Source organism: Spermophilus citellus, assembly GCF_964194105.1.
Source record: "Spermophilus citellus genome assembly, chromosome: 4".
Classification (NCBI taxonomy): Eukaryota; Metazoa; Chordata; class Mammalia; order Rodentia; family Sciuridae; genus Spermophilus; species Spermophilus citellus.
Window position 1 is genome coordinate 104082510 of NC_138185.1, and position 144179 is coordinate 104226688.

At 42.7% G+C, this 144179-nt stretch overlaps 3 protein-coding genes across 8 annotated transcripts; 1 reads left to right on the forward strand and 2 right to left on the reverse strand.

Annotated features, from left to right (window-relative positions):
* Positions 1–14792: 14792 nt before the first annotated feature.
* On the forward strand, positions 14793–55000 carry CHRNA5 (cholinergic receptor nicotinic alpha 5 subunit; the record flags this gene model as incomplete). Of its 6 annotated transcripts, none has more annotated exons than XM_081288820.1 (6): positions 14793–14898; positions 41766–41917; positions 47586–47630; positions 49108–49217; positions 50802–51633; positions 54839–55000. In XM_081288820.1, 6 exons carry the CDS (start codon positions 14793–14795, stop codon positions 54998–55000), a joined length of 1407 nt encoding a protein of 468 aa, XP_081144946.1. The 6 variants fall into 6 exon arrangements, with proteins under 6 accessions (XP_081144946.1, XP_081144949.1, XP_081144948.1 ...); XM_081288823.1 differs by having other exon boundaries at positions 50802–50979; XM_081288822.1 differs by having other exon boundaries at positions 50802–51503; positions 54839–54863.
* A 5310-nt stretch (positions 55001–60310) lies between these two features.
* CHRNA3 (cholinergic receptor nicotinic alpha 3 subunit) lies at positions 60311–78140 on the reverse strand (the record flags this gene model as incomplete). The annotated part of the gene is made up of 5 exons (XM_081288826.1): positions 78001–78140; positions 77844–77888; positions 76396–76505; positions 68567–69578; positions 60311–60439 (listed from the first exon to the last, which is right to left on the reverse strand). Exons 1-5 carry the CDS (start codon positions 78019–78021, stop codon positions 60311–60313), a joined length of 1317 nt encoding a protein of 438 aa, XP_081144952.1. The 5' UTR covers positions 78022–78140.
* A 4271-nt stretch (positions 78141–82411) lies between these two features.
* CHRNB4 (cholinergic receptor nicotinic beta 4 subunit) lies at positions 82412–99496 on the reverse strand. Its single transcript, XM_081291853.1, has 6 exons — positions 99369–99496; positions 94278–94426; positions 88848–88892; positions 88636–88745; positions 86815–87805; positions 82412–83115 (listed from the first exon to the last, which is right to left on the reverse strand). Exons 1-6 carry the CDS (start codon positions 99421–99423, stop codon positions 82975–82977), a joined length of 1491 nt encoding a protein of 496 aa, XP_081147979.1. The 5' UTR covers positions 99424–99496; the 3' UTR covers positions 82412–82974.
* Between the last annotated feature and the right edge of the window lie 44683 nt (positions 99497–144179).

Sequence of the window (144179 nt, forward strand, 5' to 3'; positions counted from 1 at the left end):
TTTCTGCGCAGTCTAAAAAGGCATTTCTGAGCTCTTGGATGATCCACTTTTGAACTGTCTAAATTAATTCACTGTAATTTATATAGCTGATTCTCATTGTTCTTGAGAGTTATGTGTTCTATAAAATCACCACAAATGCTGAATTAACAAATACTGAACCATTGTACCTAAGGGAAATATTGGGATAGGTTCTATAGCCACTGGTGACAGCATTTTCATCAGTTGATAATTCATTCCTTTTTAATGTGTTTCTACTTAAGACACCTTATTTGATACATACTGTTGATTCTTTAGCATAATTCCCTGCCAACAGCTATATCTGAACGTATTAATAAGGCATAGCACAGCCTTCATGTTCTTGGGAACACTCAATAATAGCACTATACGTGAGGACCATTTTAAACTGTGAAATCACCAATAAAAGGCACAATAATGCAAAAAATATGGTACAAGAGAGACCGTCGGAACACTTCATAACAGTATGAGCTGAAACTAGAAGTGTTGCCTTATTAGACTTGTCTAGGAATGTATTCTTCAGGCTTCCCAGACTTTTTCACTAATCTGCGCATGTCCACAAATGACTGCAAAATCACTGCAAGTATTTCCAAGAGTAGGCAAATTCACATATATATATATAATCTACAAATAAGGATCGGTTCTACATCTTTAAATGACCCTCAATCTTGTTGCACCTGGAATTAAAGGCAGATGGAAAAGTGAATCAATAAACCCTGTTGACCCCATTCTGGATAGCCAGAATACAGCCATTTACCACTGCGGGGACCAGGGATGATCTGGTCCAAGACACTATTGTCTCTCATTTGAACAATAGCAACAGCCTCCTAACTGGTCTCTCTACTTCCACTTCCTCTCCTATAATCAATTCTCAACAGCCAGAGGAATCCTTTCTAAATGTTAAAAATTGCTACTTCTGGGCTGGGGCTGTAGCTTAGTAGTAGAGTGCTCACCTCGCATGTGTGAGGCTCTGGGTTTGGTCCTCAGCACCAAACATAAAAATAAAATAAAGGCATTACATCTATCTACAACTAAAAAAATATTAAAAAAAAAAAAAAAGATTGTGCTACTTCTCTGCCCAAAGCTCTCCAATGACTTCTTTGCATCTTGTTCAGTAAATGTTAAATTCTTCAACTGGCTTATGAGGCATCCTATCTTCTGGCTCCACTGTCACCTTTCCTATCAAGTGCTCCCTTCCTCACTATTCATCCAAATGAGTCTTCTGGTGGTCCTCGAACCCATCAAGCCCTTTTCATCACATGACCTATGTACTTGCCAGTCCCTCTGCCTTAGGAAAGCCCTTCCCCTGGGTATATGTATTTTCCACACCCTCATCCCCTCTGGTCTCCACTTGAATGTAACCTTATCTGACTATTTCTCTAAAGAAACAATCTACTCCCCCATTCTCTGCCCCTTACCCTGATGAACTCTTCTCCAAGACACTGCAGAAGGACTTTGTTTTCATTCAGCAACTGTGTCCCAGTGGGAACAAAAACAGGAACATATTAGGAAACAAATAAACTGATGAATGATTAAATAGAGCCCCTTGATATGCTGGAGTGAAATCCTAAACACCACTTTTCCATCCAGGTCAGAACTTGTGGGTTTCTATATTCTGACCACACCTTCTGCATTCCTAAAGTTAGAACAATATCTTGAGTGCTACAGTAGATAAGAGCCCAGAGTAGAAATAAGCCACACTAGAAATAAGTCTTCAAAGGCTAAGTTTGTAGCTCAGTGGTATAGTGCTTGCCTAGCACGAGTGAGGCACTGGGTGTGATCCTCAGCAGCACATAAAAATAAATAAATGAAAATAAAGGTATTGTGTCCATCTGCAGCTAAAAACAAAAATAAAATCTTCAATTTCCTAACAATGGACAATTTTCAATGTAGTCCCCCTTTTGTTTAGATAAATTCATACTAGAAAAATAGCAAAAGGTAGCCTGGAGCAAAGGCTACTGAGTAACTTGTGTGATTTTTTCCTATTTTGGGGCTATCAGCTTACCATAGAATCTCACCAGATCCCATTTTCCTCTGCTCTGGGCATGCTTTTGGCCCAGATGGCAGGACCCTTTGTTTTCCAGGGTATTTTCTGACATATCCCAAATGTAGCCTTAGTGGGCTGGGGATATAGCTCAGTTGGTAGAGTGCCTGCCTCACATGCATAAGACCCTGCGTTCAATCCCCAGCACCACCAAAAAACAAAACAAAACAAAACAAACAAACAAACAAAAAAACAATGTATCCTTAGCAATCTTCATCCAAATGGGCCCTCCACCAACAGCAAGTATTTCATTCTCTGATCTGGGTAAAACTCAGTAGGTTTTCACAGAGACGCTACCAGCTTGGAAGCACCTTGATGTGAATAAGTAGGAAACCAAAGAGAGCTAGGTTTTAAATCTTGAGCTAAGTTTTAAAATCATGCTTTTAAAAATAAGCCATGTGGGGGAAAAATCACATTCCTGTGTATAATTTTACTTGTGGTAATTAGAAAATAAGTGAGGCTCTGGAATTTCTAGTCTAGCACTTTGAAAGTTCCTTGAAAGTATTTGTTGCAGCAATGCAAAAATATTCCAGACTCTGGGGGAAACAAAAAACACCAAAATATAACCCAAAAGTAGACTCATTTCTTTGTTGAATACTTGGGTGTGTTCCTGGTCATTTTTGGTGATGAAGATATATGGTCGAGTAAAACATCCTCCGCTCTTAACCTCAAGTCTTGCAGGAATGGCAGTGCTGTAATCAACTGCTTAATACTGCAGAGAAGTGCTAGACTCCAGGAGGCTGTGCACTGAAAGTTAGGGAGGAAAGGCAGAGGAGCTGCATGAACTAAAGCTTAGTGATGGGAAAGGTTCACATATTTATGGAAATCCTGCACAGAGCAAAGCTAAAGCATAGCTCCTTGGGAGAAGATGGGTAATGACAAGAGGTGAAGTTAGAAGGTGTACCCGGAGAATGAGAAAAGCAATTACTCTGACTTTGTTAAAAACAATGATTCTGAAAGTCTAGGCCAGGGGTTAGGTGGAAAGAGAGTCAGGGAAATGAATTAGGAGGCTACTGAAATAGGTGAGGAAGGATGAGGATCTAAGACAAGGGAAGCAGGAGGATAAGCTGCCATGGAGTGAGAGACGAGAGGGAAAGATTAAAAGATGACTCGCAGCTTGACTTCAGACTAGTTATAATCTGATCTAAAAAAGCATTAGGTAAACTTGATGAACTACATTTCCTAATGTCTATTATTGTTATAACCTAAACGTAGGGAAGAACTCTGTAAACGATGTTGCATGTTACACATTGGGGTAAAACCATGTTGAAAGCTTACCCCTCCATTTTCTTCCAGATTTTGTTCATTTGTATTTTTTTCCATAAAATTGTTTTTTAAGTTATTGATAGGCATTTATTTATTTATTAGTGGTGCTGAGAATCGAACCCAGCGCCTCACACATGCCAGGCAAGTGCACTACCACTGAGCCACAGTCCCAGCCCTCATTTGTATTCTTGTATTCACTGTTCATCTCCTTCACCCAATTTTCTATCACAGTATTTATTCAGCTTTTTCAAAATTAATTTATGAGTTCTTTTAAGGATAGCTCTTTGTCATCTATGTTACAAATGTTTTCCCATATTAGCATTTTTATTTTTATTTTGATGCTGATATAATGAAGTTTTTTTTTTTCCCCCCAGTACTGAGGACTGAACCTAAGGCCTGTGCATGCTAGGCAAGTATTCTACCATTAAACTGCATCTCTAGACCTTTGTATTTTATTTTGAGACAGGACCTCACTGAGTTTTCAGGCTGAACTTGAACTTGTGATCCTCCTGCCTCAGACTCCCAAGTAGATGGAATTAGAAGAGTATACACTGTGCCCAACTGTTCATTTTTTTAAAGGCAATGTTTAAATTAATCACACAGCTTTAATTCTGTTCTTCAGAATACTTGGAAATTATTTATTCTTGAATGAATTCAAAATTACATGAAATAAGACATTTACCTTTCTTGTTTTCTTTCTGTTTCCCCCCATGCAGTGCTGGAAATCAAGCCTTGCACACATAAGGCAAACACACTACCACTGAGCTACATCCCCATCCCCAATTTTTATTATTTTGATAACAGTTTCACTGAGATATAATTCACATACCACATAATTCATCCATATAAAGTGTGCATTTCAATTACTTTTGGTATATTCACCAATTTTCCTCACCACAAAAAGAAATACAGTATCCCTTTTTCTTCACCTCCATGTTCCTGGGCAACTACTAGTCTGTTTTCTATAGATTTGTCTATTCTGAACATTTTATATAAATGAGGTGGTATAATGTTTGAAATGTGACTGGTATAGTTCACTTATTATGATATTTTCAAGGTTCATTCTTCTTGTAGCCTGTATCAGTAATTCATTTGTTTGTTTACCAGAAAAATAATAGCACAGATACGTTTTTTATTGCTGAATAATATTCTCTTATGATTTTGTTTGTCCATTTATCAGTTGATGGAACTTTGGGTTGTTTTCACTTTTGGATATTATCAATAATGCTGCTATAAACTAAGTCATCCATAAGTTTTTGTGTAGATATATGTTTATATGGAATATATATCAAATATGGAATTTTGGAATCATATCTCAGTTTATTTTTAATCTATCTGTACATCTAATATTCATACTAGTGATTATACAGATTTTAAAAAGTCTATGTTCTCCTATTTTTTCATAAGGGTCCAATAAAAATTGGAAATAGGTTGGTTCTTTAAGTAAGTACATATGATTTCCTTAGCTATCATTGAAATAGGTCTCACAGTTGGTGAGGATTTTCACTTCCTTTCATCTTGGCAGGAAGAATTTTTTCCTCTAAGTTCCCTTATACCTAACACTAGGAGAAGCCAAATGTTTGATTCATACCTCAGAGCCTTATATAATAATATTCTCTGAAAATTTCAGAATCATACAGAATGGGAGAATTCACGGTAACTTGCCTTCTAAGCCCTTAACAATCTAATAATTTACTTTTTCTGATTATAAAAGCAAGGCATGATCATTTTGGAAAATAAGAAATTATAAATTTAAAGCCACCCATGATACCATATTTTAGTGCAAAATTATCACAGATTTTATGCCATATACATATATATGTATTTTTAAACAAAAAAGTGGGGTGCAACCATTATGTGAAGCTTCTTAAAAAGATTGTGCTGGTGGGCTGAAGATATAGCTCAGTTGGTAAAGTGCTTGCCTCATATGCATAAGGCCCTGGCTTCAATCCCCAGCATTATACACACACACACACACACACATACACACACACACACACACACACACACACAAAGATTGTGCTGGTATTACTTAAAAATCATTTATTCCTAACTTTTCTTTGGTACAAGTTTAGGATGCACAGAATACTCATGAATATACCACAATTATGCAGTGAAATATGGGTATCTTGCCTAGAGTTAACTTATCTTGCTGGCCCAATTTAGATGCTGAGTAAGTGTACTGATAACCTTCAGCAAATTATAGGCAAGCTATTTAAAAATACTCTTAAGGAATTTAAAATGTATTTTTCCTTCTCATTGCTTTTCTATTTTGCTGCTTTAAAAAGCTCTGTCTAGGGGCTGGGCATGTGGCTCAAGCGGTAGCGCGCTCGCCTGGCATGCGTGCGGCCGGGGTTCTGTCCTCAGCACCACATACAAAGATGCTGTGCCCGCCGAAAATTAAAAAATAAATATTAAAAAATTCTCTCTCTCTCTCTTTAAAAAAAAAAGCTCTGTCTATACTACAGAGCAGAAGTTATCATTTATCACACATAAACAGTATCAATATGTGCCTTATATGTTAAAGTTATTAGTACTCATTCTCACAACCTAGTAAACCAGGTATTTCAACTATAACACTCGTTTTTTAAGGGCCTACTATGTGTCAGTGATTTAGAGGTGATTTTTTTTATTACATAGTTGAGAAAACAAAGCTCAGACAAGATAAGTGACTTGGCACAAGCCACACAGCTCCCAGGACACCATTGTAATGTAAGCCACCACTCTCATCTCTTCACTAGACTTCTATGTATTCTTGCGTCCCTCTCTTCAATTGTTAGAGTGATCTCCTTAATACATAAATCAGAGGACATGAGCACATCTTAACCCTTTCACTGATTTCCCATCAGAGAATTGTACAAAATTTATTCTGAAGCTTAAACTTAAAGATCCCTCCCTTAGCCTCTTCCAAGGCCCTAGGAAGGACATAACAATGTATTTGAAGGTTCATATGCTTTTTTGTAAAAGTTGCAAAAGTAAACCTTTTGTGCCAGGAATGGTGGCACATTCTTGTAGCCTATCTACTTAGGAGGCTGAGGCAGGAAGATCTCTTGATCCCAGGAGTTTGAGCCTGGCCTGAGCAACATAGTGAGGTCATATCTCTTAAAAAAAAAAAAGATAATCTTTTAACTACAATTGATAAGTGCTACTGTCTATTTTCATAAAATATATTTATTCATGATAATTTTCATGCATAGATTACTGTTAACCATTCCAGGGTAGAAATGGCCGTCAGGATGTTTGCTGCCACTCATGTCACCTAGCATTGTAGCCAGGTGTAAGGCAGAAGTTGTGCCACCACAAGAACAATATCTTTTATGGTACCCATCATAAGAAATTTATGGATAATGGAAGAGAACAAGCCTTAAAATTTATGGAGGCATAGAAGCTAGTGTAGGAGAGTATGTGTCAGATACATTAAAGTTGTTAGTACTCATTCTCACAATTTTCTTCAGATGTGTAAAATTATAAACTGAGAACTCAGTTCTCAGCGATGCCAAAATAGTGAGGGTGGGGAAAGAATATACAGTATTTCAGGCCAATAATCAAACTATAATTTCCTAGGTATTGTGATGTCAACTTTAAAAAAAATTGTGATTCATTGAGCTCTACATAAATAGCCAATTTTCTATATGTATTGTTGTATGTTTTTGCTTAAACAGAACTACCCTCAACCTACTCCAAAAATATAATCTTCAGTATAAACCTGAATCAGCCCAGCCTTCCATTATCCGACTTACAGCTTTACCTTGTCCCACTCCTCCTGTCTTGTTGGTAATGGTTTGTACCTGATTCTTTTCTGCCTTCCTCAGACCAAACTCTTTTCTCCCATAGAGTCTTTGTTTAGAAGGGGGGGGGGGTACCAGGGATTGAACTCAGGGGCACTTGACCACTGAGCCACATCCCCAGCCCTTATTTTATATTTTATTTAGAGACAGGGTCTCTCACTGAGTTGCTTAGCACCTCTTTTTTTTTTTTTTTTTTTTTTTTTTAGAGAGAGAGAGTGAGAGAGGAGAGAGAGAGAGAGAGAATTTTTAATATTTATTTTTTTTTTAGTTCTCGGCGGACACAACATCTTTGTTGGTATGTGGTGCTGAGGATCTAACCCAGGCCGCATGCACGCCAGGCGAGCGCGCTACCGCTTGAGCCACATCCCCAGCCCAGCACCTCTCTTTTGCTGAGGCTGGCTTTGAACTTGCGATCCTCCTGCCTCAGCCCCCAAGCCATTGGGATTACAGGTAAGCACCACTGTACCCAGCTTCCCATAGGGTCTTTACCTGGGTCATCCCCTCTATCTGGAATGGTCTTCTCCTGAATTCTGCAGACCAGCCTTTCCTCCATCTCTGCTAACTCAGGTCACCTTGTCAGAAAGGCATTGTCTGACCACCTAATCTAAAATAGAATCACTACCCCAATTCCATTACTTTCTATATATTTCCTTAATAGTTCCTATCAAATTCTGAAATTAGGCTGGTCGCAGTGGCATACACCTATAATCCTAGTGGTGTGGGAGGCTGAAATTGGAGGATGGCAAGTTCTAAAGCCAGTCTCAACAACTTAGAGAGGTGCTAAGCAATGAGAGCCTATCTTTTAAATAAAACACACACAAAAAAGGCTGGGGATGTGGCACAGTGGTTAAGTGAAGTACCCCTGGGTTCAGTCCCTGGTACAAGAAAAAATCTGAAATTATCTTTTAAAAAAATACTTATTAGTTGTCAATGGATCTTTATTTTATTTATTGATATGTGGTGCTGAGAATCAAACCCAGTGTCTCACACATACTAGGCAAGCACTCTACCACTAAGCTACAACCCCAGCCACTGAAAGTATCTTGTTTGTTTGTTGTTGTCTGCCTTCCTCCTCTAGGTAGTAAATTCTATGAAGATGTGGACATTTTTTGTCTTGTTCACTGCATCATCTCTAGAATTTGGCACATAGTTGATCCTTAAATACTTATTGAATAATGAATAGCTTTGAGGTCTCAAATTCAGGTTTGTTGGACACTACAGACCAAAGACTGTACCTTTCCCAATATGCCAAGAACTTTCTCTATTTCCCAAACTATTATTCCACAGAGTATAGAAAGATCACATGTGTATTAGAAACACAAGCGATTTCAACTCTGCTTCACCAATAACTGAGAAGAACAGGTACCACCCACCAATGATCAAAATATCCTTCTCCTAATCCCAGCCCCTAGGGAGGCCTTGAATCATAAATTCAAGGACAGCCTTGGAAATTTAGTGAGACCCTGTCTCAAAATAAAATAAAATACAAAATAAAAGACTGGGGATTAGAGCTTAGTGGCAGAGCATTCCTGGATTCAATTCCCAGTATTAAAAAAAAAAAAAAAAAAAAGAATCCTGCCATGTACAATTCCAGCAGCTCCAGAAACTGAGGCAGAAGGAGCATGAGTTCAAGGTCAACCTCAGCAATTTAGTGAGGCCCTAAGCAACTCAGTGAGACCCCATCTCTAAATAAAATATTTAAAAAAGGGCTGGAGATGTGGTTCACTTGTTAAGTGCCCCTGGGTTCAATCCCTGGTATAAAAAAAAAATCCTTCTCCATACAGGTGAATTAAAGAATTTCTCAGTTTTCAAAATATGGGAAACAACTCACATTGATCAGGCATCTCATAGAAGAATCAAAGAAAGATTATATCTTATGTGAGACAGCTATAGAACTTGGAATTAGCAAATGATTTCCAATTTTAAGAGGTTTGAATCAAGTGGCTTAGAATTAGATTAAAGATAATCACTTCTCTGGAACAGTCAATGCCATACATTACTCTGACCTTCCTAGTGAGTTTTTTTTTTTTTTTTTGTACTGCTAAGAGATTGCTCATCTTGTTTTTAATCCATATAGAAATACTGATGTCAATTAGTCCTCCATGGGAAATGAAGCTAGATGAGAAAGTAAACCCTTGTTAAATAAGTTAGAGAAGTGGATAATTAGAGCAGAGATTCCAAACCATTTCAGAGAGGCAGCTCCATTTTGGTTTTATTTATTCTCATCACTTCCCTAAAAGTGTTATTAATATGGTAGTTTACAAATTACACATGGGAATAAAATTTTGATTGTGTAATACTCTTGAAAATCAGAATTTCATAATAGCCCTTAATTGAAATAGAAACAATCCTTAAACAATTGAATTGGCAATCAAGGAATTAAATTCTAAGATGGTGGTTCTGTAGCACGAAGACCTGCACTATTTGTGGTCTCTACCTGCAGTATAATTTGTACTTTGGACTTCTTTTGGTATATGAAGTGGTGTCTACAAATACCTCTCATATCCAGAATATATCTGAGGGAGATATATATTTGGTAAGAATACTTATATTCTGTCTTTGCACAGAATTGAATATTTATAATTGTATCTTATAGACATTAAAATAAAGGCCTAAACATATTCCTAATAAGTTGTCTTTATTAAGTATATGAATGTTGAGCTTTGCTCATATATGCATGTGCTTCATAAAAACATTGTAGTCAGCAATGGACTGCATATATGATGGTGATCCTATTGCTTAGTCTTAATATATAATATAATATATATTAATATTAATATTAAATATTAATTATATTAATATTATTTTATAGTATTATATATTAATATTAATATAGCTGTCTTAGTTTGTGTAAGTATCAATCCTCTATGATCTTCACACAAGGAGGAAACCATCTAATGGCATACTTCTCATCACATACTTATTAAGTGATGCATGACTGTAATTGCAAATCCACGGAAGGGCTTTATCTACACAAATCTGGATTTGGCAAAAAAGGAAAACAATTTTCACAATGTGATTCCTCACTCCCAGATTTAAAAACTTGTAACATTAGAGGACATGGGGGTTTGTATCACACTTTTCTAAGGTGGAAATAATATCTTTATTTTTAATAATTGCTGATATTTGTCCAAGATATATTATAATTTACTGTACAGTAGCTGAACTGTCATTTCTTTGTTAACTTTTGTTTTTTAAAGATTTCAATTTTTTTCTTTTCTGGTTCTGAGGGTTGAACCCAAGACCTCATGCATGTTAGGCAAGCACTAAAAGCCACATCCCCAGCCCTCACTTTTGTGATCTATTGGTAATCAAGTCTGTGACATTGTGGTATGCAAACTATTATTAAATTTTATTGGGATAGCTGAGTTTTGAATGTGTTAATGTTTTTGTGATATTTGATTTTATGCAGTATTTAGTTATTACAATCTAATAAAATATTGTAACAATTTTCTTTCTTAAAGCTCTCTATGTAAAATATATATCTGAATTTTTATATATTTTTTTGTGGTATTTTTTTTATTGGTTGTTCACAACATTACAAAGCTCTTGACATATCATATTTCATACATTAGATTCAAGTGGGTTATGAACTCCCAATTTTACCCCAAATGCAGATTGCAGAATCACGTCGGTTACACATCCACAATTTTACATAATGCCCTATTAGTGATTGTTGTATTCTGCTACCTTTCCTATCCCCTACTATCCCCCCTCCCCTCCCCTCCCATCTTCTCTCTCTACCCCATCTACTGTAATTCATTTCTCTCCTTGTTTATTTTCCCATTCCCCTCACAACCTCTTATATGTAATTTTGTATAGCAATGAGGGTCTCCCTTCATTTTCATGCAATTTCCCTTTTCTCTCCCTTTCCCTCCCATCTCATGTCTCTGTTTAATCTTTTCTTCCTGCTCTTCCTCCCTACTCTGTTCATAGTTGCTCTCATTATATCAAAGAAGACATTTGGTATTTGTTTTTTTAGGGATTGGCTAGCTTCACTAAGCATAATCTGCTCTAGTGCCATCCATTTCCCTGCAAATTCCATGATTTTGTCATTTTTTAGTGCTGCGTAATATTCCATGGTGTATAAATGCCACATTTTTTTATCCATTCGTCTATTGAAGGGCATCTGATCCTACGGAGGTAAATGAATTTTTATATTTTGATTGTAGCCATTGAAATAGCCCTTGAAAGGGACTTATTCATTTTATATAATTTATTTTGAAGTATTGAATTTTAATATCCTATCAATACTTGATTTTTTTTCCAACCTATAAAAATGTTTTCAATTTTGTCACTAAAGTTGACAGCATCCATTTTTATCTTTAATTAACTTTCAGTTTTGGCTTTCATCTTAAAAGACTCAGCAGAATGTATCACCAATCCATGATGGAAGTGATGAATGGAAGATTTGGAGAAGCTGCCTAGCTCTGAATTTAGCTCAGTTGACCCCATTATAAAAAAGAAAAGCCAGCAGCAACATCTATATACAAGGCGATTCATTAGGCCATACCACTTGCAGATGACAATGTTTATTTTTGATTCCTGCTATTTTTTTTGACCCAATAATTCCCCTTCCATGCACTCTCTTTGAACTCCAAAGCACCAATTGCCCTTTGTTTAGGGCTTTTGTAGGTGGGAAAACACATCAGAGAATAATTGTCGCACAAATAATAATAATAGCTACCATGCATTAAACTCTTGGGCACTGTGCAAACTTTGTGTACAAACTGTATCTCCTGCCAGGCAGGTTATAAGTCACCGTTTTAAAGATGAGGAATAAGAGAGACTAAGTTTAGTTTAGCAAATGGTGAGATCTTTGAAGTCAGGTCACCTGGGTTTGAATCTATACTCACCACTTTCTAGTTCACTAGTCTGAGGTCTTGGGCAAACTAGTTAACATGCAGTTATTCTCCCAACAAACATTTTGAGCAGCTGGCATGTGCTCAATATACTGAGCATACACCCTCGAATAAAACAGGCACAGCTGCTGCCTATCTGGAGCTAGTTATCTATGGGGGGAATCAGACACCTAACACACTAAAAGAATAGAATTACAAATTATGACAAATATGGTGACAGGAAGGAATAGGCAGTGATAGAGGGAATGAGGGTCCACCTTAGATAGATTGGTTTGTCTCTCAAGACATAACAGGTAGCGCTGAAACAGGAGTAGGAATTAGGCAAAGCAGGGAGGAGGAGGATGGGGGAGAATAGCTCAGGCAGAGGGAACAGTGGAGGTGAAAGACCCTTGGGCAGGACTGCAGAACTCAAGGGGCTGGAATAGCTAGAATTTAGTGTGCAAAAGGGAAGGAGCAGTGATATGGGACTGTGGAATTCGCAAAAAGCAGAGTCTGAATGGAAGAGGAGGGAATTGCCAGGAGAATTGAAAAGGAGTTGACCAAAACAAAACAAACTAAAATGAAATAAAAGTTCCTCTCTAGTACTATTGCTTGAGATTAAATGAGCTGAGCTAGTATATTAAAAAGTGCTACACTTATTACATTCCCCATTACTTAGTGGGATTAATGATAATTATTAAATTGGACTTTCTGTGGCAAAGTACTGACTGGCTAGTGTATGATAAAATTGAATAAAATAGACCATAGGCTGTGGAGCTCATTATCTAGTAGAGGACATAAGATATAAAAGACATATACAAAAAGAAGACAAGTGGTATTTGAAATGGGCCTTGAAGGGGTGGGTTTGGATGTTCAAAGAAGGGGAAGAGAGCAGGCTGAGTGAAGATAGGAAAGGGTAGTAAAAATGTCACATTCTAGGGAGAGATCAGTATAAACTATGTTTAAGAGTTCAGACTTGGGCTGGGAATGTAGCTCAGTACTAAACTTGCCTGATATGCATGAGGGTTCCATCTCCAACACCTAAATAAATAAATAAATAAAATCCACAATCTTCAGAGAAAAATATGATGTGTGGGATGCAGGTGCATTATATAAACTGTATGACAGTTCATTTGGTTAAAGCTCAGAAAGTTGGTAGGCAGACGTTCCTTCAGGGGAACTTTGTGGGAGTCAGCTGCAACATGGTCATTTGCATGGTCATTTGATCAACCAGTGTTTCCTAGCAGTGTGAAGATGCCTGTTACCAGAGTCAGATGCAGCCACCACTTCCAGCAACCACAAGTAATTGGCATGTCCCAGCGGGGAAAACACATCCAAGATGCATACATTATATTCTGTGATTATGTGCCACAAATTTAAAGTGCCCAAGAAATTATACACTATGCCTTTTACTTTAAAACAATAACAACAACTAATAGTGCTTTTCACAGGTTATATAGATAGCTTTTTCTCATGGTTATTGATACCACACGCTGGGTAGGTAATGGAATTCCAATTATGCTTGTTGGCTGAGTTAACAACCATTGAATTCTACTTTTGCCACAGAGAGGAGCTGTGACCTTCAGCAGTTATTTACCTTTTCTCTTTCAAATCCCTTAGCTGTAAAAGAAGAATACACTTTGAAATCATCCAAACGCTATTTGAATGAATTGCATAAGTGTATATAAGCCCCATGTATTATTCAGAGAAAAATATAAAATTGCAGTCAAGAGACATTAAATACTGTCTTTCATTCCTGTGCAGAAGTGTAATTAATGACTAACCTGGTTATCATCATATGTATCCTTTTTTCTGGGCGTCCTTTAAGTCCTGCTTCAACAAACTGGCTTGGTTGGATATTGTTTCCATTTCCTGGTTATACTTAGACTTAGGGGGAAAAAAGTCTTAACTGAATCTTGCGGTTGAGAATTCTTTAAAACCAGGTTTCGGTTTTAACAGATTTACAGAATCTGAAGCTTGGAGTGAAATTTCTACTCTTTAGAGGTGTCAGCTCCATAATTTTCTGTGAAAAGTCAGTGGCTCGCTCTGCCACTGAAGTTTAAAGATAATTCACCTGAATCCCTTCAACCAAATGAAGCTTTCTAATCAATTATGAACGGAAGGAATGAGATACAGTATAAGGTCTACAGGGATTTGAGACGCTAATCCAGCAGTCAGCATCAATCGCCATCAGAGTTGCTAAGAATCTGTGGCAGATGAAGTCACCGATATTTACAAGTGTTAATTGATGGCAACACGAAAGGAATTGCCTATGTTTGAAGCAATTGCGTCTTCTTTTCACGGATGGTATAAATGAGTGTCAGAGCTGTTGTGGCAGCTGTCCTTTTGAATTATCTAGTTTATCCACGTCATTTTAAGGACAAACAGGCCCAGAAAAGGAGGGTAACTTGCCCAGGGGTCGCCTTGCTTGTCCAGAGCATAGGTCTCCTGATGGGGTCAGTTGGCGCCCACAAAAGCTACAGGAGGCAGATGGGGGTCCAACAGTCTGAAGTCTGGCCTGGGGACTGGGCCTGGACTATGAGGCCGGACCAGGTGTGGAAAAGGCGGAGCTAGGAGCAAATGGGGTTGGGTTGGAGGCGGGGCCTGGTGGATACTGGGCGGGACCTGGGCGGGGCTAAGCTCCCCAGAGCTCCTCCTGCGTGCCCCGCCCTCTCAAAGCCGCGAAGCTGAGGTGGGCTTCGCGGGTTGGAGCTGAGGAGCCCAGTGGCAGGTCAGCTGTGTCTTCCTCCCTCGTTCCGACCCCTCGCGCTCCAGGAGTCGGTGTTCTCTGCTCAGGGGTCGCTAGTCGCCTGCCGCATTCCCACACTGGGCCGGACGATGGCGGCGCGGGGGTCGGGGCCCCGCGCGCTCCGCCTTCTCCTCCTTGTTCAGCTGGTGGCTGGGCGCTGGGGTCCCGCCTGCGCGGGGCTCGGCGCGCCGGGAGGTGAGTGTGGACGGCGGCGCTTGCTCTCGGACGCCGGGAGCAGGGCGACGGGTGGCCTGGGCAGCCCGGCGCCGGTGCCCGGAGCGGCCAGGCGACCGCGCGCCGCGAAAACCGTGTTACCGGGACCGGGCATCTTTTTCTCCTGGGAATTTGAAGTGAGGTCTCAGATTTAATGTCCAGATCTGTTTAAACGCACAGAAAAGGCCATTTTTGTTGTTCCACGGGTTGTGTTATTGGAGACTGCAGGTCGGCTTAGTATACACTTCATACAACTTTTTAAATAGAAGATACCCTTGTTTTCCCGCAGGGCTTTCCCTTCGTGGTTTGTGGAGGTGTGGAGACCCTGGGTTTAATACTAGGGATTGAGACGGTAGCTTCCATTCTCTGCCCCCTTCTCCTCCACCCTTCCCGCAGCGTCTGAACTTGTTCACTTTTGCCAGGAGATGAAATGTGCTTGTTGTAGAATGTTAGCGGACTTCCCTGCGTTTGCTTCCTAGGCTCCTCATTAGCTCCTTTGGAGCATGACTTTTTTTTTTTTTTTTTTTTTTTTTTTTCACTCTGCTGCTTTTCAAGATATTTTGAACTGGAATCAAAACAATAAAAGAAAACGCTTAGTACTTCTTCAAATTTCAAGTGCTTTAGAGAGTTTTAGATCTAGTCCTCTCAGTAGCTTGAAGAAAAGTGGTATCATTAATGGAGCATCTATGGTGGGACCTAGACATAGAGGAGGTAAGAATCCTTTAAGCGAGACATGAGTGTAGAAATGAGCTATCTGCATTTCATTTTCTACAGTGAGTTTCTTAAATAGAGGAAACAGTATCAGAACCGTTTCTTGCCTTTCCTTCGTTGATTTTTTTAAACTGTTTTAGAATTTAGAAATTAGAAACTTTGAAAACTAGAATCACTTATTACAGGCTGCATTGCTTACTGTAGAATGAAGAGAAATATAGTGGAGGGTGATTTAAACAAAATTCTGTGCAGAGACAGTTACAGTTTAATGAGAAGAAAGGAGTGTGGTTTTGGAGGCAGACAAGCCTGGTTTCAAATTATAGCTCTGGTATATCCTGTCTTGGGACAAACTTCCCGAAGTTGCCTTCCTTCTTTGAAAAATGAGGCCAACGGTGTGGTGTACACCTGTAATCCCAGCCTCTTGGGAGGCTGAGGCAGGAGGAGTTCAAAGCCAGCCCCAGCAACTCCAGGAGGCCCTAAGAAACTTAGTGAGACTCTCTCTTTAAATAAAATATAAAGAGGGCTGAGGATGTGGCTCAGCGGTTAAGCACCCTTGGGTTCAATCCCTGGTACCAATAAACAAATATATAAAGAAATAAAATAAATAAGTACAAAAATGAGGATAATATGGCTTACCTCTGAGTCATATTCAGGATACACACATGCAGACACACAGGCCAGACACAGTGCTTGGCACTGTAGAAAATGGTACACTCCTTCTATTGAAGCTGGAACTTTTAAAGTTTTTTACCTTTTAATACAGAGGATTGAAGTTAAGCATTCAGTGGTGTAAACAGTTATCTCTGTTCATGAATGGTGTTTGGTGTTATAACCAGAGTTGATTACTTCCTTTTTTCTGCCCTCAGTCAATGAATACTTTTTTTTAAATAACCATCTCTTGTGTTACATCTATGTTTTCTTTTCTCTGTCCCACATGAGCTCTGAAAACTGTTATTGTTATGCTGTTTATCTTTATATCCTCAATGCCTAATTTATTACAGGAGACTAGTAAATGTTTGTGGAATGAATGAATAGAACAGTAATATCCCCCTGGATATTACCTTACTTTAGGGTGGGGAGTCATTAAAGATCCCCTCTTCCAGTTCTAAAATTCTAAGGTTCTGAATGCTCTTAGTAACTGAGCATCTTGAAAAAGGTAGTGACATTGAATAGATGGTATTATTGCACATTTGCTCGTAAATGTTAATGTGCTTTTGTGTACAGCTGCCTTTGAATGTGGAGTGGCTGAAAGAACTTCGTGAAGCCATGAGACCTGCTAACTGGCTGTTTTCCTTGGGCATATTACTTGACTTGCTGATTTATTTCACCTTCTTTAAAATGAAAGGATGGTAGTAGGTTTTTTTTATGTCCTTTCAACTGTAATTACTTTTATGTTTAAATTTTATTCTCATATTCATCTTTTATTCTTAATAATAACTCTTTCTTATGGTTTTCTGTGAGCCAGTCCCCAGGCAAAGAGAATGTCTAGTCAGGCACAGCTATACCTGTTTGGCTGATCGAAGGTCATGGAGCTGTGGAAAGTGGCCCAGAAGGCAATTTTGTCTCTATTAAAATATAATTTACTAGTACATTAAGATAACGAAAGTCTTTTAAACTGATCTGGCTGTGATTGGGATAGTGATTTATGGAAATCAGATTGTCATTACTCAGTTATATTTCGTATTCTTTTAAATGGTTGAAACTTTATTTTTAGTGTATGTAGTGGCTGAGTTCTTCATTCAAAGGAAAATAAAATAATTCATAGAAAATGAGAGCTATGAAAGATTTTTTTCTTATGTTGAGGTGCTTTCATTAACATTTTCAGAAGCTAACAAATACTCAGAGTGGCTGTTGGTTCTGCTTTTGTTATCTATTTGTATGGCCTTGGATACACTTCTCACATAGTTTAATTTGAAATTTAAAATTATTTTGGTTTTCACCAGGTGCAGTGGCAAGTGCCTGTAATCTCAGTGACTTGGGAGGCTGAGGCAGGAGGATAGAAAGTTCAAGGCCAGCTTCAGCAATTTAGCAAGGCTCTAAGGCGAGACCTTGTCTCAAAATAAAAATGGCTGGGGATGTAGCTCATTGGTAAAGCACCCCTGGGTTCAGTCTCTAGTACCAATAGATATATTATTTCCTAGCACTTATTAAATATGCTTTGTGAGCTAGACTGTGCCAATTGGAAGGTAGGGTCTTATTTGTGAATTTCCTGATATGCTACAGACGTACCCAAGTTTATTAAAGTAGACTATTAATAGAACTCTTGAGATTTTCAGTCAGTTGTCAAGAGTAGAGGGTTTTTTCCCCCCAACTATAATTACAAGTTAGATCTATCAAGTAATTTTTTATAATTAGAATATGGTTTTAGTACAGCAATTTCAGTTCAGAACCTTTTCTTCTAATAGCATTATTTTTTCTTCCTTAAGAGTCATATAACTTATAATTAGCAGTTGAGAACACTTGTTTGTAAAGCAATGTAAAAATATACTAATGAGTATTTGGTAAATCCCAGTAGACTTTTACCATTAGTATATTTGTGTGTTGTACAACTAAGTTACATCTCTAATTCTGGATAATATTAATTGATTGGCTAACAATAAAGTAACAAAAGCTCAGGCCAAAAAAATGGAACTAAATTCTTTCAGACGATAGTTTAGTAATAAATAAGCATGTTGACAATGAAAGTTGTTAAATACTTGAATAGTTCTTGAATGTTTAGAAATTTGTGTACAACAGTATTAGTATAATTTTATAATGTCAACATTTGGAAAGGATTATTTTCAATGAATTTTTCCTGTCATGACTTAATTTTGGCTTAAATGTTTTGTTCAAAATTTCAGGAAACATGGTATTGTTTCTCTTTATTCAATAACCTCATGTTCTTTAAAGTAGAATTATAGCCTATAGCTTTTTACCAGTAAAAATAGGAGTAAAATATGAATACTATTTGAATTCTTACAAAAAGGACAACTTTAGCTTTTGGATGTTATTTTGTGTTTTTATTGTCAATGATATATATAGGCAAACTCTTTTTTCTTCTATGTCATGGTTTCTCAACCTCTGAAATTTTGGGGAGAGGAGCATCCTGCGCCTTGTGGGATGTTTACATCATCCCTGGTCTTTATCCATGAAATTGGTTTCCAACTGGGGCAGTGACAAGTGCCTGTAATTCCACTGGCACCCATTGAAAAATGTCTCCAGATACTGTCAGATGTGTCCTAGCAGACAAAATTGTTCCCCTTACTCCTCTCTCGAGAACCCTGCTTTAGGTTTTGTTGACCAGAGCTTCTCAATCTTTAATGAGTACAGGATTTCTCTGGGAGGTTGTTAGAATGCAGAGTCAGAGGCAGGGCCTGAGATTCTGCCTTTTTTAACAAGCTCCCAAGTGTTGTGGATATTGCTGTTCAGAGTACCACACCTTAGCTAGCTAGGTTATAGATAGTTCTCCATTTGTATCAACTGGGTGGATTCTCAGATGCATCTGATGAAAGTAATTATGAAAGTAGTGAATTTATAAACAAGACCAATAGAACTAATAAAAATAGGCATAGGGAGTGGGGATATAGCTTAGTTGGTAGAGTGTTTGCCTTGCATGCACAGGCCCTGGGTTCAGATCTCCAGCACCACAAAACAAAACAAAACTGGCATTATCCTGTTATCCTAACAAAGTAGCTGTCTTCTTTTTTCTGTATTTCCTTTCAGTCATTTAAAAACGATAATTGGATAATTCTAAGGAAATTTGCAAGAGTCTTATAAGGTCATACAGCCTGTGCAACTTGATGTTACATTAGGTGTTTTATTTCATAACACTCTAAATGTACTAGCTCATAATGCATGTTTATTGTCTGTTGAGAGATCTGTGGTCCCAAATTAAGATGATGAACTTGGCATTTACTTGATCTGATGATGCTCAAACTTTTTTTTTTTTTAATCTCTTCTTGAGAACTATTGACTGGACCTAAATTTAATACTGCTGAAGGTCATTTTCTTCTTGTAAGTGTTCTGAGAGGGCAAGATGTTAAATTAAGTTTACTAAGGCATATCAGTTACAATGTAACTTTATCCTATAATTCTGTGATAAAAATCAATATATAATATAATGAAAATCCTGAAATAAAAAAAAAAAACCTCTGCATTTCATCTGTAATACTGAAATAACGATTGGTAAGCATACTTATTTGTCACATTGAAAATGCTGGGGTACACATTTATTTCCTCTCATTAACAAATTGGTTGATTTGCTTTATCTTACTGTTGCTTAAAATAGCCCTTCTAGGACTGCTGCAAAGATTTTTTTAAAAAGGAACAAAAGTCATTTCTTTGTTAACTTAAAGATTCAAGGAGACTTGGAGGGGAAGATTAACTACTCCAGGAAGACCTTGATTATAAATTAGGGATGTATAATATATATCACTCTTACAAATCTTTTCAGATACATTATCTTATTTCATTTGTATGGCAGTCTCTGAAGAAGATGGGGATGGCTATTGGCAGTACCTAGCAAAATTTAAAATGTGCATACCCTTGACTCAGCATTTCCACTTCTAAGAGTCAGCACTTGCATAGTATGGAAAAATAGATGTACAAGGATGTTAATTAAAGCATTTTTTCCATTGTAGCATTATTAAAAATAAACCCAAACTGAACACAATAAATGCCCACCAGTGGTGAAACCTTACATAGCAATAAGTAGACCACTTTGTGGTTTATACAGGAAGAGTGGAGATAGATGAATACCTATTGACATAGTATTAAATAAAAAGCAAGACACAGAACTTAAAAAGAGGAAAACATTTGTTCTTCCTGTGTGTGTGTGTGTGTGTGTGTGTGTGTGTGGTGTATACATGCATGTGTTAATAAGTCCACATCCCAAACTTACCAGTGGTTACCCTTGAGACATGGAGAGGGCAAGGAGATGAAGGAGAATTCTGTCTTTATGAGCATCTGGCTTTGATTTTGACAATGATCATATATTACTTTTTACAATGGCAGCATCATTTTTAGAAAACCAATAAAACAGATCAGGTCCTAGTTCTGCCTCTGTTACTCACTAGCTACTAATGTTAGACCAGTAATTTTCAAAAAGGGGCAATTTTGTTTCCCTTTGTCCAACATTTGGCAATGTCTGAAGACATTTTTAGTTGTCACATGGAAGCAGTATGGGTAGAAGCCAGGAATGATGCTAAACATCTCACGGTGTCCAAGACAGCTCCCACAAAAAAGAATTATCCATACCAAAATGTCAGTATTTCCAAGAAATCCTGTATGGAGACCCCAGGACTGAGCCATTTTCAAGCATGCAGGTTGTACACTGTTCAAGTGAGATAGCAAAGTTAGCCCTCAGTCTTTTAGGGATAAACATACTAGGAAATTGGGAGTTAAAAAGTAGACCAGTCTTCAAGTTAAGACAACCAGGAGAGAGAAGGCCAAAAAGTAAGCTCAACCCTCAAGACAGAAGAGATACCAGGAAGCCAGAGCCAAGAGAACAAAGTCATTAGGATCAAACCCACTGAGATAGGGCAGTGGTCTGCCCTGCTCTAAAAGTATCAGGGACTTTCCCAGATAAGGGGACAAATTCCAGATGGTAAGGGGTAAACATGTGCATAAACTAGTTACTAAAATACCCCATAGTAACCTTTGTCTTATTAGCATGGTAAAAATCATACTCTGGGCAGAGATATAGTAAGAAACGTGTTGCCTGAAGACTCACGATGGAGAGCACAACTAAAACTCCACTTCCACACAGGATGACATCAAGAAAACCAGGTCCCTGCCAACCCTGCAGATGCCATAAAAGCTCCCTTTCCCTTTGTTTGATTCAGTTTGGGATTTTCTTTCCACAAAAGATGTTTCCCTTATTTTTGAGCATAAAAATTAACAGCCTGTTCAGATGCTGTACCTCAGATTCTTCTAATAGCATAAAAATCCACAGGCTAAGTACCTGTATGAAAACACAAATGGTGTGACTCTACTTTGTGTTCAACCAGAGACATGAAAAATTGTGCTCTATTTGTGTAATATGAATTGAATTGCATTCTGCTGTCATATATAACTAATTAGAATTTAAAAAAACCCATGGGGTTGATAACACAAGTGTCAAGGGCACCATCTTCATTGTGGGGTGTATTCTGCGTGGCCACAGAATTATGATATGGTGAAGGTAAAAATACATGTGCAAATTTGTACTCCAGGAAGACAGGCATCGTGTCTTTGTTTTCTGCTCTACTCCTTAGCACCTGGCACAGGCTGGCATGGTGAGCAGCCAGTCAACATCTGTTGAAAGAATGAATTGAACTAGGTATTACAAGTTAGGCTCTCAGATGCTAAAAATTGAAGAATTTTTGGAAGAAAGTGACCATTAAGCAGATGTTATCTACTTGCCAATAAAGACTGCTGATATCCACATTTAGTTATAGAATATGTTGGGCTGACTTTTTCCAGTTATTACTTTTTGAAAAAATCCTGATTCTTCATGGATAAATGTCAGTAGAGGACACTATCAAGTAAATATTCCTAGAATTGTTTTTTTTAAATCCTTAGCTATATCATATCTTTAGTGGAGGAAGACCGTTAAAAAACATTTAAAATTACTTGGACACTACCCTGCATAGTAAGATAATGTGATTTATTTCATTTGATTTATCTAACAATGAGGCAGCTAAACAGAGGCTATCCTTTTTATTAATGTTTTATATGGAAATTGAAACGTACAAAATGGTCCAGTCCCATGAATTACAGAGTTATTGCCACACATATTTAACAATTATTTATATTTTGCCAACAGATATCCCTATTTTATATAGATTAGAAAATTATGCATGTGGAGGTTAATGGCTATTAGCAGTACCAGGTATTCAAATTAAGGTTTTCAGTGTTGAAGTTCTGTTTCCTTTCTTCCTTGCCATGGTAAAATTAAGGAATAAGGTTACATTACTTTTTTTTTAATAGATGGACACAATACTTTTATTTATTTTTTTATGTAGTGCTGAGGTTTGAACCCAGTGCCTCACATGTGCTAGGCAATTGCTCTACCATTGAGCTATGGCCCCAGCCCCAACGTTACATTTCATTGAAAATAAATGTGGTTTCCCTAAATGGCTTAAACATTTTTTATGTCATTCTCCCAATCCCTTAATCTTGAGACAGTTAATGATATTTAAAATTAAAATTGGATTTGAAAAACCAAAAACCAAAACATAAACCTTTCAAAGTGTTAACGACATAGGGATTTGTATACTTGTTAGGAATTCAACTTAATTTTTCTTTTGTTAATTATATATTTAACTATTTCAGAATAATTATTTGGCTAAAAATTGCTTTATTCTTTTCCTATTTTTAGTGTATTTCACTACTTGATTCCCTTTGTTTTTCTGAGATATGTGATTTATAAAGAGTAGCAACTTGAAAGCTTTATATTGTATATATTTTGTACAACTATCCTTGTACTGTGTTGAGAGTGCTTTTTTTTTTTTTTTTTGCAACTTTCCTTGCCTAGGATGTCTGGAGACCATCTTTATTGGTGTATTGGGAAGCTTTGAATAGAAATCAGTGTATATTTCAGGTGTATATTGCAGTATTTTGGTGCTTTTGCCTACCTATTGAGGTCTATCCATTACTTTAGCAGTCATTTGTGAAATAATAGTGACTGTCCTAATATGGCATTATGTAAAAATGTGAATGTGTAACCGATGTGATTCTGCAATTTGTATTTGGGGTAAAAATGGGAGTTCATAACCCACTTGAATCAAATGTATGAAAGATGATATGTCATGAGCTTTGTAATGTTTTGAACAACCAATAAAAAAACAACAACAAAAAAAAATAGTGACTGTCCTAGTATTTAGATACACACTTTTAAGTTAGTCCTCACAATAACTTTATAAGGTAGATACTGTTTTTACCTTTTTCACAGAAGAAGAAATTAACCAATAAGCATTAGAAGCTAGATGGAACCCAACCTGTACATCTTTAAATCCTAAGGTGGGTTTTTGTTGTTTTGTAGTATTGGGGTCAAAACCAAGGCCCTGCACATGCTACACAAGTGCTCTACCATTGAGCTGTGCCTCCAAGTCCCCCACCCGCTTTTAAATCTTGTTTTATTTTGAGACAAGTTCTTGCTAAGTTTCCCAGGCTGACTTCAGACTTGCAGTTTTCTTGCCTCAGCCTACTGGATAGTTGGTTTAACAGGTGTGCCTCCATGCCTGGATCTTTTTTTTTTTTTTTTTTTGACATAGGGTCTTGTTTTTGCTCAGCCTGTCCTTGGACTCCTGGGCTCAAGTGATTCTTCTGCCTTGACCACCTACAAGTAGCTACAGATATGCACCAATGTGCCTGGCTTAAGTGCTGAGTTCTTAACCAGTATGTTAGATTGCTTCTTTATATTCAAGTATGAGTAGGACAAGGTCTTTGATTTCAAGCTGAATCTTGTGACTCATAATTCTTCAGAGCAGATTGGTGTAGCTCTTATGATGACAGTTGCTTCATAACCAGTGATAAAATTCTAAACTTTAGAGATAAATTTCAATTGGCATATAGTAGTGAGTCGTTTATTTATTTATTCATTGACTAACTGAGCACACACTATGTGCCGCTATGTTCGCTATGTTAATTGGTAGAGATATAATGATGAATAAAACACAGTAATACCTAGTTCATTAGTTTACACCACAGTGAGGAAGACTTTAATCATATATATCTGAGATTATATAATTACAAGCCAGATAAGGAACATGGGTCTATGTAGAGGAACTTAATAGAGACTTTGTGGGTAGGGAAGAGTACTAGGAATTGATGCCTTGGTTGAGTTCTTCAGAAGAGGAGGGAGAGAGTATGAGTACCTTGTAAGAGGGAATGGAAGCTGAACCTTCAGTGTAGCTGGAGTAGAAGGCCAAGGGAAGACCTGACAGAACTTTGGCCTTACAGATTTTGGTCTCTCTCTTTTTTAAATATTTTTAGTTGTAGTTGGACCCAATACCTTTTATTCCATTCATTTATTTATTTTTTAATGTGGTGCTGAGGATCGAATCCAGGGCCCCGTGCATGCTAGGCAAGCGTTCTACTGCTGAGCCACAATCCCAGCCCCCAGATTTTGGTCTCTTAAATGGTGGAAAGCTGCAGAAGGGTTTCAGGCCAGTGGCTGACAGCAGTGTGTTTTGTTCAATTGCTTGTATATCTGTACAGAGAACTAAGTGATGTTGGGGTGCTGAGAAGATTGTTGGAGACCACTTATAGTAGTATACTTGCTCTAGTCCTGGTGAGAGATGCAGATAGTCTGTGCTAGGCTGATGGCAGTGGGGTGGTAAGAAATATATGGATCTGAGAAATATTTAAGAGGTAAATTCAACAGTATCCTGATGGATTGGAAATAAGGATGAGGGAGAAAATAGTGTAGAGGATAACTTGTAGTTTTTAGATCATGGGAACTAGACATATTATGGAACCACTCTCTGTGATGGGGAACACTGGCAGGGGACCACTTGGGGTCAGATCATGAGTTTGGTTTATTTGTGTGTGCATGGTATTGGTAATTGAATCTAGAGCCTTAATGCATGTTAGGCAAGGGCTCTACCACTGAGCTACACCCTAAGCCCCATGAATTTGGTTTTATATATGTTTGATTTCTGGTGTCTTTAAGGTGTCCTTATTTATTATAGAATAGAAAATTGTGGCATATGGAGGTTAAAAGGCAATTAATGGTGCCCAGTATTCAAATTAAGGTTTTTATCTTTGCAGTTCAATGACCTTTCCTTTTCATTATACTGAATACATTTAAGGAATATGGTTATATATAATTTGGAAAATAGATGAGGTTTCACTAAAGCACTTGAATGTGATTTTTTTTTAAGTAGCAAATGGATATTCACCTCTAGGCTGAAAGAAGTCAGCAGTGGAGAGAAAAAGTCTATAAAAATATTTTTCCTTAAGTTTAATAGTACCCTTGGGAATGACCTTTTAGGAATCTCTGTTATAAATAAACAGATGGATTAGATTTCTAGTATCTCCATTACTGAGTGCAATTTTACATGCCTTCTGAAATTTTTTAAAAAGTAATTAATTGGTATTAAAAAAAAAAAAAACCTGCCAAGGTAAAGTCTGGATGTGCTCATGACGAAAGTTTTTGAAGGACTGCATGGTTGATGTTTCCAAAAGTGTGTGCTGAGAATACAAGTATCCCTGAGAAATACTATCAGGTGGTCTCTACCTGAATAAATTTTTTCACATATATTTTCCCAACTTGAAAGGTAAGGTTAATTAAGATTTTTTTGAAGCCCCATCATGTTCTCAAAATTTCATTCTTGAAGAATGGGCATTGAGGGGCTAGGGCTGTAGCTCAGTGGTGGAGAGCTTGCCTAGGGCACTCGCCTTAGCACCACATAAAAAGAAACAAAATAAAGGCATTCTGACTATCTACAGCTACAGTTTTTTTTTTTAATGGGCATTGATTTGATTGTCTAAGCTAACATGTTAATAGGGAGGAGTTTAGCCAAAGTTTACATAATTTGAGGGCTGTTGTTGACATTGCCTAGCTTTTGCTGGTTTTGTTGTTACTGTCATTGTATTATATCCCATTTTCTAAACAAGGATCAGTGGCTGAAAAATAATGATAAGTTGTAATGTACAGTTCAAAATTTTGCCATGAAAGTAAGGTGCACTTAAAGCATAAGTATGTGTCAGGATACATAAACATGCAAATATGTTTTCAAATATACTGACCAAAAAGGAAAGTGAAACAATGAGTATCTGCAAGTCAAATTTCACTCTGTCAATAATGTTGGGAGTTGCCCCGGCTCCAAAGACTAACTTCCCCATCCCCCAAGAAGAGCCGTCCAATGGTGAGCCCTGCTGCTCACATGATCCTGCCGTCCAATGGTGAGCCCTGCTGGCTCACATGATCCTGCTGTCCAATGGTGAGCCCTGCTGGCTCATAAGATCCTTACCCACCAATCATAAAGCACCCCAGCCAACTGTCAAACCATTCAACCATTAAACTGTCATAACTGTGAAACCGCCCTGGCTCTATAAATATGCAGAGCTGTTCCTCAATAAATGGGCATTTTCTCCGACGGCAAGCCTTGATCGTTCTTTCATTGGTGCCGAAACCCGGGAGCCTCGCTGCTTGAGGGCTCCCTCTCTCAAGGCTTGCTGTCCTTGTCCACTCTTTCGAGCGCTGCTACTCACACAACACTGGCTCTTCAGTAGGTGAGTTCCCCTATTGGGTATCCAACTTCAGACGGACTACGCTGGGGCTTCGACCGTGATCATCCGGCAAACCTCTGACGTCCAATCTGGAGGAGAGAACGCACCCCACCACAACTTTACGGTCATGGTGGACTCTTTGGAACCTGGTTCATGAGTGGGAGGTCCTGAGGGGTGGAAGAACAGGCACTCCTCTCTCTCACACTCTCTCTCTCTCTTAACCACCCTTGTCCCTCTCCTGACCTATGGGGGCCTCTTCTTCCCTCCCTGCAGACTCCCCTTTATTAAATTCTGCACACAAGATTGGCCTTACTATCAAAGACAATCAAAGTCAATGGCCCCCAGGAGGATCCCTAGATCCCGCAATTCCAGATATCTGTTTAACTTCTGCGAGCACTCGAAAAAGTGGAAGGAGTTCCCCTGTGTTGAGGCTTTTTCTCTTCTTTATTCTCACACTGGCCTATCTGGCAGATGAACCCCCTCCCTACCGACCTCCCCTGTCTGCTCCGTCTAGTCCCTCAGGTGCTCCCCCTGACTCGGCCAACACCTTTAGTTCCCCCCAAACTAGGTCCCGCCCCTGGTCCTACAAACCATGGCCCCTTTAAGAGAGGTTGCTGGACCTGAGGGCATTATCCGGGTACATGCCCCATTCTCTGTGAATGACCTCATGCAACTCGAGAAAAAGTTGGGCTCATTGACCACAGAAGGGAGTTTCAATGGGTCCTCCAGGCTTATAGCCTCACTTATGTGTTATTGGCTAATACTCTCCTTCTCGAAGAACGTACCAGAGTCTGGGAACTTGCCAGAGCCCATGAGGATGAAACTCACCGAGTTAATCCCAATCACCCTCCAGGGCCACTTGCTGCCCCAGATCAAACTCCCAACTGGGATTATAATACACAAGCTGGCATAAAGAATAGGGACCGATTCTCCGCATGTATTATTGCTGGGCTCAAAAAAGCGGCACGTAAGGCCGTCAATTTCCAAAAATTATAAGAGACCCCATTGGAATTTCTGGATTGGCTTATGAAAGCCCTTCAGCACTGACCTAGATCCTGAAACCCCAGATGGCCGTCAGGTCCTTATGACATATTTCCTCTTGCAGAGCTACCCTGACATCTGGGCCAAACTAAAAAAGCTCGAACATGGCCCTGCCACCCTCCAGACTGAGAAATTTCAGATGCTTGCCTAGGCCCTGCAGGGTGCTTCCTCGGGTCGCCGCCCATCATCGAAGACCATCTATCCAAGAAAGACTCCCCTATTACTCTGTTCCATAGACAACTTCCCATTCTCTCAGGCGTTCCTAGTTATGCCCCAATGTCCAGTTCCTTTGCTCGGCCGAGATATTCTCTCTAAATTCAATACAACAATCAACATACAGGCTCCTGGCATCAGTCAGGCCCCAGAATCAGCCTGTTCATCTTTTCTGGCCCTTTTGGCAGAAGACTGGCCATTCTGCTCCTCTTGTTAGGCTGACATGAAATACCATACTAACCTGGTTGACCCGATTGTATGGGATACCCACACCCCCTCCACTGTTTCCTGCCCACCAGTTAACATTCATCTCAAAGATCCTAACATATTCCCAAATCAGGCTCCTGTCCACAAAAGCTCTTCTGGGCCTACAACCTATTATTCAGGTCCTTCTTAGCAAGGGGTACCTCCGTCCTGCTCATTCCCCTTACAATACTCCCATACTAGTGGTAAAAAAGCCCAATGGGTCCTACCTACGACTCATCAACACCTCCGTTAGGCCCATACATCCTTTGGTTCCCAACCCATACACTCTGCTGTCTCAGATTCCCCACACTGCCACCCACTTCTCGGTCATAGATTTAAAGAATATCTTTTTGCCTTTAACCTGGACTGTCCTTCCTCAGGGATTTCGAGATAGTTGACACCTCTTTGGACAAATCTTGGCCTCCGACCTCCAATCTTTTCACCCCCAGTGCCCTGAATCCACCCTCTTGCAATATGTCGATTATCGTCCGGCAAATCTCTTTGCCCACCTGCGGGGAGGAAAGCACCCCACCACAGCCTTTAAGGCTACGGTGGCCCTCAGGGACTCCTTCCTTGGGTAGATTCGAAAGTCCTAGTCCTCTCACCTTAAGACTTGGCCGCTAGAGAGATACTTACCCTCCCCTTCCTCTCCCCTCTTTCTGGCCCTGGGAGTATCCGGCCTCTCCAGGAGGGGTCCCGAAAAGCCTTGGCCAAGGTCTCCCACGGCTCTGGCTCCGTCCAGGATGAGAGCTTCAAGTGTCAGGATTCAGTGATGACCAATCTCTGCAGCTCAAACCTGCCACTTAGGCACTCCTGATTTTTTTGCTCTAGCAGGGACACCCCTTTTGCCAATAAACCAGTTTTCTCCTTCTCTGCATCCTCTTCCCTCCTCCTTACGTGGGTAATATGTCTTCTCTGCCAGTCAAATCTCCCCTACAATGCCTCTTGGATCAAATATAGCACCCAGGCCTGGTCCACTTATCTCTTAGACAACCAAAGCAGATGGCCCCTTTTTGGGTCCCTGGATCCCTCCATTCTAAGGGATCTCTTCCAGGCTTTCTTCTTGCTCCGATCCAATCCTGCTCTCTGCACTCCTTGCAAACCTCTACAAATTCTTCTAGCCCGTTCAAAGGGCGCTCAACAGATGACACAGTTCTCCTACTTAATTTCTTGGCCTTAAAGGGATATCAGGCCTCTCCACAAAAGGCCCAAATAGCATGTATCTAGGGTTCTCTATCTCTCAAGGGAAAAAGGCCATTACAGTAGACAGAAAATAGCTTATTGTGTCTATATCTACACCAAAGACCAAAATGACTCTCCTTCTTGGGTTTGGCTGGGTACTTCAGGGCCTGGATTACTTTTGAATTTCTCCCTCCTCACCAGGCCGCTATATAATGTAGCCAAGGGCCCCCAAGATGAACCCCTACCCTCAGCGGTAGGGAAGCCCTTTACAAAAAGACCCTCCTCTGGGCACCCGCACTGCATCTCCCTGACCTCTCCCAACCCTTCACCCTCTATGTACATGAAAAACAGGGACAAAGTCTGGGTGTTCTGGGTCAGGAATATGGCCCCACATTTGCACTAGTGGTCTACCTATCCAAACAGTTTGACCCCACCATCAGGGGCTGGCCCCCATGCCTCAGAGCCCTAGAAGCAGCCCATGACCTCCAGAAAGAAGCACACAAGCTTACCTTTGGCTCCCCGCTAACCATCTCATCTCCTCACCATCTAAAGGATTTCCTCACTTACAAGGGGCTACAGTCACTTCCTCCTTCCAGGGTTCTAAACCCTGCCTCCCTCCTCCCATCTTCTCCCTCACAAGATCCTGTCCACAAATGCCTGGAGGTATTAGAGACGATTTTACCCTGCCCTACCACCATTTCTGAGGGACCCCTGCCCTCTTCAGACCTTGTCTGGTTCTCAGATAGTAGCTCCTTTATACACGAAGGGGTTAAAGTGGCAGGATATGCTGTCATTTCCCTCTCATCCATCATAGAGGCAAAACCTCTCCCACCCAATACCACCAACCAACAAGCTGAACTCATAGCTGCCACAAGGGCATGCGAGCTAGCAGAGGAAAAAACCCTCTCCCTATATACAGGTTCCAAATACGTCTTCCATATCCTGATCTCCCACGCAGCCATTTGGAAAAAAAGGGGGGCTACCACCAGAGGAATGGCAGTCATTAATTCCACACTTATTTCTGGTCTACACGAGCCTCCAGGCTGCCTTCCCAACTGGGAATAATCCATTGCAAGACCCACCAAACTGATTCCTCCCTTACTACTAGGGGGAGTTCCAAGGCCGATCAAATGGCTCGATCAGCCGCCCTATAGAGCTTTACCTCCTCTCTGCTACTCTTCATTACCACTGGGGATCGGCCCAAAGATCCCCAAGAGCTCTTCCAGTTTCTTCACTCTCTATTCCATTCTAGTCCACAGAGTCTCACTACTTTCCTTCACTCCTTTTTCACCCTTTCCCCATGCGATAAGACCCTCCTACAACAGATCACTTCCACTTGTCAGATCTGCCAGAGAACCAATACCAATACTCCATTAAAACCTAAACCTTTCCCTTCTCATCAGGCCCGAGGTCATACCCCAGCTGCAGACTGGCAGATAGATTTCACCAACATGCCCCGAGTAAAAAACAAGCCTTTCCCACTTCTAACAAGCAGGCCTCCATGGTAGTTGACTCACATAATCCCCGTTTTGGGATGCCCACTTCTATCCAATCAGACAATGGCCCAGAATTCACCTCACAGGTAACTCAGGGACTGGCTCACATGCTATCACTCCCTTGGCATTTCCATTGCCCTTACTGCCCCCAGGCTTCTGGAAAAGTTGAAAGGACCAATCGGTCCCTTAAAGAGACCCTCACCAAGCTCACCAAGCTCACTGGGTAAAGGTGCTCCCCTTGCTCTCCCCTTGCTTTATTGCACATTAGAAGGCTTCTTTGGCAAGGCTCTAATCTCTCACCTTATGAAGTCATGTGTGGCCATCCCCTCGTTCCTCCTGGATTGCCTACAGAACCCCTACCCATCTCCTAAACCTATGCCCTGCCCCTCCTCTTCCATCTACGCTCTGAACTCTGGCACTATCAAGACTGGCTCCTTCCTGACCTCAGTCTCTTTCAAAACCCTACCTCCTTAACACCTGGTCAACTCGTTTACTATTGCCCACCAGGGAAAAGCCCCCTCTAAAACCCAAATGGGAGGGTCCTTCTCAGGTGACTATGTGCACTCCCTTGGCGGCCAAATTCAAGCTATCTAATAACCAACTTACCCCGTGGATTCACATTTCCAGGCTTAAGCCCGGCACTCCTACACCTTCATCAGAAGAGCCAACGATCGTCACCTGTCATTAAGTACTCTTGACATCCTTCCCCACAAGATCTCCTCAAGCTGTGCCTCTCCCGTGTCTATGTTCTTAGCCCAATTTCCGTAATGGGTTCTGCTAATGCTCCCCCTCATTTCTGGCCCCTCTTGGGTCCTCTCTTTGCCCTACATTAAAGGCAAGTGACCCTAAGGGCCCCCTCCAGCCAGACCCCTTCCTTACAGACCCCCTACTTGCTTGGATCTGGCTGGTAGTGGGACCGTTGTGTGTTGTCCTTCTGACAAACCACTTAGGTGTCCAGAGCATGGTGACCCCTGAATAAGTGTGATCGTAAGAGAGCACTTTACCAGTTGCCTTTTGGGCCTAAGGAGGAACATGTGTGTTTTGTTTACCCTCCTCGTTTTGTAAGAATTTCAAGTATCAGTATTTAAAGTTGAGGTGTTTCACATAAAACCTGGAGAGATCTGACTGCTCTCAAAGGGAAATATGGTAACAATGGGCCACCGTCCTCCCTTGGCCGCCTTCAAGAAAAGCAAAGAGAGAAGCAAGCTGGTACACCCAGTTAGGAGAAAATTTGAAGAGCAGCCTTAATAGAGAGGGGAGGGAGCTAGATTGTACTAGGAATGAAGAGTGGAATTGAGGGTGTTAGGTGCAGGACAGGATGGTCTTCAGGTCATGCCAAACAAAGTTAGCTGCAGGATGACCTGTCTTCTCAAACCCTCTGTCTGGTTCTTTTTTTTTTTTTTTTTTTTTTAGAAAGAGAGAGAGAAAGGAGAGAGAGAGAGAGAGAATTTTTAATATTTATTTTTTAGTTTTCAGTGGACACAACATCTTTGTTTGTATGTGGTGCTGAGGATCGAACCCGGGCCGCACGCATGCCAGGCGAGCGCGCTACCACTTGAGCCACATCCCCAGCCCCCTCTGTCTGGTTCTTTATCACCTATATGCTTCAAGCCCAAATGCCCAAATCCCTGCTCAAGGCTGAACACTTAACCCCCCCTTGTGCCAACAAGGCAGCTTGCAGACCCAGAGACCCCATTAGATTTGGGCTCTAAAAACTCCCTGTGCCTGTTCCTTCCCTTTATCATAAAGTTCATTCAGATTCAGGAGGGTAAAATTTCTAATCAAGCTTTTAACCAGCTTCTCCTCAGGAATTACCAACTCCTGGCTACTGATGATACCTCCAGTCGAGACCTATGCCGAATGGGGACTGACATCATCATGGATCTGTGGTGGCAAGGAACCTTCGTTGATACGGTCTTCTCTGCCTTCCTGTGGGGGCTTCTTACTTCCCTGGTCTCTTTTTCCCACACCAACCCATCTCAGCAGGAAGCAGCCAGAATGAGTCTACGGCCACTCTCATTTAATAACAAAGAGGGGGGAATGTTGGGAGTCGCCCCAGCTCCAAAAACTAACTTCCCCATCCCCCAAGAAGAGCCGTCCAATGATGAGCCCTGCTGGCTCACATGATCCTGCCATCCAATGGTGAGCCCTGCTGGCTCACATGATCCTTACCCACCAATCAGAGAGCACCCCAGCCAGCTGTCAAAACGTTCAACCATTAAACTGTCATAACTTTCAAACCACCCCCGGCTCTATAAATATGCAGAGCTGTTCCTCAATAGACAGGCATTTTCTCTGACGGCAAGTCTTGATCATTCTTTCAAGTAACCTATTCCCTAGTATCCTGTAGTTATTTTATTGTGAAACTTTCTCTATCAGTGGCACCCCAAAAGCATATGTGTCATTTTCAAAGAACAGTGGCCTCTCTGGTGAACCAGTTTTTTCTAGAATAAATATAAAATACCACTTTATAGTATAAAGTTAATTAATTTTGTTACTGAAGGCAGAAAAGAGGCCAAGATCTCAAAAACATTCAAATAGAATGTATTCTCTACAGTAAAAAGGGGTTCAAGGCACAATATTAATAAGAAGCTAGTCACAATTTGTTCTGCCAAGAGAAAGCAGAAGACTATTAACATAATTCTTGTATTTAATAGTGCTGGTATGGCATGATATTAATAGCAAGCACACAGAAGAGCTCTTCCTATCACATTTGTGTGTTCTGGTATTTTGCTTTATGGTTAGCACCATTAATGCAGAGTGTGGATTGTTTTTGACCTGTGTGTGGTGCAAAGGAGGGAAGTGAGCCTGACAGCATTTTATTTTTGTCACCAAGAACTCCATGTTATTGAAGAAGAGAATTAAATTTTAGTTAGCATAATTTTGTAACCTCTGATAGAGATTGGAAAAGTATAGTGAGAACAATGCTCATAGAGTGCCAGTGCTGTGGGCTGCAGGGAGGGTGTTGCTATGCAGGTAAGTGGCTTGGTTGGAAGGCCATCCCACTCACCCTCATTCAGAGAACAGTTGGTGGGGAACAGTGGGCCTTCTAACCCTGATTCAGTGTTGAGGGAGATAATAAGTTGATCAAATTATAGGCACCAAGTGTGTTTTCCAGCCTGTGATGACGGAGGCTCAGTGTGTGCAACTACTTTTCCACATTAAGATTTCCTGCCTCTCAAGGAAGAAGTGCACACAGGAGTTCTAAACCCATGAGATTTCAGAGAAATTCCTGCACGACACTGATGGCACCATTAAAACCAACTTTTTCTGATTTCAGATGTCTTCAAATAGCATTGCTCACTGATAATTCTATCTTGAGTAGCCAGAACTGATCACTCAGGGAAGAAAACAAGATGATTTTTAGTTTTCAGGATAAAATATCAATGTGACAAGATAATCTTTTTGAAATATCAATGCCTTTTTTTTTTTTGTTCCTGATATTTCCTTTACCTTTGGCCCTTCTCAGTACCTGCTCAAGCTAGGTATTCTGTGCCCTTGCTTCAGGGAAGGGACATGCTGTGACAGCAGAAAGAGGTGAGAAGAAGTTCATTTTTGCCTTTTTGAGTTTTAAAAGCCTGGAATGTAGTGGGGAACAGAAGAAACTTGGCCCAGACTGCATAACATAAGGACAGAGCTTTTACTTGATAGAAGAAAAATAATTCCCTGCACTAGCGTAGGGGCAGAGGAAAAGTCAGGAAGATATAGGAGTGACAGAGTGAGCACAGTGGTAGAGTGCTTGCCTTGACACTTAACACTACATGTAAGGCACTAGGTTCAATCCTCAGCACCACATAAAACACACACTAATTAATTAATTAAAGGTATTGTGTCCAACTACAACTAAAAATTGAAAAAAATCTCTTTATTAATCTTTGTTCATATACTATGCAAACTTCCACAATTTTCTTCTGTTATAGTTAAAGCTTCGTCCTGGGGTTTCGTAAACTGACTTCCAGACCACTCATGTATAATCGAATCAAGCCTTTATTGAAGCACACCAGTGGCGGCTGACCAGAACATAAAGCTATTCCCCTGATCAGCCCCAAACAATTGCAAGGGCATTCCTGTAAGACTGAAAACCGCAAAAGGGATGTTGGCGGAGGTGTCTAGCCAATGCAAGCAAGCCAGGTTACAGAAGCTAGAGAGTGCAGTCAAGCGGTGGGAAGCCTAACCAGTCACAGTTAGCCCAGTCACCCCAGTTACAGAAACAAGCCATGTTACCCTAGTTACAGAAACAATACCCCATTAGGTAGTTCCGTGTTCTTAAAGGTTTCTATAGCAAAAGGAAAAGAACATCTTGCCCCAGTCCTGACCCTTTACTTGGCATTGTTGTTTTACAGGATGAAGTCATAAAATAAAATGGAGTCACTTTTGCTTCTACTATCACACTTCAGGCATATATAATTTAGTGATTATATATAGATTTATATATACAGATTTTATTCATTGTTTTACAAATAGTATTATACTCTCTTCTGTGCCTTTTTCCTTTCAATTAGTACTCCATGAAAATCTCTAAACTTTTAAGCTTTTATTTGATGCTATTTGTTACAAACTTCTTTTGTAGTTGTTAAAAGTTGAGATGCCATTTTCCTGGGTGAAAGTATCTTTTTTAAAAATTTTTTTTTCTGTATACATTACTGGGGATTGAACCCAGAGCCTTATGCTTGCTATGTAAGTGCTCTACCACTGAGCTATACACCTAACCCCTAAAAAATATTCTTAATTGTAGTAAAAAACATAAGTTTGTCATTGCAACCTTTTTTTTCTTTCCCCCAAGAGACACTATCTTTCTAGGCTGGCTCCAAACTCCTGGACGCAAGTGATTCTCTTCCTTCAGCCTCCTGAATAGCTGACCCTACAGGTGTGCACCACCACACCTGGCAACCATTTCTAAGTGTGCATTTGGATCATGTTCAATATACTCATATTGCTGTGTATCAGATCTCCAGAAAGTTTTTATCTTGTAAAACGGAAGCCCTATACCCATTGAATAAGTAACTCTCCATTTTCCCATCCCAAGTTCATGGGCCACATTCTACTTTCTTTCTACCAAGCTTGACTACTTTAGATACCTCACATAAGTGGAATCATACAGTGTTTGTCTTTTGTGATCAACTTGTTTCACTTGGCATAATGTCCTTGAGGTTCACCCATGTTATAGCATGTATCAAAATTTCTTTCCTTTTAAAGGCTGAATTATATTCCATTGTATATGTATATACCATATTTTATCTGCCACTTTTCAGTGAATAGACATTTAGGTTGCTTATACCTCTTGGCGGTGTTTCTAGGTTTTTGTCACAATGTTGATTACAGTAAACATTCTATACATTTGTCCTTATATTCTTTTATTGCTCTGAGAGTCAGATATGGAGTTACTGGATAAAGGGAGTATATATTTACATTTTATAAACTTTGCAAGATTAAAATATTGAACAATTACTTTTCAGAAATATAGTGGTATCCTGGGACAGTGGCACACACCTGTAATCCCAGTGACTTGGGAGGCTGAGGCATGAGAATTGTACCAACCAGCCTCAGCAATTTAGTGAGACCCTGTCTCCAAATAAAATACCAGGAAAATAAAAAGTCAGCAGCAATTTGTATTTGTACCTTTGGTGTTTGAAAGCAACAGAATTTGTCTTTATCTAATCCTTTGGACCATTGTTATCAAGGGGGTTGTCAAAACCTTTCTCTAACAAAAGCATGCCTCTCTCTGGGGAGGGGGCATGTCTATGATCAAGAAAATAAATGTTTCTCTGTATCTTTACACATAAAAAGCCCCTAATTTCATTTTATATAACTCAAGAAGCCTATTGAATAAGGGGAAAGAGACTAACCTGCATTGCCATTACAGTTCTGTGACTACCTGGCATTTACCCTAAAAAGGTGGGATCAGTTGATATAGGCCTTGTTGACAAACCTGACTTCAGCTGTATGGTTTTGGGCAATTAACCACCTCTTAGAACTTCATTCTCTTCACTTATAAAGGGTGTGCGTGTGTTAGCTATTGATATTTTTGACATTTTTATTACATACCATATTTTATTAAAAGCATTGATCAAAAAAAGGTATTTTAAGTAAAACAAAAAATTATCAAAAATAGATGATTCCTGGGAAAGGTATAAACACTTAAGAGTAAGGAAAATAAATGCAGTGGCATTGCATATTAGGTTTATTTATATTATCAATACAGGAAAACTGGGCTGGAGTTGTGGCTTAATGGTAGAGTGCTTGCTTAGCACATGTGAGGCACTGGGTTCAATCCTCAGCACCTCATAAAAAAATAAAATAAAGGTATTGTGTTTATCTACAACTAAAAAAAGAATAAATGAACTTTTTAAAAATACAGGAAAACTTATGAATTAGCTATGTTCAACTAAAGTTTTTCAAATTTTAAATGTTATCTGTACTCTTACATTTTCTTAATTCTGATTTATTCCTGAATTGTACATCTGCTTCTCAGTCATAAAGACCTTTCCTTATTCCTTTAAACAGCTTTATTGCATATAATCCACGTTATATAATTCACCAATTTAAAGTTAAATGTTTTTAGCATAGTCAAAGAGATGTACAGCTATCACAATGAGCTTTTTAGAACATTTTCATTATCTCCTCCAAAACACTATGCAATCATTATTTGTCTTTTTTCAGTAATGGGGATTGAACCCAGGGTTTCATGCAATGCTGGGTAGATGCTCTACCACTGAGCTACATCCCCAGCTATCCCCACTCCTTTTTGTTTTGTTTTGTTTTTTGTGACAGGGTCTCAATTCAGACACAGCCTCAAACTTGTGATCTTCCTGCCTCAGCTTCCTGAGTCACTAGGATTACTGGTTTATGCCATCGTACCTGGTTACTTAGCTCTTTTTAAAAATTCTTCGTTGCTAGGGATGGAACCCAAGGCTTTTTTGAATGTGGTAGGCAAATGCTCTACCACTGAGCTACAACCCCAGCCCTTTAAAATTTTATTTTAAGGCTGGGCACGGTGGCACATGCCTGTAATCCTCAGTGAAGTTGAGACAGGAGGATCACAAGTTCAAAGCCAGCCTCAGCAACATCGAGGCATTAAGCAATTCAGTGAGACCCTGTATCTAATAAAAATACAAAATTGGGCTGGGGATGTGGCTCAGTGGTTGAGTGCCCCTGAATTCAATCTCCGGTACCAAAAAAAAAAAAAAAAAATTATTTTAAAACAGGGTCTTGCTAAATTTTCCAGGCTTCTTTAAACTTGCCATCCTCTTGCCTCAGTCTCCTGAGTAATTGGGATTACAAGTGTGCCCTACCACACCTGGCACTACTCTACTTTTAGTAACTATAGACTTGTCTATACTGGACATTTCATATAAATGGAATCATGCAATATGTTGTCTGTTGTGACTGGCTTATTTCACCTAGTGTTTTCAAGATTTATCCATGTTCTATTATGTATCAGTAATCCATTCCTTTTTATGTCCAAATATTCCATTATATGGATATACCACATTTTTTTTCTACCCATTTTTCATTTGATGGACATTTGAGTTGTTTTCAGCTTTTAGCTAGTATGAGTAATGTTGTGAACATGCATGTACAGGTATTTATGTGAACATCTGTTTTCATTTGGAATTGCTGAGTTTTTGGTAAATCTATACTTAGCCTTTTGAAAAACTGCCAGACTGCTTTCCATAGCGATTATACCACGAGAGTCCAAATTTCTTTACATCCTCTCCAGCATTTATTTATTATATCTTTTTTGATTATTGATATCCTATTGTGTATGAATCTCACTGTTTGCATTTTCCTGATAGCTAAAGGGGTTGAACACTTTTTCATTTGTTTATTGCCATTGTTATTTGAAGAAATGTCTTGTCAAACCTTTTGCCCATTTTAAAGTTCAGTTTTGATCTTTGAGTTATTGATTGGCTTATTGAGCTTTTATCATTGATTTATAATCATTTTTTATTTTAAATATAGACCCCTTACCAGATATACAATTTGCAATTATTTCCTCCAGGTTTCCTTTTTTTCAAAATCAAGTATTTTCAAGTCAAAGAAGGGAAGAAAAACTAAAATGCATTAAGTAACCAGTGTGACCAGATTTATACTTAGCTATAGTGATGTCAAAATGTAGAAATGTTCCTGAATTTCAGGACATTGCTATCTTTGGAGATATGAGATTCATATAATAAAAAAATAGTACATAGCAAATCATACAAAATAATATATAATGTGGTCAAACGTTGTGTGAAAAGTAAATTCTAAGTAACCCAGGTTGAAAGTCACTGATTTGATGTATGTATTTTGAGTAGTATAAGCAAATGTTAATTATTCACAACAACTTTTAAAAAAGTATTTTCAGTTTGAGTTTGTTTGTGTCACTCTTTCCTGCTGGACTGCAAATGTGGATGCTGTTTTGTTTATCAGTGTGTTCCCAGCACCTGATACCAGGCGCATGTCCAATAAACAATGAATGAGTGAGCAAAGATCCATGTGGGATAAAGCTCTCAGGGGATAAGGCACTAATTATGCTTTTCTAGAAAGCTGACTCAAGATGGAAGATATTAGGGTGACAAGAGCAAGAGGCTGATAGGAGCCTTGGATGTCCTTCAGAATTCTGCCGTTAATGAGCTCTGTAGCATTGGTGTTTCTGGTCATATCCCATTTGTGAAATGAGGGGAATACATTGTATTGTCTCCTTTTTAACATTCCAAGCAGCATAAACTTAAAACATTTAGAACCAACTAAAAAAGCATAACCACTAAGTAGAATTGAGTTCACCATCGAGGTTGTGCTAAAATACTACTGGCATTTGTGCCTGCCATTTCTGTAAAGTGTGCTAAGAAAATGATATTTCTAGTATTGGATGTATTACAGAGGTATTCACCAAGCAGTATCTTGAATGTTAGGCAGAATGCTGGGATTGAATTATTTTATGTATACGCTACCTAATCTATCTTTCAAACACAATTTGAGACAACAATTCAAATTAGTTTGTCCCCTCCACCCCAAGGCAAAAATGGTTCTTAGATGCAATTGAAAGACATTCATTTATTTTTATCATTTAAACAACCTTAAATTTTTGGCATTTCAGAGATGATAAATCTTTAAAATAGGATTAAAAGAGGAAAAATGGTTCAGTAATGTTCTTTTAACTTAAAGCTCTAAAATCAACAGCTGTTAAATATTAAGATGACTCTCCAGTGTACAGTATTCTAATTTAATCTAAATGGCAAATGCTGTGCTGCATTCCCTCATAAGGAGACATTTATGGGAGGGGTGACACAAACTGTGGGATTTATGGATGAAATCTTGCACTGCTCAGGGAAGCAGGACATAAATCCTTGAGGCTGCTATATTAATGAAATAATAGGCAGTGAAGGAGAATCAGGAAATGGATTTCTTTCAGTTAGTGTCACCAGATAACTTTTTAATAGCTTTGTACAGAAATCATGGTCTACCGTAATAAAAAGAGAATTCTGTCAGAGTGCTAGTTTTCTTTCAAATGCTTTCTTTTACATTGGAGAAGGATCATCTCTGATAGCTACTATAATTCCTGTGTTTGTTGTGAACAACCAATAAAAAATAAATTAAAAAAAAAATTCCTGTGTTTGTGTACTTGATGATAAATAAACCAGTGACTTTTTTTAAAGTTTTCAATGGACCTTTATTTTATTTATTTATATGCAGTGCTGAGAATCAAACCCAGTGCCTCACACATGCTAAGCAAGTGTTCTACCACTGAGCCACAATCCCAGCCGCACCAGTGACTTTTTTTTTAAAATTATTCAGCTTCTATTTTTTTTTTTTAAGAGAGAGTGAGAGAGGAGAGAGTGAGAGAGAGAGAGAGAATTTTTAATATTTATTTCTTAGTTCTCAGCGGACACAACATCTTTGTTGGTATGTGGTGCTGAGGATCGAACCCGGGCCGCACGCATGCCAGGCGAGCGCGCTACCGCCTGAGCCACATCCCCAGCCCCACCAGTGACTTTTTTGATTGAACCCAGGGGTGCTTTACCCCTGACCACATCCCCAACCCTTTTTAAAATATTTTATTTGGAGACAGGGTATCACTGAGTTGCTTAGGGCCTTGTTAAATTGCTGAGGCTGGCTTTAAACTCGAAATCCTCCTCCCTCAGCCTCCTGAGTCATTGGGATTACAGGCATGGCCACTGTGTCTGGCCCAGTGACATTTTTGTTTGAAGTAAATGTTTTTCCTATTAGGTCCTAAAGTGATTTTATACAAAAGTGTAGCAAATATATGACAAATATAAATAATTCATTCAATATTCATATATAAAATTATGTCACTAACATATTTATTTTAAATTTACACTTGATAAAAAGACTTTGCTTCAGTGTATTTGTTTTCTAGGTGTGGAATTTTATTCTCAGCAATCTCTGTAGCTCTGACAATAGAAAAGCTTTTATTATGTAGATTTTGTTTTGTTTTGCTTTTTGTTTTTGTGGTGCTGTTGACTGAACCTAGGGCCTTTTGCTTGCTAGGCAAGAGTTCTACCACCGAGCTATATCCCCTTTACTTAGTATTTAGAGTTTAAATTATGCTGTATTTGTACTGTTTCTTAGAGAACTCAGCATATTTCCATAGTTGGTAATCTGATTTAACTTAAGAATTATATCTGAGCCAGAATGACACTTATTTGATCACAAGTGTTTGTATTAATATTCCATTTAAAATCTGCATTCATAATAGTTGAATCTTTAATAATGTTTAATTTCTTAAAATACAAATAACTTCTAAAAAATTGTTATACACAGGATTATCTGAACCATCCTCTGTTGCAAGACATGAAGACAGTTTGTTTAAGGATTTATTTCAAGACTATGAAAGATGGGTTCGTCCTGTGGAATACCTGAATGACAAAATAAAAATCAAGTTTGGCCTTGCAATATCTCAATTAGTGGATGTGGTAGGTGTGCATATTATTACATATTCCTTATCACACCAATTTCATGAGAGTCTGTTCTGTGCCTTTCCTCAAGGAACTCCTCAGGAAAAAATAATTACTGTGCCACAGACATAATGTGTTTATATGGTTTTGTATAATTTGGAAATTGTTTTATCTCATTTGGCAATGATAATAAGTTTGTATTTCTCAAATGCAAAGATACTGAAACATTTTATATTAAAGTTTCTCTTTAAATGTGTTAAACATAGATCAAAAAATTTAAGAGGAACAAACAGTTTTAGAATTATAGATTCTTAGGTCCAAAAAGTATCTCAACAGGTCATTGTCTCAGTATCACACTACAACATTACAGAGACTTTTCCATGTGACATTCACAAGGGAGAATAAGTTTCCTTGATAACTTTCACTGTCCAAGAGATCCTTCTCATTTAAACTAAAAATTCACACTAATTTTTAAGGTAGTTTCTTCTTGTCCTGGTCATGCTAATCATGATTTCCCTGCTATGTTCCCAGAATAGGTCAACATGTGTGTGTGTGTGTGTGTGTGTGTGTGTGTGTGTGTATATATATATATATATATATATATATATATATACATATATATATATATACATATATATATTTTTTTCACATGTATTTTTTAAAATAACATTTATAGATGTGTCATTATTTTCTGATTAGAGAAGTAATGCATGATTTCTGTAGAGTTGGTTTCTTTTTCTTTTTCTTTTGTTTTTGGTACTGGAACTTGAACCTAGAGGCACTTTACCACTCAACTACATCCTCAGCCCTTTCTATTTTTTATTTTGAGAAAAGATCTTACTAAGTTGCCGAGACTTATCTTCAACTTGTGTTCCTCTGCCTCAGCCTCCCCGGTTGCTGGGATTACAGACATATATCACTGCACACAGTTTATAGAGAATTTTTAAAGTGCAAAAGATACAAATGAAATATATTCTAATTCTACCACCCAAAGATGACTAATGTTAACCTGTTAGGTTGTTTTAGACAGTTTTATTTATATATTTATTTGTGTGTGTGTGTGTGTGTGTGTGTGTGTGTGTATGATAAAATTAGAATATTTTTAGATACGATTTTGATTGCTGACTTTTTCCCTACTGTAATGGCTACATGAGATTCCTTTTTAAAAATCCATTCTCCTATTGTTAGCAGATTATTGTTCAGTTTTCTTATTGTAAATAACAATGATGATGTTTGTACACAAATATCTGAATTTCTCCTTTTCTTAAGAAAGGCAGTTAGTCAGGGGTTGGAGGTGTAGCTCAGTGGTACAGTGTTTGTTCATCAAGGCCCTGGGTTTGATCCCTAGCATGATGATATATGTCACCTAGTTGCTTCCAGAGAAATCAGTGAATACATATGACCCTTTGCTAGTTGGTATGGGAGATATTAAATTAAAGATAGGAAAGTAGGAAGTAAGATAAAGTGGAGCTTGCTCTCAAAGATCTTTCTTTCTGGTTGAGGCCATTGTAGAGTCACTTCAGAATACTGAAGTATTAAATCATGATGGCATGAATAGCTGCCAGATCTATCAGATGATTGAGATTCAGATCTATCATGATGATTGAGATTATCAAAGAAGGCAGGATAGAGGAGGTGCCAGTTGAGCTGGCCTTATAGTCAGCTGACATGGAAGAGAGTAAAAATACTTTAATAAGAAGGAACAATGGGGCTGGGATTGTGGCTCAGCGATAGAGCGCTCGCCTAGCACGGGGGTGGGGGGGGAACCCAGGTTTGATTCTCAGCACCACATTTAAATAAATAAATAAATAAAGGCTTTGTGTTGTGTCCATCTACAAAAAATATATTCTCTCTCTCTAAAAAAAAAAAAAAAAGGAACAATGGGCTGGGGTTGTGACTCAGTGGCTCAGTGGTAGAGCATTTGCCTATCATGTGTGAGGCAATGGGTTTGATTCTCAGCACCACAAATAAATAAAATAAAATAAAGGTCCATCAACAACTAAAAATATTTTTAAAAAGAAGGAACAGTAGAATCATAGCTTTGTCAGTGATACTGAGCCTTTTTATGGAGCTGTTTAGATCAGATTAATGTTGGGAGCCCTGCTACATAGGAAAATGGTGTGACTGAATGGCTGGGCAGGTGAGGAGTGATCCCTGCATACCACCTTGCCTTTGTTTCTGCCATTTCTTCTGCTTGATAATTTTTTCCTTCTGGCATGAGGCATTTATTCCTCAAGGTCAATGCACTGTCAGACCCTTTGTGAAATTTTCCCAGACTCCAAGACAGTCTGGTCCTCTGGTAGTCTCTTGCCCTTTGATATAGTGCCCATTCCACTGGTGCTTGTGTGCTCTGCAGAGCAGGGCTAGCTTTATTCCTGTGTCCAATCCCGAGTCTGGCACATGGTAAATGCTGAATGGGTGAGAGATCCAATAGGCACTAGATATGGCAAAAGCAGTTCTCTAGAAGATCAGTGAGTAACATACATGGTTTTGAAGAAACTTGAGAGACAAGTTAGGTCACATAGAGGGGATAATAGAACTTGACCACTGAATGTGGAAGGAGGTATCACTTTTTTTTTTTTTTTTTGTACCAGGGATTAAACCTAGGGCGGTTGACCACTGAGACAGGTCTCCAGCCCTTTTTTGTATTTTATTTAAAAACAGGGTCTCGACGAGTTGCTGAGGCTGGCTTTAAACTCTCGATCCTCCTGCCTCAGCCTCCTGAGCCACTAGGATTACAGGCATGTGCCGCCTTTCCAGGCCAGGTGGCACATTTTGAACCCTAGGTGCCTAGAGTGGAAGAGGAACAGAAACCTGAAAGATTGCTATGGGAGTATGGCAGAGGGGATGATGACTTTGTGATTTAAGGTGTTCATTCCAAAGAAAACGTTCACTAGCCCTGGGGAAGTCAAGAACAGCTCTGAGGTGAAAGAGAGACTAAGGATATCAATTTGGAATTGCGGGCTGCGGATGAGTGTTGAAACTTTGGTTAGTTTTTAAAGCTAGTGAAGAAAAGTAGGAACCTGATTCTTGAGGAACATTTGTAGAAAGTGGTAAAATTAACCACAGCAGTATATGGCTATAATTCCAGCAACATGGGATGCTGAGGGAGGATGATTACACGTTAAAGGCCAGCCTGAACATCTTATCAAGACCTTGTCTCAAAATAAAAAAAATATAAAGGACTGGGGATGTGGCTCAATGGTAGAGCACCCCTTTTAAATCTTCAGTACTGTAAGAAAAAAAAGGAATAAAGTTAGTCCAGTAGAGAAGTTGGAATGTCAGTGACTACAAGAGGGTCTGGAGTCATAGAAGATGAGGGTGACTGGTCCTGGGGTTGAAAACAGAAAGTTCATTGAATTGCTTCTAAGTGCTTTTATGATCCTTTCATCATTGGGGTCTCTCAATTCTATAATCATGCTGGTAGCTCTCCCTTGAACTTTCTGTAGATTTCTACCTTATTTCCTACATGTTATCCTGCTCTTTATGTATTTATTTTTTATTTATTTTTCAGTACCAGGGGTTGAACCCAGGGGTGCCTAACCACTGAGCTCCATCCCCAGCCCTTTTTAGTTTTTTATTTTGAGACAGTTTCTCCCAAAGTTGCTGAGGCTAGCTTTCACTTGGGATCCTCCTGCTTCAACCTCTTAGTGTCGCTGGGATTACAGGCGTGTGCCACTATGCCTGCTTCTGTTTTTAAAAATATCTCCATGTTTATTTGTTTGTTTTAATATTATATTTTTATGATCAGGTTAAAAAACTATTACCACTTAAACTTCTGATATGCTTACATGTAGTTTAATCTTCTCCACTTATTTTGTGTTTTCCTCCTGGGTATTGTCCACACTTGTCCTCACTCAGTTTCATTTTGTTGCATCCTCCCTCTGCAGAGCACATTATAGATGCTCAGGAGATACCTGCAGCCACATTAAATTAGGATGCATCCCCTATGGTAATGGGTTAGCCGCCTCATTTTTGAGGCTAGTTGCAAATTTATGGATTATTATTTTAAAAAATTTTAGTTATAGGTGGACACATTTATTTATTTTTATATTGTGCTGAAGATTGAACCTAGTGCCCCACATATGCTAGGCTAGCACTTTGCCACTGAGCTACAACCTCAACTCCTTATGAATTATTTTTTAATCTGCATTACTGGTAGTTGAAAATACCAGGGTTTGATTGGGTTCTAATCAGAGAGCAAAATATGTGCTCACATTTCTAGAAAAAGGGTTCATTCATCACTTTTAAAGATGACCTAGTGCCCTATAGCATCATAGGAATTATATTTACCAGAACTTTTCTAAATATAAATACCTCTGTTTAGAACTTTTGTGGAACAGGCATATTCTCATACTGGGATTAGCAGTTATTCTGGATGGTGTGTGACTTTGGGGTGGGCAGTAGAGCTGGTGGGATAAGGTTTAGATTTAGGAGATTCAAATTTTAGAATTGGTTCTATCACTGACTAGTGTGATTTTAGGTAAGTCACTTCACTGGGCCAGTTTCTATACCTGGAGAATGAAGGAAGGAATTACAGTAGATGAGGTCTCTAGGTCCTCTCCAGCTCTTTCTGTTGTTGTGTTCTGTTGCTTTTGGATGGTGCTGAGGATTGAACTCAGGGCCTTGTGTATACCAGTCTACCACTGAGCTGCATCCCTACCCCTGAACTCTTGTGTTTTAATTAAAGAAAATTGCTCTTGGGAACTACATCTTAAGATGGATGGCTATGCTGATTCCTAGCAATCATTCCTCCTATGTGTGGATGTCACACAGCTGCTTTTGTCCCTAGGGATGTGCTTCCTTCAAGTCTCCTCCTGCTGTTGGGATAGAATAGGGAAAGGGTAACCTTCAGCTACCTGAGCTATTTACATTATATTCTCTCCCCAGCTGCCTCTCGCTGCTGTGGCTCTCTTTGCTTAGCCTCATATCCTATACATAGTGTACTTGTGGTTGGTGATTATGGTGAATTTGGCTTGTTCATTTGACTCCATGAAATTTCAGTAAAACTTGGTAGGAGAAAATATCACTTTAATTAGGCCTTGAAAATTTGGGGAAGGGCTGGCACAACAAAGATTTGACAGCTGGAGGAATAAGTGACAAGTCTTAAGGACCCCAGGTTCTCTAGAAAAGTAAGACCTAAAGGCTTTGTGAAATGCTTAGACATCCATATTTTTTCTACATAGCAGACCCACAGGGAAGTTCAAATTCTTGCCCACAAGGAATAGTCCCTTGACAATGTACAGAAATGCCATGTCTCACTAATCCTAAGATGCATGCTTTTCCATATTTTGCCATCTCTGAACTAGAATATATCTTATAATTAATGACAGCTTGCAATTCATTGATAGCTTCTCTTCCTTTTGGTGCTAAGCAAATAGAATAATGCTATGTATCTTAGATTCTGTCTTAAATTTGAGGAAATTATAGTAGTTGATACCATGAATGTTAAATCTAAAAATGCCAATGGTATGCTTTAAGGTAGTTTATCTGAAGTACAAAGTATGTTGAAAGGAATAATGTGAAGTTAGGCTGGAAAAGAATGCTAATTTTCTAGAGAACCAGAGTGATAAGCAGAATGTCAATTTTATATGGAGGATATTTGTATAAAAACATAACGCTTCTTATTTTATTTAAAGAATTGCTTCTATAATTGCAATAATCTTATTTAAATTTTTATTCATAGGATGAGAAAAATCAGTTAATGACAACAAATGTCTGGTTGAAACAGGTATGTATAACATTCAAATGGGCGTCCAGCTAGAAGCTGGCACCACCAATTACCACAGGGCTTACAGCACAAAGGGACATGAATATGTGGTCTTGGTGAATTGGCCGAATACAGAAAAATGACAGTAGATGAATTCTTATGTTGAATCAGTTAATATTTTTCAAGTTAAATACTTGTTAATTAGTTAATATTTTTCAAGTGCCTTCTGTGTGTCAGGCTCTGTGCTGGGCACTGGGGAAACTTTAGTGAACAAAACAAACTCCAAAATCCTTGCCTTCATGGAATTTCATTCTAGTGGGAGGAAAAGGAACAAGTACCTTAGAAGCTGATGAGCTTGGAGAACACAATCCTCCTGCTCTTGAGGCTGATTGGCTGGGTCGCGTGGGCGGAGCCAAAAAAGTCCCCCAATGAGCAGCTCCGTGGTCTGAAAGGGCAGGGAAATAGCCCAATGAGCATCACCGCAGAGGAGCCAATCAGCTAGATGTTGATTGAAAGAGGTTAGGGAATGTTAAGGACTATACTAATAAGCAGAATGTTCAGAGAAAATGTCACCTGGAAGGCAAAGTTTGAACAAAGACTTGGAGCAGAAGAAGAAAGCCCTGTGGGTACCCGGGGAGGAACATTCCAGGAGGGACCAGTAAGTGCAAAGGCCCTGAGGCTGGGATGTGTCTCACTTAAAGGAGAAGCAAGGCCAATGTGGCTAGAAATGAGTGAGACATGGTGAGGGGTAAGTAATGGGAGACTAATGGAATAGTGGCTCATAGCGCACTGCAAGGATGTTGGCTTTAACTCTGAGATGGGAGTGGACAAGAATGTAATACGTTATATTTACATAGAGTGCCTTTTATATGAAGGTCCGCATTTTACTGGGCTACCATACGTATGCCCTCAATAGTTGCTGAGTGCTTCCCTTTTGTTTATTCCACCATTCCTAATTCTTATGCCTATTACCAACATCCCTAACCTGAAACTCCTAAAAAGCAGATGTGCCTTTCTTGGCATGTGACTCTTACCTTGATATGATCACGGAAGTGTTACTACATGGAGGCTGATATGGTGTTTAAATATGTGGAATGTGTAATAAATCCAAATCCCCTTTGCACAGACCAGTCCAGCCAAATTGAGTAACGATACAGTTGGGAAACGAGAATGTTTCCTCTGAACCTTGGGGGCCCATGGCTTCAAGTCCTGGGCATGGTCAGTTGGTGGGAGAAGAGGTGCTGCATGGAGCCATGAGTGCACCAGCTTTGGTTGTCTCCTGTGTCTCATGAGGACCATGAGCCCTGAGTCCATAGCCAGAGCCACTACCTAGAAGTTGGGCTTCAGTGCCCACATCAAAGAGATGGAGTTGAGTTTTCTGTATTGGGGGCAAAGATGATTTCATGTCTAAAATTTCAGGACTTGACAAAGAGTATAATTTTCACTATTTTGACTATTATTTGGTTTGGAATTAAGGCAGATTTTTTTCATTTTAAAGGAATGGACAGATGTAAAATTAAGATGGAACCCTGATGACTATGGTGGAATAAAAGTTATACGTGTTCCTTCAGACTCCCTCTGGACCCCAGACATTGTTTTGTTTGATAAGTAAGTTATATTCTAAATGCCATTTTATATTTTTGAAAGAAAACTTGTATTACTATCAGGCAGCAGTCATTTGTTCCCCTTTGAAAATCGTTGAGCTATATATGACTAGATTTTATGTTCCTTTGTTTCTTAAACCTACTAAGAGGTTCTGTGACTCCTCCTTTTTTTCTTGTGTGTACTATTTTTTATCATAAAAGTGTTCTCTGATTTCTGAAATTTGAAAAAGGTTTGGGAAGTACAGGAAGGTATAAGGAATGGGGGAAATTAGACATAACCACAGTTATTGGCTTACACATATGGTGAAATTCCATATGTCTGGAATGTGCTAGTAAATGCCTTACGTGCTTTATGTAATTTGATTCTCACAATAACCTCATGCATTGGATATGAGTATATTCATTTTAAGATAAGAAAATGGAGGCCTAGGGTAGTTACACCTTATTTAAGATCACACAGCTCTCACGTAGTCGGGTAGGGCTTCACACCAAAGCAGTGTGACATTCCTATTTATCCTCCACATATTTGGCAGATTTCCAGATTTTGGGGTCTGTTTTTTAGTTGTGGTCACATATTATGTTCAAAAGCATCCTTCTAATTTTGTTTAAATACTGTATTGTCATTTTCCTGTGATAAGGAATATTGGGTTAATTATTAACCCATCTTTATAGGCATCCTGCCTAGGTATATTTGGAGGATTTTTTTAATTGGAGGGAGAAGAAAATTTTGGGTACCAGTTTCATTTCTTATTCTAGGACCACTCTGGGGAAAATCAGGAAATTTGTGCTCATTCTAAAGTACTTTGTCTTATTTGCAAAAAGGCATTTGACACAATGCTGTGTAAAAATAATCTTTTGAAACTTTTGACCTCCCTTTTTTCTTTCCATATATTTTTTTATTGGTGCACTTCCATGTTTCTTGATAGAGAAGGGTAAACAAGCTTGTGAGGTAATGTGCTACAACCTTCTTTAATTACTCTCAGTAATTAAAGACTTTTTTTATACCACACATAGATATATTACAGAGTACTGTATAAAAGGTACATGAATCTGAAGATAAACACAATTTTGAAACAAATCATGTGTTGGGGTACAGCTTCTTACTAGGCTTCTTCAGCATAGGAGTTTACTTGTGGGAGAGCCCAACAACCACTGCTGTCTTCCAGGGCTGTGCCCAGGGGGAGCATTCTTTTCCTGGTACCATGGAAAATGTCCAGTGTTTGTGGTGGAGAAGAAAGAACTCCATGTGGGGAGTCTAGGAATGTGAATTCAGGTTCTGGCTCTGTGCATGTCCTGTGTGTAAATAGCCTGATTTTATTTTGTGCGTAAAGTGAGGTTCTTTCAACCACTAAAATTGCAAAATGAAAAGTATGGATTTTTCAGTCCTGCAAAACATGTAGAAGTTGTTCAGTTCCAGTAAGGTCAGATGTTTAAGGAAGATCTCTAGAGCAGCGTCCCCTATGTACAGCAGGTAGTAATTTTAAAATATTTCATGCTGTCAGTTATAGGCTTTCTTTTATTTTTGGCTTATACAGTGCATGATTGAGTTGTATTTTCTGTTTTGTTACTGAACATGTTTGTATTTTAGTGCAGATGGACGTTTTGAAGGGGCCAGTACAAAAACAGTTGTCAGGTACAATGGTACTGTCACCTGGACACAGCCAGCAAACTACAAAAGTTCCTGTACTATTGATGTCACATTTTTCCCATTTGATCTCCAAAACTGTTCCATGAAATTTGGCTCTTGGACGTACGATGGATCTCAGGTTGATATAATCCTAGAGGACCAAGATGTAGACAAGACAGATTTTTTTGATAATGGAGAATGGGAGATTGTGAGTGCAGCAGGGAGCAAAGGAAACAGAACTGACAGTTGCTGCTGGTACCCCTACATCACTTACTCCTTTGTAATTAAGCGACTGCCTCTCTTTTATACCTTGTTCCTTATTATACCCTGTATTGGGCTCTCATTTCTGACAGTAGTTGTCTTCTATCTTCCTTCAAATGAAGGTGAAAAGATTAGTCTGTGCACTTCGGTCCTTGTCTCTCTGACTGTCTTCCTTCTGGTTATTGAAGAGATCATACCCTCCTCTTCTAAAGTAATACCTCTGATTGGAGAGTACCTGGTGTTCACCATGATTTTTGTGACCCTATCAATTATGGTGACTGTCTTCGCCATTAACATTCACCATCGCTCTTCCTCAACACACAACGCTATGGCACCCTGGGTCCGCAAGATATTTCTTCACAAGCTTCCCAAACTGCTTTGCATGAGAAGTCACGTAGACAGGTACTTCACTCAAAGAAAGGAAACCGAGAGTGGTAGTGAACCAGAATCTTCAAGAAACACGTTGGAAGCTGCACTTGATTCTATTCGCTACATTACAAGACATGTCATGAAGGAGAATGATGTCCGTGAGGTCTGTGACATGTGTTTATGAATGCAGTTCTGCTTGGATTCTAAGAGGGGACTGTAATGATTCAGCATGACCATTAAGACTAAGCATAGACTGAGGGATACATTGCTATTTTTTTTAAAAAAATCTTATGGTCTGGGGGTGTACCTCAGCAGTAGAGTGCTTGCCTACTGCCGTGCAAGACCCTGGGTTTAATCCCCATAATGCCCAGTATGGAAAAAAAACAAAGAAATAATTAAGGGGCTGGGATTATAGCTCAGCAGTAGTGCACTTCCCTCGCAAGTGTAAGGCATTGGGTTGGTTTCTCAGTACCGCATATAAATAAATAAAATAAAGGCCTATCAACAACTAAAAAAAAAAAATCCTAAAAAAAAAATATTAAAACCCGTTTCCATTAAACCCTGGCAAAATGGGGCATCTCTACATCTCTGGGGCAAATATACTTCTCTCCATTTCTCCCAGCAGCATCTTGGGTAACTTAAAAGAAATTTTATTGGTATACATTCAAAGGAATAGTAATCTTGACATTAATTAAGATACTGTCTTAATTTTATCTTCAGTAACTTTGCTTCTGAATTCAATGATAATCAGCAGGCACAATTGCATTATAATTTATCAAAACTTTTATTTTTAAAAGAAGGAGCCTAATGTAGGCTCTTTAAAAATACAGTCAAGATATTTTCCTAGAAAAAAATTTTTGTGGTTCATTAATAAGAAATTTTAATAAAATTAAAAGGAGTAAGGTGTTCTTGTGTATTAGCTATTATAGTTCAAAGTGCTCATATGAAACTTAGTAATAGTGCTTAATAATATGCTTAATTTGCTTAAGACTTTATTATAGAAAACAAGTTTCACTTGTTGTTATTTAAGGTTAATTAACATTTAAAATATAAGAGCTGAACATATGTACATTTTACCAATGTGGTAATATTGAACTGTTTTTTTTTTCCCAAAATGTTTGAAATTTTCAATTGTGTCAGTTTTTCTTCATTTCTATTGTGTAATGTTTTTAAAGCTATAACGATACTTTCATAATTGAATTAACTTTACATGGTCCCATAAAAATTATAAAAATTTTAATTTCTAAAGCTTTTGTTTTTAATGGAAAGTTTTCTAGCAGGTGTAGGTAGGAAATAGAACAAATCTAATAAATAACAGCCAGCACCAGAGTGCACACCTACAAATCCCAGCTTCTCAAGAGGCTGAGACAGAAGGATCATAATTCAAGGCCAGCCTCAGCAACTTGGTGAGGCGCTGTCTCAAAGTAAAAAATAATGGGGCTGGAGCTGTGGCTCAGCGATAGAATGCTCACCTAGCACATGTGAGGTGCTGGGTTCGATCCTCATCACCACATAAAAATAAGTAAATAAAATAAAGATATTATGTCCAACTACAACTAAAAAACATATTTTTTAAAAAAGGGCTGGGGATATGGCTTAGTGGTATATGAGGATATGGCTTGGGGGCGGGGGTGGGGTGTAATCCCTAGTATGGGGATTGGGAGTGAGAGGAAAAAAAACTTCCTCCCAAAAGGGATATATCACACACAATTCTAGTAAACTTTTTTTGTTTTGTGTTTTGAAACAGAGTCTTGCCATGTTGCCAAGCTGGCCTCAAACTTTTGGGCTTAAGAGATCCACCTGCTTCAGCCTCCCTGGTAGTTGGGACTAGAAGCACATGCCATTGCACCTGGTTTACTTATAATGAGCTTTTTTTTTTTTTTTTTTTTTTTTTTTTTGTACCAGGGATTGAACCCAGGGACACTGAACTATGTCCCCAGCCTTTTTAAAATATTTTATTTAGAGACAGGGTCTCTCTGAGTTGCTGATGGCCTGCTAAGTTGCTGAGGCTGAGCCACTGGGATTACAGGCATGCTCCACTGTGCCTGGCACTTATAATGACTTTTAATGCTTGTGGATTTGTGAAGTTTCTATTTGATGGTAGTATAATTAAATTAGTTTATAAGGTCTGAAGCTACCAATTAATGGAGTCTTGAAAAGTGGATTTATTTTAGATAATGATTTAGACTGAGATGGAATTTAATAAATGACTACAAAGAATTGTGCAAAAACAGCAATCTGTATACGGGGTAAAAATGGGAGTTCATAACCCACTTGAATCAATCTGTGAAATATGGTATATTAAGAACTATGCAATGTTTTGAACAACCAACAATAAAATAAAAAAATAAATAAAATAAAATAAATAAAAAAAAAAAAACAGTAAGGGCTATAAACTAGGACCAGGAAATAAGTTTTATTTCCAAGACAAAACTTAGAAGCAGAGAAGTAGTGGTGTGTTTAGAATCCCCTGAATTCTAAACTATCCCACAAGTTGGGGGCATTGTTTCTGTAAGGACGCTGTGCTTCACAGAGGCTCAGGGAGAGGGAAACCCTGCCCCTCACCCCACCCCACCCCCAAGGAAATGGCATGTTAGGAAAGGGAGCTTCTAGTGATCAGTGGCTGGCTCAGCTGGCCCTTCCCTCCAGGTGACTCCTAAAGGGTATCCCTGAAGCTGGATCCAGAGCCAGTGGTTCTATCCTCATGAGTTTAGATAAAAATAGTCCCTAGGAAATCCAAAAGTCAATAATGTAGTACTGCTGGTGGTCGGGGGAGAAGATTATAGCTTTCTAATGTGGATTATTCTGAACCAACTTTTAATTTGATATAAAATTAACCTCAAGCCGTTGTCTCTCAAAAAATTACGCTACATTCTTGCAACTACTAGCCAAGATTAAGTTAATAGAAAAAAACTAAATACTGGGGTTGTGGCTCAGCAGTAGAGTGCTTATCTAACACATTGGTGGCTCTGGGTTCGATTCTCAGCATCACATAAAAATAAATAAAATAAAAGCATTGTGTCCAACTACAACTAAAAAATAAATATTTAAAAAAACCCTAAGTGCTAAAAATACATTATTTTTTAGTTTATTACAAAATATCCAAGTAGTATAGGCACTTTATTAAAAAAATCTTCAAACCTCGTAATGTATTACAGGCTGATATGTAAAGGAACAAATTTTATAATGTCTTTTCAAGCTTGAACAGGTTGTATTTGTTATAGACCACCAGGGTGTTCTGTCCCTGAACCCTAAGGTCATACTGTTTGGAGGCAGTAAATGATTGCCCTCTAACTTAGTGTGTTATATCTTTAAATATCTACACAACTTTTTATTTTAATGTGTTTTTATTTTTATTTTTGTAACAGGTTGTTGAAGATTGGAAATTCATAGCCCAGGTTCTTGACCGGATGTTTCTGTGGACTTTTCTTCTGGTTTCAATTATTGGATCTCTGGGTCTTTTTGTTCCTGTTATTTATGAATGGGCAAATATAATTGTACCAGTTCATATTGGAAATACAAATAAGTGAAACTTTGAAGGGTTTGAATTTAGTTACAAAACATATATCTATCATGGCATGTCTACACTTAGGCAAATATAAAGTTGTGTTTAAAATATGATGTAAGCTAACATTGGTTTGCCTAATAGAGTATTCATTAGTACATCTACCTGCATGGCTGAAGTAATGACTAAAAATAACAGCAAAATATTATCCAAACTGTACTAGTGAAAATCTAGTGTTTTCCTGGTTTGTAATCAATAGTGATGCTCATCTTTTGGTTTTTTGTTTGTTTGGTTGGTTGGTTGGTTTTTGGTGCTGGGGATTGAACCAAGGCTTGGCACATGCTAGGCAAGTGCTCTACCCTCGGAGCTATACCTCCAACCCAAGCTCATCTTTTGAGTGCTGGAAAATTCTAGTTGTGTTTGAAGACATATTTTAAAACTTTTTCAGGATTTGGTAAAGGTATACTTTTTTTTTTTTTTTTTTTTTTGAGATGGGATCTTGATAAAGTGCCTAGACTGGCCCCAAACTCTTGGGCTCAAGTGATCTTCTTGCCCTCAGCCTCCTGAATAGCTGGGACTACATGTGTGTGCCACTTGTGCCAGGCTAAGGGATACCTTTAAAAATTCTTTCTGTCCTATATTTAATAATAATAGCTAATCTTCAGTGTATTCTGCTCTCATAAGTAAGCTGATTACTCAGTATAAGAGTGACTTAAAATGATGCTGCTATTCTATAACCAACATTTTTAATAAATGAAAAATGGAGATTGGACACTCCTTTAAGGCTTTATTCTTTAGATGTTTAAACCAAGTAAATATTTTATTAACTATCTTTATAGCTTTCCTTCCATTGTAAAATCACATACCAGACAATTCTTGTCAACGTGCAGGAGCATGTCCTTAACATTAATTTTAACCCCCTTGTACATATTCCCCACAATTAATAGAGCCATCTATACAAACTAGGGTGGCATCTCTTTATCCTTGATCTCAGAAGAGTTCACTGTAATTACATAAATTTTAAAAATTTTAAAAGCATGTCTATGTCTAGAACATTCTATGAGAAAACCATCTTCTAAGCTTAAAGATGGTATTCTAATTTGGTATAAGCATATCATTACATATCTAATACTTGCTTTCTTTCATTTCAACAATTACAATAATAGAATATTGGAGTTGCAGGATGTTTAGATGTAATCTAGTCTTAGCCTTTTACTAGTACAGTATATATCAATAAGTATAGTACATCATCTCCAATTGTCCCTGACTCACCTGTAACCAGGAAGAAAACACTGATAGAAACCTTGTTAAATTTAGAACTCTTGGCTGTTGAGATAGTAAATGCATTATTTATTTATAGTAAGAAACCCATCTATCTTCAAGTCAACACTCTTTGGAGGGAAGAGGAGACCCTGTCAAATTTACATTTTTACTATAGGCAAGTGTTTAATGCCACTTATTGAGTGAAAGTTTGTGCTACAGTTTGGATAAGTGTCCCCAAAGGCCTGTGTGTTGAAGGCTTGGTTGCCAGCCTGTGATGTCATTGGAAGGCTATTAGGGGTAGAGCCTAGTATAAGGAAGTTAGGACAGTAGAGGTGTGCCCTTTAAGGGAATACTGGGATACCAGGCCCTTCCCACCAACCACCTCTCTGCTTCTTGGCCACTGTGTGATAAATAGCTTTGTTCTACCCCATGCTTCTCACCATGATGTGCTCCTTGCTACAGGCCCCCAGAACAACATGACAATTGACCATGGACTGAAACCATGAGTTGATTATCTCAGGTATTTTGTCAGTGACAGAAAAATAATACAGAAAATGAGTATCAAGAAATCAAGTCTTTGGTCAGGTGTGGTGGTGCGTGCCTGTAATCCTAGTGGCTCAGAACGCTGAGGCAGAAGAAACACAAGTTCAAAGCCAGCCTCAGCAATTTAGTGAGGCTATAAGCAATCTAGTGAGACCCTGTCTCAAAGTAAAAAGGGCCAGGGATGAGGCTGAGTGGTTTAGTATCCTTGGGTCCAATCCCTGGTACAAAAAAAGAGTCATTGCTATGACTATTCCTGACAGTGCCATTCAGAAGCATTTGAAATTGGATTGTGGGAAGAATTTGGAAAAGTTTGGAGAAGTAGAGAAAGCCTAGAATGCTATAAACAGATTAACAGGTGTTTCTGGTGAGGTCTCAGAAGACCAGAATGCTGATAGAAATGTGGACAGTATATGCTTATGGGGGTTCCAATGGAAATAAAGACTCTATTTGGAATTGGATTTTGAGGCCACCGTATTATATTGTGGCAAAGAATCTGGATTCATTTTGTCCATGCCTAAGACTTTGTGGGAGGCAGAGCTCAAGTTTATTTGGCAGAGGAAGTTTCACAGCGGCACAACATTCAGGCTCAAGCTTTGGTGTGGGTATTGCTGGCTGTTTTTAGCCAGAGTTACAGTGAGAGTTGGGAGCAAAAAAAAAAAAAAAAGGAAAAGCAGAAAGACTTTCCTTTGGTAAGAGTGCACAGGGACACCCTGCTCACACAAGGCCATCTAGGGAGTAGGTACTCAGGCTGCTGCAGCCATGGTTCAAGTGGGTCCTTGTACATACAGCTCATGCTGGTAGCAGACCTTGGGGTCTTCCACAAATGCTGGCTGTGCAGACATGCAGAATGCAAGAGTTGTGGAGTCACACAGGCTTCCACCAAAATTTAGAAGGAATTCCTGAGAGGCCAGGCATTGTGTGATAGGTGAGAGCCCCTGCAAGCAGCCCTCAAGAGATGCTTGAAGCTGTGAGAATAAAGCAGAAGCTGCAGTGGAAACCCCAGGAAGTTAAAGATTCCAGAACATTGAATGCCTCCTGAGGTAAGCTGAAGGCAGCAAGCAGAGCCTGCCCAAGAGAGTAGCCATGTGGGCTACAGCCAGCAAGGGCACAGAGGCAGGACTGCCCAAGCCCTTGGGATCCCACAGTCTGCCACTGCATGCCTTGGATGCCAGACATGGTGACTTACGGTTCAGTGTTTTCCTGCTGGGTTTTGGTACTTTGGTCTGATCTTTCCTATCTATGCCCCTACTCCTCACTTTGGGAACAGGGATGTCTACCCTATGCTGCCATATCTTGGAAGTGTGTAACTTTTTGATTTATATATCAATTTTTTTTAAGCAGGAACTCATAGCCAACTTTGCCTTGAGTCTTGAAGGTGAGAGATTCTGGAATATTTAAATTTTGAAGACTCTTAGAGAAAGATCTAAATGATTTTGCATTACGGGATGGACGTGAGCTTTTGGGGGCCAGAGGCAAAAAAGCTATAGGTAGGGTAAACATCTTCCAAAGGCCTGTATGTTGAAGGCTTGGTTGCCAAACTGTGGCATTATTGGGAAGTGGTGGAACCTTTAGGAGGTAGAGCCTAGTAGAAGGAAGTTAGGTCACTAGGGTGTATCCTTTAAGAAAATACTAGGACTCCAGCCTCACCCCTCCCCCACTTCCTGGCCACTATGAGATAAATAGCTTTGCTCTACCACATGCATCCCACCATGACATACTGCCTCATAGTAGGCCCAGAAGCAATATGCCAATCAACTAGGGACTGAAACCTCTGAAACGGTGAGACAAAATAAGCCTTTCCTCTTTTTAGGTTGGTTGTCTCAGGTATTTTGTCACAGTGATGAAAGTAGTTAACAGTCTGGTTTGATGTAAATTGCTTCTTAGCTGTCTTAGCTTGTGTCATCCCTGATCTCTCATATCCCTGTCACTGTTACTTAAGATTTTTATATATCAGTAAATTTTACAGAAATCTTCTTTTGACTTACCAGAACAGGTCACAGTGGACTGCAATTGTATTTTTATTTTTATATAAGAAAAATATCACAGTACTAGTGAGAAGATTCAAATGGCCTCTGAATCATCATCCCTGTCAGTGGTTATTCATCTTGAAAAGTATAGTATGGAAAACTCTTCTAATAATTTGTCTAAAGCAATACTTCTCAACCAATGCCAATTAAATTATTTCTGGAGACATTTTTGGTTGTCACAACTGGTGAGGGAGCAGGGCTTGTCACTGGCATCTAATAGATAGAGGCCACAGTCCTTCTAAAGATCCTGCAGTGCACAGGACATCCTCAGTCCCCCACCCGAACACACAGTTATTCAGCTAAAATGGTAATAAAGCTAATAAAGTTGAGAAACCCCTGTTCTAAAGGTTCACACTCTGGTCTGAACGTGTCTCTTTAAAATTATGTTGAAACCCAACACCCAGAGTGACAGTATCAGAAGGTGGAATCTTTAGGAGGTGATTAGTCATAGGGACATGTCCTCACAAATGGGATCAGTACCCTTATAACAGAGACTTCAGAGAGAGAACTCAGCCCTTCAGCCAGGTGAGGACTCAACTAGAAGGCACCCTCCATGAGGAAGAGAGCCCTACTAGACACTGAGTCTTGCTGGTGCCTTGATTTTGGATCCCCCAGGCTCCTAAATTGTGAGAAATAAATTTCTACTTATAAGCTACTCAGTTTATGGTATTTGATTATAGTAGCCTGAATGTGTGACTGGGTATAATTTCTTATGGGATGATTTGGAGTTACACAAGATAAATAGCTGAAATGGAGCTATGCCCCTTAGAATTCTTGAAAGACAGTAAAAAATAAGAAATGCACAGTAAGAAATGAAAGTAGTGGGAATACTCCTGAAGTAAAAACTTAAAGGAGATTATGGGCTAAATAATATTGGGAGATTTGTAGTATACTGAACAAGATTTTCATATTTCTGAACAGGAAGTTTTTCTATCCAGTTAGGTTTCAAGCAGTCAAAAGAAAACAAAAAATAAAAACTGTTTTCACATGCTCCATAGTATAGTACACTACTTAATCACTGTGGAAGAACTGAATTTTTTTTTCTTTTCTTGTGGTACTGGGTATTTAGCCTAGGAATATTTTATCACTGAGCCACATCCCCAGCCCTTTTTATTTTTATTTTAAGACAGGGTCTCACTGAGTTGCTTAGAGCCTAAGTTCTTGAGGCTGGCCTCAAAATTTGTTCTTCTGCCTCAGCCTCCTGAGTCACTAGAAATACAATATATGCCACCATGCCCAGGTAGAATAATTTATATTTTGACATTTCTTTATCTTGTCAAAAAGGCTAAATGTTCATTTATACATATACGTATTCTTGTTGGGTTTCTTTGCATGATTTTTTCCTTTCCTTTTTGGCCAAAAACCAGGGCAATAAGTAAATCTTGAAATGTCAAAATCAAAGTTGGTAGCATGGTAACAGAAAATGTATTACTATTAAGAAACAGACATCTCTCTCCCTCAAAATACACACAGGTAAGCCTCAGGCAAACACAGGTCAGTGCTTACGCATCATCCCTGGCCATCAGGGGTTGCAGAAACAATCCTGCTGTCCCTAAAATGCACACCAGGATGAAAACCCATAGAAAAATGCGATCAATCACCATGGCAACATATTTCCAGTCGTCTTGAATCTGAAAACCAAACAAACAAATAAATAAAAATCATGTAAGAGAAAGCACAAGGGGAAAAGCAAAGTGAATGTGTGTGTGTGGGTAGGGGGCAGTGCTGGTCTTGAACCCGGAGTCTTGTACATGCTGGGCAGGTTCTCTACCACTGAGCCACATCCCCAGCCCCAAGTGGATAGTTTCAATATTTAACAATATGTGGCCATATAAGAAGTTATTTTATCTCCAATATGCAAGAACTCTCTTTTTTTACTCAATGTGGTCTGAAGAAATCTACCATCAAGTTTTGCTTCATGCATTGGAGAAATAGGTATGAAATATTTATCATATTAGCTCTGTTTCAAATGAGAAATTTCTAGGCCTTTATAACCCATTTTTTTCTAAATTTCAGTTTTGTAAAGTTAGCAAAACCAGTTATTTATGCCTCTATTTTGGGCCTTTGTTTGAATGGCTAGTACAACCCAGCATCAATTGCTATTATTTCAAGAACTCATTCTTTTCCAGTTTTAGATACTAATCTTACATCTGTTGCAAATGTGAAAAAGCACATCAGGCAAGTCTATCATCCTTTTCTTCCCTAGTACTCCATTCCAGAATGCCCACAGACCAAATGTCATCTTCAGATGGAAGGTCAAAGTACAATGGAATGCTATACAGTATTATTTGAGGTTCAGCCTGCCCTACACAGTTGAAATAACTGCTGACAATGAAGTTAAAAAAAAAATGGAAGAGAGTGCAACACTAATTGTACATAATACAGCTTCAATTGAGGCTTGAAATAGGAAAAAGAATTGTATGATAATTAAACTCCTAGACGATTTAGAAAGCAAAGGAACCATAATTGAATTGAGAAGGAGAGAACCCATGAATCAACTGATTTTGAAGCAATAATCACATAATAAAGAGGCAGCATATAATTTTGTAATTTAATTAAGTGCCCCAAATTGGGACTGGGAAATGTGGATTTTACTATTATGAGCTTGAGTAAATGTGTCCTCTCAGTGACACTAAGAAGTCATTGGTAAAGTTATAATGCCCTGTTTGCCACAAGTTACTTTATTTGAATTCCTAAGACTGGTTTGTAAGTGCTTCAGATGTACCAGGGGCTCTGATTTCTACCCATATACTATAGGCTGAGCCTCCTAAGGGTGTAAGAGGCAGGCAGGTGGGAAAATAGAGACCTGGAGACAGATTTTGATTATAATATCACTCTGCTCCTTTCTAGTTGTAAGAATCTGGGTAAATTCTATCTCCTCCCTTAGCCTCAACTTATTTATCTATAAAATGGGAATAAGAACAATACCTACCTCAGAGGGTTGTTTTGGTACAGAGTCCTTAATGAACAGTACCTATTGATGTTAATGTTGATTTGAAAAAATGACTAATATCCCCATTTAAATCTCCCTCTGACTGCACTTCACATGGTTCAGCCCAATGAAGAAAAACTGGACTTGTGTCTTAGACATGGGTACAAAGGGGGCATGAATTTTAAGCCTCTCTCTCTCTCTCTCTCTCTCTCTCTCTCTCTCTCTCGACATTTTTAGTTGTAGAAGGACATGATACCTTTTTTTTGTTTATTTAGGTTTTTTTATGTGGTGCTGGGGACCAAAGCCTCAGGCGTGCTAGGCAAGTGCTCTACCGCTGAGCTACAACACCAGCCCTAAATCTAACTCTTAAAGCCTTTAAAGCACAATGATATTGGCCATTCTCTAGAAACATTGGGACTAAATGATGAATCAAGGGTAGATGAGAGTTGGGCAAAATGGTGAACAGGCCCAAGCTCCTAGCTCCCTTGCACAGCACAACCCTGGAGATGGCCCAGAAACAAGAGACTCTAAAGACTCCGAAACCAAAATAGGGAAGTGGTGGCCTGGGGAGTGGGCATAGCAGGTGGGGTGGCAGGTGAGCCAGGAAGGGGTCTCCACAGAAGGAGAAGGTGGGGGAGTTTTGGTGTGGTGCTCTTTCTGGCCCTGCCTCATTACCACCTCAGCCTGTTGGCTCCCTTCCCAGAGATGCAGGCTCAGGGGTGATGTGCAAGGCCAGCAGAGCCTGGCTGATGGGAAGAGCAGAGCATAGAAAGGTGCCCACTGACTGGAGTAGCTGAAGCTCCCTTCCTCTCCTCCCACATCAAGGACTGAACTACTTTAGTCCAGCAGAAGGGACTGGAAGAGATCAGAGCCAGGCAGGAGGTGGCCAGACATTTCTTTAGGAACAAAGCACCTAGAGGGGAGGCAGCACCCTCAAAGGGAAATTACCCCAGTTTGTGACCCGATGTCCTCAGCCTTGTGCTGTCTGACTTTTGGCCCTTCCCTCAAACAATTCACCAAGGACAGCTGACTCTCCCTGGAGGAAGGGCGTTTACAGGCTGAAAAGACACACACATTTAGCCATCTGGAGGAAAGTGAACACATTAGACAGGGCAAGGACTTAAAAATGCTCTCCTCTAAGATAAGAGAACACTGGAAGCATGAAGTAGAAACAAGCAGTTTGACAGAAGAACCACTAAGTGTAAAAGGTACAAAAAATAGTAGGTGTGAAAATAGAAAATTTGTGACAAAGAACTCAGGAGATGAGCTAACTAGCAGGGTAGATACGGCCCAGGAAAGCAGCAGTGGTGGGGCGGCGAGGCTGAGGAGCCATCCTGGGTGGCAGGAAGGATGGAAGAACTAAGAAATGTCATGAGAAAACTAAGATGGGGAAGCAAGATGCAGACATGTTCAGGTGGGTACAGTACAAACTCAGGAAAGAATACAGGAAGGGGGTGAGAAGGAATCTCTACAGAAACCATAACCTTGGATGTCCCAGCAGTATAGAAAGATGGAAGCCCAGAATGAAAAGGCTCCTAAGAATGCCAGACTGATAAGGTGGGACCCATACCTACTAGACACATTGTGTTTGATGCCATTAGATTTCTCTAAAAATAGAAAGTTCTAATAGCTTCTAGGCAGAATCAATTACAAAGGCACAGCATTAAGACAAAACTTTCCCCCAAAGTGATACTGAGGCAAAATGACCTTGAAGCCATAGATAGATAGATAAACTATATATAAATATATAGCTACACACATATATAAATAATTTTAAGTATTTAAGGAAAAGAACTTAAACACTAGCATTTTGTATCCAACTAACAGCATCCTGAACTTCATGACCAAGAAAAAGTCTTGTAGTTGCCATGTGCCTCAATTTATATATTGAAATAATAATAGTATAGACCTCACAGGATTATTGCAGGATAAAATGAATACACACACACACACACACACACACACACACACACACGAGTGAAATCACAATAAGTTAAGCCTTCCAGGCTTTAGAAGGTTTACCCATAAACACCCTTGAGGAAAGCATGTTGCTAAGAAATCCAGGGTACACCACAGGATACATGTGAAGGGTAAAAGCAAAGTTCATGGTAGACTTTAAAAACTGAATGACAGAAATGAAAAAGTACATTCATCAAAATTCTGAACTAGGCGAGGGGGCATGGGAGGATTAGATGAACTCTAGATAGGGCAAAAGGGAGGGAAGGGAAGGGAGGAGGCAATGGAGAGAGGAAAGATGATGGAATGCTATGGTCATCACTACCCTAAGTACATGTATGAAGACACAAAGGATGTGACTCTACTTTGTGTACAACCAGAGAGATGAAAAATTGTGCTCTATATGTGTAATATGAATTGTAATGCATTATGTCATGTAACAAATTAAAATTTAAAAATAAATTTAAAAAACTCCTGAACTAAGATACTAGTAACACCTAATGTGGCTGCAGGGCATGAGGAAGACCACAGGAGAGGTGCGTCTGTGGCAGGCAGGATACAGATATTGAAAAATGTAAGAGACTGATTTGATGGATAGGGAAAAGAGAATTGAGTATGGGTTTAAGGCAGTAAAAACCACCAGAAGAATAAAAAATAGAATATCATGTGGCTTTCATGTATTTTATTCATAAAAATTAAAACTTTCTCATATACAGCAAGAACTGAGGAAAAAACAAACAGGTAAATGGAAGACATTGGAATAAGGCAAAAAATATAACCCTGATAAAACTAATCACAACACAAATTAATCATTGCTCATAGGTCATGCTGTGATTAGAATGAATGAATAATCCACCAAATAAAACAAGCTGCTTCCAAACAATGAGCTTAAAAGATCATGACTGATCTGTGCACCTCCAAGATCTCTAGAGCAGCATGTACAGTAGACAGCCAGGGTGTGATCAGCCACCAAAACTGCTGTCAATAAACAGTCCTTCCCCAGGTGAGTTCTAGTTTTCCAACTTGGTAACCCACTTCTAATTCCCAATGAGAGCATTCAGCATTAAAAGGGAAGTTTCCAGCAGGCTGCAGTGGCACAGAATTAATCCCAGTGACTGAGGCCAAGGCAGGAGGATTGCAAGTTCAAGGACGGTATGGGTCCCTGTCCCAAAAAGAGCTGGGATGTAGTTCAAGAACCTCTGGGTTCAATCCCAGTAAGGGGGTGGGCGGAGTTCTTTACACCAATTAAAGCTAGTATGGTTTATCTGAACAAAACAAAATAAAACTACTTCTCCAATTGGGCAGCTCCCAGAACCTGAAAATGTCAACCAAAAATATGGTCCAAAAACATGCATAGGGAAATAGATGTGACACACAGAAAACAAATTAACTGGCTATGGCTTAACTAGTTAATTGGCTACAGGGCCTTCTGCAACCAACCAAAGGTCTGTTACTGTGATTAAATTCAACATTGTCTTGGTCCATTGGGCCTGTGCAGGTACCCAGTCAAAAATCCATGTCCTCCCATAAGTTTTTATTTAACACTAAGGATGATCATTCCCAGGCTTGCAGCAGCCTCTGGAGATAGCTGGGAAAACAGCCTAGGATACTATCTAGGCTCTGTGGAGCCAGGGACAGTTAACACCTGCCAAGTTTGAGCCAAAGAATAGGAAATTAAAATATCTCTGGAGAACTGTAAATAGCAGTGTCAGTTACTCAATAAGAGGGAAAGAAGAAATCCTTCAGGGGGATCCACTCTTCTGAGCATTGAGCAGCCACATTTATCCTAACATCCCCTCATATGTGTGTTGCAATCTGCTGGCTGCATGGCCAGATTTCTGCTTTCTCTGGAAAACTAGAAGGATCTACCCACATTCTCATGCAGTAACAGATGTCCAGAGGTGAGGCAGTGCCTGCCCCTTGAGATAGGTCTCGTACTACTCGTTTGCCATAGATCCTTCCAAACCCTCACAGCTTGCATAATGTCTAAGAAATAATTTTTGGAATAAAAGTCATCTTAGCCTGAAAAGGCTAGAATGTAGGTACTGAGATCTCAACCTTTAATAAAATCATTGCTAACTTAAATGACTATTTGAAAAGGGTTAGGAAAATGTAGAGAATGTCCTCAAAAGTTATCAGTGTTGAACAGATAAGAGATTTCCACTGATCATTTATTTAATGTCCAGTAACAGTTTCAACCAAATTTAAGGGAATGCCTATCTTTTTGGCTAAATTAATGGCATCAGCTGGAGATTTTGCATTGTTAAATCAGCCCTGAGACTGCTCCAGGTAGCTCAGATGGCTGGGTGGGAGCTGTAGCTGTTTGCTTCCTGTCTCATCTGCTTTGCGATGCTACTGAGCTGACTAAAGGGCTCCAGGCATTCCTGACTAACATTAATTACCTACCATGCATCAGGAGCTGAAATTATCTTGTAATAGCTCTTTGCTAATAAACAAGGCAGAGCCAATTAATTTAAAAGCAAAGACTCTTATAAATGAGCATGATCCTGGCAACCTTGGGGGCATACAAAGGGTCATGAAACAGCCAGACTCATGACATTATTTCATGTAAAATTTACCTATCCTTAAAGTTAGTTCTGGTAGAAGGTTTTTAGTGAAAATAGAACTAAGTTCACCCAATTCTTTAAAAAGAGCAAAAGAATGTGAATAGATATTTCACAAAAGAAGATATCCAAATGGCCAAGAAGCATATGAAAAGAGCCCTAGTAATTACTCAACCAGAAATACTAATTTGAACAGCAGTGAGATACCACTTAGCACATCTTGGAGAGGAGGTGAAGCACCTGGAACTCTCACACATTGCTGGGGAGTGATAGTTGGTTCAAACTCTAGAAATTTTACAATATCCACTAAAGTTAAAAATACATCTTTCCTGTTGGGGCTACAGCTCAGTGGCAGAGCACTTGCCTCATATGTGTGAGGCGTGGGGTTCAAGCCTTAGCACCACACACACACAAAATAAATAAAATAAATAAAGGCATTCTGTCCATTTACACCTACAAAAAATTTTTTAAAAATACATTTTGTTGACAAAATCATGGAATTTGCAAGGAAATGGATGGCATTAGAGCAGATTATGCTAAGTGAAGCTAGCCAATCCCTAAAAAACAAATGCCAAATATCTTCTTTGATAAAAGGAGAGCAACTAAGAACAGAGTAGGGAGGGAAGAGCATGAGAAGAAGATTAACATTAAACAGGGATGAGAGGTGGGAGGGAAAGGGAGAGAGAAGGGAAATTGCACAGAAATGGAAGGAGACTCTCATTGTTATACAAAATTACATACAAGAGGAAGTGAGGGGAAAGGGAAAAAAACAAGGGGGAGAAATGAATTACAGTAGATGGGGTAGAGAGAGAAGATGGGAGGGGAGGGGAGGGGAGAGGGGATAGTAGAGGATAGGAAAGGCAGCAGAATACAACAGACACTAGTATGGCAATATGTAAAACAGTGGATGTGTAACCGATGTGATTCTGCAATCTGTATATGGGGTAAAAATGGGAGTTCATAACCCACTTGAATCAAATGTGTGAAATATGATATGTCAAGAACTATGTAATGTTTTGAACAACCAACAATAAAAATTAAAAAAAAATACATTTCATGCTGAGGTTGTGGTTCAGTGGTAGAGTGCTTGCCTCACATGTGTGAGACCCTGGATTTTATCCTCAGCACCACATAAAAATAAATAAGTGAAATAAAGGTATTGTGTCCAACTACAACTAAAAAATAAATATTAAAAAAATAACATTTCTCCAAAGATCTAGCAAATCTAATCGTAGGTGTATATGCCAGAAAAATAAGTGCATATTTTCACTAAAAGACATAAGTTGGGCTGGGGATGTGGCTCAAGCGGTAGCGCGCTCGCCTGGCATGCATGCGGCCCGGGTTTGATCCTCAGCACCACATACAAACAAAGATGTTGTGTCCGCCAAAAAACTAAAAAATAAATAAATATTACAAAATTCTCTCTCTCTCTCTCTCTCTTTTAAAAAAAAAGACATAAGTTATAAGCAGCTTTGCTCATAGTTGTCCAAAAATTGTAAAACAAACAAGGTAATAAGGTCATATTGAGGAATATTACACACCAATAATAAGGAAACAGCAACAGGATAAAGCTCAAAGACATGTTGAATGAAAGAAGTCAGACAGGATGCTATTCCATACACGTGAAATCCAAGAACAGATAAAGCTAACCAATGGAATTAAAGTCAGGGGCTGGGGTTGTCGCTTAGTGGTATAGCACTGCCTAGCATGTGTGAGGCACTGGGTTTGATTCTCAGCACCACATATACATTAAAAAAAAAAATCGGGGTTGGTCACTTGGGGAGAAGAATGACCTGGAAGGGGCACGGCAAAACCTAACGGGACATCCAGAATGTTCTGAAACTTTGCCTGGATCATGTTTACACAGGTGTAGACATAATGTAAAAATTCATTGAGCTGCACAGTTAGATGGAGCAGGCACTTTACTCCATGCACATTATACCTCAGTGAGAAAACACAAAAAGTGAAAATAAAAATGCAGCTGGTCAATACTAACTGGAGAGAATCTGGCCTCGTGCCCTATTCCAGGCTACCTCCTAATCCACTCTCCGCACAGATGTCCTAGTGGCCGGAACTGCTGGCAGCCCTGTGGCTAACTTAGGGCACCATATCTTCACATGCTTTATCACCACATTTTACACATGAGAAAAGAGGCTCAGGGAGGACATATCCAAGGACATATAGCTGTCCTGAACACAGGCTGCTGAACCCAGAGTCTAATTTCTTAGCCCCACCCAATGCCTTGCTGCACAAAGAACCCACACGCCTGCTGACTGAATGGACGATAATAGCAACCAGACTCTCACCTCCTTGGCTTCATTCTGTGCTTTCATATTTTCGGCAATATATTTGACACTTTGAATTGCTTCTTTGATTTCTGGTGACAGGGCAGAGAGGGACAACACAGCATCAACAGATTCAGAACTGGAGCTTCTAGTGAGGTTTGCGCTGAAATTTGAGATTTTGATCCTGCGGTGGTGGCAGTAGCCACACATCCCATCTTGGCAGGGGTAGCCTTCCTTGCACCCTTTGGATTCTGTGCGGCTGAAACAATTCAGATTTGAGAGCTCGGCACTGTAGAAGGGCCTTGGCTTCTGAGTGTTTTCTTCATTGCTGGCCGGCCTGGTCATGAACATGACCCTAGGGAGCAAGTTCAAGAATACTGTCTTCACCCAGGTGGGCATTGTGTGCGTGGTTGGGGTTCTGTAGTGCACGTTGAGCACGAAGACTGTGATGACGATGGACAAGGTGACGAAAATCATGGTGAACAGGAGGTACTCCCCGATCAAGGGGATGACCAGGGAGGTGGATGGGATGGTCTCAGTGATCACCAGTAGAAACACAGTCAAGGAGAGAAGGACAGAGATGCAGAGTGTCACCTTCTCTCCACAGTCGGAGGGCAGGTAGAAGACGAGCACAGTGAGGAAGGAAATGAGGAGGCAGGGGATGATGAGGTTGATGGTGTAGAACAAGGGCAGGCGCCGGATGTACAGAGAGTATGTGATGTCCTGGTAGATCTCCTCGCAGCAGTTGTACTTGATGTCATGTTTGTAACCTGGGGCTTTGATGATGGCCCACTCACCACTCTCCCAGTAGTCCTTGAGGTTCATGGAGGAGCCAATCAAGACCAGGTCGATTTTCGCCTTATCGTAGGACCAGGAACCGAACTTCATGGTGCAGTTTTGGTAATCAAATGGGAAGTAGGTCACATCGATTTTGCACGAGCTCTTGAAGATGGCTGGAGGTATCCAAGTCACTTCACCTGTGTGCTTGAGTAAGGCTTTGGTCTTGTCATCCACCTGGAAATCCCCAACAGCACTGCAAAGGAAAAGAGGAGCATGGTGACATGGTCACTACCCCAGGGTCATCCAGCCCAGCTTTTCATGCTGCCAGCAGGTAAATGGCAAGTAGTGGTTTGTAAAACTGGAATGTGAGAGCTAAAAGTGCCATGAGAGGTCACCTAATTCACTGTCCCATTTACTGGTGGATAAAATGAGTCCCAGACCTCCTCCCAGCACACAGTCTGTCATATTCCTTGACCCTTGGGCACAGAACCAGTTCATTACACAACATAAAATTCCCAACCTGATGGTTACAGAGACCCCCAAATGCCAGAAAGACCTCCCCATCCCTGCTTAATTTAAAAAAATGGGATGAAAGTCATTGACCTGGAGGCAGGTGTTCAAGCAGTATATATTTGCTATCTGTTGTCCCTGTGGTCTGGACCTTGTTAGAATCTTGTTCATTCTCCACTGGGCACCTAGTGTGTGTGTGTAACCAGATGGTAGGCTGAAAGGGGTTGCACAGACACCGTGGAAGCCCATACCCATTAAACTGAACCTTTATAGATGATTTTATTTCCAGAACCTACCTGCAGATCCTGATCCTACTATTCACCACACTGCCCATTCCTCCCAACATTATTCCACAGTAGATGATCGTGTCTTCTGATTCCTTGTCTTTCATATTCAGCATAACAGAGTCCTTTGCCTTCTCTTTCCCTATCTGCCCCTACTTACTCTCCATGTTTTTCTTCCTTTCTTTAAGCTACGTGCACACACACACACACACACACACACACACACACACACACACTTTTTTGTTTTTGCACATAGATACACATTCTTTCTTAGAGTCATCTTGTTATAATCTGATTTCTTCAGCAGGAGATCTGATGATAGGCTCAATACCCTGTAGCATTCCATTGCAACAGCCAGATGATGTCATCTGACAGTAAGGCTGGATGATCCTCACAATGTCCCTGCCCATGAAGGCTCTTACATTTCCTTAGATCAGCCCTTTTCTATTTCTTAGCATTCCAGCATTTGAAGGTGTTTGTATCTTTCACATCCCTTTACCTGGTACATGAAGAGCTGCAAGACAATTATAGAATCGAAACAGTCAGGGATGTCCTTGTGTGACTGTATTGGAGAAGAACCTGTGAAAACTAAATGGGAACATTCCAGTGCACATCTTTCCTCCCTGCTAGTCTCTGGGCCTCCCACCCTCACATCCCTTGTTTGAGAAGACAATCATTGCACTGAAGACTCAATGCCAAAGCCCTGCCCACCTTCACTCCAGCTGGCTGGTTTGCCCTGCTGGGTTTATATGTTCTTAGCTTCCCTTCCCTCTTCCAGTTCCTGGCTCCAGGCAGAAGGGAGAGGGTTGGGCAGTGGGGTGGGGTGCCATGGATGCTAACATGGGCTAAGTTCTCCAAATGGACTTAGCCCATGTTAGCACCCATGGCACCCTGAGCTGGGCTAAGCAGAAGGGTAGAAAGACCCACAGAAAGACAGGCCTCCTGGATCCCTAAAATGTCAGGGAAATAAGGGATCTGTGTAGAGGGTCTAGTCCAGGGGTTGGCAAATTCTGGCCCACAGGCCTGTCACCTATTTCCACAAATACATTCTGTTGGGACAAAGCTACTTCTGTTTGTTTTTTAATGTCTACAGCCATTTTGAGCTATAAGGCAAAGTTGAATAGCTGTGACAGAAGCTCCATGACCCACAAAATCTAAAATATTTTACTCTTTGGACTTCACAGAGTTGACCCACCCCAAATCCTTTCATTTTACTGAAGAGGAAACTGAGGATCAGAGGACAAGAATGATTTGCTCAAAGTCCATAGAGTTTGTGGACAGAGCCTTGGCCATTCAGAACTCCGGTTCTTAATCAAGGACTCATCAAAGTATGTGTGTCCAAAGAACAAACACCAGAGATATGTTTGCCCTGGTTGCTAGTACTCATTTTTGCTCATTTCTGGGGATCTTGGCCATAGTTACTGCCTAAAGATGCCCCTGGCTGTGTGTGTACTCCGGTCAGAAGGCCTATTTGCTGCTTGGGGCATATAAACTGTCATATCTATACCACTGAGAGAGAAGACAAGGACTGGGGTCTCGCATAGCACCAGCTAAACAGAGAGCACCTGGTAAATATCTGTTGACTGAATGAATGACCAAAAAAATAAATGAAGATCTCACCCCTGGCAGAGCCCAAGAGTGAGATGGCTGGCAGCAAGAGATAGCAGAAGCAGGAGGATCTGAGCTGACTTAACTGTCAAACCATGTGAGTTAGTTGAAAAAATAGAAGGCATTGTGAGTAAACGATGAGCTGAGGTGTTCCTTCAATATAAGGGAAGATTAAGGAGGTAAGTGGGCCAGGGTAGGAGAAAAACCAAGATGGTGGAGGTTTTTACAATCTCCAAATTCCCTAAGAAACCTGGACAATTAGGATGGCAAAGGAACAAACCTGTGGATCACACTGTCAGCAGACAGGTTTAAGGGCAACCCTCGAACCTGAGAATATGAGGGTAGGGGTCAGACTACTACGTGACCCAGGGGGCCCATGTGGGACTAGCTGCTGGGAGGAAGTACCTGAGAGAAGAGAAAAGAAATCTCCAAGAAGTGTCTGACTCCACAAAGAAAAGGACCTACTCTGTGTTGAACCCTCAGCAAGGGGACAGTAAAACAGAGGGTAAGAACAATTTATGGTTCCATAGGTTCCAATTTGTGGTAAGAACAACAACAAAGACCATGGGAATTCACTTAGGGTCTGAAGAGAAGCTGGGGCTGGCAGGGCTTCAGAGAATCTCAGAAATAAGCCCCCAAATTCAAAGACCCACTCAGAGGGAAAGTCGGATCCAAAGTGAACAGGGGAGAAAGTGGAATGAGGTGGTAGAAGGTTCAAGTGCTGGCAGACCCTGGAAATGGCTAACCTGAGTGCAGATTTTCTCACTTCAAGGTAACTGTTTAAGGAAGACATAGGCCAAACAGCCCCAAAGCAGATGCAACTGACAGTAGCGTGAGTTCAATCGCCAGCACCACACACACACAAAATTGTTTAAATCAAATTTAAGAGCATAATAGAGAAGGAACATAGGCAGAGAAATTCATATATATATATATACATACACACACATACATATATGTATATATACATATGTATATATGTATATATGTGTATATAGAGAGCACGAGCACGTGTGCTCATGAACATGAGCATGTGCACACACATGTGCATATGTGTTCCAGCAGAGGAAACCAAATCAATGGAATAGAACAAATCTTAAAAACTAATGTAAAAAAACTTCCCGGGAGGGGCTGGGGCTGCAGCTCAGTGGCAGATACTTGCCTAGAATGTGTGAGGCACTGGGGTTGATAAATAAAGGCATGCTGTCCATCTACAACTATAAAAAAATTTTTAAAAAAACTTCCCTAGAAGCTGGGGATGTGGCTCAAGTGGTAGCATGCTCTAAAATTCTCTCTCTCTCTCTCTCTCTCTTTAAAAAACAAAACAAAACAAAACAAAACAAAACTTCCCTGGAAAAAAGGGGCTTTTTATGTATGTGCTACATAGTAAACTGGGCTTTTTTTTTTTTTTTTTGGTACGGGTGAATCCAGGGGTGCTCTACTACTGAGCTATACCCCCAGCCCTTTTTATATTTTATTTTGAAACAGAGATCCTGTCTAAGTTGCCCAAGCTGGTCTAAAACTTACAATCCTCCTACCTCAGCCTCCTGATTAGCTGGGATTTCAGGTGTGCACCACCATGCCCAACAAGTAGACTTTAAGGACAAAGTAGAGGCATATCCCCATAGCCCTAGGCAGACTCAAGAGTGTCACTTGAGCTCATAAGTTTGAGACCAGTTAGGGCAACAAAGAAAGACCCCATCTCAAAATAAAAATAAAGACAAAAGAAGAAATCCTGTGGGTAGCCAATGAAAAGGCCGACTACTTATAAATGACTATCAATTGAATTTGCCCATTTACTCAGGACAGCCTGGCTTACATGTGTGGTCCTGTCATGTTTATTTATAATGCCCTGTTCCTCTCTCAAAAGTCACCTTATTTAACAAGGAAAAGAAAATTAGATTGACATGGATTTTGACAACAACACTTCTTACCAAAAGACAACAAGGTAAAATTTATAAGGTTTTCATTACAGGGAAATAGAAGCCAAGGATTTTCTATCCAGCCAAGCAACCTAAAAGTATTCTCTAAAAAATATTCTCTTATGAACTTGCAAGAACTAAGGGTATGTTGTATCTATGAGCATTTTGAGGATTCTATTAGAGAATGAACTTTAGAATAAACAAAACATCATAGGAGAAATTCTGATATAAGAAAAAAATGGTGTTTCTATTGTGGTTAAAAGGAAGAGAAACCCTCAACAGAGGGTCAATTTGAGAAATGTAAGTTCTAAGTAAAAGGTTGGATTGGATGATTTTTCACAATATTATTTTCAGCTGCAGATTCCAAGGAAATTCCTTATGATATATTTAAATTGAAGTGTTTGGCCACATCTCTCATTACTGTTAAAATCATTCATCCTACAGTATTGCAGCTGTTCACCCTAAATTGCCAGCAAGGAAACAGCCATAAAACCCAAAATGTAAATCTCATATTTTTGCTTGTGTTCTCAGTTCCTGCTTAGCAAGAATTCTCTGTACTCTGCCCAGTTCCCTAAGAGCCTCTGGACCATGAGATTTCTATGTCAGCTTGCAGTGGAAGGAAATACTTCTGCAAACCAGCTGAGTGTATCTTATGTCTCAGTTCTTTAAGGACAGGCTTACAAATACAAGTTGCATGAAAGGAATATTTGTAAAATTATGTCTGAAAAGGTTAAAGACATCCTTTTTGTTTCTGCTGGGGACCAGAAGATGGGATATATATATATATTTAAAAAAAAAAAAACAGCTTCCCCAGTCCTGATGCTAATTGTAATACCAAGAGTACTGCTACTAGTAGTAAAAACATATCAGTGTATACTAATATGAATAAATACCTAAACAAAGAATGCTTTAATTCATTAAAATCAGATTATACTAACTCTATGAAATGTTTTACTAAAAAAATGGTGTTTTGTTTGCCTGATGTTTGTTTTGTTTAGTTTTGTTTTTGTTTTTGTTTTTTTGGTGCTGGGGTTTGAACTCAGGGCCCTATTAATGTAAGCATCCACTTACTCTCTCACCAAGATACATCTCTCCAGCCCCACCCTTCATGGCTTTAGTGGTTAAAACATTATCACTCTACAGTTGAAACATGGGTGAAAAAATCTGTTTTCCAATATCTGGAAAACAAATTAGTATACATGGTAAAATATTGGTTATAATTTGTGTTTGCTTAATAAAAGAGCTTAAATGTGGAAGGGATCAGTTTTGTGTGGGTTTAAGAAGGAGAAATGGGCTTTAGATGTACCACATGGGCAGAATCAGAGAGGAAAAACTTTTGAAAGGGAAAAAGGAGGGCTTCCTGAGATAGGAAGATGTGTGCTCTGGGTCCAGAGGAGACTCCACATGTGCCCCTGGGAGGGAATGGCCTGCGAGCAGCTTCCCTGGATGGTAGGAACCACCCATTTCCCTCCAGAGGCCTATACTCATCCTCAGGGGGCTGTGGCCAGCCAGTTTGACCAGGGCCTCTGTGGCTGGCAGAGCTCACCACACTTTGCACCTGGGAACTTTACTCAGCCTGTGTGTGTGTGGTGAGGGGCACAGATCCATTCCTCAAGGCTCAGACTTTTACCAGTGGGAGGCGGTTTGGAGGGGATATTTGTGCAGTGGATAACTGCCTGCTGGCAGATTTGCTACTGGGGAGAGTGGAGAAAAGGTTTGAGGACAGGCAAAGAATGGGCTGGGGGTGCCCGCCTGAGCCCCAAGATCACAGCATCAGCCTCCTAAAGCATAGAGGACTACCGAGACCACCCTAGGCCTGGCTTTGCCACACAACCACTGAATGAGGTCATCTTCTACTATGGGCCCCATTCTATATCTATGAAATATGGGGGACAGGCTGTATTAGTGATCCCCAAAGCAGACTGGCCCTCACAGCCCCCAGCACAGTTGGTGAAAATACATTCTTGAGTCCATCCTGTACCCAACCCATTCTGTTTCTGTGGGATGGGTACAGAAATTGGGTAATATAACTATACATGTAAACATACCTATGGTTACAGTATAGTGTATTACAAAATATAGTAACCTTAGAAAAGACAGGAACAAAGAAGAAAATATTTTAACAGTAGACACCTGTATTTTAAAACGTTCCCTAGCAGCTGAACTGTCTGCAAGTGGGGAACCCTGGGAAGACACAACTCAGACTCAGCCAGCTCTGCCTTCTCCTACACCCTCATTCTCTTTCAGCGAAGAAAAAGGGAGACATTTGCTTTTATCCCTGTCTGTTTGCACAGAGTTGCTAACAGATGCCACATTCAAGGCCATCCTTGACATACCTCACTCTCTCGCCATACAACAGGGCTGTTCCCCTGACCCTTCCAGTTTTATGTCCTACAATACAGCAAGTGAGGGTCCATACTCTTCTGCCTCCCTGTGCTCCCCCCGTTCCAGCTCCTTCTCCAGATGTGAGGTGACCTTTGAAATCAATTCAATGCAATCGCTTCCCAGAAGCTTTTTCCTCTATCAGCACATCACCTACTTTGAAGCAACTCAGCACACTGCCACTCTCTTTGGCTCACTGGCATCTCTATTACCTAGTATATAGTAGATGCTCAGCAAATCCTTGAAGAATGAACAGAGCCCTCTTGGAAAAGACCTGAGGAAGGCCTGTCAGTAATCACAGTGGGCCTAGAACACAGAGCTCAGGCTGCTAGTCCCCAGATATGTGGGTCCTCGGGCACCTTACTTGTTATACAGCACAATGTCCGGCTTCCAGATCTTCTGTGCAGGTACACGCATGAACTCCACCCCATCGTAGTCTGAGGGGTTCCACTTCAGCTTGTAGTCATTCCAGATCTGGGGGGAAGGGGCAGAGAGGAAAGAAGAGACAGCAGAAAGACCAGCCTGACTTATTGCTCTTGATACTATATCTTGGTAACTCCCCACCTCAGCCACAGGTTCCTGAGCCCCCTGCATATTGCAGACCACACAAGCCCAGCTCCTTGTGTGTGTGTGTGTGTGTGTGTGTGTGTGTGTAGCAGGGAAGATAGCCCTGGGCTCAGTCTGTAAGTTGCCTCCTGCTCTAGGAGAACCATGCCTCCATGACCGTGGGTGATCCCAGCCCCTCATCAATCAAATAGGGACCATTAATTGGTGTTTTCTCCAGTCATTCCAATGCCAAGTCCAGCTTCCTGGACTTCTGCCACCAGATCTAGGTCCATGCATTAAGTTCCAGCTGCTCTCTTTCAGACAAATCCTTGACCAAGCTCCCATAAAAAAGAAGCTCTCCAACTCTGAAAGTTTCTCTTTTTTTTTTTTTTTTTGGTGTTGTGGGGGGTTACTGAGGATTGAACTCAGGCACTCGACCACTGAGCCACATCCCTAGCCCTATTTTTTGTATTTTATTTAGAGACAAGTCTCACTGAGTTGTTTAGTGCCTCGCCGTTGCTGAGACTGGCTTTAAAGTTGCAATCCTCCTGAATCAGCCTCCTGAGCTTCTGGGATTACAGGTGTGCAGCACTGTGCCCAGCTTGAAAGGTTCTTGAGGAGAGAGCCATGATCATATTGAGTCTAGGAAGGGATGGGAGCAGAGCACTAGATGAGAGAGGACATGCTATGGCTGCAGAGGGAATATGTTCTGGAGTGTAGGGTGGGGACACTGTGTCTACTGTCAGCCTCTTGTGGATGAAGGCTGTGTGAGAAGGATGCTCAGCTGGCTGAGCTGGCAGAAGGGTCACCATCAGGCCAATGGACAATTATGTCTCTCAGCAGGTCTTAAGCAAAGCTTCCCTGGGGAAGCTATGAGGAAGCCAATTCTATTGCCTCAATCGGAACAAGAAAATACAGAGACCCTACTCCTATTCTATTAGTGATGCAAGAGAATCTGATTCTGACTTAAGGATGAGTTTTGACAAAGAGGAAAGGAAGGAGATGGTCTTATGCTACCAAGAATTGGGGGCCAGGTCTATCTCATTTGGTAGTGCGACTCTGGAGAGGTCTCTCTCTCTAAGCTGCAGACTGTCCATCTGTGACTCAAGGGGCAAGGCCCTGTTGTCCTTCCAGGTAGACTTCAGAACAGTGCATGTGCATGTGATCCACGAGTGAAGCCCAGTTTGTGGGGTCCTTTTTGGTCCACGGACAGCAATTAAAGCAGTTACCACCAGGGGGCAGCAGTGCATAAGCCTGGTCACTTACTTGCTTGAGCCACAGGTTGGTCTCCATGATCTGGTTTACTTCATCCTTGAAAAGGAGATTAAAGTAGACATAAATGACAAAAACAAGGCTCCTTCTGGGAAAAGCTCCTCCAGAAGCCCTTTACCCCGTGGCCACAGATTGTGGCTCCAGCACTCACCACCTTCACCAGCTGAGACATGGACACTTCAAACTGGATGACGACTGGGTCAGACACATTGGCCACAGGCCGGATGATCTCGTTGTAATCTTCAAACAGGCGCTCAAACAGGCGATGCTCGGCCTCTGAGCTACTGGCCACTAAGGGAAACAGCCCTGTCAGTCCCTGGGGAAATTACTTCTTATCTCTCCCACGAGGGACATCACCCACTGATAACCTCTGGGGTACTCTAGACTTCCATTGCTTCCTCCAATGACAGACTGGGAAACTGAAGCCCAAGAGAGACAGGAATTCCACCATGTCACACAATTCGGTGGTAATAAGCCTGGGCTCTGACGTTGGACAAAACTGGTGCAAATCTTAACAAACCACTGTGAGCTGTGTGAGCTTAGCCTAGTAGCTTAACCTCTTTGAGCCTCGGTTTCTTTATGTGTCAAAATAAAGATTATAAATGTATTCACATCAAAGGATTGTGAGGAGTGACGTGCTTAGTGGCATGTGGTAAAAGCTCAAGAGCTATAAATTATTGTTACTACAGGGCAGGCATGTGGTGCAAATGCTCCTGGAAAGATTCCCTGTCCAACCCCAGGGGCAGGGAGGCTGGGGGTCACCCAGGCTCAGGTGTCCTGCTTCTAAGCCTAGGAGACTGCATCCCAGATCTGGGAATCCCCCTTGTCCCACTCAGGATCGTGTAGAGATTTGGCCACAGCCTTCTTGGAAGCCGAGGCATCCACCTGTCTCTCGTGATCTCAGAGTGGGACCCCCGGTTCCTGCCCATGCTGTCTTCATATCCTGCTAGAAGTCCCTTATTTCTCCGAAGCCCTGAGCAATCCCTTTTGTTCATAAGCCACACCCCAGCATAGTTGAGGCATCTTGGGTCAGCTGCAGCCCACTTACAGATCTGGGGGCAAACTGGGGAGGAGGGAAGGGAATCTGACCCAAATTTTTTAGTCCCTGAAATGGGATTTTGCCTGATCCTCCGGACACCCCAACAAAGGAGGTGCCCCAGGCAGGAGCTCCGTTGAGCGCGTAAGGCGCTCTGAGTAGTGGAGACTTCCGCAACGAGGGTCAGAAACAGCCCAATGCAGAACAGCCACAATGCTCCAAGAACCTATGGGCTGGACCCCAAGGGACGTCTTGCAGCCTTGCAGAGTCCCAGCCAACCCAGGCCTCCCTGGGGAGTCAGGGTCGGCTTCATCCCAACAGGCTCCTCTAGAGCCTTGGCAGCCGGCGGGGAGGCGCGCTCCCCGGTTGAGGGTCGAGGTGACGCGCGCGACCAGGACCACGGACTAGAGGCTGGCGTGCCAGATCCGGCCCCGGTCCCGAAACGACTCTCGCCTCCCCGAGGTGGCCTAGGAGAAGTCCGTATTCCTCTCTGGCCACCGTTTCCCAACTAGTGGTAAAAAGAGGCAATGGACGGGATCAGATGCTGGAACCGGAGCCGAAAACGAAGAAGGCATCCCGCGTCCCTGAGTGGCCTGCGGGTCCCCGGCTAGGGCGTCCCCACCCTGGGTATCGGACCCTCCAGCGAAGCGCTCCTAGGGCCGCCTTCCCTGGGGACCCCGCACGCCGCGCCCGTACCTGGCAGCAGCAGCAGCAGCAGCAGCAGCAGCAGCAGCTGCGGTGGCGGCGAGAGCCGGCGGGTGCCCATGGCGCGTCGGCTCGGCCCGGCTCTACCGGACCGCGCGGACGGGGCGGGCGGACGCGAATGGTCAGGAGCAGGTGCGGCGGCCGACGTGGACGCTGAGGTCTTTCCGCGCAGTTCCGAGTGCAGACGGCGGACTCAGAGCCGTGCGGGCGCGGGGATGCGCGTGGCTCTTCCCTCTGGGCGGCCTTGGGGCTCCGGAGTGAGCGAATCACCCGGAGAGAAGCGTCGCGAGCCCCACGCGGGGCGGGGCAAATGCAGGAGGTGGGCTCGCGAGGGTGGGGAGAGGGCTCCGGGTCCCCAGTCCCTGAGTCCTGCGGCCTCCTCCCGGGCCCTGGGCAACCCTACGGACCGCTCGACGCCCTACCAGATACAAGCGGGCACTGTCAGCCTCCAGGGAGGAGAGGGGCCAATCCCTGTCCCTGGCTTCCGGGGCGTGTGCAGCTACCGCAGGGGACTGGGGACCGCTAGGCTAGAAGGTCGTCTCTATAAAGAACGTCCAGCTCACCCTCAAAACGAGCCTCCCGTATTTGATGTTCTTAAGTAATTGTTAAATATTTTATGCGTGATACGTGTGTGTGTGTGTGTGTGTGTGTGTGTGTGTGTGTAGTTTAGGAGGGGGATGGGTAGGTTGGAATCAGTTAAAACAATATTGGCGATGAGTTGTGGATGATGGAATCTGGAATCTGGTTATACTGTTCTCTCTACTTTAGAACATGTTTGAAATGTTCCTTAATTTTAAAAAAAAGTATAACAAAAAGAAAAGAAATAAAAAATGAGATTTGGAGCCATCCACGAGGGCACCTGGCTTCCCACTCTTCCCAATCTGTAGATTTCCCTCTTCTCTTACTACCATTTGCAGTCCTGGGTGTCCCATGGATGCACAGTGACCAGGCAGATGCCCTGGGGTCCCTTGGTCTCTCTGGCCACCCACCAGGCATGATAGGGCACCTGAAGTCTTTCCTGATGTAAACAGAGGAGGAAGGTTAACCTTCTTTGCCGGTTCTCTTTTCCTGCTTCAGCAAATGGTGAGTCACCTTTATTTCTTCTGGAAAGGGCTGTTATTATCCACATTTAAAGCAAACAAAAGGAGACAATTTGTGGGATCCAGAAAATGTTTGGAAGACTTGAGGTCCACCTTTCAGGCCCCATTCTCATTCTGCTAGCAAAAGGATCTTCATTTGGAAAATATGGCAAAATCACATATTCAACATTAAACAGTAATAGGTGGGTATGAGGGATCTTCTTGGGAATAACAGAGATGTTCTAAAACTGGATTATGGTGCTAAATGTACTAAAATTCATTAAATTGTACACTATAAAAATGGGTGAATTTATGGTATGTTAAATTATGCCTCAATAAAGTTATTTTTAAATTCAGCAGTAAGAACACTACAACCCAATTTTAAAAATTAGCAAAGGCAGTAAACATTCATCAAAGAGGATATACAGAAGGCAAAAAAGCACATAAAATGATGTTCAACTCCACTCTCCATTAGAGAAATACAGATTAAAACCAGGATGATATATCTGCTAGGATGGCTAAAAGAAAAACAAATGCTGTCAATACCAAGGCAGAAAAGGATACAGAACAACTGCCTTGCTCACGCTTTGCTGGTGAGATTGTGAAATAGTACAGCTACTCCAGAGAACCACTTGACAGTTTCTTTTAATGTTGAAATACATACTTAACCACATAATCCAGCAATCACACTGCTGAGTTTTTATCTGGAGAAATGAAAACTTTTGTTCACACCCATCCTACATGTGATGTATGTGACAGCTCTATTCATAATTGCCCCAAATTGGAAACAGCCTCAATGTGCTTCAACATCCATAGGATAAAGTACTGCTTGGCATATAAAGGGACACATGACTGATACACTCAGCAACCTGAATGAATCTCAAAGGTATTATGCTAACCAAAGAAAACAATCTCCAGAGGCTACATACTGTATGATTCCAGTTAAATAGCATTCTCAAAGTCACTGAACAATAGTTATAGAAAGAAGATAAGTGGTTCCCTGGGGTTGGAAGTGGAGGAGCTGAGGCTATAAGAAATGGTAGGGGAAGTTCTTTTGGGTGACAGATCTTTCCTGTGTCCTGATAGTAGTGGTGGTTACACAGATCTATACCTGTTATAATTTGTAGAATTTTTTAAAAATACTTATTTTTAGTTGTAGGTGGACACTATATCTTTGTTTCATTTTTATGTGGTGCTGAGGGTCAAACCCAGTGCCTCATGCATGCTAGCAAGCACTCTACCACTGAGCCACAACTCCAGCCCATAATTCATAGATTATATATTTAAAATGTCTTTTTATTGTATAGTAATTTTAAAAATGGAATTTTTAAGTGTTCTCCATTGCACAAATATTCTGAGTGTCTACAACTTGCCAGGCACTGTGGGAAAGACAGTATGCTGGGTGGTGGGAGGGGGATCCATCAGCATGTGAGGGATACAGACCCAAACCAGCCATGATATGAAAGTGGAAAGTGGCCAGAGAGCCATGAAGTCCTGGACAAGAGGGCCATTCCTTTCAGGGATGGGGACCAAGGACAGCTGTTTGAAGGAGGAGCAGGAGCCATTCATTCATTCAACAAACATTTATTTCACACCTGCTGTGTGCCAAGCTCAGTCTCAGACCTGGAGCAAACCCTGCTCTCATGGAGCCCACACTGGTGGTGAGATGTGGACGGTAAACGTGCTGCCAAATAACTGCACGTACTGAGGGGGGCTCGGGGATGGTGATAGGGTAACGTGGTCACTGGGGAGGGTGCTTTGAAATGGGAACAGTCTTTAGATGATATCGGAGCAGAGGACCATGGTAGCAGAGCCCTGATTGATGACACCATGGGAAGAGCTTGGGAAGCACAGGGGTGGGGAAGAAGGTTCAGTAGATGCAAAGGCTCTGAGCTGGGAAGGATCTAGAAGCATGTGGGAGACTGAAAGAAGGCTAGTGAGCCTAGAGGACAAGAGAGGATGGAGACAGCTGGGGGTGGAGAGATAGGCTGGGATGTGGGCGAGATGCCTGGCACATAGTAGGTGCTGTTAGTATACCTGGTGCATGGAAGGAAGATAGGCTGGAATTAAACTGTCTGAAGCCCCCTCCTGTTGGGCTTCCTCGGAGGCATTCAGAAGGGACAGCGCAGGACCCCATCCTTGCCCTCTGGCAGCTGTGGCTGCTTTGATGGATTGTTAGCTGATGGTCAGATGTTTATTTAGGGCCTCATCAGCTGTGACCCAGAAGGAAGCAGTGAACTGTCCACCTGGCTGCTCACATCATCTCACCCCACAGCCCAGGGTGCTCTTGGACATGTTGGGCAGTCTAGGGCACCTCAGAAGGTGGGTGGGTCAGGAAGAGGGGAGGGAGGAAGAGCCCCACAGTGCCCAGGACGCATACAAACACGAATACCCACAGGAACAGCCGGTCGACCACCATGGCCACATATTTCCAGTCCTCAATGACCTGTAGATAGATAGAAGGGTTGGTTACAGGTGCAGAAAAACTGAGGTCCCTCCTTCCTCTAAGTCAGGTCCTCACCATCTGGTCAGAGACCCCAATGGTCACAATGTGGGCTTGGAACCACATAATGGTATGGCAAGTCCTGAGTCCCAGGCTGGCCTCAACTGAGCAACTCTGTCACTCTCGGCGTCCTCCAACCCCACCTGACCTGCCCACTAAGCATTGCAGAGCCACCAGGAACTTGGACAGGACAGGAAAGTTAGGAATGTAAGGGGTCATTAACACTGTCATCCCTCAGTATCCTCAGGGGATTGGTTATAAGATTCCCCTGTGGACACCCAAATCAGAGGATGCTTGAGCCCTTTATGTGAAACAGCATAGATTTTGCACATAGCCTATACACATCCTCCTGCAGACTTGCAGACTGTCATCTCTAGATTGCTTACGGTACCTAATATACTATAAATGCTTTGCAAATAATTATATTTTTTTAAGGGAATGGTGACAAGAAAATTAAGTCAGTAAAAATACAATTTTTTTGGAATGTTTTGACCCATGGTTGAATCCATGGGTAGGTTTTGGGGGAAAGCTGTATCACATATTGTAATTTGAAGACCAAATCTGGTTATAAATAAAGGGGGATGAGGCCTGAGGATCATGAAACTCCTTTCTCTCATTTTCACCCCAAATCCTCTGCCTGAGCCAGCTCTGCATAAAGAAGATTTGGGGCCCACCTACTTTAGTGGGGGCAGGGCAGTGGGCGCTTACAGAACACCTGGAAATCCTGCTGGTTAATTCGTTCAATTCGGTTCACAGCAGTGTCTGCTATTTCCTCTAATTAAGACTCAGCCTCCTCCTGCCTCATCATCTGGCTAGCTCTCTTGGGCTCACTCTGACTTGCTCTCTTGCTTTCCCTGTCTCTAGTCATCTCAGACCCACCTATGAGGTGTGACATTGATAGAAACCTGGCTGGCCTCCAGAGGTGCCACCACAGATGTGCCTGCTTCCTTGGCACAGGGGGAGATGCCCGGCATCCTGTTGTCCCTCCCCCATCCCCTGCCCTGGAAGAGCTCAGCAGAGGCTCTGGAGCTGGAAATACAGGCAGGCAGCAGCGGGCAAGCTGACGTCAGTGACCCAATTTGTTAGGGCCCCATCAATGGTGTGTGTCTACCCCTAGGATAATCCTGTGCCAAAGCAGCCCCCACGCCCTCAACCAAACACACTGGCACCTGTCCCTAAGACACAACAGGCACAGCACAGCTCTCCAACAGTGTGCTCCTTGGCATTCTTGGGTTTCTTTTGGATAACCCTGATTTCAAACAGCTTTTGTATGTGTGTGTGATTCCCCCCCCCCCTCTTTTTATATTTTTTGTGCTATTTATAGTGACCAGTTAATCACCAGGGAGGGAGAAAATGCTGAAGATGAGACACTCTGCCTGGGCTAACTCAGGGACGGGCATGCCCTGGAACACAGACCCTGCCCCACTTGCACAAGAGAAAGTCAGTCAAGCAACAAGTCCACCATGTGTTTGGTGCAGGGCAAGGCACTGGGAGGGGCATGGCAGAGAGATCTGGGTATTGATCCCAGCTCTGCTCTGTGCCAGCTGTGTGACCCAGGACAAGTTAAGAATGTCCCTGAGCCTCACTAGCCCCATTGTAAACTGGGGGTTCTAGTAAAAGCCACTTTGGGGATTCTTGGGAGGGGTGGAAGTAATTTATGTCGGCTCCTGGCAGAGCTCCTGATGTATATATGGAGCTTAATGAACACTGGTGATTGTGACAGCAGTGGGTCCTGCCTGGCTCCTCCCTCTAGGGGCTTGAAATTAATGGGGGCTAGAAACAGTAGGAGGCCTGTGAGTGCCAATGGTGTGAGAGGCCTTTAGAAGGGAGAGTGGAGAATAGATGTCAGTTCAGCCATCTGTGCAGGAGGCCAGGGCTCCTCAACCTCCAATGTGTACTAGAACCACCAGGGATCTGGTTAAAACTGCAGGCCCTGGGTTCTCCTCCCAGGGACCATGGCTCAGTCAGAATGAGTTGCTTCAACTCTGTGGTCTGAAAAACTGCCCAGGTGGTTCTCATTTAGCCAGCAGGGCCCCAGGCGGCAATTAAGGTTTGGGAGGCAATGCATTAGGTGATGGTGAACTCCTGAATGATTTTTTTAAAACATTTTTTTTTAGTTATACATGGGCACAATATCTTTATTTTTGTTTATTTATTTTTATGTGGTGCTGAGGATGGAACCCAGGGTCTCACATGTGAGAGGTGAGTGCTCTATTGCTGAGCCACAACCCCAGCCCCCCTCCCTGAATGATTTTAAATTAAAGAATAGCATGATCCAATCAGTTTTTTAGAAGGCAAAATCCTGTAGAGCTGTGCTTCTCAAATTGAAATATGCCTAGAAAGTTCCTGGGATGTGGTGAAAATGCAGATTCAGGGAAGGAGGCCTGGGAGAGTCTGCATTTCTCAGCATGTTGCTGCTGCTGGTTCAAGGGCTGCACTCTGAGTAGTTGGGGTGCATAAGAATATCTCATGCCCTATATATGTTCCATTTGTTAGCAGTTCTCTTCTTTCCTTTGCACAGTGTGATTCTGAAGCTTTTCGGGGCCTGCACTTGTCAGTCTGTGCTAACTAATGGAATACCAGGGCTCTCCCTTGAGAATGCAGCTACTGAAAAGGGATTGCAGAAAGACAAGTACAAGGAGATGCCCTCTTTTACCCACGCAGCTGCAAAGAGGGAGACATCACATAAAAATCCGCACAAAGAATCTCATCTGTGTTGAAATGAGAACATTCACGGAACTTGTTCTGCCTGGTGCATGTGAACATTTCTAACCATTACTGTCTCCTCCTGTGTTCAGTTATTATCAAGTCCCCCTTAGATGTGTTACTTGCTCAAAGGAGTCACTGGAGACACCCAAGCTCTAACACTCATTGCTTTGTTCTGTGAAAGTGAACTCACCCTCATTTCAGAAAGTCTATAATTCTAGCCACCCCACTTCATCATTTATTAGGCTGGTAGCAGCTTTTAATTGATGTTTCCAAACTCCTGGAAGATACAAGTGCTAGTATGGAATCTTCACAAGTCTGCAGATAAGAACAGATGCCCTGGTACCCCAGCCCACTTGTGCTCCCTAATGGCTGCAGAGTCATTCCCAGCCCACTTCAGGTGCCTGCATCTCCTCCTTTCTCTGTCAAGGACCTTCTCCTGCACCAGAGGTGCTTGCTCTAGCAAGCTGATGTAACTGAGAAGAGCAGGGAAGCTATTGTCCTGGAGTCACTGACAACCCACAGGGGATGGGAGCCTCCCTCTAGGGCATCATTCTGAGGCTAGTTCCTGAGAGGGTCTCAGTCAGGACTGTGGGCACCCACAGCAGGATGCCGCTCATTAATATCCTACAGTGGTTTCCTCCTTCTCCTGCTTCCTCACTGTGCTCTCTGGGATCACCTGTCAAATAAATTACCTGCGTTCAAACCCATCTCAAGATCTGCTTTTGAGGAACCCCAAAACAAACACAGAAAGATCATTGCTCCTTCTGTCTTCTTCCCTGTGCACGCGGCTATAATAAAACCCATTTTAGATGTGGATTCCGAGGAATTTGAGAGTCCTTATCTCATATGAATTAACTGCAAAAAAATGGCGGGGAACAGGCATTGTTATCTGAGCCCCTTCTACTGGACATGTGGGCAGGGTTAGGGACTTACACTCTGGTCTTCATCGTCACTCTTCATGTGCTGGGCAATGAAGCTGACACCCTCCAAAGCCTCCTGCACATCCTGCCGGAACCTCCCAGAGGACCTCTGCCTTAAATCTCTGGGGATGCCTGCTGAGTGGGAGCCAGCTGGAGACTTGGGCGCCACAGGGGCAGGGTTCATAAAGTACATGGAGTTCCCGTAGAGGTTAGAGGGACTGGCAGGGCCCATAGCAGAGGTGGCGGTGGCCTCAGTCTTAGTCAGGTACAACTGGGTGGGCAGGGGGGCCTTGGCCGGGCTGCTGTCAAGGCCAAGTCGCTTCATGAAGAGGAAGGTAGGCAGCTTGTGCAGGAAACAGCGCTTGACCCAGGGCGCCATGGTGTGGGTGCTGGGTGAGCGGTGGTGCACATTGAGCACACACACGGTAGTGACAATGGAGAAGGTGACCAGCACCATGGTGAACATGAGGTACTTGCCGATGAGTGGCACATCAAGGGAGGTGGGTGGCACAATCTTGGAGATGAGCAGCAGGAAGAAGGTGAGCGCCAGGAGTACAGAGATGCACAGCGTCATCTTCTCCCCACAGTCAGACGGCAGGTAGAAGACCAGGATGGCCAGTGACGTGATAAGCACGCAGGGGATGATGAGGTTGATGGTGTAGAAAAGCGGCTTTCGCTTGATGATGAAGTCATAGGTCACGTCCACATAGCTGGGGTCCTGTGGGTTCACTGTCCTTCGCCCTGGGAGGGCCACTATGTCCCACTCACCACTGGGAGTAAAGTCATCTATACTGGCCGTGGGTGACTTAAGGACCATGTCGATTTCCGTGTGGTCGTAGGTCCACGAGCGAAACTTGAGGGTGCAGTTCTGCTGGTCGAATGGAAAATGCTTCACCTCGATCTTGCAGGCACTCTTGTAGATGGCAGGGGGCAGCCACTGAATGCTGCCATTGGAGCGGACCACCACGTTGGTGTAGACAGACACCTCATAGGTCCCATCAGCACTGGGGCGAGGATAGGGTGTGGAGGAGAACATCATGAAACCCGCAGACAAGGCCAGCCTGTTCTCTGGGCTCCTGGAGGAGCTCTCGGGGATTATTCCCACTAATCACCCAGTCTCAGTAAATGGGGCCTGCTTTTCTTGACATCTGGGGCACCAAGAGAGCCCCACCAGGATAGAGTCTGAAAGCTTCACTCGGAACAGCTCATTTAAGCCTCTCAATAGTCCATTGAGGTGGGCTTTTTTGTTACCCCACTTTATACATGGGAAAACCAAGTCTCAGAGAAGTGACTTCTTTAAGGTCAGAAAGCTAGTAAGCAATATAGCGAGATTTGAACTCGTTTGTCTGTCCCTTGATAGAGTCTCCGGCCTTAAACTCCTGGGCTCAAGTGATTCTCTTGCCTCAGCCTCATGAGAAACTGGGACTACTGGTGCATGCCACTGTACCTGGCCAACCTGAGATATTTACACACTAATTTGGTGCCACCAAAACTCAATGCTGATAAAGCAACTGAGGCTCAAAAAGTCAGAATAGAGACAGGTAGAGTATGGGACTAGGGGTCAGGATGCTGTCCTGGTCCCAGCTGTGCAGAGGGACTCAGACAAGGCCCTTGCCTTGTCTGGGTCTTGCCCTCTCTGGGTCTCCAACTTCCTTCTTAGCTGAGGGCTCTGGCTCTAATCATCTCTATTTTTCTTCCAGTCTGGTGGCCTAGAGGTATGGCTGAAGTACAGATGAAATCTAGGGTTGAACTCAGACCTGGATAACCCCTCAAGGATGGGCCTGCTGCCCTGGCCCAACCCTCCTGGGATCTTAGCCCACCCTCTGTCACTCACTTGTTGTACAGCACAATGTCAGGCAACCAGATGCGCTTTGCAGGGATCCTCAGGATATTCACACCCTCGTAGCGGGAGCTGTTCCAGGCCAGGCGGTAGTCAGTCCACTCCTGAGCAGACAGGCAAGTCTCCATCACTTGTAGATCCATCACCACAAAAAGGCAGCCCTAGGGGAAACACCTCCTGGGCTGGGGACCTTGCAGGGCACTTACCTGTTTCAGCCAGACGTTGGTGGTCATGATCTGTTCTCGCTCATTCTGGGGAAGGAAATGGGGCCATCAGTTGATCAGGAAGGAGGAACCCTCACTAATGGGTCATGCTGTATTTCATAAAAAGCTCTGAGCTCCAGGCCTGTGTGGCCAACTGCTGTCCCAACATCTCATAAATGGCTCAGAGTTATTTCATACCCAGAACATCAGGGGTAAAGCTCATTATCTTTTCCCAAGCCTTGTTCCCTTTTGGAGTTATTAGTTTAGAGAATGGCACCTCCAGTCATTCATTCCATAAACCAGAAACTTGGAAGTTGTTCTCTGATTCCCTCTTCTTTGATCCATCCATAAGTCCTGTTGATTGCATCTCCTACATGCATCTCAAATTTATCTGCTTCTTTCCATCTCTACTGCTACCATCATCAATCATTTGGACTAATGTAGTCACTTTCTAATAGGTCTTCTGGATCTGCTCTGGCCTGTCTTTAGTCTTTTCTCTGCAGGTTTGTCCCATTAGAATATCAACTTCTTAGACTATGTGGTCAATCAAACCCTCCTGCTTCCCCAGCTCATCTAAAATAAAAGCCAAAGGTATGTGTGTACCAGGTCCTAATGATCTGCCTCTGACTCAGCCCCATTCATAACCTTGTATCTCAATATGGTCCCAGCTGCTCACTCCACTTCAGCTATGCTTGTCTTTTTGCTCCTGCCTTTATATACTCTGTTCCTTTTTCCTGAAAATCTATGCAGTGACTTCCTCACTTTCTTTAGATATTGGAAATGTCAAATTATCAGAGAAGTCCTCCCCAACCTTCCCACATAAAATAGCACCCATGTCCCTCTCCCCTTATCTTACCTTGTTTTTCTTCATAGAACTTATAACCAGGGAACATTATCTTTTTGTGTATTGCCACCACCTCCCACTAGAATCCAAAAACCTTGAGGAAAGACAACATCCAGAAGAGCAACTGGTATGTGTCACCTACCTGATAAGTATTTTCTGAATGAATGTATGAATCCTACCATCATAATCCAGGCCACCCTTATTCATCTCTTACCTGGACCACTGCAAGACCCTCCTAGCTGGTCTATGACTACTTTGTACATCATCACTGCACACACTCATACATCTATATTTTCCTTTACAGCCAGAATGAAAATTTCCAAACTTCCTGCCATTTTCCACTCAATCACTTCTGTGGCTTCCCTCACATACAGAATAAAAATCTAATCCCTCTATAGGGCTTACAGGATTTTTCCAACTTCCCCAGCCTCATTCACCTTCCTGTGTTTCTTTAGTCTGCACTCCAGCCCTGCTGGGCTTCCTTAGTTCTCTGAATGTGTCTTGTGCTCTCAGTTTGCACCATTTTCCTGCCTTCTCTTCATCAAGTTAACTTCCATGTCCTGATTTCAGCTTGGTGATCATTTCTTCAAGGAACCTGCCCTAAACCCTCAACTGGGTAAGCCTATTAATATGACAAAGCTAAACTGCCAGGAACAGAGAACCAGAGAAACATAGGCTTAAATAAAGTAGAAGTTTATGTCCTTCTCATGCAACATTTTTGACATAAATGGTGGTTCTGCTCTACAAAATCCTCAGATACTCAGGTTCCTTCTACCTTTCTTTTCTAATACACCAAGAGTGTGACCCCCATCTGCATGGTTTAAGATGTTGGAATATCAAACACAACATCCACATTCTTGGTTATTAGGAGCAGGGAAAAAAGGGATGGATACATGCCCCCTGTCTCATTTTGATTAGAGAATTTAGGCCATTTATATTTAATATAGTTACTGATATAGAGATGCCCCCCCAATTTTTAAAAATATTTATCTTTTAATTATAATTGGACTTTCTTTCTTTCTCTCTTTCTTTCTTTCTTTCTTTCTTTCTTTCTTTCTTTCTTTCTTTCTTTCTTTCTTTCTTTCTTTCTTTCTTTCTTTCTTTCTTTCTTTCTTTCTTTCTTTCTTTCTTTCTTTCTTTCGTGTGCTGAGGACTGAACCCAGGGCCTTGCATGTGCTAGGCAAGTACTCTACCACTGAACCACAACCCAGCCCAATTTAAAAAAAAAATATTTTGGGGCTGGGGATGTGGCTCAAGCGGTAGCGCACTCGCCTGGCATGCGTGCGGCCTGGGTTCGATCCTCAGCACCACATACCAACAAAGATGTTGTGTCCACCGAGAACTAAAAAATAAATATTAAAAATTCTCTCTCTCTCTCTCTCTCTCTCTCTCTCTCTCTCTCTCTCTCTCCCCCTCTCTCTCTTTAAAAAAATATTTTTAGTTGTAAATGAACACAATACCTTTATTGATTGATTGATTGATTGATTGATTGATATGGTACTGAGATTTGAACCCAATGCCTCACAAATGCTAAATAAGCACTCTACCACTGAACTACAACCCCAGCCTGGCCCCCAACTTTTGATGATTCAACTTGTGATTTCTTTTTTTTACTTTACAATAGTTTATCAGGGTAGTAAATACCTTTTGACTTACAATAATTGTTACTTACAGTGGGTTTATTGGTACATAACTCCATCTCAGGTTGAGGAGCATCTGTATTTAAGTTTAAACCTATCATCTATTTGTTTTGTGTTTACTCTTTCTGTTGACTTGTTTTGGAATCTTTTATTATTCCATTTCCCCCTACCTTCATGTGACCCTTTCCTTAGTAGTTACCCTAGAGATTATACTATACATATTTGATGTTATAATCTAATATACATTAGTACTTTTACCACTTCCAGAAAAAAACCTTTCAACTCCATCTACTCACTCTAGACTTTTTGGCTACTCTTCTCATATATTGAATTCTATGTAAGTTAAAACATTGCAAGATGTTTTTATTGTATTATAGCATCAATGTCAACTTAAATTTACCCATCCAGTTACCCTTTTTGTTGTGCTTCATTCTTGCTCAATCTGGGATCATTTTCCTAGTAGCAAAAGAACAACATTTAGCATTTCCTTTAATATTAAATCTTCTGGTGTTAAATTATCTATTTTTTATTTTTAGTCTGAAAATGTCATCATTTCACCTTAATTTTTGAAAGAGTCCTTCAAAATCCTTATCTAATTCTAGGGTTTGTAGGTTTTCCCCTGGCTGTAACACTTTCAAATGCCATTCAATGTTCTGACTTCCATATTCAGCAGTTAATTTTATTGTTGTTCTTATCTTTTTGCTTTGTTTTCTTCTTTCTTTTCCTGGATGCTCTTAAGATTTTCTGTCTTTGGTTGTCAGGAATTTGAATATGATGTATTTGGGTATGGGTTTCATTTTGTTTTGTTGTCTCTCATGGGGTTCATAGAGCCTCTTGAATTTGTGACTTTATATCCTTGTTCAGTTTTGGAAAATTCTCAGTCAATATCACTTCAAATATTGCTTATGTCTTATTATTTATCTCCATTTCTTCTGGGACTCCAAATATACATTAGCCTTGTTTAAAATTATAACTATCTATCTCCTACTTTGTATTTTCATTCATTCTTCTCCTTGGTTTGTATTGATGCTTTCTATTGAGCTGTCTTCCAATTCACTAATTTTCTCTTCTGCTATGACCAATCCGCTATGAAACCCACCCAATGATTTTTTCCCAATGAGTTTTAAATTATAGTCTTTGTATGTTTTTGGCTTTATAATTTATTCCCCCCCCCTTTTTTATAATAACCAGTTCCCTGGAGAAATTCTCCATCTTCATAATTTTCTTGAGCATATATACCACTGAGCTACACCTTGGGCTCATTTTCTTAGCCTCTTAGCCTTACACTGGTTACCAACCATAAAAGGTGAGGTAAAGCATCACGGACTGTCAGGTTCACCCCCTAGAACCTGGACACTCAAACACATGTATATTTCTTCCTTTGGCATTTATTTTTCTCTGTCTTTTCTAATTGTTCTTCTAGAAAGGATAATCTGCAACAAGCAATTCTGCCATCACTGAAAGTCAAAAACCTTCATCTGTCTTAAAAACCTCTTTTTTAAATTGAGATATAATTCACACACAGTGAAATATGCTGATCTTAAATGCACTGTTTGATCAGTTTTAACAAATGGATTACCCATGTAAATCCACCTCATTTCTATCATCAAGAAAGTTTTCTTGTGCTTTAGTCTTGCCTCTCACTCCCCTTCACTTCCCCTGAATGTGCCCGAGGACATTGGTTCAGGACCCTAGTCTACCCTGCAAAGAGCTACTTGGACCTGTCTTACTCAGCACAAACTCCTCACCTTTCCCTAGAACTTTCTGTCTTTAAACTAGTTGTGCCTCCCTCCTCAAAAAAAAAAAAAAAAAAAAAAAAAAAAGAATAAGTCCTGGAAAAAGAAAGACCCCCCCCCCAAAAAAAAACCCATAAATATTTCCTTTATGTACAAGCCTTTGGGAATACAACAGCTCACAGTGGTACCTGAAGGGGCAGGAGCTGGAGGCTGTGTCCCCTCCTTTTACTGGTAGCCTCTATCACTCTACAGGGCCTGCAGAGCAGATCTGGCAGGGGCAGCATGAGCCTGGAAGCTTGATCAGGGCGGCCTGCCTGCTTGCCCTCACCAGAGCAGCAGCTGCATAGCAGCGCCTGGGGCTCACCCTATTAAGCAAAAAGGAGTTGGCTGGACAATAACACTCAGACCTGGCCGCGGGATACGGAGAGGAACAGGGAGTCAAGAGTTCCATCCTGCCCAGTCCTCCCCATCTCCTGACTGTGCTACTTCCTAGGGGATGGGGCCAGATGTTCATTTGGCCCAAGTCTTTTTGGGCACTATAGTTTTGAGAGGCTAGGTTTGTGGTGGCCAATGGTGTTGGAGAGAGAAGGTAAGAAGGAGAAGGAATGGATACTGTTGGATAGGCAGAATAACTTCTTACATTCTGTAGCACAGCAGGACAAATATGGTTGACAACAATTAATTGAATATTTGTTTGTTCTTTTCCTTATTCTGTCTGTCTGTCTCTCTCTTTCTCTCCCCACCCCCTCTCTTTGGAATCTGAGCATTGAACCAGGGTCTTGTGCAAACTAGGCAAGTGCTCTACCACTGAGCTACATCCCCAGCCCTGAATATTTCAAAATAATTAATAAAGAAGAATTTGAGTATTCCCAACACAAAGGAATGATATGTCTGAGATGATAAGTCCATTACCTTGATCTGATCATTACACATTGTACACATGTATTAAAATGTCACACTATACTCCATAAATTTGTACAATCACTGAGTCAAATGTATATTAATTACACTTTTGAAAAAACAGAAAGAAAAATGATGAAAATCTGGAACCTTGCCCAGAAATCTGAGCAATGCCAGAAACCAAACTCAAGTCTCTTGACTCCCAGCTCTGTGCACTGAATGGCCACTCCTTTCCCTGAGACTTGGCAGGGGCCCTGAAAACACACCCTGCGCTTTCTCCTGAGACTTGAGCCCCAGCTGCCTCTGCACCTACCACGCTGATGAGCTGGGCCAGGGAGAGCTCCAGCTGGATGGAGATGAGCTGCGAGGAACTGGTGGCTGGCCGGATCAGGTTGTTGTAGCGGGTTTTGTTCAGAAGGTCATCCATCAGCTTCTCCTCAGCATTGGCCATGCGACAGTCCCCTGGGAAATGGCATAGTCAGACCCACAGAGCCCTTGTCCAGTCAACTCCCACTTCAGTTAGGGCAGTGAAGGGTAGAGCTGTGAGCCTGGAGAGTAGGGTGTCCTCGGTGCCTACTGATGGTGATAAGGGCACGGCAGGCCTGTCTCTTCTTGGGGACTTCAAACTAAACAGTCAAGCCAGAGCTCACCTCTCTCCTCCCATGCCATACCTCTTTGTCCTTCTGTTTCCTCTAGCAATGAATGGCATCCCATGCACCATACATCCAGTCCCAAACCTGAAAATCCTCTCCTCCTTTGGTTTATTCAAGTGGCCGTCTAGGCTAGTCTAGTCTACTTTCCAAGACCCCCAGTCTGTCCTTCCATCTCCCACACACTCCAATAGCCAAGGCCCTAGCTTACCTCCCCTGCTCTGAACTCTTCCAGTAGCCTCATTGCTGGTCCCACCTGCCTCTGCCATCCATGTGTCCTGTAGTACCAGGGTGATCTTCAGATTGCACACTGGCTCAGGGTTCTTCCTTACCCACAACCTCTCATAACTGAAGGCAGAGTTAAGACCCAAATGTTTCAACTTGGCATTCAAGCCCTTTTGCTCCTAGCACTGACTTATCTTTTTCAACCTCATATCCTCTTGCCTTTTCACCTTGATGCTAGACACTCTATACTCTGGCCATACCTACAGCTTGCTTTCCCCCTTGTGGTCTTCACTGACTTTCTCCTTGTTTTTTTGAGCATAATTATTTCTTCTGACAGATTGCCTCAAGCCCACCAGCTATCCAGGTGTCTAGCCTGTGCCAGGCCCTGTGCTACTGTGCTATGTGCTGGGGATAATGGCAAACAAAACCTATAAACAGACTTGGGAGGCTAGGCAGGAGAATTGCAAGTTTGAGGCCAACCTTGGTGACTTAGTGAGACCCTGTCTCAAAATAAAATTAAAAGGACTAGGGATGTAGCTCAGTCGTAGAGTGCTCACCTAGAATGTGTGAAGCCCTGAATTTCACACCTTACCACAAAATCAAAACAAAAATACCCAAAACAGATATGGTTCCTGCTCTCAGCACAAAGTACAAGGGAGGAGCATTATGACTCAAATATGGGTTTGCACACAGAACTGGGTGCACAGTAGTGTTCCCCCTAAGAAGAAAAGAAGAGGGATAGCCTGGATTCAGACTTAGATCTACAGAGCACAAAGTCCCTTTGAGACACCAAATGAAGTGTTCCAGTTGGCAGGTGGCTCCTGGCATCAAGCTGAAAGGAGAGGCCTTAGCTCAGAGCCACATCCAGCTCTCAATGCTAGTGTAGCTTCCTGCAGGGAGTCAGAGCTAGCCATTACCCCACTCCCCAGCAAGTCCCCAGGTCTACCCCCAGATCACACCTCAGATCTCTTGCCAAGTGGTATTTCAATCTTTGTTTCATCTCCCTCACGCATCTGGGAATGAATGTGAGTTCAAGGACTTGAGCTTGTACTAGTTGTCTTCAGGGAGGATGTGTCAAGTATGGTGGAGGGGGCAGTTGGAAAGAGGCAGACTCAGAAGAAGGTCAAGGAAGTGTGAACAGGATTACCCAGGAGCAGGAAAAGAGATGAGAGTGGCCAGAGGAAACAGCGTTGTGGCAGGAGAGCAGACGGAGTAGGGGGTGGGGGATAAAGGAATAGGGATGGGGGTGGCGATGCTGGCGAGGGGCTGCCTGGCTCACCAGGCCAGGGGTGTGATTTCCTCCTCCCCCCCCACCAGCCATTCACTAAGTCTTACCAAATCCCTTCCTCTTTGGACGGGGCCAGGGGTCCCAGAGCATGGATCACCCCAGTCAAGCAGGTCTGAGGTGGGCTCCTGGGTGAGTGCTGGGCTGGACACATGGTCATGAGAAGCAGCTGCCACCCTGCCTACTCCATGCACTTTCCAATTCGCTGCCTATCTGGAGCAGATGCAATATTTAGTGCCTTGTGAAAGATGCTCCCAGTGCACCTGCTGCCTGCTGTCCCTCCCCCAGACTACCCTGGGTTCACCTGACGGGGGTCCTGTAGATGCCTGGCCTAGATTCTTAACATTGCTTCTCAAAGCTGGGATCCCCTCTCCCAGAGGCCAGCTGCTGGAATACTGGGTCAGGAAAGGCACTCTGTATCTCCAGCCTACACGTAGGTCCCTCCCAGAGTCCTTCTTTAGTACACCTATTTCAGCTAACCCCTCATTTCATAGTAAAGGGAATGACTTTCCCAGAACCATCTGGCATGTCTGAGGCAACTCTGTGGTCAGAATCTGCAGTTCCCAGGCTTCGACCTTGCAATACTATGGGAGGCTGGATTCTGCATCTCTGTAGCCCCAGGAAGCTGGTTCCCTGGAGGTCTTCAGAGTCTAGGATTGCTGCGTAGCTGTGGGGGTTCATGATTCAGCTATAAACGTGCCTGATGAGCTCAGCTTGCTCACCTGTGACCTGTCCTGCCTCCAAGGCATTCAACTAACCTGAGGGACCCTTCCCCATCTTGAGGACCAGCATTGGGCTCCATAGTTAAAAGTCCCAAGAACCTTAGACTATTTACCCAACATTGTATTTTTCAACTGGGGAAACTGAGATCAAAGAAGGAAGGGATTTATTCAAGGACCCCCAGCAAGTCAGATCAGAGTCAGGTCTAGGAGTCTCTTTCAAATAAAGACTCTCCCCTGACCCTGTGACTTTATGACTTAGCTTGTGGGGTGGTTTTTTTTGTTTTGTTTTGTTTTGTTTTTTACTGGGGTTTTAACTTGGGGTGCTTTACCATTAAGCTACATTTCCCAATCCTTTTTATTTTTTATTTAGAGATAGGGTCTCACTAAGTTGCTGATTCTGGCTCAGCCTCCTGAATCATGGGATTATAGGAAGGCACAACCATGCCTGGCTTGTGCCCTTGTTAACTTCACCCCCTAAGGAAACTGCCCTGTCAGAGGCCATAATTGGTATTGTTTGATTATGGGGTGGGGGTAGTGTCCACACCTGCACTTGTGTTTGTATTTATGAGTGTGTCTATATGCATGTGTGTGCACACACCTGCACACACACGAAGGGGTAATAATGACCAGCCCTATGGGCTGGAATGCACAGTTCCTAAAAAGTAGAGGGGGGTGCACCAGAACATCACAATTAGTCTTTCCAATCTGCTGCCTAATGTTTGCAAGGCCTACTGTGTTAAAAAGACAAGGAACAGAACTTTCACACCCCCCACCCCCGACACACACACACCCCCAGGTGTGGGTCAGAACAGGTAAAAGCTCCTGGGCACAACTGGCATTACATCTCATACTGCCTGCTTACATAGTGAAACAGAAGCCACCACTAGGGGTCAGCCATCACCCAATGATTCTGATGAGGAGTGGTCCTCAGCCTCTGCCTAGGGGTTTGCCTCTGGAGGCTGTCTTTGAAAAAACAGCTCCCCCAAATAAAGGGCCTAACAATCTAAGAGGCAGCTGTAGCTGAAATTCTAAGTTGTGTGTGTGTCCAGTCTGAAAAAGCACATCTGATCTAAAAATGAAGTGACATAGCTATTATTTTGGAATACAACTACAGAAAGTAAGGGTAACAAAATGTTACTGGCACATAGGCATCTGCAAGGCAGGAATTATCAGTTGGAGTGTGTGTCCTTAACTGAGGAAGGGCACACAAGAGTTTGCCAAAAGGCAACTGTGGATTTTTTTAAAAGTTGAGAGTTGATCTTTTACAAGAAGCTTACCATACACTATCAGTGCTTCTCCAACCACATGTATGAATCACCTGGATGTACAAAAACAGATTCTCAGGTTGTTTCCAAAGATTTTGATCTCTTGAGCCTGGAATGGGGCTCAGGAATCTGTATAGGGCAATTCAGTCTGTCTCCCAGAATCACACTTTAGAAATACTACAACTGCCCCACATAGGACATATCATCTCCATAGAATAGATAGGGAAATTGAGGCCCAAAGAGGGGGAAAAGAATGGTACAGGGTCACCCAGCAAGTGTTGGCAAAGCCACGATGCACATATTGCTTGCCGGCACATCTTTGATGAGGGCTCGGCTTTCCCATAGGAACTTCACATGATCCCTCTACTTCTGCCTTCAGCACTTCCTGTGCTTGGTCTCTCTGTCTGAGGAAGATGTAGCCGTAGGCTTCTGGGCTGACTGGGGCCCAGGGACAAGTTTGGGACAGAGTACAGGAGCTGAAAGTGTCCTTGGAACTCTGGTGGGACAACTGAAGCCCAAACCTCAAACGTCTGAACTCTGCCTGGAGAGGGTTCGAAGGGTGGACTAGGTCTCCTTTCCAAGTGTCAGAGATGAGATCGCAGGCCTCTGAGTGAAGGCTCCACTTCACTGGCCCTCAGCCAAGCCAGAGTTGGGGACCGGAGGTGGTGATGACATAAAATGTGTTTTCTGGGAGATCCGCCCCCAAAGTGCAATTAAGGCCAATCCTTTTCCCGCTTGGCTGTTTCTCCAGCGCTAAAGGTGTCGGGGGAGACTGAGCAGCGGACTTGATCCAGGGTTTTTACAGCGCCGGGTTGCAGGCTTCTTCGTTGCGCTCAGTCTTCATGAAAGTCACCTCTTAAGTAAGGAAGGGGCCTTGACCCTGTCCAGACCGGGAGTCGGGAGTCGCTGCCCCCAGCTTCTCTTTGCGCTGGGGCTGAGCAGAGCTGTCTATAGAGGCGGGACTACCGGGCTCGGATGCCTAGCCCAAAGACACTCGCCACTGGAGAGTGGCCCGGGTGCAAAGGGAAAGGTGGCCCCTACCCCAAACCTCGCAGACCCACCCAGGCCCGCCCCTACTGCCTCTGAAAGCGGGCTCAGCCCCGCCCACACCCCCATTTGGCTGGGACACCCTCGGGCCACTCCCCCAGTCCACCCCCACCCACTCTCAAGGCATCCTCCGTTTCCTCCCCTGTGGCCAGTCCAGCCCCGCTTAGCCTGACCCAGGCTCCTCTCCCTTTTTGCCCCCAAATAACTCACCGAGCCTGCAAAGGACGACCAGGGAGAAGAGGACTAGCTGGTGCGCGCTCCTCATGGCGGGCGGGGGCCGTGGTGGCAGCCGCGGAGCGCTCAGCTGTGGGGTCACCCAGGCACAGCTAGCAGGCGAGTGAGCGCTGATTCTGGTCCCAGAGGTATGACGCGCGAGAGGAGCGGGCACTAAGACCCGGAGGACAGCCTCTCGCGCCCCGCGTGGGCCGCAGTGTGAGCCCCGCCCACGCGTGGATGAGGCAGGACTGGGCAGGAGAGAGCCCGGGCTGGGCGGGCTGGCCAGACCTGGTCACCGTGGGTCGTCAATGGCTGTCCTGGGTACTTTCTGACACTGAGGGTGTGGAACATTGGGAGGGTACACTTGTTTAGGGTTCCCCTACCCAGCTTTGGGATGGGATGGAAGCAGAATTGAAGGGAGAGGATGGGGCTAGGTTGGGCTAGCCGCCTCTCCTCCTGTGGACCTTACAACCTCGGCCAACCAGAGGCAGCTCAAGGGAACAAACACACCCCTCCATTGGCCAGCTGGCCCTAGCTAAGTTTTGGAATCAGTAGCCTTCCTTTAGGGTTTGGGGAACAAGCCAGGATAGGTGCCAAAGCAAGAGCAGTCCTGCCTCTGCACCTGGCGGAGCCGTGCCTCAGTACAAGATCCAAAAGGGTCTGTGGCCACTTCCTGTGGCCCATGGCACTCTCCCTCCTTCCAGCCCCCCACCTCCTTCCCCATCTGAGCCCCAAGAGGCAGATCTTAACAACTGGAGGAACAAGGTGGGAAGGGTAGGGTCTCAGGGACAGATCACATAAAAAAGACAGCTTTGTCACCTTCTCTCAGGCCTCTCAGTTTTGCTTTCAAATTGTTTCCCCCAGTGGCTTTTTGTTGTAACCTCACATGTTGGCATATGATCGTACAAAAAAAAAAAAAAAGTAACAAAAAAAAAAAAAAAAAAAAAACCAGCATTGAAATGGAGCTGACTTCCCCTTGAGGATAGTTTGGAGAATTTAGGTTTGAATGCAACCTCTCTTCTCCAAAGTGCAGCAATAATAGGTGAGATATATAAAGTAAATCAAAAAGACATAACTAGGCTGCAAATAAGATCATCATCTCCATGAACCAAAACCAGAAAAGAGATGGAATATTCAGAGACCGAAGCCTGGGACCAGCTAAGCTTTGGAAACCAAAGGTGGTGTGAGGTCCTTGGGATAAAGGAGGACTAACAGACACTGGCTAGAATTTGGGAGCTTGAGTGTATGTTAATCCCTGAAAGGTTCTTGGGAGGAGGGAAGCCTGCTGCTAATTGGTTGTCTGTAGTCCTGGCTTCCTAGGATATATATTATCCCCTAACATACCACTGGACAGGAGTTTAAGAATGCCATAAAACCTGGAGGAAACTGCAAAACTCGTTGTTAGGTGGAAGGGGAGGGAGAGAGAGAGAAAGAGAAAATGTAATATCCATTCATAGCTTATTCTAGTGCCAGAAAATAAGGAACATGCTCAGAAAATAATGGAGGTGTGTCAAAGGGACACAGAAACTGCCTTAACGGGGACCCATTGATCATATCTGAGACAACTTGAGCATTAAAATAAGCAGTGATGAGTTATAACTCATTGAATAAAATAAGAAGCTATGAATACATACCGAAGCAAATAAATAGCCAAAGGTTTAATAAGAAATGGGATACTTATAGTTTCAATGTACCTCCCTGCAAAATGCTTAAAATGTGAAAAAAAAGAGTTAATTGTGGTAGACTGAATTATGCTCCCTGCAATGATGTCTACATCCTGACCCCAGAACCTGGGAATGTTTCCTTAAACAGCAAAAGGGGTTTTGCAGATGTGATTATGTGGATGAAGAGATTTTCATGGATTATCTGGGGGGCATTTAGTCAGAGGGGTCTTTATAAGAAGGAAAGAGGGAACCAGAGAGGAAGAATGAGAGGTGAAGATATAAGGTGACACTGGAGTGAAGTGGCCATGAGCCAAGGAATCCCAAGGCAGCCTCTAGAAGCTAGAAGAGGCAAGGAATGGATTGTCACCCAGAACCTCTAGAATGAACCAGCCCTGCCATATGACCATTTTTTAGCTCTAAAGTCAATTAGACTAGACTGACTTTAGACTTTGGATCTCCAGACTGCTTGAGAAAAAATTCAAGTTGTTTTAAGTCACTACATTTATGGTAACTTATTACAGCAATATTAGGAAACTAATATACCCACTTAACCAAGTGAGTATAATTAACATCACCAGAAATGGGGCAAATAAAAACTGGGAACCACCTGAAAGGATGCAACAGGAAGGATACAGAATCACTTTTGTGAAGTTCCTGCCAAAGATGTATGACTTCAATCTAGTCATGATAAACCCAGGTAAAGAGATGTTCTACAAAATAATTGGTTATTTTCAAAAGTGTGAAGGTTAAAAAAAAAACTACAGAAAGACTGAGGAACTTTTCTTGATTGAAGGAGACCAAAAAGATACCCAAATTAAATACAGCATGTGATAATGAAAGGGATCCTTTTGCTATACAGAACACTACTGCACAACTGCCAACCCTGAATGGAAGCTGAGGATTAGATATATCACTGGTAATTTCCTGATATTGAAGATTCTTTTGGCTATCTTTGTATGAATATCTTTGTTTGTAAGTAATGCACACTGAAGTATTCAGAGGTGATAGCACATCCTGTTGTAAATGTACTTCCAAATGATGTAGGAGAATAAGTGGTGTGGCACTTGCAATTTTTTCTATAAACTTGAGATTTAAAAGAAAAAAGAAAAATAAGTCTAAAAACTGAGATTTGAAAAATATATTAAAAAAACCGAAGGCCAAAAAAGATAGCCAATAGAATAAAGAAATCAGTGAATTCGTTTTAGATGAAATATTACTATAGGACCCACAATAAAAGTGCATTATAGCCAGGCGTTGTGGCGCACACTTGTAATCCCAGCAGTTTGGGAAGCTAGTCACGAAGATCTTAAGGTCAAAGCCAGCCTCAGCAATGGCAAGGTGCTAAACAACTCAGAGACCCTGTCTCTAAATAAAATACAAAATAGGGCTGGGGATGTGGCTCAGTGATTGAGTGCCGCTGGATTCAATTCCTCGACCTCCCTGCCAAAAGTGCATTATAGAACAATCTGTCTTATGGGTATTTAATACAAGGATATGGCATAAAGCAGTGGTGTGCATGGCCTCTGGAGCCAGGAAATCTGGATTTGTATCCTGGGGCCATTGTTTATCTTCTCTGTGACCTTCAGAAGGTAACTTGATTCTCTGTGCCTTAATACCTTCATATTTGGGGAAAAACAACCATAACAGTAAACCTTCTAGGATGAAATGAAAATAATTCATAGAAATCACCTTAGTGGGGCCTGGAACAAATAAAACCTAATAAATGCTAGCTATTATTACCTATTATGAACAGTAGATTCTAATATTCTAAATAAAATAATACCAAGAGGAATATGCAGCTCACACACCAAAAGTAATACATCATGGCAAATATGTTTTATCCTAAGAATATAAGTGTGAGTCAACATCAGATAATTCATTAATGTAATATACTGTCTTAACAAATTACTTATTAATGCAAATCAGCTCAGTTAACCTAATAAACCTGTAACAATTATCATACTTAATGGTAAAACTTTAGAAGCAATTTCCATCAAAGTCAGGACTTAGGCAAGGATGCCCTCTATCACTGCTTTTATTCAACATTGCATTGGAGGTCCTATGAATGAAATTGCCATTTCTTTAGGTCACAAACTGCTCAACATCAGCAATTTATATGTTTATACCTATAATAGAAGGAAATAAAGGTAATATAATTTAATAATTGGAAAGGATAATTACCCATATTTGTAGACAATACGATTGTCTATGTAGTAAATCCATCAAATAAATCATTCCAGAAATAAATTGTTAGGACTAGGACTAGTAAGAGAGCAAGGTTGCATAATTCAGGATCAACTTAAAAATGATTAGCATTCCTATACATCAGTAATGACAAATTAGAAGATGAAATAGAAAAATATTCAATTCATAAGAGCAACAAAAAGCTGAGAGTATATTTATCAAAAGATAAAATAGACCTTTCAATATTGCTATGGTCTGAATATGTCTCCATATTCATGTATTGAATCTTAATTGTCACTGGGCATTGTGGCACATGCCTGTAATCCCAGTGGATCAGGAGGCTGAAGCAGGAGGTTCAAAGCCTGCCTCAGCAATTTAGCGAGGCTCTAAGCAACTCTGTGAGACCCTGTCTCCAAATAAAATACAAAAAAGGGCTGGGGATGTGGTTCAGTGGTAAAGCGCCCCTGGGTTCAATCCCTGGTACCAAAAAAGAAAAAAGAAATGTAACTGTGACAATATTAAGAGGTGAGGCATTTAGGAAATGATGAAATAATGAAGGCAGAGCCTTCATGGATGGGATTAGCACCTTATAAAAGTGCTTGGTGTAGAGGTGAGTCTGTTCTTCCAACTCTTTCACCCTGTGAGCACACATTCGTGCCCTCAAGAGGAAGCAGCATTCAGTGTGCCATCTTGGAAGCAGAGACTGGGCCTTCACCAGACACCAAACCTGCTAGGACCTTGATCTTGAATTCCCAGCCTTCAGAAGTTTGAGAAAATCATTTTCTGCTATTTATAAATTACCCTATCTCAGATATTTTATTATGGTAGCCCAAATAAATTAAAACAAATATAAAAATTACTCAGAGACTTCAAGAATGAACTGACTAAATGAAAATATATACATATTATGAATAGGAGGGCTCAATATTATAAACATATAATTTCTCACCAAGTTAATCTGTAAATAAAATTCAAATCTTACATAAATCCCAGTAGAATTTTTCATAGAATGTAACAGGCTGATCTAAAAAACCAAAAAGAAACCAAGAAGTCAAGAATAGTGGAATAGTGTAGGGCTAGGGGTGTAGCTCAGTGATAGAGCCCTTGCTTAGCAAACACAAGGCCCTGGGTTCAATACCCAGCACCAAAGGAAGGAAGGAGGGAAGGAAGAAACGTACCCAAATCCTTGTCTCAGGATTTGTTTCTAGGGGAACCCAAATGAAAACATTTTTAAAGAATAAGAATGATATGGGGAGGTGGGCTGGGGTTGTGGCTCAGCAGTGGAGCGCTCACCTAGCACGCTCGAGGACCTAGGTTCAATCCTCAGTACCACATAAACATAAATAAATGAAATAAGGGTATTGTGTTCAACTACAACTAAAAAATAAATATTGGGCTGGGGATGTGGCTCAAGCAGTAACTCGCTTGCCTGATATGCTCAGGGCGCTGGGTTCGATCCTCAGCACCACATAAAAAAATAAAATAAAGATGTGTGTCCACCAAAAACTGAAAAATAAATATTAAAAAAATTCTCTCTTTCTCTCTCTTTCTCTTTCTCTTCTCTTTTCTTCTCTTCTCTCTCTCTCTCTCTCTCTCTCTCTCTCTCTCTCTCTTTAAAATAAATAAATATTAAAAAAAGAATAACACAGAGTTGGTGGGTAATGGAACTTACTAAGATTTTTAGATGTGTTCTAATGCTTGTGAAGGGGTGGGCAAATAGATGACTACTGAAGAAAACAGGAACCCAGCAAGAGACCATGACATGGGAATGAAACTGGAAATGAAACGGAAGTTGCCTTGAAGATCATTGGCAAAGAGATGAAATATTCTATAAATGGTGTTGGGACAATTGCTTCTCCATATGGAAAGTAAACACAATTAGATCCCTAGTTCACATCATTCCAAAAATAAAATCCAAGTTGATTAAAGATCTATTATGAAGAGCAAAACTTTAAAAGCATTTAGAACATAGAGGAGGATATTATTAGGTCCAGGGTGGTGTCTTTGTCTGAGCTGCTCTAACAGACTATGATAGACTGGGTGACAAACAACATTTATTTCTCTCAGTTCTGTAAGCTCAAAGTCCAAGGTCAGGGTGCCAGATTGGTGAGGACCCTCCTCCCATATCCTCATATGGGGGTTGGGGTTAGAGAAAGGAAGGAAGCAAACTCTCTTGGGTCTCTTCTTATCAGAGCATCAATGCCATCAATGCCATTGTGAGGGCTCCACCCTAAGCATCTGTCAAAGGCTCCACCTCCTTACACCATTACATCAGGGGTTAGGATTTCAATATATGAATTTTTTAAGGACACATGCATTTGGTCCCTAATAGGTAAAAAGTAATTACTTAAACAAAATACTCAAAGTATAAGCTCAAAGAAAAATAGCGATAGATTGACTTCTACTTAAACTTTGATTTTTTAAATATTTAAACTTCTATTCAACCAAACATACTACAAAGTTTAAAGAGAAATCATAGAATTAGGAGGAGATATTTTTGCAGTTAACAACCTCAACAAAGGATGCAAATATATAATACTTAAGGAATTCCTATAAACATTGATATTTTTTAAAAGTCAACCAAAAGAAAAGTAGGCAATGATATGAACATGTAATTCATAGAAGAGGAAACTTGAATGGCCTGCAAACATGGGACAAGATGCTTTAACCATAATAGGAATGAATAGACTGCAAACAGAAAAGACAATGAAATATTATTTCATACTATTTCAAATTTTTTTTACAATGGGTTGAACCCAAGGGTGCTTTACCATTGAGTTGTATCCCCAGCCCTTTTAATTTTTTGTTTGTTTGTTTGTTTTGAGACAGGGTCTTACTAAATTGCTTAAGACCTTATTAAACTGCTGTGGCTGGCCTCAAATTTATAATCCTCCTGCCTCGCTGGGATTACAGGTGTGTGCCACTGCCCCCAACCATATTATTATTATTTTGGTACCGGGGATTGAATTCAGGGGCACATGACCACTGAGCCACACATCCTCAGCCTTTTTTTTTTTTTTTTTTTTTTTTATTTAGAGACAGGATCTCACTGAGTTGCTTAGCGCCTCATTTTTGCTGAGGCTGGCTTCGAACTTGTGATCCTCCTGCCTCAGCCTCCTGAGCTGCTGGGATTACAGGTATGCACCCACACCTAGTGTCCAACCATATTATTTTGAAAGTTCTGGTAGGGATGTGGAACAACAAAAATGCTCATTAAAATCCTGCTGGGAGTGTAAATTGGCCCTGCCAATTCAGAGAGAAACTTGGCACTGTATTGTGAAGTTAAAGATGATTATGGCCAATGTTTCAGCCTTTTTCCTTCCAAGTGTGCATCCTAGAGGGACTCACATATTTAAACAATGATGTAACAGTCTCTTGTGTGTAGTAGTGACAAATTAGAAACAACTAGGAACACAGAGGAATTAACTATGGGGTATTCATACTGGAGAATTAGACCTAGAGCAGGGCTTGGCAAACTCTCACCAATCCACCAACTCTGGCCCATGACCTGTTTTCACACAGCCCAGGAGCTATGAATAATGTTTTTTAATTATTAAAGAGATGGAAAAAAACAAAATAACAACAAAAGCAAAATACAAAAGCTTTGCTGACCCTCTATCTAGCCTCATGTGAATTAATGTAAATCTTAAAAACAGTGAAAAGCAGCTGGACACAATGGCACATGTGGTTTGGGAGGCCGAGGCAGGAGGATGGTCAGTTCAAAGCCAGCCTCAGCAACTTATGAGGCCCTAAGCAACTTAGCAAGACCCTGTCTCTAAATAAAATATAAAAAAGGGCTGGGGGAACTGGAGTTGTGGCTCAGCAGCAGAGCACTTGCCTGGCAAGTGAAGCCCTGGGTTTGGTCCTCAGCACTGCATATAAGTAAATAAACAGCAACAACAAAAGATCTATTGACAACTAAAAACTATTTTTAAAAAAAAAATTTAGTTGTAAATGGACACAATACCTTTATTTTATTTGTGTATTTTTATGTGGTGCTGGGGATCAAACTCAGTGCCTCACGCATGGTAGGCAAGCGTTCTGCCCACTGAGCCACAACCCTGGCCCCCTAAAAACTATTTTTAAAACAAGATTTAAAAGAAACTTTCAAAATAATATGGGGGGGGGTGCTGGGGATGTGGCTCAGTGGATAAGTGCCCCTGGGTTCAATCCCTGGTACCAAAAAGAAAATAATAATAATAAAGTGGAAAGCATAAGAGTAGGTACCAATAACATATTACTACATATGTGGACATTAGCATGTTTAAAGATATCCATATAAGTAGCAAATCTATAAAAATTAGTTAGGATTGATAAACCTTGAATTTAGGGCTGCGGTTACCTCTGGGGAAAGAAAGAGGAATGAGCTTAAGAAGAGGTTCTGATTGTTCTGTTTTATCTTGTTGGTTTTTTTTTTTTTTAATCTAAAACGCCTTACTTCATAAAACAGAAAAACAGGATCTGAAACAAATATGAGTCTAAGTTCTGATAACACTGGATAGATGTTCCAGTGTCCATTATATGATTACAGATTTATATATATTTGAAATATTTCCTAATAATATATATATTTTTAAATGAATGCCTTGTGACGATGGTGCCCAGGAAGGCAGTGGCTGTGAGGATGGGCAGGCGCCCGCCCTGCTGTGCACCTGCTCCCTCAGTTGGCCTGGCCTGGCCTCAGCTGCAGGCTGTGCAGTTGTCCATGGCCAGACAGGCAAGCTGGCACCCTGGCCCAGGGCTCTGCCCAGGACTGTATGCTCTTTTCACAGTTGCCTGGGCAGTGGGAGCAGCCAGCTCACCAGCTGAGGCCCAGGTTGCTGTGGTGCTGGCCTGAGAGGACCAAGTAGTGGCCTGGGATCTGCCACAATCTATAGCCCAGCCTGGCCTGGCTGTCATCTGTAGTGAGGTGGTGGAGTTCATGTTCTCTGAGGATTCATCCAGTTCTGCTTCCTGGGATGGGAGGCCCATGTTTCTGAGGCCCATGTCTGATGCCTTGGGCTCCAGCCTCTCTAACCAAAGTGCCAGGGGCTGAACAGAACTCAGATTCCAAACTCCTGGCTTTTCTCCCTCCTCCTGAACTGTGTACCCATCAGTGCCAGTGCCCTTGAGGAGGAGCCTCAGAGAGAAGAGTTGGCTGGAAGAGGAATTAATATGAAGGTGAAAGTGAAGAGGCAGCCATCACTGCCTGGAGGGGGCCATGGTTAGAGACTTGATCGATGTTGCAGTGCCAGGGGTTCCAGCTGTCCTCACTCTCTGGCCTGCATCTGGTCCTTCTCCTACTGCTGACCTGTTGGCCCACACCAGCTCCAGGCTTACCACCAGGTGCTTCTCAGCAGTCTCACAGATGTGGGAGCTCCAGCAAGGCCCAGCTGCCCAGAGGCAGTCCCAGTTGATGACAGGAGGGGGTTTGGCTTCTCAGATTTGACCGAATGATGACCTCTTCTCTGATCTTCCAGTTCCCTTCCTGCATCTCCACTTCCCAGCCTTCCCATAGTGGGGTGAAGTCTAATTCCTGTAATAAACCCTTTAGCCCATAATGTGTGTGGTTCTGTACTTCCCTGATTGAACTCTGACACTTCTTTAAGGTGAGCTTGAGTGGCATGTGTTCTGCTGGGCCCTGTGAACTCGAGGGGAGGAGGATGCTTCCTCCCCTGGGTAGCACTTCTCCTCTCTCCCTTGGTAGCTCCAGAGTGAGGCTTGCATCATTCTGCCTCTTAGCAGAATTATTTGTTAGAGGATTCAACTCTACTCCTCACTAGCCTGAAAAATGCTGGAGAGACAGGGCAGGGTCTTTGATCCTCAGGGCAGGTGCTGAGGAGGTCACAATGTACCAGGCAACCAATAGGTGCCAGATGCTTCATCATTAATGCCCTCATGTATCCTCATAAGACATTACTGGCCTCATTTTATAGAAAACTAACAAGGGAAGAGATGAGTAGAACTGGGGTTTGAATCCACATACCAAGCACCAAGTCCCACAGGCCCCTTCACTTACCCACTTGCCCACAGCTGGAGCAGGGAGTGGAGTGGTTTCTGTCCCTATCTGGCTTCTATTGGTCTCCCTGGCCCTTGCTTCCTTGATCACTCTCTGCTCCTCCCCCTTCTCCTTCCTCCACCTGCCTTCTTTCTCCTCTGGCACAGCTTGGCTCATAAAGATGCTCGTTAGCACCTGGGGCACACAGCAGCTGAGGCCACAGAGCCAGCAGCATTGGTGGCTCTGTCAGTGAACCGAAGTGGCTCTGTAGCTGGGACCCAGGGACACGAGTCAGGGCTGACCTAGACCCAAAACCTTAGGGAATACTACCACCTAACCTGGGGTTTGAGACAGAAACAACAGTTCCCAGCCCTCTGGCTGCTTCTGCCCACAGGCATTTCAAAAGCCCCACCATCTGGGTTGGTGCCATTTCTGTGTCTGCTGCTAGCATAATGCCACTCTCAGTCTTGGAGAATCCTGTTACCCAGCATTTGGAATGAGTTTTCTCCATGATCCTTCCAGCCTAGAGACTCCATGGCTTTCCATCTGTAGTTGATAGTTTAGGCTAATGTAAGGGAGGCACAGACAAGGTCTCCATCCTGGCTCTGCCACGTTGGTGATATGTGACTTTAGACAAGTGCTTTCTCCTGTTCCTCATCTATAGGATTGTCCTGGTGGTTAAGTGAGATAATACAGGCAAAGTGTGAAGCAAGGTGACTTGGTGCTCAGTGCTCAGAGGGATGCTCAGAAGTGCTCAGAGGTGACGGCTGCACAAGGGCTAATTGTGTGGCATGGGGGACAGTGCAAGAACTTTGGGCCTGATGGACTTCATATCCCAGTTTTGTCGCTTAGTAGTGGTGGTGAGCAAGTTACCTCACCTTTCTGAGCCTTGGTTCTTCCATCTGTAAAACAAAGAAGATATTTGTATGCCCACATCCCCATAGGTTGGTCTGAGGCTTAAGTGGGATAATGAACAGGAAAGCACATCGCCCCTTCCTTCTCCTTTTCCCTAGTCTCCTTTACGGCTGAGCAGCACTCAGCAGATGCTTCATATCCTCATGATCCCTTCACAGAGTAATCCTGACTATTTTTCTTCAATCATCAGGGTCATAACGAATGTTATGGACTTCTATCCAAGAGTGTAGAGGGAGGCAGGAAACTATGCTTTTCTAAAGACTGACTTTAAGTGTCCACTGTGCTTCATCCTGAATGACTGCCTCCGTCCTTCCAGATGATCTCGGCCCTGGGTGTTCAGGACTCACCTCCAGGCAGCCTCCCCTGATTTCTCCTGTTCTCTATCTTCCCACCTCTTGAAGGACCTCCTGACTCAGTATTTGTGCATATCTTGCTGCACCGGGCTCCCCGGGTGTCCCTTGGCACCCTCACAGAGGCTGTGATTCTATTAGAAAAGGTGCTGGGTGTTTGTCTTGGAGACACTCGGATCATTCAGCTACAAGGAGTGCAGTGAGCTGCTGCTTCTGGCGGCAGGCATCATCAGGTTTGCCCTCAGCGTTCTTTAAAAAAAAAAAAACAACTTTTTTTCAGTACTGAGGATTGAATACCCAGAGGCTCTCTGCTGCTGAATTATATCCCCAACCCTTTTAATTTTATTTTGAAACAGGTCTTGGTTAGCCTTGAACTTGAACCTGTGATCCTCCTGACTTGGCTTCCTGAGTAGCTGAGGTCACAGACGTGCCCAACCCAGGACTCTATGTCAGTCTGATGTCTCTCCTCGCACCCCAGCTTCCTCCCTTCTTATCCTTCACAATCATTACCCAAGCCCTTAAGCCCTCTTCCATCCCTAACTACATTTCAGCATCTGCTGTCTGCAGGTCTCCCCATCTCCAGTACGGTGTAAGGACTGGGCTGAAGGTTGACATGCCAAGTAGAGGAGGCTGGGGCCTCAAGAACTGCAGATCCCCGTGGGCTTGAAAGGGACCTGAGAACCTTCTATTCCAATTTTCCACTTTTTGTGCCCCCATCCCTGTGCCAAGCCTTCATGTGGATATGAAGCCAGGATCCCTGCTCTGGATGAACTCAGAGATAAGCAGACTAATGCTCTGTTCTCGGGTTCTGGCACAATGCCGAGGAAGTCTAATACTCAAAGGGAAGTGGGGTAATGTTGCTGGGTGCTCAGCTTCAGGGAATAATGATTTTAAAATCTTCTCTGGCAGGGTCTGATTTCCTTTTCTTTCTTTTTTCCAGAGTCTTTTCAATGGAGACATCTTAAATAATAATAATAGTGACACAGAGGACCTTTACTGAGTGCTTCTCATCCTCTGGGCACTATGTTAACTAAGTGCATCAGGGAAACCCTTGCAAAGAGATTGTGCAGGCTAGTCACAGACTACGGTTTCTTGGTTTTACCATCTTTCACTTGCTAGCTGTGCAACCTTGAGGAAGCTGCCTAACCTCTGTGCTTCAGTTTTTTCATCTGTTTAGTGGAGAAACTAAGGTTGTCTTCCTTATAACTTTGTTCTTCTTTTTTAAAATTGCTTTAGTGATTTCAGATCCTTTGCAGTTCCATATGCTTTTTTAAAAATTTTCTTTTAGTTGTTGATGGACCTTTATTTTATTTGTTTATATATAGCACTGAGAATTGAATCCAGTGCCTCAAATATGCTAGGCAAGCGCTCTGCCAATGAGCCACAACCCCAGCCCTTCATATGCATTTTTAAATCAAGTTTTCAAATTATTCTAAAAAGCAAACAGAAACAATGCCTGCTGGAATTTCGATTGGGATTACATAGAATCTATAGGTCAATTGGAGAGAACTAACATATTAGGCAATTTTGTATCTCCCAAACCAAAATTTGGCATATCTCTCCATTTTGGGGGGGGGATCTCCTTTAGTTCCACAATGTTTCATAGTTTTCAGTGTACAGGTCTGATCGATTCATTCCTAGGTATTTTATAATTTTTGATGCCACTTTAAATGAGATTTTCAAAATTTTACTTTCAAACTGTCTGCTTCAAAAAACTCTTATGAGCCAGGGAGGGTGGTGACTGCCTTTAATCCCAGCTACTAGGAGGCTGAGGCAGGAGGATTGCAAGTTCAACATCAGCCTGGGCAACTTAGTGAGATCTTGTGTCAAAATAAAAAGGGCTACAGATGTAGCTCAGTGTTAGAGTGCTTGGGTTCCATCCCTAGTGCTGAAAAACAAACAACAATTTTATTAACTCTTCTTTTTTCTTTCTCTTTCTCTCTCTCTCTGTCTCTCTCTCTCTCTCTCTCTCTCTCTCTAACAGAAGAGATATTAGAAGGAGCAAGATAGAAGGTAGAGGGAGAATTCTTGCAGTGCTTATTGGCAAGGTCTGTAGCCAATCAGATGTCAAGGGGCTAAAAGGAGAGCAGAATTACTATGAGACGACAGAAGAGCATATATGGTACTGGGGACAAGATCTCCACTTACAGGCTATGCCCCCAGTGACCTACTTCCTCCAGCCAGGTCCCATCACCCAGTAGTCCATTCAGCTATTAATGGGTTAATCTGTCAAATGGATTAATTCAGTGGTGAGGTCAGAGCCTTTATGATCCAATCATTGACTAAAAGTCCTACCTCTGAACCTTGCAGCATTGGGGACCATGATTTCAACACCTGGGCTTTTGGGAGAAATTCCAGATCCAAACCACAACACTCACCTCTTATCTTAAGAAGAGAGTGGGGGGTATGTCTATGGTCCTGGGGATACGTATGTGTTATAGTTTGAATCTAAAATCCCCCAAAGAAATGTTCCCCAAAGCTCATGTGTTGAAGGCTTATTTCCCAATGGTCAGAGGTGGGGCTTTGGGGAACTAATTGGGCTCTAACCTTATCAATAGGTTAATCCACCAATGGATCCACAGCTGAATGGTCTATTGGGAGGTGTCGGAAACAGTAGGAAGTTGGACCTAGTTAAAGGGACTGAGTCCTTGGTAACATGCCCTTGTGAACTATATTTTATCCCCAGCCCTTTACTCTCTTTCTCTTTGCTCCCTGGGCACCATGAGGTAATCAGTTTTGCCCTGCCACATCCTTCTGCCATGATATTTCTGCCTTACCTCAGTCCCAGAAACATTGGAGCCAGCTGACCATGGATTCAAACCTCTGAAACCATGAACCAAAGAAGACGTTTCCTCTTTTAAGTCAGTTTTCTCAGGTATTTTGTCACAGCAATAGAAAGCTGACTAACACAATAAATTATTATTCCTTGCAATCTTGTTGATTTCTGTATTACTGATACCTTGGCTCAGCTCTGGAATACAGAAGACACTCTATAAATATTAAAATAATTGAAAGCAGTAAGGAAAGAATGAAAAAGCTATATGATGTAAGTACTACTACTCTTTTTTTTAAAAAAAGTGAAGAAACTGGGGCTAGGATTGTGGCTCAGCGGTACAGTGCTTGTCTAGCATGGATGGGACCTGGGTTCGATCCTCAGCACCACATAAAAATAAAGGCATTGTGTTGTGTCCAGCTACACCTAAAAAATAAATATTAAAAAAAGTGAGGAGACTGAGGCTCAGACACTGCCCAAAAAGAACAGCAATATTAGGGTACAAATCCTGTTATTATGTTTCCCAGACCAGTTATTTATCTATTGCACCAAGACAGTTGTGACAACTAAGTGCAGATTTTATTTCATTTTCCTTCCAAATAATAGTTCTTAAGTGCTTCCTGCTTGCCAGGATGAATCAAAATTGGGTGAAGCTATTAATGCCCTCTGGAGAGCACAGATGGTCAACCACAAGCTTTGAGGGAAAAAATAAAAGCCTTTCTTCTAGGGTCATGACCTGGACCAATTTTCGGTCATCTAAAGCAGTGACTGCCAAATAAAGATTTCCAGGATTCTCCTCTGGAACTTCAAATCCATTCATCTGAAGGTGACACCTGGGATTTGTATTTTAACCAGTGCTTTGGATTGGTCTGGTGCATGGTCAGCAGACACGTGGGAGGGCTCCAGAGAGAAATCTGTCTGTATTCCAGTGTTTGCAAACATTTACTGAACACTTAGTATGTCCCTGTCAAAGTTTAAGTCCTAGGGACACAACAGGGAACAAAACAAAGTCCTTATTCTCATTCATTCTATGGGTGGTGAGGGTAAAAGAAGAATAACCAATTAACTGGGTGCAGTGGCACGCACCTGTCATCCCAGCAGCTCAGGAGGCTAAGTCAGAAGGATCATGAATTCAAAGCCAGCCTCAGCAATGACAAAGTGCTAAACAACTCAGTGAGACCCTATTTCTAAGTAAAATACCAAATAGGGCTGAGGATGTGGCTCAGTGGTCGAGTGCCCCTAAGTTCAAGCCCCAGTACCAAAAAAAAAAAAAAAAAAAAAAGATCAAGTAAAGAAATGCATGTGCAGGATATCACATGGCTGTGGTGATGTGTGAACACATCAGAAGAAAACACAACAGAGTGTTGGGACACAGAGAGACAGGGAAGGGACACTGTAGCTCTCTGAGGAGGTGACATTTGAGCTGAGACCTGAATGACCAGAAAAAGGGGAAGTTGTATACCAGACAGAGAATGGAGATGGCAAAGTGGTGCTGAGGGGCAGGCTTGGCAGATGCAGCTGCCACAGCCTGCAAAAGGGATGGACGTGTGGTTAGACAGAGACCAGGGCAGGAACCATTATCACTGAAGGTCTTAGACTCAGGCAAAAGGTTAAGGACTCCTTCTAGAAGGTTCCAAGCAGGGAGTGACAAGACATGATTGTTTTAATTGGCTTGCTCTGGCTATGGGATGAAGATAAGAGTCTGAGGGTCCAAAGGGGAAGCGGGGACCCATTAGGACCCATTAGGGCTGCGGGAGTCCATGCTGGAAATGTCGGTGGCTTGGACCTGGGTGGTAAATGTGGGGATGGAGAGAAAAAGGCAAATTAGATATCTAGCCAACACGAGGCCTTGCTGGGGGGAGGAGGGGTGAGTGATGGTTGAGTGTGTGGGGGTGGGGACGAGCACAAGGAGGTTTGGAGGATGACTCCTGGGAGTGGACTGGAATCACCAGGGGAACTATAAGCCTCTTCTTACAATATGAGGACTGAGGGGCATACTGAGTTGAGTAATGACCCCCCCCCCAATTCATGTCTACTGCCAAAGATTCTTCTTAACCTAACTTGGATGGTCTCCTCTGAGCCCTCTTTTTAGCTAGGCCTCAACTTTGGCCTGTAAAACTGCAAACTCTCAACACAAATGGTTTTGTCCACCCGCCTGCCCTGGTCCGCCATACATTCGCTGAAATAGTTGAACACTAACATTTTTTCCCCCAGTGCTGGGGACAACCCAGAGCCTCCTGCATGCTAGACAAGTGCTCTACCACAGAGCTACACCCCCAGGAGCACTTAGATAGTTTGGGACAGCTCAAGGCTGCATTGCTAGGATGACCCTGGCTGCTCCTCCCCCACTAAAGTGTCTGCTGGGGAAGTGCAGAGCTCCCAGTTCCAATTAGAATCTGGAACAGACACACTGCCCCCGAATCACCCCTACCACCACCACCAGCAGCAGCAGCCCTGAGAGCAGTTATAGTAGAAAGCTTACAGTTGTAAATCCTTTCTCTCCCACTTTGAAATGCGGACTTTCCACCACCCTGAACTATCTTCTTCAGGATCCAAAGTCTCTTTGAAGTGCAGACACTCAGGGAAATAGCTCCCGCTCTCAGCCTGGGGACACCTTGCTCTAACCTGCCTCCCTACCTCAGGTTGTAGAGATGGAGAAGTCTGCTTCTCCTTCAGATAAGCACCAGCTAACAAATCCAGTCTCTGCTTGAGCCCTGTCTCTCCTCTCCCCAATTTGTTCATCCTCTCCACTCCCTCATTCTTCCTTTAAAATGTCCAGTCACCTCTGCATACATTGAAGTTGGGATCGTTTCACTTGGGAGCCTCTTTTCTATTGCAGTGGTTATTGCTGAAGAAAATCTATCTGTACCACTCGAATGTCTGGGTTTATCTTTGATATCACCCAGACCTGTGAATGTGGCCTTTTTGAAATGGGGTCTTTGGGGACAAATCTCATTAAAGTCACATGAATCAGGGTGGAACCTGTAAGGTCCTTGCTTAGCATCTGGACGGCCATATTAAGTGACAGTTGTCATTTTAAGAAAAATTTCGCTTTCCGCCCAAGGGCGCATCACCAACCCCTCATACCAACCCCACCATTAACCGCTGCATTAGAACCCTCCCCACTCTAATCCCTGATCCTGCCCCATAAAATTCCCAAACCCTAAGCCTGTTTTGCCTCTCTTCGTCTTTGGGGAGATGTGCCCTTATTTGTCAGCTCTGACAAATAAATTCTCCTGTATATCTCTGCCTGGCCTCCATCTTTCATTTCTTGCTCACTTGTCTCCTGGTTCCTTGCTTTCCTTTCAGGCCCTAATTCAATGACAAGTGTTCTTACATGAAGGGGGAAATTGAGACCCTAGGACAGACACACAGGTAGAATGGTGTGTGAGGGCAGAGGCAGAGACTGGAGTTATGCTTACACAAGCTGAGGACCACCACCAAAAGTTAGAAGACAGGTACACTGGTGCACACCTGTAATCCCAGAGGTTTGGAGGCTGAGGCAGGAAGATTGCAAGTTCAAAGCCAGCCTCAGCAACTTAGGGAGGCCATAAGCAACTTATCACTTATCAAGACCCTGTCTCTAAATAAAGTATTTAAAAAGGGAATGTGGCTTAGTAGTTAAGTAGCCCTGGGTTCAATCCCTGGTACGAAAAAAAATGTTGGAAGAAAGGGATGGATCAGATTCTCCATCAGCATCTCAAGAAGGAATTAGGGCTCCCCATAGCTTGAATTTGGGCTTCTGGCCTCTAGAATTGAGACAGTATGAATTTCTGTTGTTTTAAGCCACCCAGTTTGTGGTTCCTTGTTATGACAGCCCTAGGAAACTGCATAGGGAGCAACAGGTTCTGTTTGCCACCATCTCCATAGCACTTGGCACAGTTGGACACAGAATAGGTGCTCAATGAATGTATGTTGAACAAATTGATTAGTGACCTGTTCCCTCTTCTCATTCTGGACTGAAGAAGACATAATATCCTACTGCCTGATTGTATTATAGTGAGTCAGAATATCATCCTTTCTAATCAACATCCCCTATGAGTATGATTCTCTCCCAGGCATTTGACAAAGAGTACCTTTGCCTTCCCATCAAGTCAATGAGGTAGGTATAGTTATTACACTCAACAGGGAGTCCACTGAGGCTCAGAGAGGGATAGTGCTGTCACTGGAACTCAAGCATGTCACACTGACCTCAGGTTTGTCCCTCACGCCACACACACGTCAAGACAGAAAGTAGGCTTGGTTCTGATGAACCTGGCATGTGAGACCAGTTTTGTTTCTTTCACTTTTCATAGTTTTCCCTGACCTGGCCCGGGCACTGCTCCTGAGGCCAGGTTTACCCAGGAAGAAGTGTACCTGGGTCATGTTGCCCAGTGTGTCATCCAGTTCAGGTGTGCCTTGGGATCCTGGCACCTCACCATCCTCGCTCCTCTAGAATTTTTTTTGCAAATTTTTATGTGCAGTAGAATTGTTATGCCAGATTGGTGGGACCCCAATAGACCTCCAGGAGCTGAATCCGATGCAAGCACACAAGAGTCTTTATTGAAAGCTTGAGCCTGGACTCACAACCGTTCCCAACGCAGCCGACCCAGGGAGTGAACCCTGGTCCTTTGTTCAGTGAGATTTCATAGGTTTTTGGGGGGATACTCTATGCACCACAACATCACACAGCAAATCATTCCATACCGTGGGAAAATCAAACAACAACTCTTAACATTGATTAGCACATTCAATGGCGGGAACAAGTTGGATAGGGGTGATTGGTGAGTACAATAGGGGGATTCCTTTGAACTGATTGGTTTAGGCCACGAGGGGTGTTCATGCTAAACTACATGGTTTCCCAACATGTTATCAACCACCATAAACTACTGGGGGGTCGTCTGGCATTCCAGGTATTTTCCCTGTCTCATGCTGATTGGAAGTTGCTAGGGGGGTTGCTATGGGTCCTCACCTAGTCTAACTGAGTCAGGGACACCTGGTGCCTTAGATCTCTCCTGTTATTTGCAGACAAACAACTCAGCAGGGTGGGTATGTGCTTAGGAGTGCTCTGTGGGTTTTTCCAAGGACAAGGGTTACGCCCCCTTCCTTAAGACAGGCCTTGAGGTAGAAGCTGCTGTTATTTATTTATTTTTTAAAATGAAGTCACATTAGTTTCTCAGAATCACCTGGAGATTGGGTTAAAATGAAGATTCTGACTCCACAGTATGGGAGTACGGTCCAGGTTTCTAATTTCGAACAAACTCTCAGGTCCACCTGCTACACTTTATAGAGGGTTGTAGAGGTGGGAGGGAGGGGGTAGGCAGAGAAGAGAGGAATGAAGGAGGTCAAGGTCTAGGTAGCTGTGTGGTGGCATCTTTGGGGCAAGCAACTCATCCTCTCTTTCTTTCTTTTAGACTCTCCTTGTCTTTCTCTTCTATTCTTGTGAATTGTCATTAGTAACCTTTCTACACACACACACACACACACCCTCAGTAGTAAAAGAAAGAGCATCACAACACCTCTGTTCTTGTCCTCCCAGGGGACCCCATCCAATGAGGGCCCCACCGTGCTGGCAGGCAAACCCCTCCCTGCAGCCCCAGCAATGCTGACTTCAGGGGCTAACACTGGGGTGGGGACCAAGGTGTGGTGAATCTGCAGTTGCTGCCCAGCATGTCCCTTGCTGGGGGAGCAGATGACATCTGAGGAGAGAACAGGAGAGGCCTTTCCTACTTCCTAGAGCATCTGGTCTGGCCCACCGGGCACAGGAGTTAATGAGGATGGAGGACAGTCCTTTTCTAATGGGCCTTTCAAGGCCTGTGGGTGGCCTGCAGGGCAGGCAGGGGGAGGTGGTTCTTGGGCTTCCCAGCAGGGCCAGGAAACAACGGACACTCAGCTTTGACATTGGCTCATGACCAACATGCTCTAATATGGGGCACTGAAGACAAGAGATTGGACAATACACTTGGATGGGACTTTATTTTTAAGTTAACATATGAATTCCAATCAAAATCTCAAAGGAATTGTTTGTGGGGGATGGTAGTGAACTTGGTAAGTTCATTCTAAATACCTCTAGAAAATGGAAGAGAAAAGTCAAATACTGAAAGAAAAAAAATCCACAAAGAATAATAAAATAAGATGGATAAGAGACATACCAATGTAATACAATAGAAAGCCCAGAAGTCCCAAGTATACATTAAATATTTATGATATGACAAATATGACACTTTAAAACAGGTAGGAAATGAATAAATATGGCTGAAAAAAATAAGAATTTGATTTTTCTACAAAATACTTGTTAACATAAATTCTAGATGGGATAAAGAATTAAATGTAGGGCTGGGGATGTGGCTCAAGTGGTAGCGCGCTCGCCTGGCATGCGTGCGGCCCGGGTTCGATCCTCAGCACCACATACAAACAAAGATGTTGTGTCCGCTGAAAACTAAAAAATAAATATTAAAAATTAAAAAAAAAGAATTAAATGTAAAAAGAATAAAGGACAATAGAATAAAGCAGAGGAAAATATTTACATAAGGTCAATATCAAACTCTAATTTTAACAAGGAAATCAGAAACTTCATAAAAGAAAGATTGAAAATGTGACTTCAAAAAATTTTGTACTGGCCAGTCACAGTGGCCACGCCTGTATACCAGTGGTTCAGGAGGCTGAGGCAGGATGATTGCAAGTTCAGGAGCAGCCTCAGCAACTTAGTGGAGGCCTACACAACTTAGCAAGACCCTGAAGCAAAATAAAAAATTTAAAAATGGCTGGAGATGTGGATTGGTGGTAAAGTGCCTCTGGGTTCAATCCTGAGTGAAAAATAAAATGTAGAAAAAAATGTTAAATTGGGAGAATTCAATATATATCTTATGAAGGGTTAGTATCAATACAAATCAATAGGAAAAAGGCATCTTATTAGGAAAATGTGCACAGGCATGAACATATTGTAATGCCAGATTCGTGGGACCCCAATAGACCTCCAGAAGCCGAATCTGATGTAATCAGATGCAATCTGATGCAAGCTCGAGCCTGGACTCACAACTGTTTCCAACAGAGCGGTCCCAGGGAGTGAAATTTTATAGGTTTTTGAGGGGATACTCTATGTGTCCTTTGTTCAGTGAGATTTTATAGTTTTTTGGGGAGGATATTCTGTGCATCACAACATCACACAGCAAATCATTTCACACTGCGGGGAAAATCTAATAACTCTTAACATTGATTAGCACATTCACTGGCAGGAACAAGTTGGGTAGGGCTGATTGGTTAGTACAAGAGGGGGATTCATTTGAACTGATTGGTTTAAGCCACAAGGGGTGTACATGCTAAACTACATGGTTTCCCAACATGCTATCAACCACCATAGACTACTGGGGGGTGTCATTTGACATCCCAGGTATTTTCCCTGTCTCATGCTGATTGGTGGTTGCTAGGGGGTTGCCTCAGTCTGGCTGGGCACAGAATCACGAGCCACTCAAGCAGGAACAAAACTTTATTTTTGAAAAAGCCGCCAATACTCCATACGCGCCGGCAAGCCAAAACCCAGTCCACCCACGGGCGCGTCTACCGGAACCGGGGAGGGCCCCCCCCCACCTCCCCTGGAATTCCCTCCTACTATCCTTCCCCAACCAATGGGAACTCTCCAGGAGTCCCGAAACATGAGTCCCTAGCAGGCCAAGGTGAACAGCAGGAGTCCAATTTCCATATGAATGTAAATCTTAACATAATCATATCATCTCAATGGCTAGCTGGCATCACCTTACAACCGAAAGTGCCATGCATCATATTATTTACTTGTGGCTCCTAGAAGGGGGTTGCTATGAGTCCTCACCTAGCCTAACTGAGTCAGGGACACCTGCCTCCGAAGATCTCTCCTGTTATTTGTAGACAAACAACTCAGCAGGGTGGGTATGTGCCTAGGAGTGCTCTGTGGGTCTTTCCAAGGACAAGGGTCGCGCCCCCTGCCTTGGCCAGGCTTTGCTCTGAGGTAGAGGCTGGTTTCTCAAAAATGGAGTCACATCAGTTTCTCAATATAAGTTAAAAATAAATATAAATGACCAGTAAATATATTGTTTTAGTTAGCCTTTTGTTATTGTTGTTGTGATCAAAAGATCTGACAACAACAATGTAGAGGAAGAAAAGTTCATTTTGGCTGATGGTTTCAGAGATTCAGTCCATGACTGGCTGACTCACTCCATGGCTCTGAGAACACGGTAAGACCCAGTGTATTGGTGGAAGTACATGGTGCGGGGAAAGCAGCTCAGGACATGGCAACCAGGAAGCTAAGAGAGCTCAGCTCACCAGTGACAAGGTATAAGCCCCAATGGCACACTCTTACCTACCCACCTCCTCCAGCCACACCCTACCTGCCTACAGCTACCACCTGATTAATCCACATCAGTAGATTAATCCACTGATTACAGCTCTCATAATCTGATCATCTAATCTCTGACCATTCTTGCACTGTCTCACATAGGAGCTTTTGGGAGACACCTCATATCTAAACCATAACAGAAATACAACTAAAACCATAAGCAATCTCATTTTGCCTCCTGAACTGGCAGAGATCAGAAAGATATTGTAAAAAGGACAGCCAGACAGAATTTGAGTAACACTCACAGGGGTGGGGCTGTAAGTTGGCATGACTGCTCTGTAAAGCCAAAGTCCTAAAAAACTTTCTGTCGGTTTGCACTAGAAATTCCATTTCTAAAAATGGTCCCTAAGGAAATAATCAGATGCAATAAATGAATGCATTGATATGCATGCATCACCGTGGCACTCATACATGAAAAATGGAAACTATCTAAATGTACAACCACAAATCTAGACATCTCTTCCTCCAGTTCACTTGGCTCTTACCCCAGTACAATATTCAAATTTAAGCATAGGAGAATCTGTAATTTAGTCCAAAAAGCCCCATCCAAGCTTGTCTGCTTTGAGCCTCACTGCGCCCCCTTGTGGTATGCACAATAGGACGTGTTCAGCCTTTTTCAGTGGAGCAGGACTTGGGATTTAACCTTTATTTCTGGTTATATAGAAAGAACAGAAAGCATTTCCTGTTTTCCTAAGGACCTGCTTCCTCACCCCAACTTGGCTTCTTGATGCTCTTGGGTACTTAAAGCCCCACGTGGTTGGCACCACCTCTCATCCCATTACCTCCCAGGAAGCCTGTTCTTATCTCCAACCATGTGAGCCTTCTGTCATCTCTTGCAAATCTTTATGCTGCCTGTGGCCTCAGAGTCTTTGCAAATGCTTTGTGAAAAACTCTCCTGCCTCCTCCTACCTGATTACCTCTGAGCTCTGATTGCCTCATCTCAAGAAAGCCCTTCCCTGAACTAAGTTTCTAGAACCTCCTTTGTGTTCTGGATTCTGTTAGCAATTTTAAACTAATATATGCAAACATTTGGTTTCTGTCTCTCGCTTCCAAGATTCTCAGAGCCACACAGCAGGCCCACGTTAATGGGTACCATAGTGTCCACAGTATGTGACATAGCTGGGCCTCAACACTGCCAATCTATGGCTCTGGGAGATTCGGTAATATTTTTCCTCTGACAACCCCTTCCCCTTTGTTCTTCTCTGTTCTCTTTCTTGAATGCCAACTGATTGGATGTTGATCTTCTTAAATCAGCCCTCTTAATCATTTCATCTCTCATCTCTGATTTTTTTTTTCTTTTTGAAATTTTATTCACATTCTGGAGATTCTGCCAACTTTATTCCCCAAGCCATCTATTAAAAGTCTTATTTTGGTAATCACATTTTTAGTTTTAAAAAATTATTTCTTTTACATTTACAGGTCTATGGTCATAGACATATTATTCACAATAGTCAAAAGATGAAAATAATTCAAGTATCCATCAGTGAATGAATTGATAAACAAAATGTGGTACACACACACACAAAATGCAATATTATGTAGACTTTTTTATGTAGACTTTAAAAGGAAGAAATTTCTGACACAGGCTACAACGTGAGTGAAATTCGAAGACATTATACTAAGTGAACTAAGCCAGACACAAAGGGACAAATACCGCGTGAGTCATTTCAGATACTTAGAAAGTAGAAGGGTAGTTTCCAGAGGCTGGGGGAATAGGGGGGGATTAGGGTCTATTGTTTGGTGGGCATCAAGTTTCAGTTTTGCAGGATGAAAAAAGTTCTGGAGATAGATGGAGATAATGTTTTAGAACATTGTGAATATCCTTAAAGCCATTGAATTGCACACTTAAAAATTGTTAAAAGGGTAGAATATATACATTTTCTACCCTTTTATATATATATATACTAAAACCACAATTTGGGGGGCAGTACTGAAGATCAAACCCAGGGGTTCTCTCACTGAGCTACATCTCCATCCTTTTTTTAAAATTTTGAGACAGTGTCTTGCTGAGGCTAGCCTCAAACTTGCCATCTTCCTGCCTCAGCCTTCCCAGTAGTAGGGACTGGAAGTGTGCATCACTGCCCCGTGCTAGTGTGTGTGTGTGTGTGTCTGTGTGTGTGTGCACAATCATGCTTGTTTTAAGGATGCAGTATTTTCTTGAGATTGCCTGAGGACACAATCTTTCTTTTTTATCTTTTGGTTTGGGAATTTTCTCTGAAGACTTTTTCTTCTTCTTCATTTTGGAAACTTTTCTCAAAGCTCTGGGGCTTCCAGGTGTCCTTTTTGTATCTTAACAGGCTGACTCTGGGTTATATGCAGGTGGGCAGAGCTTAGAGCAAACATGTGGGGAACCAGTTACACACAGGATGGGACCCTAAATTCTGCAGCAAGGAGCACTTACTCAAGAGCACTGACCCCCACAGCTGCAGCACCTCCTCTTACCAGGCATCATGCTCATTTCCCATAAGAGAATCTCTGGGTTTTTTCCCCTTGGAGTAAGTATCCCACTGCTTCCATGACCTGGGAAGGGGCATTGACTGTCCACACCTGGATCTTCATTTTCTCTGCATGGCGCAGCCTCACTTCTCATCTTACCCTCTGTCATACCTGCCCTAGAGCCCAGAGGCTCCCAGAGGGTCCACTGGCAGATGAGTCACCCCCTACCTCTTGTCCCCATCCCCCTAACATTTCCTGGACTTCTGCTCCCTCTAATCTGTCCCAAAAATCTCTCTCTCCTTTTCATTTCCTAGAACCACGTTGAAATCATTTATCCGCTAGCGATCCCCTTGTTTTCTCTTTGTTTCTGTGGGCTTTAACTTTTTAAATATCACTAAATCATCGCTAGAATGGAGGGAGAACATCTAAATGTGCCTTCACAGTCCCCACCTTGACCCTGGATCCTGCTGTTCTAAAACCTTACCACTTGTCCAGCTGTCACAGGGGTGGGATCAATGCCAGTCTCAGTTTTGAGCCCTCGAAAACCTAATAACCAGTCACTCTATGAGGACACTCTGTAGATCCTAAACACGCCCCTATTTGTCTGGGTGGCAGATTCTCCTGGTCTCTTTATAATCCAGCCGAGATTCTTGAATCTTGTTTCTCACCTGGGACACTCCTATGGTTCCTCTGTAGCCGTTTTTTTTTTTTTTTTTTTTTTTTTTTTTTTTTTTTTTTGGTACTAGAGATTGAACCCAGGGATGCTTAGCCACTGAACCAAATCCCCAGCCCTTATTTATTTATTTATTTTAATTTATTGTTTAATTTTTTACTAGATTGCTGAGGCTGGCCTTGAACTTGCAATCCTCCTGCCCTGTGTCACTGGAATTACAGGCCACCAGCCTCTCTAACCTTCAACACTCCTGAATTTCCACAGCTGCTCCCCTAACTCAGGCTCTCTTTCCTGCCCAAGGTCAACAGGGTCCTGCCACCTCCTTTTCCTTCCCCAGCACCCATTGCCACAGGGTGATCTTCTAAAAGCACAGATCTCAGCATGAGGTTTTCCTGCTTTGAACTCTTCAGTCAACCAGCTAGAACAAGCTGGATTGAATTTGCCATCTTTAGCATGACAGTCAAGGCCTTTTATCAGCTGAACTCTGCCTGTGTCTTTTTTGTAGTGACTCAATGAGCCACACTTTTTTAGCTGCCTCCCAGACTTTACTTATGCTGGTTTTGTTACGCCAGATTCATGGGACCCCAACAGACCTCCAGGAGCTGAATCCGATGCAATCACACAAGACTCTTTATTGCAAGCTTGAACCTGGACTCACAACCGTTCCAGATGCAGCGGTCCCAGGGAGTGAGTCCCGGTCCTTTGTTCAGTGAGATTTTATAGGTTTTGGGGGGATACTCTATGCATCACAACATAGCACAGCAAATCATTCCATACCTCGGGAAAATCAAACAACAACTCTTAATATTGATTAGCACATTCAATGGCGGGAACAAGTTGGGTAGGGGTGATTGGTTAGTACAAAAGGGTGATTCCTTTGAACTGATTGGTTTAGGCCATGAGGGGTGTTCGTGCTGAATTACATGGTTTCCCAACAGGTTATCAACCACCATAAATTACTGGGGGATCATCTGGCATCCCAGGTATTTTCCCTGTCTCAAGCTGATTGGAGGTTGCTAGGGGGGTTGCTATGGGTCCTCACCTAGCCTGACTGAGTCAGGGACACTTGGTGCCTCAGACCTCTCCTGTTATTTACAGACAAACAACTCAGCAGGGTGGGTGTGTGCTTAGGAGTGCTCTGTGGATTTTTCCAAGGACACGCCCCCTTCCTTAGGACAGGCCTTGAGGTAGAAGCTGCTGTTATTTATTTATTTTTAAAAATGGAGTCACATTAGTTTCTAAGTTTCTCTGCTTGGAGCCCCCTTTACCCCTTCTATTCCTGGATGGTTTAAGCTATCTGTTGGGGATAGGAACTCTTATGCCCCCCCCTTGTTGTTTCCTCATATATGAAGGGGCATCCATCAGTGTGACATGTCTGGACTCCCATCTCTCCTCCACCTACCACCCTCCAGGAGCTGCAGCTTTGCCTTGTCCAGAAAGCCTTTTGAGGTTGCCCAGATTGAGGTAGGTGCCTCCTTTATCCTCCATCGTCTCCTTGTTTGAAAGGGTGTCAGACAAATCAGTTATTCAGAGTTGGGTATGTGGCCAGCATTTTTTTAAAAAATGAATAAAATAAGCTTGTCGTTTCCAGGAAAATAACTGAGAGTACTTATTGGCAATGGTAAAATTTGAGCTTTCAAGTGAAGATGGGAATTTTGGCAAACTTGTATCTGCTACCATGAGCTGAACATCTTTCCAGTTTTTATGACTTTTCTAATGAAGTCTGTGGTGATGTTAAAATTACTGGAGTCCTAGGCCAGAGGCTTGACTCTGGGTGGGGAGGATCGCAACGAATCAGGTCCAGTCATTTGCCCCAAAAAACAAATGGAAAAATAATGGTGACAATCAAGAAAGGAACTTTACATGATCATATTGTGAAGACAGTGAGATCAAGCATCTCAGCCCTGTCTTCTAGGAGTACTGACAGGAGCTTTAGATGAAGAATTGGGATAGGGAACAAGAGGCATGCATGATTATGCAGTCTTGGTCTGATTGATCATTATCTCAGTTCTGGTTTTGCAAGGTGGCTCTGGGTAAATCCTATGACTTGCAGGGACAATCTCCATTGCTTCTCAGATGTTTATCTATCAGACCTGTGATCCTGGAAGGGGGAGGGCAACTCAGTTCCTGTGAGGTGATTGCTTCTGCTTAGGCAGGGGCAGTCTCATCATTGGGTGACCTGCCTGCAAAGTTTCATTGTTTCTAGAAGATAGAGAACAATGACTGGAGATTCCTGGTGCCATTCCAGGGGTATGGAACAGGAATTGTAAATCTGACATAACAACTCAGAATAACTAGTTTGTCTGACACCTTTTCAAACAAGGAGACTGGAGGGAAAAAAAGGGACCTGCTCAACCTGGGCAACCACAAAAAGCTTTTGGGATAATCTTTTAGTTACCCATTGGGCATCTGCAGGGCTAAATGAAGTCAGTGCTTTTTAGCAAAGGCAGCCTTTCTAAGTCCCTATTAATGAAGGTGATTTTCAAAAATACTGTTTGATAAAATGCATCAGCATTTGAAAGCTCTGCATAATTCAGAAACCAATATCTTCTAAATGACAAATGCACAATGTTACATAATCATGTATAGGTAAAAGGTCCATTCAAAGTGCAGGATAGAATAGATTTTAATGCAACTAATCTTTAAGAAGTACCATTTGCTGGGTGTGGTGGCGCATTCCTGTAATCCCAGAAGCTCCAGAGACTGAGGCAGGAGGATCACAAGTTCAAAGCCAACCTCAGCAATTTAACAGAGGCCCTATCTCAAAATTAAAAAAATAAATAAATAAAAAGGGCTGGGAATGTGGCTCTGTGATTAAACACCCCTGGGTTCAATCCCTGGTACCAAAAAATAAATAATAATAACAATAATAATAATAAAGTACCACTCAATGAACTTTGGTGTCGAATTTTTTAAAAACCCACACTTGTCTGAAAAGACTATTAAAATATTTCTTTCTTTTCCTGCATGGGCATTTAACTACATCCAAGCTTGCTTCTCTGGGTTTTATTTTATTTTTATTTTTATTTTTTTGATCTGGGGATTGAACCCAGAGGTGCTTTCCCACTTGGCCACATCCCAGTCCTTTTTATTTTGAGACAGGGTCTTGATGATAAGTTGCTTAGGGCCTCACTAAATTGCTGAGGCTGGCCTCAAACTTGCAGTCCTCCTGCCTCAGGTGTCCTGAGTCGATGGGATTACAGGCATGTGCCACCATGCCCATTGAGGTGCTTCTCCAGGTTTTGTAAAATAGGACTAAATGCTGAGGGCCAACAGGTTGTGTAGGGGATGGGGGCACAGTCTGCTCTCTGGAATCAGCAGATAAATGCAAGGTGTCTGGGGCACTCAGAACTCCAAGTACTTAATACTTATCAGCGTCCAAAGCAGCTGACACAAAGATGCACTTAGCAAGGGGTATGCGCTGGTCCAGGGAGAAAATGAGGGTAATTGAAATTAACTTGGCTCCTGCAGTTTTTTTCTTCCTTTACTAATCACCGGGAAATCTGCGGCTAGCTGAGCAGGAGGGCCTGAGGGCCAATGCTCCAGGGAGTCCAGGGCTCAATTAAGCTTAGGTAAATTGGATTTCTGGCCCTGAGGCCGTGGGGCTGGGTTTGGCATTGAGGCATGAGCTGCCAGAGGATATTAGGCCAAAGGCTGGCCAGATGGGTCCAGCAGCTAATTTAATCTGGCTTCCCAGAAACAAGACTTGGAAAGCCGGAGCAGAGGGCCTGGAGAACTGGGAGGGCAGGGCCTTGTGTGATGCTGGGCCCCTCATTGTGGCCCACTCCAGGGTGTCCTGTGCCTGGCACTTGGCCTCTGCTCAAAGTGCCCTAACAGTCCTGACAGCCAGTGGCAGGTGGTAGTTAGTGCTAGGAAAAACCTTGGGGCCTAGGGCTTATGGTCCCCACACAGGTCTCCACACAGGTATTAGCTGACTCTAGGAGTGAATTTGGGTGACTCTCTGTTCAGCCTAACATTCTTGCTTCTTTCATCTATTAGAAAAAAATAGAGTCAAGAAACTCAGAATGGGAGAGGCTGAAAGAAACTAAAAGAGGCCATAGGAGATAGAGTTAGGAAATCAGAGAAAGTCATAAAGAAAAACAGGAGTAACAGAAATAAACAGTAGGGGGAGACATTTAGACAAAGCAAGACACAGATACAGACTTCACATAAGTGATTGTGAGCCCACAAGAGAGGGAAGGAAATGGAGAAATCTGGAAGGGTGGGGGCAGGTCAGAGAGACAAGGGCCAGGCTGAAGTGGATGGAGAAGACTCACCAGAATAGTGGCTTTGGGTCCAGAACACTGGGGGAATTCAACCACAGCTGGGGTTTGGAAAGGTCCTGTCTGTTCTTGGGGCAACTGGAGGAATGGCCCTAACACAGGGAGATAGCACATACCTTTACTTTTATGTTGGAAATTTATTACCTATCAGTGACTGGTAACACCAGAGCAGTCATTTCTTATGTGTGTGATTCTGGGGCCCCAGCCCAGGGCCTTGTCCATGCTAGGTAGGCACTCTACTACTGGGCTACATCCCTAGCACCAGAGTATCCTATAAGACCTCCCCCCACCTTTTTTTTTTCTTTGTGTGTGCACCAGGGATTGAACTCAGGGGCACTTGACCACTGAGCCACATCCCCAGATCTTTTTTTCTATTTTATTTAGAGACAGGGTCTCACTGAGTTGCTTAGCGCCTTGCTATTGCTGAGGCTGTCTTTGAAATCTCAAATCTCAAATTTCGCCATTGTGCCTGGTTTACCAGGGAATCTTAATGTGAATCAAGAGTTAAGAATCGGGGCTGTGGCTGTGGCTCAGTGGCAGAGCACTTGCCTGGCCCGTGTGAGGCACTGGGTTTGATCCTCAGCACCACATAAAGGTAAATAAAATAAAGGTATAAAAAATACAAGAATATTATTTAAAAAAAAAAAGAGTTAAGAACCAATGTCCTTGAGCCGTGGCTACCTGAGCCAGGAAAGGACATCTGCAGAAGTTCAGAGATGGCCAAGCTCCAGCTGGTGGTAGGGCAGCTAGAAGGGGCAAAGTGGTGCTGGCCAGAATTCCTCTATCACTTCCCTCACCCTCTCCAGCCTAGGGACAGCTTCTCTGTCTTTTACCTTTGTCTTTGTCCACTCTGGCCTTAGGGAGCCCTGGTGTTGAGGTCTGTGCCCACTTGTTACTCTCTGACACAACTACACCCTGGGAAATGGAGGGGCACAGCTCAGACTACCCTGGATCGATGCTACACAGGCTCAGGCCTGTGGACCTCCTGGGCATGGGACACTGAAGTAGGTGCCCACTTCACTGTGGAGGCCTGGGCAAGTTCCTCCCCCGCTCTCAGGGCCTCGCCCTCCTCCCTGACAGAAACCTCTGACTCTTAGTGAGAACACACCACCATGTGGTCAGTTCCTCCAAGATCAGGCCTTGGCAAAGCCAATGGCAGCCTCTAGGGGGGATTGGACGCCCTACCTCGCCTCCCTGTGCCACCTAGGCCTGCAGGACTCAGACTTTCAGAGTTAAGGGATAATGGAACTGGAAAAATCAGACCTCTCCCCAAATGGACATGGGGTGAATGAGCTCTAATGAAGCCCTCTCTAAGGGGTACTTTCAAAGCTTCCCTGTGGTCAGCTGAGGGGACATCACTGGGAAGCATGTGCCTTGTATGATTCCTGCGGGCCTAAGGGAGTCTTTGTGTGGAGGGCTTTGTGTCCAGGTGACCAATAGCAGAGTGGTGGCACCTTCAAAACCAGCTGAGAGGAAGGATCATCGGTCTTGAAGGGAGACACTCACTCTGACCTCCTCATTTTACCATGGTGATAGTGGGATGGCTCCTTGAGTGACTTCAGGGACAACTCTGTGAACATGAACATGCCAGGTAAAGGGAATCGGGGTCCCCTGGGTCATCATCACACAGCCAGGGAAACAGGGGCACTTTAAAGGCCGCTGAGGCCACAGTCCCACCCCCAAGAGAGGGGAGGCACTAGGGCCATTCATTGATCAGTAGCTGAGCTGAGACCAGCATCGGGCTCCCTGCCCACTCAGAAGAAGTGTTTTTACAGAGCTTTTGAGGAAGGAAGAGGTGTGTATGGGGGCAGGGCACGAGGAGTGGGAGAGAGTTGAATAGAGTTGTGTTAGTCAGCTATTCTTTGCCGTTGTGACTAAAAGAACAATTGTAGAGGATGCAAAGTTTATTTGAGGGCTCACAGTTTGAGAGGTCTCAGTTCATAGATAGTAGGCTCCATTCCTTGGGGCTCAAGGAGAGGCAGAATATCACGGGGGAAGAAAGTGGCAGAGGGAAGCAGCTCACATGATGATCAGAAAGCAGAGACTCCATTGGCCAGATATAAATATATACCCCCAAACCATGCTCCCAATGACCCCCCTCCTCCAGCCACACCCCACCTGCTCTCAGCCACCACTTAATCAATTCACTGATTCACTGATTAGGTTAAGGCTCTCATAACCCAATCATTTCTCCTCCAAACCTTCTTGCACTGTCTCACACATGAACTTTTGGGGGACAACTCATATCCAAATCATAACAAGGGTCAAGAATGTTCCTCCATGAATGGGTAAGCTGTGTCTTGTCGTGGGAACTTTTATGTCTGGCCCTTGGGGAACTATTCTGTGCTCTGGCCACGCCTCTCACCACATGTCTAACATTCACCTATGGGAGAACTCAGGCTCTGGAGGTGAAGAGAGGCCTCTGCCTGTCCTGGAGCCCGCTCCTGCCCTGAGAGAATAGCCAGCCCTCAGCACTGTGGAGCAAGTGCTCAGAGCCCCTAGGCTGGACCTGCCAGCATCTTCCAGACGCCCTACTGGGCATGAAACATGTTTCTAGGCCTGGGGAGTTCAGTGAGAGGAACAAACAAGAAAATTCCTCTCCACCACCAAAAAAACAAAAACAAAAACAAAACATTTAAATGAGGTAATACTCTAAACTGGTGGGAAATTGCCTGATGTTAAAATCTTTACAGAAAGCAGGTAAATATTTGCAAATCTTCGTGGCCCAACTGTCCTTCTAATACAAGGAGTGAAAGCATGACCAGCAGTTGGCGGAGTAAGTGGGAGGAGGGCTTGAGGAGTACTTTCAGGGAGAGGAGGGACAGGTGGAATAAGGGGGTGTGGCTGCCACAGAGAATTCAGTGGCACCCTGCTGTGTAGACCAGCTGTCACAGCTGCCTCTCTCCTGGCTTGATCTGTGCTCCCTCCTCTATTTCAGAAACATTTTGTTTTGTTTTGTTTCTTAATGCATTACTACTCTGTGTGATTCTCCTCCTTAGACCAGAGTGCTCCCAGCACCAAGCAGGTAAGGGATGGAAGGAGAGAAGGGAAGAAGCAAAACAAACTGCTGACCTTTCCTCACTGCAGGTTTTGTGGGTTTGAGTCAAGGAGTTGCTGTTGTTTTTTTTAATACACTTCATACCTTTATGATTCAGCAGCATTAAGTACCCACATTTCTGAGCAACCGTCACCACTGTCTAGTTCCAGAACTTTCTCATGGCTTCTGAAAAAGCCCATACCTGTGCAGCTGCCACTGTCCACTTATCTGTCCTATACGCATTGGCCGCTACTAATCTGCTGTCTGTCTCTATGGATTTGCCTGAGTCAAGAATATCTTTTGGTCTTTGAGTTTCACTTAAAATGCAAATAAAGTAGGAGGACCTACAATTTATATTTTCATTTTCATTCATTTGAGCAGCACCCATCCTCCCTCCCTCTCCAGGTTTAGAAATTATTTAATCCCTTTGTATTGGGTGGAGGGAACCCTAGCCTAGAAGTTAGGGGATAGGGGAAGGGGTGCCGAGGATGTAGCTCAGTGGTAGAGCACTTGCCTAGCATGTGCAAGGCCCTAGGTTCAATCCCTAGCACTGCAAAAATGTTAGGAGTCCTGGGTTCCAGTTCCTTCTGTCAGAAATTTTCTTTGGGCCTCCATGTCCCCATCTGGGAGCATAGGAGGGGGTGAAGTGGATAACCTCGGGACCCTCTAGCACAGTAGCAGAAGTGCACTGACATGAGCCCAGGGTGGTATCTGGGTGCCAGGAAGAAGGCGAAACGGGAGACACTGCTGAGGGCCTGGACCAGCCTGCTTCCTTCACCATTCCACCCTGGGCCAGCCCTGTCCACATTAGCGTCCTGGCTGGTCTCTGCAGTCTGGATGTGTCAGGCTGCGTCCTCAGGCCTGATCAGTGTTGAATCTCCTGGAAGCCTCAGGCAGTGACCTCCCTGGTCAAGCAGGGGCAGGATGGGGCAGTGCAGGGCAGGCCTTGGGGTGGGGAGGGTAGAGGGCAGGGCAGGCATGGCTGTGGAGAGGGATACCAGGTGCTCATCAGAGGCCCATGGAAGCTGGGTTCTGGGATCTTCCTGGGACTGGGCTCAGCACTGCCCCGGTAAACAGGTATAGCAGGGAAGACAATTATGATCAAATAATTTTAGTCAGCTCTCTCCTCCCCTTTTGAGGAAGGAGGTACCGTGTCTATGGGCTCTTAGCCTCCCGAATATTACTGTGTAGTGAAGGGAGAAGATTGAGATGCAGGAAAAGAGCAGCTAACAAGAACTCAACTGGTCCATTCCAGGAAAGATGGAGGATCATTGGAAGGAGAGGCCTGGGAAAGTGGGGGACTATCCAGGTGGTCCCAGAAGGGGAGGGTGGAGTTCAGAAAGACAGGGGTTTTTTTTTTAACTTTATTTTATTTATTTATTTTTTATGTGGTGCTAAGGCAAATGCTCTACCACTGAGTTACAACTCTAACCCAAAAAGACAGTTTTGAGTTTTAGAGAGAACTGAGAAAAGGAAAAGAGATTTGGACAACTTCTGACAGGATTGGGCTGGAGAAGAGAAATGTTGAGGACAGATTTGGAGGATGTTTTGTTGTGTGATGTTCCTGTAACCCCATCCTCCGTATTCCCAAAACTACCACTGGTGATGTATGTCACAACTCAGTGCTTTTGCAGTCAGATTGGTATCTAAGAACATTGGCTTGGCTCCATTTGAATTACTCAGAGACAAACATCTTTAGCAGGTTTTGTCAGTGTTCCATTAGCTAAATATTAGCTTTCCTGTTTTGTGTGTTGCCTTAATCACTTTGTAAACCCTTCCACAGTGGGAGGATCCTCAGAAATCACCTCTTTGGCCTGTAGTTCTGTCTCCTCAGCTTTGGGGTCTCCTGAATAGGTGTCCCTATTCAGAGGGATAAGGGGAAACTAAGTTACCAGCTGAGGCAGCTAGCCATCAACAGAGTCCTCCACTCTCCCCTCCCCACACACCTCACCCCCTTCTCCCTGGGGCCCCTCCTGGTTGGGTTCCAGCATCTTCTCTCAGCCTCCCTCACTCCTTCTGGAAAGCGTGTGCGTGTGCGATGCCCTGCCCTCTGCACCTTGGGCCACTAAACAATCTCAGGATTCCAGCCAGAGAGAATGCTCACTGCCCAGCAGGGATTCCTCCATTGTTCCAGCAATGGTGCAGCAGCCCTGGGAGACTCTGTAACTGTGTGTCCACAACTCCAGTCCCTTCCAGTGTGGCCTCCTGAGGAGCTGATGGACATAGCCCTCAGAGTGAGGGACTGTAGGTCCTTGGCCTGGTTACAGTCAGCCTCAGACTCCAGGTACCTGCTCATCTTCTTCCCCATGGCCTCCCACTAGCCTCTGACCCATCTGGGAAATGGGGTGGTATTGTCTTCCTCAGTGGGTTCCTGGGAGGTCAGAGAGAAGGGATGCAAAGTGCTGGTCCCAACACAATCAGGACTCCTTCAATAGGGCCCAATCCCAAGTCACAACTCAGATATATAAGAGAGATTGCCACCCTTGATCTTTTTAAAATAGCTTCTTTTTCCCCCATGCCTTTATTTTTTATTTACTTACTTTTAGTATGGTGATGAGGATCAAACTCAGCGCCACATATGTGCTAGGCAAACACTCTACCACTGAGCTGTAGTGGCACCCCCTCCTCCACAGAAAATATTAACTAAGCTTCTCCAGAAATCTTCACCATAATTGATTTTAGGACTATCAGCAAACAAGTCTCTACAGAAGAGTTCATTGTAGGTAAACTTCCTATTTTCTTGTTGCTCTATTTTACTTGGCCACTGGCCTGGAAGAAATCAGCAAATGCCCCTTTACTAGTTTTTCACAAACATTTATCCAATATAGTAGTTTGTAGAAGTGTGTTCACAAATGCAAAATGTGATAATAAAAAGATAGATCCTTTAACAAGTCCTCTGGCCTTGAGCTGGGCTTCACAGAGATGTCTATATTTCTGAGATAAGAGAAGCTACCAATTGGGCTCCATGGTAGCAGCTGGCAGGAGGAGGAAAGAAAGGGGAGAAGAAACTCTCCCCTTCTCAGGTGTTGTCCTTGAAGGGTTAACTTGCCCAAAACAGTGAAAGAAAAAGCTGCTTTTATGTGAACTTCTGCAGACTGTGAACTTCTGAGCCCCTCCCCTTACATGCTGGGTATGAAGTTCTGAAACTACCTGAACTTGGGGTTCAGGGGATTGATTGATTACAGAGAAAGCTGTGCCCTCTGAACCTGGCTGCAGCCAAATAAAACTGCTTCCTACTATCTTCAGTGCCTTGCCTCATCTGTCGCCTACAACAAGCCATAACCCCAGCCCACTCTTGATCTTCTTAAATGCAACATATGAGTTTCTGAAACTCAAGATCTCTCTCTCTCTCTCTCTCTCTCTCTCTCTCTCTCTCTCTCCCTCCCTCTCCCCCCACCCTGCCCCATTTATTTATTTATTTATCTATTTAGTGGTGGTTCTGGGGACTGAAGCCAGGAGTGCTTTACCACTGAGCTACATCTCCAGACCTTGTTATTTTTTTATTTTGAGAGAGTCTCACTGAGTTGCTGAGGATTTCTCTCAAGTTGCCCAGGTTGGTCTCAAATTTGGGATCCTTCTGTCTCAGCCTCTGGAGTCTCTGGGATTACAGGTGTTCTCCATTGTGCTGAGCTCAATATTTTCCCCCCTGGGGAGTAAAGTGGCTCTCAGTTTTATGGTCTTATGCAGTCAGGGGCCTGGGGTGCAGGGAGACAACTTGCCCTCCATTATCCTTCCACCTACACTGCCGTGGAGACATCCATCATTTCCATCCATCATTTCTGTTCTGTGGCAGGCCCAGGACCAACCTGCACACATCACCCTGCTGCTGGGGAAGGGGGAAATGCCAGGCACCGGGGTTGGGAGTTCTCCCTGCCTCTTGCCTCCCTTCCCCAACTCTGCTATATCCTGTGCCCACATCAGTGAAGTGCAGAGCTGTCCTGGCTGGGGGGAGTGTGAATAGGGAACAGAGAAAAGCATGAGTTAATGTCTCAAAACTTGTTCCCATCACAATTGCCGATCTGTGAGAACAGGAACATTTTGCTACGCAGTCCTTCTGTGAGGCCATGGGAGAGAGGGAGGCCAGACAATCAGAGGAGATGAGTTCAGGGAGGGCAGGGAGAGATGAAGATGCTCTGAGAGCCCTTCTGGATGGTGTGCTCCCCTGATGGTGTGCTTCCATGGCCCCTTCCTAATTACTTTGCTCTTTTTAAAGCCAATTAGCTGAAAGCAGTAATGGGATTTCACAGTGGGGCTCCCTGGCCATATGGCTCTGAGCCTCCCTGGGTGTACTGGGGATGGCTTTGGGGAAGTTGGAGAGTGACAGATGGGTTTGGTGACATTCAGGAAATTATGCAAACCTGCTCAGTCCTGAGCCTGGAGCCCTGATTCATGGCAGGAGATGGGAGGGCAGGGGCTGGGGACGGAAGACAAATGTGAATTAGTGATCACAGGGGTGTGTTCTGCCAGCGCCTTGGAACCAAGGGCCTTTTAAATACAACTGAGAACAGATGCGTTTCCAGAGGGGCTGCTGGAGGTGGAGGGGGAACTTCACCGGACTCCTGAGTGCAACCGGCTGTACCAACCTGGGCACGATGTTTCTCCTTTCTTCACTCCAGGTTCCTGTCTGTGAAATGGGATACAACCACCTCTCCTGTGGGGATTAAATTCACGTGGCTAGTGCCAGGTACAAGGTCAGTGTTTAACATATCATAGTTAGCAGGCCACTGGCCCCACTGCCCCAGCAAGATGGAAAACACGGAATAGAGACACCAGCAAAGGGCAGGGGCAGGAGGGAGGAAACCATTTCCCACCCCGTTGCCTACACCCCACACCCCACACCCCATGGGAGGTGCCCTTAGGAGCCTGGAAAATGAATAGGACTCAGGAGGAAGGGAAGTGGGGAGTCAGCCCAGAGCAGCACAGGCAAAGGCTCTCACACAGGAAAGTGTCCCAGGAGGTGGCTTTTCATACATTGGAAATGAAAAAAGAAAACAAGTCGTGGGTCTTGGGTATTCTTGGGAGTCAGGCAGGATGACGTACGCCAGTAATCCCAGTGAATTGGGAGGCTGAGGCAGGAGGATCGAAAGTTCAAAGTCAATCTCAGCAATTTAGCAAGACCCTGCATCAAAATAAAAAATCAAAGGGTCTGGGGATGTAACTCAGTGGCAGAACCCCCTGGGTTCAGTCCTCAGTACTAAAAAAAGAAAAGAAAAAAAAGAAAAGAAAAAAAGAAACAACACAGACTTTCTTCTGTAGGCAATGGACAGCCACTGACAATTTCTGAGGAGGTAAATGGCAGGATACGATCTGGGTGCTAGAAGCACAGATCTGGTGACACTGTGGAGAGAAAATTGGCAGGGATGAGACTGGAATTAGAAAGGTCAACCCAGGTGAGAGGGGAGGAGGAGGAGCAGGAGGGGGTGTCAAGAGATGTATGTGACAGGTGTTGTGATGGTAGAATCAACAGGTCTTGGTAAGCAATAGCTGTGACTGGTGGGGTTGGGAAGTAGTCTAGGATGATGCCCAAACTGCTGGTTAGGAAGTCTGGGGTGCTGGGATTACAGAGATGGGGTGTGTAGGGGGTAGCAGGCCTGAGCAAGGTGATGAGCTTGCATTTGTACAGGGTGAGTTTGAGGAGCAACATCCAGGAAATGGTGAGCAAAATATGGGCGTCTGAATCCCAGGCATGTGTTTAGCTCCTTGTTTGAGGTTCCCTATCCCCACCCCACCCTCAGAGCACTGTGGAATGGGTGTCCGGTGGCTCCTTGGCACCGGCAGTGGAGGTACAGGGCAGGCTGTGCTAAGTGCTGTGTGACCTGGATCGGCTGCTGCCCCTTGTCTCCCATGCTCAGTGCTAAGCCAAGTCCAGGACAAGGGGGTCTCTAAAGTGTGGGGCCCAGCTTTCCACCTCCCTGGCTGGACCTCAGAGCAGGTATCCATTTGTGGCCTGGCACTATGCTCTAGCTTCCTGGACTCTACACCCTTGCCCTGCTGAAATCTTGGTTAGTTGCAGAGAATGACCCTTCATATGGCTTTTGGGGGCTTGGCCATGCCTATCAAAAAAGAAAAAGAAGTTATTTAAAGATAAATTTAATCTTCTTTATTGCACTTGATAATTAAAAATTGAATTGGATTTTTTAATTCTCCTGCTCCCTGGCTAAAGTTAGCTGTGTGAAGGTGGCACTGGGCAGGCTTCCCAGGCCTCGTGAGGTCTGGCAAAGGAGATCTTCAGACCTTCACTGGTGTTACTGGAAGAAGCAAGCTGTTTTCTGGGAAAAGGAGAAGATCAACAAATGCCAGCAAATTGGGACTCTTTTTGAAAAGAGTACCTGGGAAATTACCACTAACTGGGCAACTGAGAGAATGATGAGATGATCTAACCCCCACCTGCACCCCGCGCCCCTACACACACAAATACACAATTCTCTCCTTACATTTTGTAATCCTCATTTAATAGTCATCATCATTCCTTCCACAAGCTTTTACTGAGCCTCTCCTTGTGTATCAACATTGTCCTACCATACTCTGGGAATACAGATATGAAGACAGTATTCTACAGGGACGAGCCTGGCCTTTGGGGTATCTCGGGGTACCCAAATCCCATCCTTTTGCCACTTAGGCCTAAACCAGTCAGAGCAGGACATACTGTACTGATTGCTTCTGCAGTGGGCACTTGACCTTAAATGTTCCAATCAGAAGAAGTCCCAGGACTTTTGTTCAATAGTCAAAGAAAAAAAAAGAGCTTTCTTCCAAATGTTTCAGAGGTTGGACGGGAGACCTGGGAACAGCTGCAGTTGTTTTGTGACTATGAGAAAAGCTGGACAGAAAAGGAAACAATCATATAGAAGAGAGAAGAGCCCTGGGGATGGATGCAAAGGAACACAGCCAGAGCCCTGATCAAACTTTGTCTGATTGCCAGACTTTATTGGCCAGCCTACACATTCCTTCTATTTAAACTAATTCATAGCCAAAAAAGTTCTAACTGAAATGGGCACATATTGTGAGCCTGCCATTTACATGACAAATCCAATTTAGTCTTTACAATAGCCTTTTAATATAGAGATTGGCAACCTTATTTTACAGATGGAAATACTGAAGCCTGTGGTTAAGAGACTTCCTGAGGTCACCCCACTAGTCAGTGAGGGAGTTGGTGTTTGAGAAGTTTATCGCCTTAATCCTTTTTTTTTAATAATGGGGATTGAAATCAACAACACTTAACCACTGAGACACATCCCCAGCCCTTTTTAATATTTTTATTTAGAGACAGGGTCTCCCTGACTTTCTTAGGGCCTCACTAAGTTGCTGAGACTGGCTTTGAACTCCCTATCCTCCTGCCTCAGCCTCCTGAGCCACTGGGATTACAAGTGTGTGCTACGGGGCCTGTTCCACAATCCATTTTCTGCAAAACGGGGCTATTTGTTGTGCTGGCAACTTTCTCAAATTCGTCTCTCTTAGGAATCCTCTTGGCTGATTTCTTTTCTTTCTTTTTGAAATTGAGAATGGGTCTCCTTTTCATGGCCCCTTGGGCAAGGCCATGCTATACAACCCTAAGCTCTTGTAGGTAGTTTGAGGAAGGCTTAGCAGACATGGAATTGCAGAGCTAGGACCAGAGTGAGCTAGATCTCAAGAGGCAGGGAGCCCAGCTGACATCTGAGCCCAGGATGGGAAAATAGAAACCAGTGCCTTGTAGAGAAAATGCCTGCGGCTTGTCCTGTAGACAGACTTCCTGCTGCGGTGAACCTTATTTGTGCATTTGGAGCAATCTTGACATTTAAATAGATTAATTCCAATTTGACATTTTGACCAAAGGAACTATTAACCCCTCCCCTACTGGGAGACAAACAGCTGTGGGGCCTGACCGGCAGGTGACCCCATCAAGCTGTTCCGGTCCCTTCTGTGGCTTCATATCCTCCTCCACAACTCTGAGTTATGATCAGGGGGTGCACAGTTGCTCTCTTCTGGGCTCATTTTTCACTCTGGCTGGTTTTGCTGGAGATGTGATCAAAGCTAAATCTGTTTGTTGGGTGGGGGGCAGGTGGTGGTGGCCCCATACCTGGGCGGTTAGAGAAACCTCCACGCGCACTTTGGAGGCCAATCTCAAGTTTTAAATGGGAATTGCTTTATATTGTTGATGACTTTTATGAATCAGCATGCTTCCCTTTGGTACAGATCTATGCACTTGTATCCTGTTGCTTCATCGGATGCTCTCCTTGACCCCAGGGAGAGACAGTATGTGTCATTAGCCTCTTTTCAGGGTAGGGATATTAAGCCCAGAGATGTTAAGTCAGTCGCCCCCTTGCTCAGTGGGTTATTATTCAAGTCAATGCCTTCAACCTCTGACAAGCAAGCACTCTTTCTACTACACTTTGAAGACTATTTCTTTCATGCAAATGGAGAGTTATGTAAAGAATAGGCTGAACTTAAATTTTAAAGACTTGCCCCAGTAGTCCCTTCTACTCTGGGCATTGAAGGCACCCTCCCCACGCCACCTCACTCCTGCCCCCTGTAGACACTGGCCTTGTGTTAACCATTGTGTGCTCCCAGGGAACCCATCTCCGCACAAGGCTGTGGCTGGGTAACACGTCTGGGTAACATGGTTTAGGGCAAGGTTCCTCTGTGGTACACCACTGACATGGGGACTGGATATAATTCTTTGTTTTACAGACATTTAAATGACACTGCAAGACATTTAGCATTCCTAGACCCTGATCACTAAACTCTAGTAGTGCCTCCCCATTCTTTCATACCCCCTCCCCCAAACTCCCAGATAGTCCCCAATCCCCTGGGTGGTGGTAGGGACTAGACAGAGAAAGGGTGGTCAGTTCAAGCTCTGGCTGAGAACACAGGTTTGGAATTAAGATGGCTGAGAATTCAAGCCTTGTCTCTACTCTCCCTAGCAAAATGGAATCTGGAAGGCTGATTTCCTGATCCAGAACATTTACTGAAGAGAGTAATCATGAATGTGACATGAGCTAATGGACCAAAAGCACAAACTCTATGCCAACCTCAACGCCTTTTTAGAAACTAACAAAAGTAACAAAATGAAGTCCTGTCCCTTTAAGACTTGACCTTACTGCGCACACAGTAGGTGCTCAATAAAGGTGACTTTCCAGCACATTCCTCAACCACATGAACAATAATAAACTTTTATTAGGTACTTAGTCTCTCAGTCAACAAGCAAAGCACTTGACACTTTACCCCCTTGATTCCCACTGCCACCCTATGAGGTTGGTACTATTATTGTCGCGGTTTTTAAAACTGAAGGACTTTAGAGCCATAAAACAGAAGTTGGCCAACTGAGGATTATGAGCGAAATCTTGCCACAGTCTGCTTTTTTCCCCCGTATTTTTGGTCTGCGCATTATTGTGCATAATGATGGGATTTGTTGTTACCCATTTTGGTGTGCTTTTATTGGAAACAGTCACATTGATTCATTTATGTGTTGCCCATAGCTGCTTTGCTGTTCAGTAACTACTTGCAACAGAGATCACACTTGACCCGCAAAACCTAAAATATTTCCCATCTGGCCCTTCAAACATAAGGGCTGCTGATAATAAGTCTGCTGATCCCTGCTCTAGAAGGTGTGTGGCACCTACGAGTCTGAGCTTTGGAATTAGACTGAACTGAGCTGGGGTCCTGGGTCCACCACTCATTAGTTTTGTCACTAAAACTGGTGGGCAACTAAATAAACTTTCACTAAGTGGTTATTAGAAAATGAAATTGTAAAACGTACACGTTAAAATAAATTATGTCATGCAGGGAAACTTCCTCAAATTCTGAGGCAGTTCATAAAATAAATTAATTTTGTGGTAAGTACATAAAAGATACCCTCGTTCATAGTGTATGACTCAGTGTCATTAAAAACATTCACAATGTCATGCAACCATCACTACTGTCCATTTCCAGAATTTCTTACCACCCAAACAGGAAATGTACACATGAAACTAAACTCCCCAATCCCCTCCATCCCAGACCCTGGTAAACTCTATTCAACTTTCTGTCTTTATGACTTTGCTTAAAAAAAGGGGGGGGGGGATTGAAGCCAGAATGTAGCATTACCAATCAGATCTTATTTTTTATTTGAGTCAGGGTTTTGCTCAGTTGCTGACGCTAGCCTTGAACTTGCGATCCTCCTGCCTCTGCCTCCTGAAGAGCTGGGATTACGAGTGTCCTCTCTCTTGAGGCCTGTCCCTGGTGGAGTGTCTATTTTGCAGGCCTTTGCATGTGCCGTCTCTCTCTTAAACAGGATGGCTGGGACTTACTTATAGGATGGCGATGGGCTTCCAGGAGGAACGGCATGCTTTGCTCGTATCACACTTGCTACTATCTCATTGGTCAAAACAAGTCACACAAGTGAGTCATGAGTGTGATGGGTCATCAGTGAACAGTTGCCCATAGGGGCTTCCATGGGATACCTGATGTGGCTCAGCTTCCCTGTCAGGGTCCAAGAACATGCTGCTAGAATTGGCATTTCTTTCCCACACGTCTCCGGGCTCAGGCCATCTTGAAGTCCTTTATCAGCCTGTATTTCCTTAGGTTAATTAATCTGAACCATAAGTGAGAGACAATCTAGCCCCCCCTTTCTTTGGATGATCAGTCTTCACTTTTCCCTTGTTTGACTAACAGGACTTACGTAGTACTTTTTTGCATTCATTTAGTCTGTTGCTGCTGGGAAAAATGAGGGAGGAATTTGGCACTAAAATGTCAAGGTAAATGTCACAAATGGAGTCAGTGGAATATGGAGAGGGCTCCCAGGAGAGGTAGGCTCAATTTTGGACAAATGTCACCATGTCTAGCTATAGAATCCCTGGCTGTCACATGGTGGGAGAGGGAAGGACTTAAATCATGAGTGGCTGAAATGTCCACTCCAACTCCAGGTAAAAGAGGTCCAAGTCTTCCAGGCACAGGGGCGCACACCTATAATCCCAAGTGTCTTGGAAGGCTGAGGCAGGAGGATCACGAGTTCAAAGCCCACCTCAGCAAAATTGAGGCTCTAAACAACTCAGTGAGATCCTGTCTCTAAATAAAATACAAAATAGAGCTGGGGATCTCAGTGGTCTAGTGCCCCTGAGTTCAATCCATGGTACCACCACCCCCCCGCCAAAAAAAAAAAAAAAAGTTGTTCAAGTCCTAGGATGTCAATAAAATCTCCCAAGATTTGGCAAGTTTCATTTTCTTGATATCACACAATGACCCAAAAGGACCATAGCTTTTGAAAGGAGTGGGATGACAAAGATCACAGAATTAAAAAAAAAATTCCACAAAAGAATCAGTTTGTAGGGCTTGGTAGCAATTGAAACTATTTCCCTTCCCAGGGGACAGGGCACCTTCCCTCTATATGTGGTGGAGGCTCCACTGCGGCAGGGTCTGGGTGGGGGTAGGAGAGGAGCCTCCTACAGAACCATCTTTCCAGGATTTGGACCCTTTATGGAGAAGACTGAATTTGGAGTAGACATTCACATTTATATCTGCCGTTGGCAGTCTTTTATTATGAGGTTAAATCATTTCTTAAAACCAGTGTTATTCCCATTCTTTCCAAATGGAGCTTTATCACATAAATTGGGAGCCTGCAATTGAATTATCGATGAGGTCATTTAGTCCTGGGAAAGCTCTTGCCTTCGATCCTCTCCCTCACTGCCTGGTGCCAGGAAGGGCCCCCATAGACTCCCTCCCTTACTGCCCCTCTCCTACCTCCTCACTGCTGGCCCCTTGAGGCCCCCTGAGAGATGGGAAGGTCTGGCCCAAATCCTCCTGGGGAGAAATCTAGGGGATAATTCCCTGGGCCAATCCCTGGAGAGGTCCTGCTTTCTTCCTTCACCTATTCATTTCCAGATAATACATATGCCAGACACTCTGCCATGCTGTGTTTACTCTGGGAGCTCTAATGGGAACTATTATTAGTCCCCATTTGGTGGATAAGGAAATTGAGGCTCAGAGAGTTAATTAAGTAGCTTGCCTGAGACCATGAGGTTAGTGAGCAATGTTGCTGAACAGAGACTGAGAGTCTGCATCCATCCAAACAACTTCAATGCCAAGGTCATACCCAGATCCTCTACCAGATCAGAGGCAGCCACATTGTGAATGAATACCATCGGCTTCCTGGAGAAGGTATGTGACTGGAAGCCAGGAGGGACAGGCTGCAAGAAGGCCACTGACTGCTTATCTA

Coding starts and splice junctions, on each gene's coding strand:
- CHRNB4 (XM_081291853.1), bottom strand. CDS start 99,423: ATGAGGAGCGCGCACCAGCTAGTCCTCTTCTCCCTGGTCGTCCTTTGC. Junction 88,893..94,277: donor TGGCCCAGCTCATCAGCGTG/GTAGGTGCAGAG, acceptor TTCCTTCCCCAG/AATGAGCGAGAACAGATCAT. Junction 83,116..86,814: donor GTGACGATGAAGACCAGAGT/GTAAGTCCCTAA, acceptor ATCTATCTACAG/GTCATTGAGGACTGGAAATA.